General features: G+C 40.2%; 4 protein-coding genes across 4 annotated transcripts; 1 reads left to right on the top strand and 3 right to left on the bottom strand.

The window, feature by feature from the left end:
• Positions 1-48071: 48071 nt before the first annotated feature.
• On the bottom strand, positions 48072-69567 carry PLRG1 (pleiotropic regulator 1). The gene is made up of 15 exons (XM_081959870.1): positions 69416-69567; positions 66420-66526; positions 65409-65551; positions 64446-64499; positions 62299-62392; positions 60108-60198; positions 59889-59990; positions 58311-58403; positions 57853-58002; positions 57661-57762; positions 56709-56811; positions 55905-56013; positions 51894-52033; positions 50406-50599; positions 48072-49369 (listed from the first exon to the last, which is right to left on the bottom strand). Exons 1-15 carry the CDS (start codon positions 69422-69424, stop codon positions 49310-49312), a joined length of 1551 nt encoding a protein of 516 aa, XP_081815996.1. The 5' UTR covers positions 69425-69567; the 3' UTR covers positions 48072-49309.
• Positions 69568-74296: 4729 nt separating this feature from the next.
• FGB (fibrinogen beta chain) lies at positions 74297-84515 on the top strand. The gene is made up of 9 exons (XM_081959871.1): positions 74297-74438; positions 74631-74648; positions 76197-76409; positions 77837-78020; positions 79358-79585; positions 80859-80972; positions 81325-81447; positions 83127-83412; positions 84248-84515. Exons 1-9 carry the CDS (start codon positions 74340-74342, stop codon positions 84474-84476), a joined length of 1494 nt encoding a protein of 497 aa, XP_081815997.1. The 5' UTR covers positions 74297-74339; the 3' UTR covers positions 84477-84515.
• An 11863-nt stretch (positions 84516-96378) lies between these two features.
• Positions 96379-105386, bottom strand: FGA (fibrinogen alpha chain). The gene is made up of 6 exons (XM_081959711.1): positions 105248-105386; positions 102889-103032; positions 101370-101553; positions 99365-99510; positions 97955-98798; positions 96379-97568 (listed from the first exon to the last, which is right to left on the bottom strand). Exons 1-6 carry the CDS (start codon positions 105296-105298, stop codon positions 96859-96861), a joined length of 2079 nt encoding a protein of 692 aa, XP_081815837.1. The 5' UTR covers positions 105299-105386; the 3' UTR covers positions 96379-96858.
• Positions 105387-114034: 8648 nt separating this feature from the next.
• FGG (fibrinogen gamma chain) lies at positions 114035-123612 on the bottom strand. Its single transcript, XM_081959582.1, has 9 exons — positions 123430-123612; positions 123280-123324; positions 122811-122994; positions 122609-122702; positions 121397-121527; positions 118027-118160; positions 117751-117935; positions 116731-117008; positions 114035-114979 (listed from the first exon to the last, which is right to left on the bottom strand). Exons 1-9 carry the CDS (start codon positions 123490-123492, stop codon positions 114783-114785), a joined length of 1311 nt encoding a protein of 436 aa, XP_081815708.1. The 5' UTR covers positions 123493-123612; the 3' UTR covers positions 114035-114782.
• Between the last annotated feature and the right edge of the window lie 336 nt (positions 123613-123948).

The following is a 123948-nucleotide window of genomic DNA, read 5'->3' as shown; positions in this document are numbered from 1 at the left end:
ATTCATTCCAACAATCTAAGAGATTGATTTAGTGCTGCACTAATGAGCAGAAATGAAGGGAAGGAATAGAATGGAAAGGAGAAAAGAAAGCAAAAGCAAAAGGAAAGTAAGGGGAAGGGGAAAGAGAAGGGAAATGGGAAAGGAGTGGAAAGGGAAAAGGAAAGGAAAGCCCACCTGAGTTTTGCATATGGTATCATTCCAGAATTTGGGAGAGGGATGGGGTTTGGCTACAGTAATCTGGGAGATTGTGGTGGATTCCAGGGACAGGGAAATGTAGGGCCCCATTTGTGAAGCTGGGCCATATGGATTCCAGGATCACCAGCTATAACCTTGTCTAGCAGCCTCCCTGCTCCATCATCTGATGCATGGAACTAGAATTGGCCCACTGACCAACTCTACCGTATCATGTATTTGCTTGCAGTGTGGCTGTAGAGGTCCTGAAGAACATCTTGCGAATAGGCAAGACAGACTACCACATTTTGGAGGCCATCAACAAAGAGCACGGCTGGGACATTGTGAGTGATCCTGAGGAGCAGCATAAAAGATTTGCCTCTCTGGGAAGGTAAAGTACAGAATTCTCTTTTAGGCTTTTAAAGATGGTGTTCAACTTGTCCAGATGGAAGGAGATCTTCTACTCCTAATATGTACAATTTCTCCTTTTCAGCGCGATGAGGATGTGCGCCATGGATGGATTTCCCGGGAGGCTGATTCCTCGTATATTTCCATATCTGTTTATTGAAAAGGAGGCTGCAAGGAAGGTTTATGCTGCATTTTTGCAGAGGTATGTTTTTCACAAATAGATAAATACGTTTTATTCTATTCGTGGTATGTATGTATGTATGTATGTATGTATGTATGTATGTATGTATGTATGTATGTATTTGTGTTACAACCCTTGGTATGCCCAAATACCAGGTTCGAATCCCAGTAAGGGTATGGCTAGCTGATGAGAGCTAAATCGCTTGAAATAGATCTATACTAGTCTCTCTCTCACACACACACACATATTTATCCCAACTTTGCTTCTTCCAATGGCATCACACAGAGCCAAGAAAAGAGGGAGGGCAATGCATGAAAGGGGAATGTCTGTAGAGATTCTCAGTTGTCCAGGTTATAGTTGTCCCAAAGGTCCCAAAGGAGAACCATGACCTTGATGACTGAAAATCTCTACAGATTTTTAGCTATGCAAATTGGGATGAACACCCTTTGAATGGTGTGGGAGTAGGAATGGATTTCCAGAGGAAAAATTGCAGATTACAGGAACCAGGAACACTACTCAGGTGAGGACACAGATGAACCTCCAAGATAATCCTTGAGTCCTTCTGGAGAGCTGGAGAAGTGCCAGATGAGGTGGAAGAGAATGGAGGTTGCCACTCTCTTCAGCTCCACCAAACCATGCATCAGTCTAGAAAATCTAGACTATCAGGCATCGAGAGAGAGAGAAACAATCACGCTCCATATCTATTAGATTATTATTGCTTTATCTCAGACTTCACCTCTGCTGGCTGGAGAACTGCAGCAGTTGAAGACTCCACATCTTAAAGTTGCTAAGATTGAAAAACAGCACCCTAGATCATACCATAAAGGTTGATCTACATGCATTTTACTGCAATTACCAACAATTAGCATGGAATTGTCAAGATAAGCAATTGACAGACTACTCTTACTTTGTTTCTTGAGTGGGTAACTGAGGCAGATCAGATTAAGATGATGGAAGTTATGAATGCTTTTATTATAGGGTTAATGGAACCCTCCCTGCCTTTAATGGAATGAAACCATCCCTGCCTTTATATTTAAGAAAACAAAGGAGAATCAAATTTGAGCTGTTTTCTCACATTAAATATCTGCCCTGGTCTCAGATTTTGTTTAGCTGACTGTTGTGTAGGTTGCAGTCTGTTCTTCATGGTGTAGAGCTTACAGACTAGCAACCAAGAAAGCATAAACTCCTAGTCTTTCATTAGATATGATGGCAGTTAGGTGACCTTGGCCAGTGACATACTCTCTCTGTCCTAGGAAGCAAAAAATGACAGACCACTTCCAAATTTTTCCTGGCCAAACCCCCACCCCCACCCCACCCCCACCCATGAGAGCTTCTGCAGGTAGTTGCCAGAAGTCCAAAGTGCCAAAGCAAACAAATAAAAAATCTACCAAAATGTCCATAATAGATTCCGGGAATGTGATAGACATAATATATCTTGATTTCAGCAAAGTGTTTGACGTTTGATGTGTGGATTATCAAGTTAGCTAATTGAAGATTGGATAGTATTATAATTAAACAGATACGTTTAAGGAGATTCTCAGTCATCCAGGTCATGGTTGTCCCAAAGGTTCTTTTCCCAAAGGCAACTGGACTTGGTTTTTCCTTGAAGACATTTCACTTCTCATCCAAGAAGAATCTCCATCAGTTTCCAGCTTCTTGTCTTTTCTTCCGATGCTTTGGAAAATAGTTTGACCCCCTTTGTACTGACAGGACTCAGAGAATCTCTCTGAGAGACAGATTTGCACAGCCTTGATTCTGTGCTATGGCCAAACAGCGATGGGAGCCACACCAGAAGACATGATGCCTTTAATTGAACACATTGTGTCCGAGATTCGCTTCTTTTATTCTATCATGAACAAGGTAGGCTGCTTTCCACCCTATACTTCTCTTAATGCTGGGGTTTCCGTTTTCAGAAAGGTGGGAGTCATGTCCCAGGAGGAGCATATTCAAGAACATCGAAGTGGAGGAGAGAAGGTACATAGTCGAGAACATCGCAGTGAAGGAGAGGAGGTGCATAGTCGAGAACATCGCAGTGAAGGAGAGTTGCTTATTTGAGAACATCGCAGTGAAGGAGAGGTGCTTATTTGAGAACATTGCAGTGCAATTAGATTAGGAAAATATTATTTTGAGGTATTAAATAAAATAGTGCTGAAGTTTATTTGGCAGGGGAAAAAAGCAAGAATAAAATTAAAATTGTTACAAGATGCTAGAATAAGAGGAGTACTGGGCTTACCTAACTGGGAATTATATTACAGGCAACAAGTTTGATGTGGGTTAAGGAGTGGATAACATTAAGGAATTCTAGATTATTGACTGTAGAAGGACATGACTTACTATTGGGATGGCATGCTTTTCTATGGTATAAGGGAACTAAAACACATTTTAGAAGATACTATTTATGGGAGGCTTTGTTACCGAATTGGGAGAAGATCAAAAGGCAATATTATTTAAAAATCCCAGTCTGGCTATCAACTATTGAAGCTTTTTCATATCCAGTAATATACAAAAAGGAACAAACAGCTAGATATGGTGAAATATTGAATGCAGAAGGTGAATTTAAATCTATGCAAGAGTTGAAACAGGAAGGAATAGGAATGAATTGGTTTTCATATGTGCAAATATAATCTAGATATGATAAAGATCGTAAAAGGGAAGGTTTCTATGATAAAATGACTTAATTAGAAAATTTTGACAGGTACTGATGAAAAAGTAACTATATGGACACTTACTAGAGGTTAAGTTAAAGGAAGAACAAGTTAAAGAATTATGATAGCTTTCGGGGAAAATTTTGGACATGGGATTGAACTAGAGAAATGGCAGAAATTGTGGTCTCAAAATTATAAAATGATAATGTCAAAAGCATACAAGGAAAATTTGTATAAGATGTTTTACAGGTGGCACCTACCCTCAACGAGAATAGCAAGAATGTCCAAGAACAAGTCAGAAAAGTGTTGGAAATGTCATCAGACACTGGGTTCATATTACCATACCACTAAAATCCACACATGGTTGGAGAAAATGATACAAAAACATATAGACCTTAAACCAGAGATTTTTTTTATTGGGAATCATACCAAAAACATATAATAAAGATCTGAAAAATTTGATTGCAAATGTTTTAACGGCAGCTAGAATTGTATTTGCAAAAAATTGGAAAAATCAAGGTGCAGTCATACCTGATATTCTAATATCTAATATCAGGTATGACTGCACCTTGATTCTGCAGAATGAGATGGGATGGGATGGGATGGATGAATGGATATAGATAGATAGATGAGAGTTGTATGGATGGATGTTTGATTAGATAGATAAATATAGGTGATAAAGCAATAGAGAGATAGATAGGATAAAGAGGGATAGATAGGTAGGTAGGTGTATAAATGGATGGATGGATGGATATAGACAGATAGGTGAGAGATGGGTGGATGGATGGATGGATGGATGGATGGATGGATGGATGGATGGATGGATAGATAGATAGATAGATAGATAGATAGATAGATAGATAGATAGATAGATAGATAGATAGATAGATGTGATAAAGCAATAGAGATATGATAAATAGAGGGATAGGTAGGTAGGTAGGTGGATAAATGGATGGATGGATATAGATAGATAGATGAAAGATGTATGTATGTATAGATGGATGGATGGATGGATGGATGGATGGATGAAAAGATAGATATAGATGATAAAGCAATAGAGAGAGAGATAGGCTAAATAGAGGGATAGATAGGTGGGTAGGTGGAAAAATGGATGGATGGATGTAGATAGATAGTTGAGATATGTATGTATGTATGGATGGATGGATGAATAGATATAGATGATAAAGCAATAGAGAGAGAGATAGGATAAATAGAGGGATAGACAGGTGGGTAGGTGGATAAATGGATGGATGGATGTAGATAGATAGATGAGAGATGAAAAATGAGTGTTGAAAGATGAGATACACACAGACAGATGGGCGGACGGGAGCACCAAGGACCCCACATTTCAATCTGGAGTTACAAACATTCTCCTTTATTGATAGGATCTGCTGCCAGATCTAGTGGTCTCTCTTCACAGCAGGATGAGCCATATCCTGAAAAGGTTGTCGTTCATAAAGAAGATAGACAGCAAACAGTCCAATGCACAGATCAGTCATGACCCGCAGCGGTGGGACAACCCGGAGGCTCATTTCTCTGGTTCCCGTCCGTCCAGTTCCCATCCCTCAGCCACTCAGGGAACAACGCAGGTCTTGCCTCTGCTTGTGAAGTCTTCCCCAGCCCCAATGGAGGTCAGGAAGAAGGTCCAGTCCCCAGCAGTGGGGCTGCCCGGCGTGGCACACAGAATAACTTTCAGGACATCTCCAGGGGCTCTTCAGATAGAGAGGAAGCATGGCATGAAAGAGCCCTCTCCCTTGCCAAGGCTGTATGAGAGGGAAAGGGCTCAGAGGAGCAACCTAGCCCAAGGGAGAAGACCTTCTCCAGATGCCGACCCACCTTTACATCCAGGTATATATGCTAGAGGGCTGGGCTATCTATGGAATAACAGCCTGGTCCTATCACATCAGCCCATCCCACACAATCAATCAATCAATCAATCAGTTAATCAATCAGAACAGAGCGGGAAGGGACTTTGGGGGTCTTCTAGTCCAAGCCCTGCTCAAGAGGGAGACCCCATACCATCCCAGACACATGAATATCCAGTTTCTTTTTAGAAGCCTCCACTGTTGGAGCACCCACAAGGTCTGGTGGCAAGCTGTTCCACTGGTTGATTGTTCTCACTGTTAGGAAGTTTCAAAGAAATGGTGGACTAGAATCATGAAAGAAAGGACGCAAAAGGAGGAATCGAGTGAAGCGTAAATGACAAAATAAAAAAATATTTTAAATAATTAAATTAAATGGTTGAATTGTCCTGGGGAGAGTTGTCCCATTGGGTAAGGGAAATACACAGGAGATAAGAAACACATTGAAGGTGGGCTGGACTTAGATCTCTTGTGAGCGCAAAGGGACCCTTGACTTATGACATGTTTGACTCCCTCCCTCGGGTTCCACCTGGTCATCCCCTACGCACCCTTTTTTTCTCTTCGCTTTGCGATGGCTTGTCCCGTTGAATTGCCCATTCAGCTCAGTCTGTCTCTTCTTCTCAGAACTCTCCGACGAAGTCTTCCGAAATTTGTGGCAGAGCAAGAAGCCACTACGAGGCCAATCAGTCAAAGAAGTATTGGACTCGATGGAGAAGAGAGAAATATTAGAGAACCTGGACCTTCTTTGTAAAGAGGTTGGTGTGTGTCAAGGTGGGCTCGGAGGTCCGCCGTGGAGAGGTTGCAGAAGCAAGGGCTGCCTCGGTGGTGATGATTTATCCCCAAAGTAGACAAATGTGGTTATCAAGAATTTGCTGAACTCTGGGGTCCTTGGTTTTCCCTGAGCTCGGATGTTTCTTTGCAGACATTTCGTGACCCGATTAGGTAATTTCATCAGTGCTGGTGAATGTGAGGTTTGCTTTGCTCCCTGCTTATTCAGGAGAAGCTATGGTGTATAAACAGAGAGCAAACATCACTCCCTTCTAGTACTGAATAAGTTCCCCAGTTGGATCATGAAACATCTGCAGGAAAAGAACCAAGCTCAGATAACACCAAGGGCTTCAAAGTCCTCCTCATCCTCCCATAAACCTCCTCCCATCACCCTCTTCCTTCTTCCATCCTTCCTCCTTCTCCCGTTCTTCACCCTGTAAAGCCACTCCCTTGTAGCACTGATGACGTTACCTAGTTGAGAGCCAAGCTCAGAGAGCACCAAGGGCTTCACAGTCCTCCTGCTCCTCTCTGCCAACACCAATCCGTTCAAGTACTGATGACATTACCTAGTTGGGTCATGAAACATCTGCAAGAAACAACCAAGCTCAGAGAGAACCAAGGGCTCCTCATGTCAACCCTGAGCTACAAATGTTCTCTTCTCTTGCAGCTGCTAAACCAGCCGTCAGATGAAGGATGTTCAGAGGTTCCAAAGGCCAAAATCTAACATTGTGGTTTTTTTCTCCCCACAAAGCTAAAGAGAAGAGAAAAAGCCCCAAAATAAGAAGAGGAATAATGAGAAATGGGAAAAAGACTTTTTTTCATTTCAGGGCTGGCCATATTTTATGGCATCGAAAACATATTGAAAATGGCTAAGGTATGTTTCAGTTCAGCATTTCGCCTTGCTTCTTGTTGACCTCCCTTTCGGTCCTCCTCATGACCTGGAAATGGTCAAAAAAGTCAATGTAACAGTGGGGACGGCATGATCCAAAGGCTGGAGTTTGGACCTCCATCCCACATGATGTCTAGAATTTAAAGCAGAATTATTCCTTCTGGGAATTATAAATGAGAAATGTAGCAAAGGGGTAACCTACTTATACATATTATAACAGCAGAAGAAAGATCTTTTTTAGAAAAACAGGGAAATGCCATTAGAAGAAGAAGTGTTTAGGAAAATTCTGACTTGCACTGAAATGGATAGATTGACGTGGGAATTGAAGAATAAAGGTGAAACAGAATACTATAAGATCTGGAATGCATTTTATCGATGGTTGGAACAGAAAAGAGGGACCTAAAATAAGAAATGATTAAGATTTATAGAATGGAAAATTAGAATTATGTATGTAATCATTAACAGAGTTATGAAAGTGGATAAGATAAAACCGAAAGCAACATGGAAGATGTCTTTATATTTGTAAATACTGAATAGACCAAATGTAAATAAGCAAGGTGTTTACGATATCTAACGTGTATTTTACTATGTATGGCAAAGACAAAGCCAGGACAGTTAAACTGTGCCCAATGTTTGTGTGTTTAATAAAAAGTCTTAAAAAAAAACCTAATGCATCTCTGCATGGTCTCCTTTTCTTCTTTCCAATAGGCCTTTGGTGAGCATGTCTCCACCCCCCCACCCCCACCCCAGGTCACAGACCTGATACTGGAAGCCCTGGAGGCTCTCCCGAACAAAGAAGTTTGTCAGGCTACTGGACAGCCGCTCAACTCTTTTTTGGAAGAGTGCGGGATGGACATGGAGGAAGTAAGAAAATGCAGGGTTTGGAGCAAAAGGGATATAGGAGATTTCCAATAAGACTTCTTGAGCCTATCCAAACTCACCCTCTGCTCAGGGAAGGCCCAGTTCAACCATTTCAAACAGAAATCATCATCATCTTTGAATAACCCCATAATCCCTTGTGGGGTGGAGTCTGGGAAACTGAATGGAGGTAGCAGAGTGTTTCCTGGCCGGATGCCCTTCCTGTCGCCAATGCAGTTTTGTTCAGGAGATAAAAATCAGGACAAATCAGGTGGGTTTTTTTTTAAAAAAAGTAAGGCAAACGTTGACATTGTGGGGCCAATTTTTCCCCACAATGGGTTGGAGTCATCAATTCCACAGCATCTCCAGTGGGGACCAATGCTGGATCTCAACCCTCTGATCTTTCTTTTGCCATTAGCTCCCAACGATCCTCAGCAAAAATTTTCCAGTGTCTCCCAAAAATGAACCAACCAACAAAAAAAGAGACAAAGAAATCCATCTGCCACCTGGCCATAAAATGTGTGGCCAGTGTGGTGGATGAACTTCTGCAGAGCATGACGGACTGTGATGGATAAGAACCTCAAGGAGACGTGCCTCCTGTTTTCTTGTAATCTATGGAGATTCTCAATCATTTGCGATAGTTGCTCGGGTGGAGGATGAGAGAGGAGGTTGGTTTTCCAAGCTTGTGGGTTGGTTTCCGAACCTTTCATTACCAAGCTAGGTAACATCTTCGGTGGAGTTCAGGGAACGCCAATGTTGGTGTTCTTCTGCTTGTAAGGGTTTTGTGCGGCCAGTAGGTCTTGTGATGGGAAAGTCACATCAGGTGAGGGTCGCGTCAGGTGAGGCTCTTGTGTTGGGTCTCATGAGGGGGGGGGGTCATGTTAGGTGAAAGTTGTGTCATGTGAGGGTCTTGTGGTGGGTCTTGATGGGTCAGGTGTGGTGGGTCACAGGTGAAGGTCTTGTGATGGTTGGGGGGCTGTGGTGGGTTGGTTGAGGGTCAGTGCCGTTGCTGGTTGGCTGTGTAGTTGATTTGAATTTTGAGGGGTCTGTAGAGTAGTTGTCTCAACCATCCAGGCCATGGTTGTCCCAAAGGTGCTTTTCCAACAGGCAAATGGACTTTCTTTTTAACCTTCTTGGTTATAAGTTCAGAACTACCTGTATATATATATATTTTTCTTGGATTAAAGTCATTAATTTGGTCATCATGCAAGCTCCCTCAGTTTTCTGGCCTTTTTTTCCATTGGGGAAGGGGGTTAACATATCTGGACTGGCAGTCTCTTCTGAAATTGGGAAAGAATCTGATTCTTTCCAAATCTATTTTTCCACCTCTGCAGAAGTGCAAAGGAGATATGGAGGGCGCTGGGGTCCGACCCCAACGCCAACATGAAAGTCATGACGCCCCTCCTGAAAAGGCTGAAGGGGGGCAAAGCAGGAAAGGCTGAAGAGGGGTGACGCAGGTGTTACACAACAATTGCAGTTAACTGTCAACCAGCCGCTCTCTTTTCGTTTTATCTAGAGGTACACACGCATGATGGAAGGGGGAAGGGCTGAATGGAAGAGTCACCCCGGCTGAAATTGGAACAAAATTCCCCCCCCCCCAAAAAAAAAAATCCCACTGAAGGTAGAAGTGTCCGTGGGCTTCCTCACCAGAGCAGCTTTTTAAAAACAGTTTATTTATATATTTTCACATTATATACTATCAGCAGCATTGATAATCATCCATACGCCCACCCATCCTTCCATTCATTTCATCTATTCGTCAGGGTTGAGCTGTGGGGTCCTTGGTGGTCTCTGAGTTGGGTGGTTTTCTTACAGACGTTTCATGGCCAAACTAGGTGACATCATCAAGGCTAGAAGGGGGTTTGTGCAGTGGAGGAGAAGAGGAAGACAGGGGAGGAGGACTATGATGTCCTTGGTCCTCTATGAATTTGATTTCTTTCTTGAAGACATTTTTTATCCAACCAAGTAATAGGAGGAGGAGGAGGAGGAGCTGTGGGGTCCTTGGTGCTTACTGAGCTTGGTGGTTTTCTTGCAGATGTTTCATGACCCAACCATTTAAAATCATCAGTGGTAGAAGGGGGAGTTATCTAACCCTATCTCTAATCCTAACTCCTCTGTCACTGATGATGTTACTTAGTTGGGTTATGAAACATCTGCAAGAAAAATACCCACCCTCAGCCAGCGCCAAGGACCCTCTCAATCAATCAATCAATCAATCAATAATCTACTAGGTGGGGAGTCAGGAGGCCACTTAGGAATGAAGAGAAGAAGGGAGGCTTTAGCGATCTCTCGGTCCCAAGTTCTGTCTTGTGCTGCTCATTGTATCCCTTTTGTTCTGTATCTACACCCCACTGTTGTCTCAATGTTTGGATGGGGTGTAGAACCAGTGTTTCCAAAGTCCTCCTTGTACAAAATTCTGCACCGTGTTTCAGACATGGGCATTCCTGGCTCAGTTTTCGTGGACACGAGGATTCTTTTCTCCTGGTTGGCCGACATCAGAGGATTTCCAATTTTGGACTTTGTAATCTAGGTAATCTGGTTTGCCTCGCAATCAGGAGGCTGTGAGTTCGATCCTAGGTAGAAGCAGATATTTCTCTCTCTGGGCACAATGAGAATGTATCTGCTGAAGAAAACTCCTCACTGGTGACAGGAAGGGCATCCCGCCAGTAAACATTCAGTTCCATTCATTTGCCCATAATCCACCCCGCAAGGGATTATGGGGTCGTTGAAAGATGATGAAGATGTATCTAAGTAATATGGTGAGCCCAAGGTGACTCTCCTTTCATCCCGTTTTTAGGCCACCAGCGCTCTAGCCTACATCTTCACCCTACCCAATGCGGCTATTGCTCTCCAAAGCAAATTGCCCCACCTGCTCATCGCTCGGTCACACAAATTTATTTATTCCATGGAGCAAGCAGAATGGGTCCAGCAGTACCTTTCAGGATTCAGAACAAATCAACTTCTTGGTGTAAGGAATCTCCTAGGTACAGTCTGGATCCTTTCCCCATTTCTGCAACGCTTGGCAGGTGCCTAGAGGTTTTCCCCAAGTCAACGTACGACCACAATAGAGTCCAAAATGTGTTACTAAGTGAAACAGCCATTAAGTGAACTTTGTCCCATTTGGGGGGGGGGGGATCAGCTGGATCCTTGGCACACTCTTTTTCCTTTGTTTGATTTAGAACTGCCGTAGGAGCAATTCAAGGCTTTGGAGACATTGGGCTGCTGGGAAATGTTAAGAACCCCTGAACGTTTATTTGAAGCCATTTCCCACCTGGCACAGTAAGAAGTTAAAAGTGAAAAGAGAGGGAGAGGAGGAAGGGAGAGAAAAGAGGGAGGATGAGAGAAAGGCATAGGAAGGGGAGAGGGTGACAGAGAAAGCGGGAGAGAGATAAAGAGGGAGGGAGAGAGAGAAGGAAGGGAGGCAGGAAAGAGAGGGAGAGCGGGGGGAAGAAGAGAGAGAGAAGGGGAACAATGGGGGGGGGGGCAGATAGCCACTAACCTTTCCTGTGATTTCCATTAATTGGTCTAAGAAATTCAGACTTCTGTAGCCCACTCAATATCCACAAGGACATTCAATAACTGCATGGTTATTTTTATCCACATTCAATATCCCCACCTGGTTAGTTTTGTTTTGGATTTGTGTTTTGAGGCTTCCTTTATTTATGAACTATTGTTAAACACCTCAGGTGTAAATGGAAGGTGGGCAGCCATAGAGATTCTCTAAATGGAGTAACTCATTCAATCTCTTTATCGATAATTCAGCTAATGATTTCTCTAGTTTGGTGATTTTCTTCTCACTAACAGGCAGATCTTGTCTGATCTCTCCATATTTGACCTTTCAGGAGCTTGTTTGCATCCTCGATAGAAGAGCTTGATAACCTGGTTCAAGAGGCCTATAAATACATCCGCCATCCAGATATGAGGGAGAAGACCATTGAGATGGATTTCTTCTCGGAGGTGAGGAGAGGTTGTGGTGCGCCTCAACATTCTGGAGGTCAAGGAACGTTGCCCAGGGCTCACGAGAACTTTATGGTTAGAAACTAAACGTTGTAGGTGTTCCATCACTGAAGGTCTTGAAGAAAGGACTGGACAGCCATTTCTCTAAAGTAGTAGAGGGTCGCCTGCTGGAGCAAAGTGCTGGACTAGAAGACTTTCAAGGTCTTTTGTTATTCTGCTAATCAGGAAGGGAAGAAGAACAAATGAAAGCAAGGAGGAGAGAGTGAGGGGCAAAGAAGGAAGGAAGGAAAGGGAGGGAGAAAGGAAGGAAGCAAGCAAGCAGGCAAGCAGCGGAAGGGAGGGAGGGAAACGTTGCTTGTCAGAAAATTACAAGGGGATCACATGACCCTGGGACCCCATCAGAAATATAAACCAGCAAGTACCTAAAGTTTGATCACATGACCACGTGGATGCTGCAATGGTCATAAGTCTGAAAAATGTGTGTGTCAATTCTGTCAGAACCAGGGGTGGGTTCCTGCCAGTTCTAACCTCTTCTTTTTTTAAAAAAATATATTTTATTAACAAACATATAAAATACACACATACAAAACTTAGACGTACAACACATTAACACAGTGCAATACAAACAGGAGCTTCCTGTTCTTTCTAGTAGCAATTATCAATCGATAGCGCTCATCTCATATTATTTCCCATTCAATTGTATTTCATTTGAGTTTCACCATTCTTAACTTTCTTATTTTACTCATAACTATTATTTTTGAGTATTGATTCTTGTTTCTTTCCTCCATCCACCTATACCATTTATCCCATATCTGGTAGAATTCTGATTCTTCTTTTCCCTCAATTTCTTTAGTTAGTTTGTCCATTTCAGCACAGTCCACAGCCTTTCTTATTATTGCATCTTCACTTGGAGTTAGTTTGTTTTTCCATTTCTGGGCAAAGGCAATCCTTGCTGCCGTAGTTATATGTAATATTAAATACTGGATTTCTTTTTTTTATTTCGCAGACATTATTCCTAATAAAAAAATTTCCGGTTTCCATTCTATTTTAACCCCTGTTATTGCTCTAGCCTCTTCTATAGAAGAGGTTCCACAAATCTATTGTGTCGTTTAGAAACGGTTCCAGCTCCCTCCCCCCGCCCATCTTTACCATGCTTGCCCCGCCCGCCGCTCACTGATTGGCGGCCACACCAATTGCCCCGCCCGCCTCTAAGAGTCCTAGCTAAACCTTAAAGTCTTAAAGCTGTCAAGTTTGAACATCCCTGGTTTTTTTTTCTAAAGCGTTTAGGGGTGCAAGGGTCTTGTAACTTGACAGCTTTAAGACTTGCGTGCTTCGAATGCCAGAGTTCCTGAGCCAACATGACTGGAGGAGGAATTCTGGAAGTTGAAGTCCACAAGTCTTAAAGCTGTCAGGTGTGAACACCCCTGGGGTTTTTTTTCTAAAGGGTTAGGGGTCCAAAGGTCTTGCAACTTGACAGCTTTAAGACTTGCGTGCTTCAAATGCCAGAGTTTCTGAGCCAACATTTTGGTTGCTAAGCAAGGGCGTTGTTAAGTGAGTTTCACCACATTTTACAAGTTCTCCATGCCCACCAAGTCACATGACTGCCAAGCCACTCCCACTTGGTCACATGGCCAGCAAGCCACTCCCACAAAGCAGGCCATACCTACAGAAGAGGTTCTAAAAAAAATTGAAACCCATCACTGGTCAGAACTGACAGGACAATTCTGTCAGGACTGAAGAAGCTTCTTGGATGAGAAGTGAAACGTCTTCAAGGAAAAACAAAAGTCCAGTTGCCTTTTGAAAAAGCATCTTTGGGGCACAAGCTCTGAGAATCGTTGAGGCCACGTGGAGGTTTATCTGTGCCTTCAGCGACCTCTGAATACTGCAAGAAATATAAATCCTTCCATCCTCCACCATTCAGGCAGAATTGAAGAAGCTTCTTGGATGAGAAGTGAAAAGGAAGTGTTTTTCTTCAAGGAAAAGCAAAGTCCAGTTGCCTTTTTAAAAAGTATCTTTGGGGTAACCATGACCTGGATGATTGACCATCTCCATGGACCTTGAGCTGGGAATCAGTGACCTTGAGAATATGGTGGTGGTTGTCCCAAAGGTGTTTTTCCCAAAAGGCAACTGGCCGTCCTTCCTTGTTGGCACCTATGGTAAACCACGATGTGGATGTTTGAGAGTCACCAGACTTTTAACCAAGTGGATAGGACAGTATTCTGTAAATACAGGAAGGATGTCATTGGAGCCATGCTCTCCTCAATTTGTGGGACACAAAACAGTAGAGCTAAGTTATAGGATGATAGAAAAGAAAGTAAGATTATTGGTGTTTATGGAAGAGAGTTCACCATCATTGGGTGGCCTCAAAGATCTTCCCAAATTCAAAGTTCAGCCTTGAGCTACATAGATTTTCTGCTATTGGAGTAACAAACCGGTTTTTCTTCCTTCTTAGGGAAGACCCTGAGCTGCAATATGTCTCCATCGTTACTTTTGGGATGATCCTCCTGGCAGATGAATGGAGGAAAGAAGTGAGTTGAAGGACTGGGTAACCAAAGTTCCTGGTCTATTCTTGCTACCTGCTTAATGAGACCCCATGTACTCGGTCTTCACTAAGAGCAATGGGGTTGTATCATGTCGACCCTCTGGATAATGCAAAGAAATTCTGGACAATCCTGAGGTTGGGAGGTCCTTGGTGCTCTCTGAACATGTTTTTTTCTTGCAGACCTTTCAGAACCCAACTAGGTGACAGCATCAGTACGTCGGAAGGGAGGGTTAGATCTCTGCTTAATGCCCTATCATGTTGATGTGGGTGTAGGTTTTGTGTCTGGTCGTTCTTTGATTAGGGTATTGTTTTCTGCTTGATGGTTTGTCTAGTACCAATAGAATAGAATCAGGGTTGAAATGAGGGGTCTTTCAAGAAGAGACTGGACTGCCATTTGTCAGAAATGGTGTCGGGTCACCTTGGGCGGGGAGTTAGACTACATGACCTACAGGGTCCCTTCCAACTCTGTTAATCTGTTAATCGGCTTCCCCATAATTGCTATCAGGTTCTTGATGCTGATCTGAACAACTGACACCATCAGCCCTCCTGGTTTTCAGACCCCTTCTTCCTTGCTAGGATTTCCACTTCCTGTCTCCTCCCCACTCCCCCGTGCTGGCCCAATTTATTGAAATAATAATAATATCCCCCTTATACAGGTGGTCCTTGACTTACAACCATAACTGAGCCCAAACATTTCTGTGGCTAAGTGAGACATTTGTTAAGTGAGTTCTGCCCCCGTTTTACAACATTTCCCACCACTTTTCTAAAGGGCATCTCTGCAGTTGTTAAATTAGTCACGTGGTAGTTAAGAGAATCTCGCTTCCCTCTGGATTTTGCTCATCCGGAGGTTGCAAAAAGTGATCACATGACCCCAAGACACTGCAACCATCATAACTATGAGTCAGTTTGTCAAGGGTCTGAATTTTGATCATGGGGATGCGGCAATGGTTGTAAGTGTGAAAAACAGTCATAAGTCACCTTTTTCAGTGCCATTGTAACTTTGAATGGCCACTAAATGAACTGTTATAAGTCGAGGACTACCTGGCCTGTTTGGGGTCATCCCTCTCTATTGTATAGGCAACCACACAGCTGTGGTTTTCAGTCTGGAAATGCCTCCCATCCAAGTATTAACTGGATTCAACACTGCATAGGTTTTTTCAAGATTGTGGCTGATTCCACAGTCATAGAAGATAAAATTATAGAGTTGGAAGGGACCTTGGAGGTTTCTAGTCCAACCCCCTGCTCGAGCAGGAGACCATCTCAGACAAATGGTTGGCTGGCCTCTTCTTGAAAGCCTCCAGTGATGGAACACCCACAACTTCTGAAGGAAAGCCATTCCACTGATTAATTTTTCTAACTGTCAAGAAATTTCTCCTCAGTTCCAGCTTGCTCCTCGCCTTGAATAGTTTCCACCTATTGTTTCTTGTCCTGCCTCCAGGTGCTTTGGAGAATAGGTTGACCCCTCTCTTCTTTGTGGTAGCTCCTCAAATACAAAGGAAAAAGCCAATGCAATCCTTGGTTGCTTAAACAGAGGCATAGAATCAAAATCATGTGACATATTACTACCGCTTCAGGAAGCCATAGGAAAGCCACACGTGGAATGCTGCACCCAGTTTTAGTCCCCACATTACAAACAAGATGTTGAGACTTTGGAAAAAGTGCAAAGAAGGGCAAGCAGGATGATTAAAGGCCTGGAGACCAAAACAAATGAAGAACGGTCTAGAGAAAAGAAGGGAGAGGGGGGGGTGATAGCAGTGTTCCAGTACTTGAGGGTCTCCCAAAAAGAAGAAGGGGTCAACTTATCTTCCAAAGCACCAAAAGGCAAGAGAAGAAGCAATGGATGGAAACTAATGAAGGGGTGAAATAACTTTGAGTTAAGAACAACTAACCAGTGGAACAGCTTGCCTTCAGAAGTTATGGATGCTCCATCACTGGAAGCTTTTAAGAAGAGACTGGGCAGCTACTTGACTGAAATGCTATATGCTTAAGCAAGGGGTTGGACTAGAAGACCTCTATGGTCCCTTCCAACTCTATTCTGATTATTTGATTGGTTGGTTGGTTGGTTGATTTGATTGATTGATTGATTGATTGATTGAAATATTGGAAGACTGCTCTCATATCAACCCTAGTCCTTCCTTTCACTAGACTAAAAATACCCAATTCCTGTAACCATCCTGTGAAGCCCCAAAGCGACTGTTCCAAGGAGAAACAAATGGTGGTTTTTTTCTTTAATCCAAGCAGTCGATTTTGGCGTCTCTGCTAACTCCATAAATTTTTTCCTTTGATGTGTCTAGGCAGCTGCGCTCAGTACATGAAAGCAGATGGTCTCGTCAAAGCAAACGGAATAAGTTTTCCTTATTGTTAAGTTGTCTGCTAGGTTTGTTAGGAACCTGTTAGATCTTCCAGTTGGTGCGGAGTTTGTCTCCCATTTGATGTCAGGGTAGTTAAAATCCCCCATTACTATTGTGATGAGCTTCTTACATACCTTAGTTAGCTGACTAGCAAAAAGTTCATCTATTTACTCTGTTTAGTTGGGTGACCTGTAGTAGAGACCTATGTCAAAGTCATTTTTCCCCTTTAATATTGACCCAAATTCATTCATTTATTCCTTCCTTCCTTCCTTCCTTCCTTCCTTCCTTCCTTCCTTCCTTCCTTCCTTCCTTCTTTTCTTCCGTCCGTTCTTCCTTCCTCCCTCCCTCCCTCCTTCCCTCCATCCCTCCCTCCTTCCCTTCCTCCCTCCCTCCCTCCAGGCAATATTCACATCACTCCTTCCAGCTGTTTTTTCTCATAACAACCCTGAAGATTAGGTTTAAAAGCGGCTGAACCCAGACCTCTTCACTCCAACAACGAAGAATTGATACATAGAAGGCCTTTTGAACCAGAGACTCTTAATCCCAGTGTTCTCGTCATCATCTTACTGACCCAATGATGTACAATGACAATAAAGGCTATTATTATTATTGTTGTTGTTGTTATTGTTGTTGTTGTTGTTGTTATTATTATTATTATTATTATTATTATTATTATTATTATTATTATTATTATTATTATTATTATTATTATTTGCTCAGCCAACTGAACATTCAAAAATGCATTACAAATACCTGTGACTAATGGTTGATACGGTTTGCTGTCAGCATCCTAGGTATCAACCAAATACCTTCTTAAAATATAAGATGTTCTGAGTAGCGCAGTTTTTTGCAGTTCCGCTGGTGTTATTGCAGGAAGCTGCAATTTGTTGATGTATCTTGTAAAATTCTTGGACATAGTGCCAAGTGCCCCGATGACAATGGGTATCACTGTTACATGCTTCATCCTTAGCCATGTAGTTTCGATGGCCAGGTCGCGATATTTCATAATTTTTCTAGTTCGTTTTCTTTGACTCTGGCATCTACAGGAACAGTGATATCAATAAACTATACACTTCGGCCCTCTATAACCATGATATCTGGTGTGTTGTGCTCCAAATGATGATCCGTTTGTATTCGAAAGTCCCACAAGATCTTCACCTTCTCATTTTCGATAACTTTTTCCCCTTTATGTTCCCATGACTTTCTGGATACGGGTAAATCATATTTTTTACAGAATGACCAGTGGATTAATTTAGCAACACGGTCATGTCTAGCTTTGTAATCAGTTTGTGCAATTTTGCTGCATTCACATATTAAATGTGAAACAGTTTCGACTTTGTTATTGCAAAGTCAGCAATTTGGGTTGTCAGTGGATTTTTGTATCTTCGTTTTCATGGCATTAGTTTGTAGTGCTTGTTCTTGAGCAGCCAGTATTAAACCTTCCGTTTCTTTCTTGATAGTTCCCATCTTAAGCCATGTCCATGTCAAGTTGTCATCACATTTTCCTTCAATGTTTTTCAAGTGCTGTCCGTGCAAAGTTTTGGTTTTCCATCTATTTAATCTGTCATCCAGCTGTTTTTCTTTATATTCTGCCTTTGTTTCTGTTGTTTTTATGCTGTTCACCATTTTCACAGCCTGCAGCAATTTTTCTGTGCTTTCATTCACATAATCATTCAAACTTCATTTTTCTTCTTCTACAGTTTGATGGATTTGCAATAGCCCCCTGCCCCCTATTTTTCTTGGCAGGTACAACCTGTTGATGTCACTTCATGGATGTAAAGCGTGGTACATATTCAAAAGTTTGCATGTTTTCCGGTCCAAGTTTTCCAGTTCAGCCAGAGTCCAGTTGATGATTCCAGCTGAGTAGCATATCACTGGAACTGCCCATGTATTAATGGTATTAAGTATGTTTCCAGCATTCCGCTTTGATTTTAATATTTTGCAGACCCTCCTGATGTATTCTTTTTGCATTGACTCTTTGACTTTTCCATTCAATATGTTATCTGCTTCCAATATGCCTAGGTACTTGCAACCATCATCCTTTGCTAATGCTTTCACTATATTTCCATTTCCCAATTCTATTCCTTCTGCTTTTTCCATTTTTCCTCGCTGCATGGATAATATAGCACATTGTTCAAGTCCAAAGTTCATTTTGATGTCACTGCTGAACAGCTGAACTGTAATGAGTATTGATTTAAGTTCAGTGGGACTTTTTGCATACATTTTTAAGTCATCCATGTATAGTAGATGGTTTATCTTGCCACATTGGCTTGAGATTTGGTATCCCAGTTTTGTGTTTCGTAGGATTATTGTCAGTGGAATTAATGCAATGTTGAACAGTAGTGGTGAAAGTGAATCCCCTCGGAAGATTCCTTGTCTGACGTTGATGTTGACTTCACCAATGTTCTCCCCATTTATTGTTAGAACTGTTTTCTATGTTTGCATATTTGCTTTAAAAAATGTACAGATATATTTTGCTGATTCCAAAGTTTTCCAGACATCTGTTAATCCAGCTGTGGGGTAATAAATCTTGTAATCCACGCCATATTTAAATTTGTTTTTCTTCGTTTTGCATTTTGTAGTATCATTTTGTGTATGACCAGCTGATCTTTTGTTCCTCTTGATTTTTTATAATTTCCTTTTTATTCTATTGAATACAAACTGTTTTCCATCAGATGATTGAATACTGAATTTGCCAGTATTCTTGTAAAAAGTTTGAACGCTGTTGGCAGACAAGTAATTGGGTGATAGTTGCTTGGTTCTGTGCCTTTTTCTGGATTTTTTATTATCAAGTATGTTCGGCCAGCTGTTAACCATTCTTCGCTTGTTGCATTTTGAAGCATTTGATCAAAAAAATTTTTCCAAAGAATTTTATTGGTTTTTTTAACATTTATAGGGAAAAGGGTAAATGGAAGGGTATACAAATTTTGGCAGTTGCAAGTGTGGCAGGCGCCCCCTCCCTCCAGACTCATAAAATACATCTGAATATAAAACATTAGTACATAATCATATAAAATCAGCATATTAATTCTAAAAATACTTTCAATCAGTTTATATATTGTAATATATAATCTACATATAATTTCATTACTACTTTCGGTCTGTTTATAACAATGTGGTTTTCTTATTCATTTTTGTGATCTGAGCTTTCTTGGTATTGCCCCTTCTCCCCCCGCTGGCAGAGCTCCGGCCCCTCCCGTGTCCTGCATAACCGTTGTAGAGTCTTCTGTTTTTTCTAGGTTTGCTTTGTTTTTTTCCATAAAGGCCTGTGCCTCTATGGGTGTATTGATTCTAATTCTTGTCTCCTCCCAGAATATCAGCATACCTTCAGGCATCAACCATCTAAACCACACCCCCTTCTGGTATAATTTATTCGCCAATTGCGAATAATTTTTCCTTTTTTCCCTAATTTTTTTGGGGATCTGCTTCAAGATGGTTATTTCCCTGTCGTGGTATGTCAATGCTTGCCCCCTTTGTACACCCAGAATTTCGTCTCTTGTGCTTTTTCTAAGGAATTTAATATGGACCTCCCTGGGTACATTGTGTGTTCTGGCATAAGCTGAATTCACTCTGTAGACCAGATCTATCTCCCATTCCATCTGTTGTTTTTCTTTATGTATGTATTCAGCTAGAATGTTAGTCATAATGTCCCTTATATTTTCCCCATCTGCTTCTATAACATTTTGAAATCTAAGATAAAAGGACATTCTCTCAAATTCTGTTTTCATTTGCTGGATATCAAGTTCTTTGTTTCCCTTCTGCACTGCTTCTACCCCCCCCCCTCACCTCTGCCACCCCACCCTCCACAAGGTCCAGTCTCTGTGAGTTCTTATAGATTTGGACTTGATTCTCTTTAATTTCTTCCTTCATTTCCTTTAATTGTTTCTTAATTTCTTCCTGGCCCTGTATAAGTTGCTGAAGCATTTGTTGCAAATCCATCTCTGTACTCTTAGGTTGCATCAGTTCTGTGATCTTTGACTGTGTGGCAGGACTGGATGTTGCAGATGTCGGGGCAGAAGTAGCAAAGCCAGGTTTTCCAGGGGGTGGTCTTTTTGGAGACATATTTTATAAAGTAGAGAGATCAGTCAGTATGGAGAATGGACAGCTGGAGAAGTAGAGCAGACAGATGAGTCCAGGAGGCAGAAGATCCAAGCAGAGGGGAGTTTCTTTAGTCAGTCTGGCAATAGAGAGGAATTTTTCCCCCAGAGAGTTCAAGAAAATAACAATCCACAAGAGATTCTTCTGGGTGACACGGAGACAAAGACCGGAAGCCTGGATTTTAAAAGTGGAGTCAGGTTTCACAGTTCATGAAGACAACGGAAGTGTGCCATCTTGCCCTGCCAGCTTTGGGCTCAGAGGCATAGTAAAGTTTTAAAAGTTCACAAAGTTCTCAGGTCATCAGTAAGTTATGGAGCTAAATCCAGTGAAAATCACTTTTACAGGGGTGAGGCATCATTGGTTGGCTCTCCCCCCTCCTCCTTCCCCTGAGGTCGAAAGCAAAATTTTTCCAAGCCACTTGTCCAAGGGGGGGGGGAATCCCCCTCCCTCCAGCCACACCTCCAAAGAAATCCGAGAGTTTAACGTTTTAAATTGCTGAAAGGTCCATCAAATCAAGAAAAAGGGAATGAAGAGAGGAAGCGCCTCACCACACCGCCGCTGCTTCCTTCAATTTTACATCGTCCGATCAGCCTGAAGCGAGACGTACGCGCGCCCTCCGAGACTGCTCCTCGATGCCTGGAGTGAAGCGGAGAAGCCCCCACCAGCCGCCGCCGATGCTAGGGTCCTCCGCGAAGCCGCTCCTTCGGCAGGACGCCTCTCCGGGGCGTCCTGTGCCCCCCAGAAGCGGGGAAGCCCACCGGGGAGCGAGAGCAAGGGACTTGCCCATCGCCATCAGCCGCCGGAACCGGAACCAGCATTTGATCAAATTGAGTGGCCATGCGATGATGGAGGCTGGTCAGGTGTTTTAGCCAGTATCCATGCAGTTCATCCAGGCCAGGTGCACTCCAGTTCTTGACCTTCTTTGCTTGTTTTGCCACCATGTCAGTTTTTATTACAATATTTTCCATCTTGTTTTGTGTTGTTTGTTGTTGAATATCTTTGATCCAGGAAGGCAGTGTTGTTGTGTTCCACTGGGTTTTTCCACAGTTCTTTCCAAAAGTTCAAAGTTTTTCTTTACATGGGTGAATATTAGTTTGGATTCAATTTTCATCAAGGGACTGGTAGAAGAGGTGTTGGTTTCTTCTGAACTGGACATTTTCATGATATTCTTTTATTCGTCCTTCATATCAATTTTCCTTGCTGTTGCTATTGTACGTTGTTTTAGTTCTTCCATAATTTCCGTTATTGTTTTTTCCTCCAGGTTGTATATAAACATTTTTTCAGCTTTTTGTTCTTTAGTTTTCCTTCTTTCAAGTACTTCAGATTGCTGATATCCCCTCGTAGTTTTTTTATTTTATTTTCAAGTTGAATTTTCCACTTTGGTGTTCCAGTGGGTTTCTTTTGTGGTATTTTATAACTTAGTTCTGCAGTTATAACGGTGGCTGTGCTATACATTAATTGGTTGATTTCATATAGTGTACTGGATGGGATGGAAGTTAAAATATTGTTCACGGCAGTTAACAGATCTTTCACTTGTTTGCTATGCCCTTCGCGAATGATAGGTAGTCTTTTTCTTTCTACATTTTCTTTGATGTAGTTTTCAATTTTTTCTTTCAGCATTTTTGCTAGATCACTTAGCTCTACACTTTCAAGTTGTTGCACAGGAGGGTCTTCATCCTGTATGTTCGTTTCTTCCACTGGCTGGACAATTTGTTCAGGTGTTGGAGCACTTTCTTCAGCTTGTTCATCATCACTTGTTGTTTTCTTTTTAGCCAATATTTCTAGATGTTGCATTTCCACTTCTGTGAAAACTTTATTATGGATGATGAAGCGCCTTTGATCCATTAATCTTTGTTCAGTTATGTCACTTTCCGGGTGTTGTTCCTTCCACAGTTGCTTCATTCTTTTTTTAAATCCCCTGGCTGTTGGTTCTGCCTGGTAGTAATATTTGAGGATTTGTCGATTTTCTTTGGTAGTCCAAATTTTGCTCTTTGGTTCCAGTCCCTTTGCAGTTGCACGCCCTGGTTCCCTGGCAGTAACAACTGAGCCCTGTAGCCCCTTTTTCGACAGATGTCCAGGAGCCATAGCATCTGACGTGGTACTTGTTGACCTGGGCGATGACCGATCCAAAGTGGAATTTTGTTGGTTTCTCTTCACTAGTGATAGTAGGTGCCTGGGTTGGTTCTCAGTGCTAAGCCACTATGGATTCAAGGACGATAATATCATAACTGCAGGAACCATACCAGATAGCTGTCCAGGCCCAGCCACAGCAGGAAAGAGACCTACCTTCTTGTTTGATGGTAGGAAGGAAGGATACGGAATGGGGGTGGGGGAAGGGGCCAATCTTCCTGCTTGGTGATAGGAAGGAATGATCAGGAATGGGGGGGGGGAGGAAAGAGTCCTACCTTCCTGTTGGTGGTAGGAAGAAGGATCAGGAATGGGGGTGAAGGAAAGAGGCCTACCTTCCTGTTGGTGGTAAGGAGGAGGATCAGGAATGGGGGGGGTGGGAAGAGTCCTACCTTCCTGTTAGTGGTAAGGAGGAGGATCAGGAATGGGGAGGGGAGGAAAGAGGCCCACCTTCCTGTTGATGGTAGGAAGGAGGATCAATCAGGAATGGGAGGGGGGGGAAAGAGTCCTACCTTCCTGTTGGTGGTAGGAAGGAAGATTATTATTATTATTCCCAGTGTTCTCGTCATCATCTTACCGACCTATGGGGGTGGGTGGGTGTTGGGACAGAGAGGTCTTGCCTAAAAACAGGAGTCCAGCCCAAAGTCCCACAAATACTGTAAGATCCCTGGCTGAGGGTGGACTTGGCTCCAGATTTCTTTGCTTCTAAGCAATGTCTTTGTACCACATAAACTCTCAAGACCTGAAATAAAATGTCACACATGAAAATAAATATTGTAGAATGCAGGATCTACTGAGTTAACTCCAAGGCTTAAAGGGTGGAACCATTGCGCTCTTTGAAAGCTACACAGAATGAGAGCATATGCAAAGTATGAAAATAGATTCCAAGAAGTGCCAGGCAGGGAAGCGAAGAAGACTTCTTTTTTTATATAGAAATATATTATTATTTTTAATATTAAACATAAAAATCCAATGTCTATATGAACAGTGTGTTGTCTGAGTACATTTTTGAGAAATAGAATTAATAATAACTATTCATAGCATTAATGATAACATAACATTAATGGCAATCACATAATAATTATTTACTGATCCATTTTAATAAATCTTCACTCATAATTTCCTTATGCTTTTAAGTTTCAGTTGATTAACAATGCAGTTGACATTGTTAATTTATAGTTCCTATCTCATAATTTCTGCCATTTTTCTAACTCTATAGTATAATCCATTTTTTTGGCCCCTACTATCAGTTTCCTTTACTTGCTCTTCTTCCACTGTAATGCTCAATAGGTAGTTATACATTTTTATTAGTTTTTCATCTGTCCCAGTTAATATCTGATCCAGTTCTGTTAGTTCTTTATAAAAAACATACCTTTTAGCATCTTTCTCATATCTTGATTGTATTTGCACCTGTGGCCACCATGCCAAATCAATCCCTTGATTGTTCAGTTCTTGCTTAGTTTTAAGTTCCCCCTTAGTCATTACTGGACAAGCTCTTAAATATGAGCCAGCAGTGTGATGCAGTGGGCAAAAACAGCCAACACAGACCTAAGCTGCATCAACAGAGAGATAGAATCAAGTCACGTGAAGTGTTAATACTACTTTATAAAACTTTGATAGGGCCATACTTGGAATTCTGCATCCCGTTTTGGTTGCCGCAATGTAAAAATGTTGAGATTCTAAAAAGAGTGCAGAGAAAAGCAACAAAGATGATTAGGGGGCTGGAGGATAAAACCTATGAAGAATGGTTGCTGGAATTGGGTGTGGCTAGTCTAGTGAAGGACCAGGGGACACATGCTAGCAGTGTCCCAATATCTGAGGGGCTGTCACGAAGAAGAGGGAGTCAATCTATTCTCCAAAGCATCTGAGGGCAGGAAAAGAAGGAAAAAACAGGACAGAGCAGAACTGGAAAGAACCTTGGAGGTCTTCTTGACCAGCCCCTTGGTCAAGCAGGAGAACCGATACCATTTCAGATAAGTGATTGTCTAGTCCAGGGGTGTCAAACTGAATTTCATTTAGGGCTGCATCAGGGCTGTGGTTTACCTTGGAGGGCCAGGTGGGTGTGACTGACTGGGTTGGTGTGGCCAACTGAGTGAGCGTGGCCAACGTGACGTCACTCCCCAAACTGCTGGCATGTGTTCTCTTTGCATTGGGTAGACTGGGTCAAAGCCACACTGGCCTGATCTTTCCTCTTCGCATTTGGTAGACCAGGATGACCCGCAGGCTGGATCCAATTACATCATGGGCTGCATTCGGCCCTCAGGCTTTGAGTTTGACAACCTGGTCTAGTCTCTTCTTAAATGGGTGGAAACTTAGCAAGGAGAGAAGCAACCTAGAACTAAAAAGAAGTTTCCTGACAGTCAGAACAATTAACTAGTGGAACAGCTTGCCTTCAGAAGTTATTTTAATCTCTTCTCTTCTTCCCTTCCCTTCCCTTCCCTTCCCTACCTGACTCGATTCTAGTGGTTAAGTTAGTCACAGAGTTGTGAAGTGAATCCGGCTTCCCCATCACCTTTGCTGGTCAGAAGGTTGCAAAAGGGGATCCCCGGTCCCCGGAACAGTGCAACCGTCATAGGTCCATACCAGTTGCTAAGCATCTGAATGTTGGGCTCAGGTGTGCTTGTGAGTCCAGGGAGCTCAGCCCCAGAGAGGAGACAGCCCTCCACTCTACTGACCTTCCAGAAGAGCATGGAGACTCAACTCTGCCAGCTGGTCTGGGGGTCCAAGGGATCCCTGCAATCCAGGGGCGTGGTTGGTGGGCTGGAGGAGCTTCTCTGCTTTTCAACTCTGCAATTGTCCCTTTTCACTTTTTTTTCTCAAAAAAACCTGTTTGGTTTTTTTTCAAGAGAACTTTGTTTTCAGCTGCAGCTTTTATATCATTGTAGTATTTTACCAAAACTAGGCGGGCACTCCAGCGATGATGGCCAGGGCAGAAAGTTGACAAGAAAATATAATTATATAGACAGGTAGTCCTCGACTTACGACCACAACTGAGCCCAAAATTTGTATTGCTAAGCGAGACATTTGTTCAGTGAGCTTTGCCCCATTTTATGACCTTTGTTGCCAGTTGTTAAGTGAAACACCGCAGTTCCCAAAATTATTAACACGATTAAGTCAACCGGGCTTCCTGCATTGATTTTACTTGTCAGAAGGTCGTAAAAGGGGAGCGTGTGACTCCTGAGACACAGCGACTGTCATAAATATGAGTCAGTTGACAAACATCCGAATTTTGATCATATGAGATACCACAACAGTCATAAGTGTGAAAAATGTTCACAAGTTATTTTGCAGCTTTGAACCATCACTAACGAACTGTTGTAAGCCAAGGACTACATATAATGTAATGTAATGTACAAGGGACGTGGTGGCTCACAAGGGACGTGGTGGCTCAGTGGCTAAGACTCTGAGCTTGTCGATCAGAAAGGGCAGCAGTTCGGTGGTTCCTAGCCCTGCATAATGGAATGAGCTCCCGTTACTTGTCCCAGCTTCTGCCAACCTAGCAGTTCGAAAGCATGTAAAAATGCAAGTAGAAAAATGGGGACCACCTTTGGTGGGAAGATCTGTGGAGAGTTCAGGAGACAAGGGCGGAGGAGTGTTGAGCAGTTCAGTTGTGTTTGGTTTGCGTTGAGTTGAGGAGTGGAGGACATCGCAGTGGAGGAGAGGAGGTGCATAGTCGAGAACATCGCAGTGGAGGAGAGGAGGTCCGTAGTCGAGAACATTGCAATGGAGGAATGGAGGCACATAGTCAAGAACATCGCAGTGGAGGAGAGGAGGTGCATAGTCGAGAACATTGCAGTGGAGGAGATGAGGTGCATAGTCGAGAACATCGCAGTGGAGGAGAGGAGGTGCATATTTGAGAACATCGCAGTGGAGGAGAGGAGGTGCATATTTGAGAACAACACAGTGGAGGAGATGAGGTGCATAGTCGAGAACATCTCAGTGGAGGAAAGGAGGTGCATAGTCGAGAACATTGCAGTGGAGGAGAGAATGTGCCCAGTCGAGAACATTGCAGTGGAGGAGAGGATGTGCCCAGTTGAGAACATTGCAGTGGAGGAGAGGAGGTGCATAGTCGAGAACATCGCAGTGGAGGAGAGGAGGTGCATATTTGAGAACATTGCAGTGGAGGAGAGGAGGTGCATATTTGAGAACATCACAGTGGAGGAGATGAGGTGCATAGTCGAGAAAATCTCAGTGGAGGAGAGGAGGTGCATAGTCGAGAACATTGCAGTGGAGGAGATGAGGTGCATAGTCGAGAACATCTCAGTGGAGGAGAGGAGGTGCATAGTCGAGAACATTGCAGTGGAGGAGAGGATGTGCCCAGTCAAGAACATCGCAGTGGAGGAGAGGAGGTGCATAGTGGAGAACATCGCAGTGAAGGAGAGGAGGTGCATAGTGGAGAACATCGCAATGGAGGAGAGGAGGTGCATAGTGGAGAACATCACAGTGGAGGAGAGGATGTGCATAGTCGAGAACATTAGAATATCAGGTAAGATGCAACTTGATTCTGCAGGATGGGATGTGATGGATATAGATAGATAGATGAGAGATGTATGTATGTATGTATGGTTGGATGAATAGATAGATATAGATGATAAAGCAATAGAGAGAGAGATAGGATAAATAGAGGGATAGATAGGTGGGTAGGTGGAAAAATGGATGGATGGATGTAGATAGATAGTTGAGAGATGGATGGATGGATGGTTGGATGAATAGATAGATATAGGTGATAAAGCAATAGAGAGAGAGATAGGATAAATAGAGGGATAGACAGGTGGGTAGGTGGATAAATGGATGGATGTAGATAGATAGATGAGAGATGAAAGATGAGTGATGAGAGATGAGAGACACACAGACAGACGGATGGATGGGAGCACCAAGGACCCCACATTTCAACCTGGAGTTACAAACATTCTCCTTTATTGATAGGACCTACTGCCAGATCTAGTGATCACTCTTCACAGCAGGATGAGCCATATCCTGAAAAAGTTGCAGTTCCTAAAGAAGATGGAGCGCAATGAGTCCAATCCACAGATCAATCATGACCCACGGCGGTGAGACAACCAGGAGGCCCATTTCTCTGGTTCCTGTCCTTCCAGTTCCCATCCCTCAGCCACTCAGCAAACAACGCAGGTCTTGCCTCTGCTTGTAAAGTCTTCCCCAGCTTCAATGGAGGTCAGAAAGAAGGTTCAGTCCCCAGGGCTGCGGCTGCCTGGCTTGGCACACAGAACAACTGTCAGGACCCCTCCGGGGACTCTTCAAATGGAGATCAAGAATGGCATGAAAGAGCCCGCTACCTTGCCAAGGCTGTATGAGAGAGAAAGGGCTCAGAGGAGCAACTAGCCCAAGGGAGAAGACCTTCTCCAGATGCTGTCCCGCCTTTACATCCAGGTATATACTCTAGAGGGCTGGGCTACCTATGGAATAACAGTCTTGTCCTATCACATCAGCCCATCCCACACAATCAATCAATCAGAACAGAAGCTTATCTGAAATGTTATGTGATCCTGAGCAGGCAGTTGAACTAGATGACCTTCATGGTCCCTTCCCACTCTGTTATTCTGTAAAGATTTATTGCAAGATTAAACTCTCTCTGGAATGAAGACACAGATTGTTGGTGGCAATAGGCTGACTCTGTAAACCGCTTAGAGAGGGCTGTAAGTCTAAAGCTAAGTGAGTCCAAATCCTACTGTTAAATGTTACAAGAATCTGACCAACTGGCCATTAAGGGAAAGAGTTTAAGACAAATGGCTGTGGCCAACTCACCATGACCAACTCACCACAGCCAACTTTCCATGGCCAACTCGTTACGGGACAAGAGTTACACTAATATCAAAGAAATGGTGGACTAGAATCATGAAAGAAAGGACGCAAAAGGAGGAATCGAGTGAAGCGTAAACGACAAAATAAAAAAATATTTTAAATAATTAAATTAAATGGTTGAGTTGTCCTGGGGAGAGTTGTCCCATTGGGTAAGGGAAATACACAGGAGATAAGAAACACATTGAAGGTGGGCTGGACTTAGATCTCTTGTGAGCGCAAAGGGACCCTTGACTTATGACATGTTTCACTCCCTCCCTCGGGTTCCACCTGGTCATCCCCTACGCACCCTTTTTTTCTCTTCGCTTTGCGATGGCTTGTCCCGTTGAATTGCCCATTCAGCTCAGTCTGTCTCTTCTTCTCAGAACTCTCCGACGAAGTCTTCCGAAATTTGTGGCAGAGCAAGAAGCCACTACGAGGCCAATCAGTCAAAGAAGTATTGGACTCGATGGAGAAGAGAGAAATATTAGAGAACCTGGACCTTCTTTGTAAAGAGGTTGGTGTGTGTCAAGGTGGGCTCGGAGGTCCGCCGTGGAGAGGTTGCAGAAGCAAGGGCTGCCTCGGTGGTGATGATTTATCCCCAAAGTAGACAAATGTGGTTATCAAGAATTTGCTGAACTCTGGGGTCCTTGGTTTTCCCTGAGCTCGGATGTTTCTTTGCAGACATTTCGTGACCCGATTAGGTAATTTCATCAGTGCTGGTGAATGTGAGGTTTGCTTTGCTCCCTGCTTATTCAGGAGAAGCTATGGTGTATAAACAGAGAGCAAACATCACTCCCTTCTAGTACTGAATAAGTTCCCCAGTTGGATCATGAAACATCTGCAGGAAAAGAACCAAGCTCAGATAACACCAAGGGCTTCAAAGTCCTCCTCATCCTCCCATAAACCTCCTCCCATCACCCTCTTCCTTCTTCCATCCTTCCTCCTTCTCCCGTTCTTCACACTGTAAAGCCACTCCCTTGTAGCACTGATGATGTTACCTAGTTGAGAGCCAAGCTCAGAGAGCACCAAGGGCTTCACAGTTCTCCTCCTCCTCTCTGCCAACACCAATCCGTTCAAGTACTGATGACATTACCTAGTTGGGTCATGAAACATCTGCAAGAAAACAACCAAGCTCAGAGAGAACCAAGGGCTCCTCATGTCAACCCTGAGCTACAAATGTTCTCTTCTCTTGGAGTTGCTAAACCAGCCGTCAGACGAAGGATGTTCAGAAGTTCCAAAGGCCGAAATCTAACATTGTGGTTTTTTTCTCCCCACAAAGCTAAAGAGAAGAAAGAGAAAAAGCCCCCAAACAAGAAGAGGAATAATGAGAAATGGGAAAAAAGAATTTTTTTCATTTCAGGGCTGGCCATATTTTATGGCATCGAAAACATATTGAAAATGGCTAAGGTATGTTTTAGTTCAGCATTTCGCCTTGCTTCTTGTTGACCTCCCTTTCGGTCCTCCTCATGACCTGGAAATGGTCAAAAAAGTCAATGTAACAGTGGGGACGGCATGATCCAAAGGCTGGAGTTTGGACCTCCATCCCACATGATGTCTAGAATTTAAAGCAGAATTATTCCTTCTGGGAATTATAAATGAGAAATGTAGCAAAGGGGTAACCTACTTATACATATTATAACAGCAGAAGAAAGATCTTTTTTAGAAAAACAGGGAAATGCCATTAGAAGAAGAAATGTTTTTAGGAAAATTCTGACTTGCACTGAAATGGATAGATTGACGTGGGAATTGAAGAATAAAGGTGAAACAGAATACTATAAGATCTGGAATGCATTTTATTGATGGTTGGAACAGAAAAGAGGGACCTAAAATAAGAAATGATTAAGATTTATAGAATGGAAAATTAGAATTATGTATGTAATCATTAACAGAGTAATGAAAGTGGATAAGATAAAACCAAAAGCAACATGGAAGATGTCTTTATATTTGTAAATACTGAATAGACCAAATGTAAATAAGCAAGGTGTTTACGATATCTAACGTGTATTTTACTATGTATGGCAAAGACAAAGCCAGGACAGTTAAAAGGTGCCCAATGTTTGTGTGTTTAATAAAAAGTCTTTAAAAAAAACCCTAATGCATCTCTGCATGGTCTCCTTTTCTTTCCAATAGGCCTTTGGTGAGCATGTCTCCACCCCCCCACCCCCACCCCAGGTCACAGACCTGATACTGAAAGCCCTGGAGGCTCTCCCGAACAAAGAAGTTTGTCAGGCTACTGGACAGCCGCTCAACTCTTTTTTGGAAGAGTGCGGGATGGACACGGAGGAAGTAAGAAAATGCAGAGTTTGGAGCAAAAGGGATATAGGAGATTTCCTATAAGACTTCTTGAGGTCTATCCAAACTCACCTTCTGCTCAGGGAAGGCCCAGTTCAACCATTTCAAACAGAAATCATCATCATCTTTGAACAACCCCATAATCCCTTGTGGGGTGGAGTCTGGGAAACTGCATGGAGGTAGCAGAGTGTTTCCTGGCCGGATGCCATCCCTGTCTCCAATGCAGAGTTTTGTTCAGCTGATAAGTTCTCATTGTGCCCAGAGAGAGAAATATCTGCCTTCTCCGTGGTGCCTCTCTCTGGAACATCATTCCCCCAGAGATTAGATTGGCCCTCACTCTAGCAACCTTCCAGAAGGCGCAGTGGGCATGGGGAACGCAAAGTGGGACGGAGCCCATTAAATGGCTCATGTGAGGTGTTGTCACCATGGTGGTGGGGGGGGGTATTTTATTTTATTGTTTTATTAGATATGATTCTTTTATTAATTTTATGTGTTTATAATGTAATAAATAACAAGTAATAAGTATTATTACATGAAGTAGAAGCTTGTTAAGTTACAGGAATTTGTTCTATTGCAATATGTATATGTGTTGTGCTGCTGCAAAGGTATTTTCCTTTTGAGCATTTGGTTGTTGGGCATTTGTGGCACATGTGCCTCTGGGAAAGCATGTGCCTGCAGTCAGTTGTATCCTTCCTGCATTGGGATCTGGATCCTTCATGGGTCTTTTTAAATGCCATCCCCATTCCCTCCACAAATTGGCAAGTAAATCCAACTACCACAGCAATCCTCACACCTTTAGTGCTGTTAATAGGCCAATCAGGAATAACAAAAGATAAACACTGCCAGAAAGGAATCTATCTATGTTAGGGTATATGACTGATTTTTACAATGTAGTTAGATTATATGACTAAAGTAATTATAATATTAAGAGCTTTGGCATAAAAGTAAGAGAAGGAGTCTGAGAAATTGTGACAAGTAGAAAGTCATGATTTTAACTTTCCTGTGGCCGTTATGTATTTGGGGTGGGGGGGATGCAAAGGATTTTCTAGCTCGGACCCGAGGCAACTGGGCAGGCAGAGATACAAACCCCTGGAGAGGAAACTCCACATGGAACACTTTCTTCCTCCCTCTCTCTCTTTCTCCCTTCCCTTTCTCTGATTGGCTGGTGGTGAACTGTCACCTGAGCCCAAAAGCCCAGGATGAACAGTGTTTTCTCCAAAATCCCGTGAGGAAGGGCCTGGGACTAAAGATGCTGGGTCCCATTGGCCAACGCATATAGCTAGGGTCCTAACACTGGAGGAGAGATGGTATAGGTTAATGGCTGGGGGCGGAAACCTGGGGGCGAAAAACGGGCGGCAAAGGGTAGCAGGAGAACAATCCCATTCTGGCTAATGGAAGCAGGCAGATGAATGGGAGTAAGCAGAGACGAGTGGGGTTGTGGGAATCAGGCTGAGATGAACGGGTGCAAGCCAATATGAGTGACATCATAGAGATGAAGTCAGGAGCAGGACAAGTCAGGAGGGAGCATGCCAAGTTGTACTAGAGCAGGCTGAGATGAGCAGGAGCAAGCCAAGATGAGCAGGCAGGAGAAAACTAAGACAGCCTTAAGATGTGAACTTGGTCAAAAGCAAGATGAGACAAGGAGAAGGAAGGCAGGCAGGAGAAGGCCGAGGTAGGTGGGAGAACGCCGGGATCATCCAGAGAAAGATGAGTTGAGCAAGAGGAAGCCGAGATGACCAGGCAGGAGAAAGTGAAAACAGTTGGGAGCACTCCGAGATGGTCCAGATGAGATGACCAGAAGAAAGCCGAGATGATCAGGCAGGACTAGGCCGAGGCAGGTGGGAGCACACCCAGATGGTCCAGAGCAAGATGAGTCGAGCAGGAGGAAGCCGAGATGACCAGGCAGGAGCAAGCTGAGGCAGGTGGGAGCATGCCGAGATGGTCCAAAGCAAGATGAGACTACCAGGAGGAAGCCGAGATGATCAGGCAAGAGAAGGTCGAGTCAGGTGGGAGGATACTGAGATGGTCCAGAGCAAGATAAGACCACCAGGAGGAAGCTGAGATGACTAGGCAGGTGCAGGCTGAGATGGTCCAGAGCAAGATGTGACGACCAGGAGGAAGCCGAGATGAGTAGGCATGAGCAGGCCGAGATGGTCCAGAGCAAGTTGAGACGAGCAGGACGAAGCCGAGATGACCAGGCAGAAACAGGCAGTGGCAAGTGGGAGCACGGCAAGATGGTCCAAAGCAAGATGAGACAACCAGGAGGAAGCCGAGATGACCAGACAGAAGCAGGCTGAGGTAGGTGGGAACATGCCGAGATGATCCAGAGCAATGTGTGACGAGCAGGACGAAGCCGAGATGACAAGGCAGCAGAAAGCCAAGGCAGCTGGGAGAACGCCGAGATGGTCCAGAACAAGATGAGACGACCAGAAGGAAGCCGAGATGATCAGGCAGGAGCAGGCCATGGCAGCTGGGAGCACAGCGAGATGGTCCAGAGCAAGATGAGACCAGCAGGAGGAAGCCGAGATGACCAGGCAGGAGCAAGCCGAGGTAGGTGGGAGCACGTCGAGATGGTCCACAGCAGGATTCGACTACCAGGAGGAAGCCATGATGACCAGGTATGGCTGGATGGCCTCCTGCTGTGCGGACGGAACTTCCCATGCAGTAGAAGCTGAAGAATCATTTAGGATTTGCTGGGTAGATGTTGTTCGATGTCTGGGTGTGAATCCTTTAGAAAATTCAAGCAAACCTTCAAAATCAGCTTCTCCTTCTTTCTGATCTGAAAGGAATAAAATATTTTTTTAGTTGCCTCATTGCTTTACCATTTCTAATGAATAAAATCTTGGCATGAGGCCATAAAAAAGTAGGAAACCTAAAACCAAATTCATTCAAGAAGTTACTATATATCATATGTTCTGTGCAAGCTTACCTTCCGGGGGAGATTCGGTTCTGCATTGCTGATTCCTCGGATGGAGTAGGTTTGGATTATGCGGTTCATAATGACCTTCAGCGCGAAAAGGACTTTTTCTATAAATGTGCGATCTTTGTTCTTGAAGGTCCTTCCTATAAACTGAACAGAACAAGATTGAAGGATAAGTTGCACTCTACCTAAGCAACCACTGAAAGTTAAGACCGACAGTAAAGTTTGACACCCCTGTTTCAGAGGGTCCTTGAAGCACTTGGAGATTCATCTGTGTCCCCAGGGTCACCTGAGTAGTGTTCTTGGTTCTCGTAATCTGCAATCTTTCCTCTGGAGATCCATCCCTACTCCCGCACCATTCAAAGGCTGTTCATCCCAAACTGCATAGCTAGAAGTCTGTAGAGATTCTCAGTCATCCAGGTTATAGGTGTCCCAAAGGTCCCAAACGACAACCATGACCCAGATGACATTCCCTTTTCCTGCGTTCCCCTCCCTGTTTTCTTGGGTCTTGAAAGAAGAAAAGTTGGGATACATATGTAGATATATACTGTATATATCACAAATTGAATAAAATGTATTTATCTATTTGTGAAAAACGTACCTCTGCAAAAAATGCAGCGTAATCCTTTCTTGCCGCTTCCTTTTCCATAAACAGATATGGAAATATACGAGGAATCAGCCTCCCGGGAAATCCATCCATGGCGCACATCCTCATCGCGCTGAAAAGGAGAAATTGTGCATATTAGGAGTAGAAGATCTCCTTCCATCTAGACAAGTTGAACACCATCTTTAAAAGCCTAAAAGAGAATTCTGTACTTTACCTTCCCAGAGAGGCAAATCCTTTATGCTGCTCCTCAGGATCACTCAGTATGTTCCAGCCGTGCTCTTTGTTGATGGCCTCCAAAATGTGGCAGTCTGTCTTGCCTATTCGCAAGATGTTCTTCAGGACCTCTCCTGCCACGCTGCAAGCAAATACATGGTACAGTAGAGTTGGTCAGTGGGCCAATTCTAGTTCCATGCATCAGATGATTGGGCAGGGAGGCTGCTAGAGAAGGTTATAACCGGTGATCCTGGGATCCATATGGCCCAGCTGCACAAACAGTGCCACACATCTCCCTGTCCCTGGAATCCACCACAATCTTCTGGACGATTGTAACCAAACCCCCATCCCTCTCCCAAATTCTAGAATGATACAATATGCAAAATGTCTATCTTGCCCTGCCTGTCCCTTTCCCTAGGCTTGTGCATCAGAAAGAGGCTCAGCATATACAATTTCACCAGTGGTGGTGGTGCACAGTAGCGTCCAGACGGGTGGGTGGAGTCTCCCACTGCTGCTACTGGTTTAGCCCATCTGATCCGAGCTGGGAACAATCCCCCTCTGAATCTCACGTCTTACCTCAATGCCAACATCCTTCATTTTAATGCTTAAACAGGGCTGTTATTATTGTTGGGGGGGGGAAATCTGAATTACCTGCAAGGACTACAGTTGGTGTTGCGGTCCAGACTCCCAGTTGTTGAGCATTCTCTGCTGGCCTCAGGAATATAAAAGAAACAATAAAAGAGAAGACTTTCTAGTTTCCTTTTTATTAGTCCCTCGCTTTTAAGGACTGCGATAAAGTCCCAAAGGGCGGCACACAGCTGTTGGGAGAGAGAGAAAGAAAGGGAGTTAGGCTTCTAGCCTCTTCTACCAAAATCACCCCTGAAATGGGAAGCGGAGAGATTCCTCAGACAGACAACCTACCAAATTGGGCAGATGGAAAGCTGTGCCCTTTCCCAGTTCCTCCATGGAGGGGGGGGGGGACCTTGCTCAGCAGGCAAGGGAGGACTTTGGGATGGAGGGAGGCATCGGCAGCCAAGCAGCTCCAGAGGGTTCGGATTTCACTAGAGGGGAAAATAAAGAATCGTTTATTTAGGAAATCAAGTTATTTACTAATAACTTCTCAACTGGTTTTTCTTCAGCAAGAAATTGAATCACCATCCTTGTGACTTCCCTTCCGTTCCTTTAACCCCCGACCCTCCCTTTTCCAAATTGGAATTTAATCCCAGGATTTTTTTTTAAAAAAGCAAAGATTATATTTAATCTTTTGCTATTTTACAAATACGGGTTAATGACAGTGACCCAGAAAAATTGGGGAAATTCATTCTCAAGGATGAGAATGATGATGACACATTGTATCAGTAAATTATTTATTAGTACTTGATTGTTTTTAGTTTTTCAAAGGTTACTCTGGGCACCATACAATAAAGCTAAAACTATTTTTTTTAAAATACGTAAAACAGTTATAATATTATTACTGAACTATTAACCACTACCAAACAAGGCTAAAACACAAAATTAACATGCAATGGGCTTTAATTATAATGAAGCCATTTTATTAGACCGCTATTCCCCTTGGGATTCCAGGCCTTGATTATTCAAATATTTCCTGGCTTTCAGAAAAAGTGTATTTATTAGTATTTATTAAGTGTATTTATTTATTATCTTTACCAGTTGTCATGGCAGGCACACATCAGTAGTACGTTGACAGATTTCCTTGGTTCCACGTACACCAATGCAGCCATGAACTCTCTCACAGCCCTCTTCACTTCTTCATCCTTGCTGCTCCTCAGGATGTGAAACATGCTCTGCAAAATCCGCCCGAGCTAAAGAGATAAAACATTGGAGAGAAAACTCATTAGAAAGCATGACTCGTAAGAAAGTTCAAGATAGTCCTCACCCTTTTGTGATGGGCTAATTAACATCATATATCTTACCCAGTAGTAGAGCGAACTGGCTTGATGGAGCAGAACACGTTTCACAACAGCCCCCACAGCCTCAGACCAGATCTCATCCCGCGTTGTTGCCAAAGGGACCTGTACAAAGGCTAGCAGTTCTTTGGGCAGAAGGGATTTCATAATCATCTATGAGAGAAAAGTAAAGTCATATCTTATTAAACAGAAAACCGACCAGAAATCTCACTTAGTATCAGTGGCCATTTTGCGGATCGGAAAAGCCTGCGAAGATAGCGGCGGCCATTTGGGGGCTCAGAAAAGCCTCAGAGAAAAAAAGTTGGCCATTTTGGACACTTTAAAAAAGGCACGAACTCTACACCAGCCGTTTGGAGTGCCCAGCAACGCGGGATCACCCCAGGTGGACCGGATCAGGAGCACCTGGCCAGCAAACAGGTGGGACCGTTGCCTATCTTATTGGGGTGTTGATTTATGTTTGGGGAAATAGCTGATCCAGCTATGGATACAAATGCAGGATTAGAGGAGGCAGGGTCATCGGGGCAAAGAGCAACAGGAAGAGGCAAGCCAAGGAGGCCCCTTCCTCAGGAGTAAACTCCAAGGTCTCTAAAGTGACTACCAGGGCAGAAGAGCGCAGACAGAAGGCCCTTGAGAAAAAATTTCAGAGGGCCCAAAAACAACAACATAGTCTAACTGCTCAGCCCTCCCTCCCTCCCTCCGAAGATCACCAAGTGGCATCCCCAGCTCCACCTGTTTTGCCTCCCTTGGGCCCTGACACATATACACACACACACACCACCTATTCAGAAGGGGAATTGTCTTCTTTGGAGTCCTCATCTTTGATGGAATCTGACAACAGAGGCAATTTCTTTGATGTCCCTCTCAATAGGTCCCTCTCAAAGGTCCCTCACCTTTGAACAGGCTTCCCTCCCAGTTACACATGGTTCTGGGGGCCCCCACACCATGTACACCTCTCCTGCTGATATGGCAACCATCACTGCTGAAACCATTAAACAGGTCATAGCTGCTGGCCTACAACAGCAACCTCAACCTGCTCTGGTCACTTCCAGTTTGCTCAGAGGGTCGTTTTAAGCGTTCCGAAAGCTTCAGGGAAGCCTCCGGACGGTCCCTGAAGCCCCCGTAGGGCCTCCGGGGGGGCGGGGGAGGCTCTTTTCACCCTCCCCATGCTCCTATAAAGCCTCTGGAGCCTGGGGAGGGCGAAAAAAGCACGTAAAAATGGGCACACCCGCACACGACCCCCCTGCACTCCCCCCCCTTGTGGCACGCGAGCCAAAAAAGGTTCGCCATCGCTGGTCTAGTTTAATAAAAAGAAGGACTAGGGTTATGAAGGACAGCAGTGTTCCAATTTCTTTGCCACAAAGAAGAGGGAGTCAAACTATTCTCCAAAGCATCTGAGGGCAGGACAAGAAGCAACGGTTGAAAACTAATCAAAGAGAGAAGCAACTTAGAACTAAGAAGAAATTTCCTGACAGTTAGAAAAATTAATCAATGGAACAACTTGCCTCCACAAGTTGTGCATGCTCCAACACTGGAAGCTTTTAAGAAGATGTTGGATATCCATTTGTCTGAAGTGGTGTAGGGTTTATTGCCTAAGCAGGGGATTGGACTAGAAGACCTTCAAGGTCTCTTCCAACTCTGTTATTCTATACTTCCTTGCCATCTTGTCCCATTAGTGGACTGATTGTTCCCTTGACTTTTTTCTTGCTTTTTATATGTTAAAAGAACCCTTTTTTAAAAAAAAACTATTTTTGACATTTGTTGCAAGTCTTACTTCCTTTGAGCTTTGGCTTCCCTGACTACATCTTTGCATCTTTCTAGCTAGTCTGCTAGTATTCCACCTTAATTATGTGTCCTTCTTTCCATTTTTTTGTACTTATTATTTTGTCTTTCAATTTATCAGAGAATTCTGATATGTTGGTTTTTTCTTGGATTTTGTTTTTCAATGGTATTGAGTTGGACTGGGCTTTTATACTCATATTTTTCAGAATTCCCCAAGCAAAGTTTCTATTCATGGATTCTATCAGGACTTTAACAATAACAAGGTCATTATTTCATTCAACCGATTTAGTACCTGCTCTTCACATCCGTCACAGGCCAAATGTTTCAAACCTTGAACGAGCTCATCCAGAGAGGCCGCCCCCTGAAGAAGACTATCTGTCAGAAGGAATGAAAGACCGCAATGAACAAGAATCGTTCACCTAAAGGGTCACTTATAGATTTCAAAGTAAGCCTGACTCAGAAACTCTTACAATGGAATTACATTCTATATATCTCTGAATGTCTCTATATATCTCTGAAGGTGTACTCTGTGTACTCTTATGCAAGGCAAATGATGAGATGATTATTCTCAAGAGTCACAATAAAAAAACTAGTTTTAGATCATAAATATTAGTTGTGACAGATCATAAATTAATTGCTGCCATCTCTACCCCAATAAAATTTGGTTCCGAATACTGAACACTATCAAAAGTATAATGCTATAAAATAGGCTTATTGGGCCAAACTGAGTTAAAAGGCAGGTTTCTGGGTGGCAATGTTAATCATTCTTCACCCAGGAAATTTAGTATTGTATATTCCGAATATATGTTTTAGAAGTCTGTGGAAGAAATGTAGTATTTGAGATAAGTGGCTATATAAATCTAAACAAAAAATGAAGAATGTTGATGTTTTGGGCTGCTTTTTATACTGAAGATTCTCCTACATGATTTTTGTGTTTTTTAAAACTTTCTAATAGTTTAATAAGTTTTTTTAATATTTTTTAATTGCTGTAAGCTGCCCAAAGTCACATATTTGCGGTAGCTACGAATGAAGGAGTAAGGGAGTAAAAATAATTAAGATGTTTGAAACTAATTTTTCACACCTACCTTCTCTGGATAGCTGGAAGATGGTAAAATTCAGTAAGTTATCCATAGTAACTTATTGAAACAAAAGAATGCCTGGAAAAAAAAGATAAAACATTGTTTTCCTGCTAATGTACTTGATTGTTACAGTTTTCCAAAAGATAATTAAACTTTATTTGATTATGAAATGCTACCAACATCTGAAAAGAACAAATCAATTTTAATTAATACAAAACAATTCTTAACATTTCATTCTATCTACATCGATCCATCTATCCATCCATCCATCAACCCAACCACCCATCCATTCATCTATTTTTTTATAAATTATAACCAATAATTCAATAAAAGAAAACAGCTCAGCTTGCCAAATCAAATTGTCTCCCTTGAAATCACAAAGAGGAAATAAAGGAGAGGAAACCTAAGGGAAGAAACAAGGAAAAAGAGAAGAAAGGTGAAGGTTTGCAAAAGGCAAGGGTCTCCTACAAGTTGGTAGGGATCCCTCTGCAAATCCTAAACAACAGAGGACCCAGAGGCAGATGGGAGTCTAAAAGAACCAGGTCCTTAAGCCAGCCAGTACTCTGGGAAAGGCAACTGATGCACTTACAAAAGGTAGAATAGTCTTCTGCCTAGAGAGAAAGAAAAGGCTGTAGACAGCCTGCGTCCTCTTCAAAACCAAGAGGCAGTTGGACTCCCCCCCCCCTTACTGTGTTCCGTGACATTAGGCTGACATCATCAGCTGGATGACATCACAACATTCTGCCATACAGCCAAGTCTCTCCTGGTCCCCAGTATCAGTGTCTGAAACAAAGTCCTTCTCAATGAACTCCATGTAGATAAACCCTCTTTAATTGTGTTTGGTGGCCAGAATATATTTGAGAATGTATCTCCTTCTGAGTCCTTCAAGGTTTCAAACCTTTATTTATTACTTCAACAGAACAGTTCAACAAACAACATAACAATTTAAGCAAAGAAACCAAAGATGTTTGCAAAAAATGAAAATATCACTCTCATTATTAGTGTTTATTTGTAAAAAAATAAAAACAGGGCTTTTCATGAAAAATATTTATCATCCCCTAGTGGACTGTTAATGTTATTTTGAGAGAATTCTGTAAGTCAGTATTTTATTAAAATGTTGCTTCGTATTTTGAAGGTGGGACTCCATGTACACAAAAGATCTATGGGGTCCTTGGTGCTCCGGGAGTTGGCTATTACAGGCGTTTCATTGCCCAGCTAAGCTAAAGTAAAATAAAATATGAATTAAAATATAAGAATGAAGACGTGGCATAAAAGGGACAGTTAGAAGCTTGCTTAAAGGGACTGGAAAATGTCATCAGTTTCTGACCACAACATGTTCTAGCCAATGTCCCTATGTCAAAAGTCCAAACCAAAAGGTTCAAATAAAGTTCGTTAATGACACACAGTCCATACCTGTAACAAAAGGAGAAGTAAGACCCCCATCTACTTATAAGGCTTTTTCCCTAAAATAACCAATAAGAAATGAGTTACGTGTTTCTGTGTTGTGCTGCTTTTGAGAATGTATAAGAATGTGTGCTTCGATAATGAAGGTTGTTCAGAATTTGCAAGTTAGCCATGTGCTAACTTTTTGAACCTGGCTGCCAAATAAACTCCTCCTGAAAAATCTAAAGCCTGTCATTTTCTGCAACAAAGCAACATCTTCAGTGCATTCAAGGCAATGCATTCATGACATGCCATTTTATTTTATTTATTTATTTGTTTGTTTCTTTGCTTGCTTGCTTGTCAAACATGTACAAGATAGCAAGTATAGGTATAAACATAAAAATGAACAAAGGAAGTAAATACAGATAAATGGGGACAGTAAGACAGGGAAGGTAGGCACAGTGGTGTGCTTATGAACATCCCCTTAGGAACCTCTTAAGAATGGCTTCCTCTGCTTTCCCCTCAGGCCTTTTTCTCTGCTTTCATCTCAGGCCTTTTTCTCTACTTTCCCCTCAAGCCTTTTTCTCTGCTTTCCCCTCAGGCCTTTTTCTCTGCTTTTCTTAGGCCTCTTTCTCTACTTTCCTCTCAGGCCTTTTTCTCTGCTTTCATCTCAGGCCTTTTTCTCTGCTTTCATCTCAGGCCTTTTTCTCTGCTTTTCTTAGGCCTCTTTCTCTACTTTCCTCTCAGGCCTTTTTCTCTGCTTTTCTTAGGCCTCTTTCTCTACTTTCCCCTCAGGCCTTTTTCTCTACTTTCCCCTCAAGCCTTTTTCTCTGCTTTCATCTCAGGCCTTTTTCTCTGCTTTCATCTCAGGCCTTTTTCTCTGCTTTTCTTAGGCCTCTTTCTCTACTTTCCTCTCAGGCCTTTTTCTCTGCTTTTCTTAGGCCTCTTTCTCTACTTTCCCCTCAGGCCCCTTTCTCTACTTTCCCCTCAGCCCTTTTTCTCTACTTTCCCCTCAGGCCTTTTTCTCTGTTTTCCCCTCAGGCCTCTTTCTCTACTTTCCCCTCAGGCCTTTTTCTCTGAGTTCCTCTCAGGCCTCTTTCTCTGTTTTCCTCTCAGGCCTCTTTCTCTACTTTCCCCTCATGCCTTTCTTTGCTTTCCTCCCAGGTCTCTTTCTCTACTTTCCCCCCAGCCCTCTTCCGCTAGTTTCCCCTCAGGCCTTTTTCTTTACTTTCCCCTCAGGCCTTTTTCTCTATTTTCCCCTCAGGCCTCTTTCTCTACTTTCCCTTCAGGCCTTTTTTTCTGTTTTTCTCTCAGGCCTCTTTCTCTACTTTCCCCTCAGGCCTCTTTCTCTGTGTTCCTCTGTGGAAAGTTATCACCCAGCCCTCTCCCAGAAAAATGAAATATCCTAGAAAATATTGAAAAGGCAGAATATTATTGAGAGTAGCTCCCTGTAGCTTCCTGCCTCCACCTACTTTGTCAATGGGCCATTAAGAAGGCCAAGCCAGTCCCTTTACATAATAAAGCGTTCTCCCCTTCAGCTCCAGAGTGATGGGATGAAGGCATGATAATATTGGCCCTTTACCCAACTCCCCACATGGCATCTGAGAACTCAACCAAACCTGGATTCAAAACACACCCTAGAGAGTTGCCCCTGCACGGCTCCATGGGAGTCTGACAACCAATCAGAATACAAGATCAAAGGCCAGAGAGGGCATAAAACCAGGAACTTTCAGCATCTCAGTCCTTCCTTCTCTTCTTCTCCCCAACATTGAAGCATGTGATGACCTTTTCCATTCAGGACTCAAGCCATGTGGTCCTGTCCACCATTAAACCATCTTTCCAAGCAGCCTCCATGTCTCCAGTGTCTTTTTCCCCATTTGGAGCTGAACCCAGAAGGACATTTCTTTCAACACCTCTTAGGCCTCTTTCTCTGCTTTCCCATCAGGCCCCTTTCTCTACTTTCCTCTCGGGCCTCTTGGCTTGTAAAATGTAGCTAAAGACAAAGTGGTAGCCTCACTGTATGTGCTTGTGTAAAAAGTCAGATATGGATTAGAAATGGGTCAAAAGTGAATTAAAAATGTAAAAGAAAAAAACCTGTTTACGTAGGGAAGAGTTTGTTTCAGCCATTGCTGCCTGTCCATCCTCTTGGAACCCTGGTTCATGAGATGCCATGACTTCATGTCATGAAAGGTCTGCAAGGAAGCCACCAGGCCCAGAGGTGCAAAAGGACCTCTGCTATTCAGATGCAAACTGGGGGTGCAGAGACCCCACTTTCCCACGCGAAGGAACTGGTGGCTTCCTGGACAATTGGTGAAGAGTAAAATTACTTATTACTTTGCACTTTGCTTCTCTTCACATCAATTTCACTGAAAATCGTGAATATTTATTATATGTTTATAGCCAAACACTGATTGTGCATTGCTGTACAAAAATGTCATCCCATCTTTCATTTGTCTTCCTCTGGCAAGTTTGCAAAGCAAAAGAGGAAAAATATTTAACCAGCCACAGTTTCATGTCATGTCCTCCATTTCAAGGAGGATTTTGGTAGAAGAGGCTTTTTAGCTTTCTCCCCAATTTTTTCTCCTCAACTCTTTTTTCCCTCTCCCAACAGCTATGTGCCGCCCTTTGGGACTTCATTGCGGTTCTTAAAAGAAAAGAACTAATAAAAGAAAAAGCGGAATCTCTTTTATTGGGTTTTGGTGGGGTTTTTTTGCCTTCCTGGAGCCGGCACAGAACTGGGAGTCTGGAGAGCAACACCTCTAATCCCTGCAGGTAATTCAGGAGATTTTCTTCCAATAATAATAATAATAATAATAATAATAATAATAATAATAATAATAATAATAATAATAATAATAATAATAATAATAATAATAATAATAATCATCCTGTTTAAGCGTTAAATGGAATGATGTTGGCATTGATGTAAGACATGAGATTGTATAAACTGGGCCCGTTTCTGATGCACACGCCAAGCCTAGAGTCAATTTCAGATCTTAGACTTGAAGAAGATTTGAATCCGACTGAATGTAAATATGGATCTTTCAAACCTCCTGATGGATGCAGGAATACCAGAGAGTGGCTAATTCCACGACTCTCTGCTTTTTCATACATTTGTGCCTTAAGAAAGTTGAAATCCTTGATGTTATTACAGCGCAAACCTTGTTCAATATGACAAAATGGAGAACCGATGTAGTGAGGCTTGGAGCAAAAGGGATATTAGGCACAAAGCCAATGTAAGCGTACTTATAAAATTGACCTGGTTCGAATGTTACATTTAAGCCTCCTTGCCAATGCGCATTACATCTTCACCATCTCATTTTTAATCTTTGATGTTATCATATTCAGATTCATTCCAACAATCTAAGAGATTGATTTAATGCTGCACTAATGAGCAGAAAGGAAGGGAAGGAAAGGAACGGAAAGGGGAAAAGAAAGGAGAAAGGAAAGAAAAGGCAAAAGGAAAGTAAGGGAAAGGGGAAATAGAAAGGAAATGGGAAAGGAATGGAAAGGGAAAAGGAAAGGAAAGCCCACCTGAGTTTTGCATCTGGTATCATTCCAGAATTTGGGAGAGGGATGGGGGTTTGGCTACAATCATCTGGGAGATTGTGGTGGATTCCATGGTCAGGGAGATGTGTGGCACTGTTTGTGAAGCTGGGCCATATGGCTCCCAGGATCGCCTGCTATAACTTTGTCTAGCAGCCTCCTTGCTCCATCATCTGATGCATGGAACTAGAATCGGCCCACTGACCAACTCTACCATATCATGTATTTGCTTTCAATGTGGCAGTCGAGGCCCTTAAAAAGTTCATGAAAATAGGCAAGAGAAACTTCCACATTTTGGAGGCCATAAACGAAGACCATGACTGGGACAAGCTCAGAGATGCTGTGGAGCAGGTTAAAGGATTTGCCCCTCTGGGAAGGTAAAGTACAGAATTCTCTTTTAGGGTTTAAAAGATGATATTTAAGTTGTCCAGATGGAAGGAGATTTTCTACTAATACTATGCATAATTTCTCCTTTTCAGAGCCATGAGGATGTACGTGAAGGAAGATTACCTGCACTTTTTGCAGGAGTATGTTTTTCACAAATAAATACATTTTATTCTATTTGTGATATATATCCCAAAGGAGAACCATGACCTGGATGACTGAGAATCTCTACAGACTTTCAGCTATGCAATTTGGGATGAACACCCTTTGGAATGGATTTCCAGAGGAAAAATTGTAGATTACAGGAACCAGGAGCACTACTCAGGTGACCCTGAGGACACAGATGAACCTCCAAGTGCTTCAACAATCCTCTAAAACAGGGGCGTCAAACTTTACTGTCGGTCTTAACTTTCAATGATTGCTTACGTAGAGTGCAACTTCTCCTTCTCTCTTGTTCTGTTCTGTTAATAGGAAGGCCCTTCCAGAACAAAGATTGAGCGTTTTTGGAAAAAGTCTTTTTTGCAAAGCATGTGTGAAGCGAACCAGCAATAACACTGGCAGCAACCCACCCCTGAAGTAAGTTAACCAAACCACGACAAATTGGTTCTCTCTCCCTCTCTCTCCCCCTCTCTCTTTCTCCCTCCCTCTTCCTCTCTCTCTCTTTGAAGATAGTTCAGCAACAACTGTGTTATGGTAATATAAAATAGTGTGTAAGCTTCCAGATAATCCTTGAGTCCTTTTGGAGAGCTGGAGAAGTACCAGATGAGTTGGGAGAGAATGGAGATTGCCACTTTCTTCAGTTCCACCAAACCACGCATCAGTCTAGAAAATCTAGACTATCGTGCATCATATCGAGAGAGAGGAACAATCATGCTCCATATCTACTAGATTATTATTGCTTTATCTCAGACGTTTTAAGATGTGTGGACTTCAACTCTGCTGGCTGGAGAACTGCAGCAGTTGAAGTCTCCACATCTTAAAGTTGCTAATATTGAAAAACAGCACCCTAGATCATACCATAAAGGTTGATCTATATACGCATTTTACCACAATCACCAACAATTAGCATGACATTGTCAAGATAAGCAATTGACAGACTACTCTTACTTTGTTTCTTGAGTGGGTAACTGAGGCAGATCAGATTAAGATGATGGAAGTTATGAATGCTTTTATTATAGGGTTAATGGAACCCTCCCTGCCTTTAATGGAATGAAACCATCCCTGCCTTTATATTTAAGAAAACAAAGGAGAATCAAATTTGAGCTGTTTTCTCACATTAAATTTCTGCCCTGGTCTCAGATTTTGTTTAGCTGACTGTTGTGTAGGTTGCAGTCTGTTCTTCATGAGCTTACAGACTAGCAACCAAGAAAGCATAAAGTCCTAGTCTTTCATTAGATATGATGGCAGCTGGGTGACCTTGGCCAGTGACATACTCTCTCTGTCCTAGGAAGCAAAAAATGACAAACCACTTCCAAAATTTTCCTGGCCAACCCCCAACCCATCCCCGACAGGTGGGAGCTTCTGCAGGTAGTTGCCAGAAGTCCAAAGTACCAAAGCAAACAAATAAAAAATCTACCAAAATGTCCATAATAGATTGTGGGAATGTGGTAGACATAATATATCTTGAGTTCAGCAAAGCTTTTGACGTTTGATGTGTGGATTATCAAGCTAGCTAAATGAAGTCTGGATAGTATTATAATTAAACAGATACGTTTAAGGAGATTCTCAGTCATCCAGGTCATGCAATTTGGGTTGTCAGTGGATTTTTGTATCTTCGCTTTCATGGCATTAGTTTGTAGTGCTTGTTCTTGAGCAGCCAGTATTAAACCTTCCATTTTTCTTGATGGTTCCCATCTTAAGCCATGTCCATGTCAAGTTGTCATCACATTTTCTTTCAATGTTTCTCAAGTGCTGTCCACGCTAAGCTTTGGTTTTCCAGCTATTTAATCTGTTAACCAAGCCTTTTTCCCCTTATTTTCTGCCTTTGTTTCTGTTGTTTTTATACTGTTCTCCTTTTTCACAGCCTGTAGCAATTTTTCTATACTTTGGTTCACATAATCATTCAAACTTAGTTTTTCTTCTTCTACAGTTTGATGGATTTGCAATAGCCCCCTATTTTTCGTGGCAGGTACAACCTGTCGATGTCACTTTGTGGATGTAAACTGTGATACATATTCAAAAGTTTGCACGTTTTCCGATCCACTTTTCCAGTTCAGCCAAAGTCCAGTTGATGATTCCAGCTGAGTACCGTATCACTGGAGTACCGTATCACTTCAACAGCTGCCTGTGGCCTCGAGGAGCCTGAGTGAAGCCCTGGACACCAGGAGAGCCAAGGGTGAGAATAGCCAATTAAAGTTAATATATTAAACTCACCAGCCTGCTCTGTGAAATTATTTTCCTTATTTCTTATTTTTCCTATTTTGAAAGTACTCTTGAGAGTCCAAGCAATCTATCTCAGAATTGAAGAGAAACTCTAAGCGCGTCCACTGGGCTTGCTGAATTGAAAAAAACTGAAGATAATCAGCATCAGAGGTGTGGCTTAAAGTTTCAATTCAGTTCTGGGCAGATTGGCTGTATTTAACCCTTGCTTGGACTCTCCAGAGCAGCGCCCTGGAAAATATCAGGTACTCAATCTATTAAGCAATTGTTTTTAAGTACAAACCCTTTGACTGTGACCCAAAGAATCAAACATAAAGAAAATAACTTTTAACATTCTTCTGCAAATACCCTATTTTTCAGAGAATAAGACACATCGCAGTATAAGACGCACCAAGATTTTGAAGAGGCAAATTAAAGAAGTTTTTGCACTCTGCAGACCTCCCAAAACCGGCCCGCTGTTCATCAAAAAAAGGGCATGAATAGCCTTTAGGAGGTTGGGGGGGGGGGGGGAGAGCAAAAAACACCCCGTTTTTTTGCAAAAATGGGCCCGTTTTTTTCTCAATAAAAGGACGTGCATAGCCTTTAGGCGGCTTCCAGAGTGCTCCTGGGAGCTGGGCAAAATTGAGCAAAAAATGGTCATATTCTTGTGATATGCTAAACCTAGGTTTATAATCTGTGCCTGATGTTTAAAAAGATTGATACAATGCAGTAATTTCATTTAATAGAGACTTGCACCATAAATTCCTAAGTACTTCCACCTGGTATTAAGTATAATTGATTGCCTTGGTATAAATATAAACAATGGCTCACAGCTTCACAATGACTCCAACCTGAGTAAATTTTAAAGAAAAGTGATAACTATTCCAATTTTTAAGGTACTTAAAAATGTTTCATCACACACTTGCAACATATATGATTTTTGTAATAAAAGCTTTCTACAACAATTACATATTTTTATCAAAACCTACTCATTGACAGCCTCAGGTGTTATATGGAAATTACACTAATAACAGTACCTTACAAATCAAGCATGCTACTGACATTACATGTGAATGAATACAAGCATACATATAATACATACTTGAAACATTTTAAAGAAAGTTTAAGTGAAGACATTATACCATTTATATCCAAATTGTCTTCGTTACAACTCACATGGAGGGAAGAAAAAGCTAAAGATTTCAATCTATATTAGACACACCCTTGAAGCAGTAAGTAAAATCCAAAGAGAAAAAAATGTGCAGTGATTTTTTCAGTCCTTCCTAACAGACTTCCTCTCCCTCTCTGAAAAGCTAGGGAGGTCATGCTACTGAGAAGAAAAATTCAATGTTGTATGAAGGGCTGCAAACTAAAATAAGGAATACTTTGCCATTACATTTAAAGCAAAGTCCACCCATATACGTGCAAGGGTATTTTATTTCAGCTGAAAAGTGTACCTATTTCTGAAATGTGTTCTATATCTTTTCCAATGCTTTCATAAATAAGAATGTAAAAATGGAAGAGACAAACATCAAATTATTTTTAAAAGGTTGTTTCAATAAAATTTTTAATGATGATTCCAACATGGGATAGGCAAAAATAGAACCGTGACTCAAGCAGAATGATGCACATTCAACGTATGAGACTGCAGTTAAGTCTTCTATTTTAGGGGAAATGAAATGTATTGGATTACATCTTTAAAAGTAGCACATTGTATTAAAGATGTGAATCATTACTACAATGGCTTTTGTTTTCCCTTGACAATGTTACCATTCAGGGTCCTAGGATAGAGTAGTAGGCAAGTTTTTTTAAAAAAAAAATCATCAAAATTTCAAACATTACTTCTTCATCCAGAAGGCAGAAAGAAAACAGCACTACCTTCCATCCACACGAAAAGACATGCAAACATTCAATGGTCTACAGTTAATAGCATTATATAATGTACACTGATTTCTTCAGACATGTAATAACTGCAGCTGATTTTTCTAGGATGAGAAAAAAGATAAATTCCAAAAGAAAGCATTATAGGAGAAGAGAAAAGATAAACTCAGAGAAGAAAGCAATACAAAATGTAAAAACTGCAAACTGAGCAATGGCTTTAGCAGTGTTTCGGCTATTTAACAAAGGGTTGGATTATGGCACATCAATGGAAGTTTTGTCTCATTTAAAATCGTTTTCTCTTGATGATTTCAGGTTTCCAGCTAACAGGATGAGTTTCTTCAGTCTAGAGATTAAAAGAGAGAAAAAAAGAGTTCTAGCCCAATTCTAACTTTGCAAATGCTACAGTTACATATTTCCTAAAACTGGCTCTAGGGAATTTCTGAATACAATCCCAAATGGTATGCCAATTTAGACTACTTTGGCCTTTCTTATTTAGAACAGTCACTCGTACTGACTTCCCAGTCAATCCCTATCTGAGGAGGAACTCAATGCCATTTCTGTATAAATATTCTCCATTTCTTTTAAAATTTTAATGGAAAGAGAAAGGCACTATTGGTATGAAAACACAAATGGATTTATTTCCTATTTCATCTCACGTTATCCATGATTAACAGTTTTGGAGAAGAATTTAAAAAGTCCAATTGAAATCTTTCACATAAACCACAGCATCAATTAAGAAACATAAGAATTACAATTGTTTTTGAAAGTGTGTGCTCTATTTACTATTTTCATTAATCAGATATTTTGTTAACTAGTCTAAGAGTGGTTCCTTGTCAATTGTGAACTACCAGAATTCGACCAGTTGGTTTGTTTTGATATGTCTTCCTTTATACATCACAACATGCTGCCATACTAAATGTGAAAGCAGACTGAAATATCATAAATTTACTTGGAAATAAAACCCACAAAACTAAGTTGAACTTATGAGTAGATATATGTAAAATTGTTCTAATTGTTCTATAAAGTGTAATTCACTGTTTTTAAAATGCAATCATAAATACATATTTTGTTAGCCAAACTGAATAAATATCTGATCACATAATGTTCTCTGTTACTTTACTGAAATTAAAGAACAGAATGCAAAAGCATTTATTTTATTGTATTACTGGAAAGTTTCTATAAAGCAACTGAACTCAACTTATAAACCATATTTTTTAAAAAAATAATGTTTCCACTGGGGTAAAATGTTGTTTGTGAGCCTTATTTAATAACAGTTTAACATTAAATATGCTTTTGAGATTAATTTCAGAATATGTACACTAAGTGCATCTTTAACCTAGTTTTATGCTGCAAAAAGTTATTAAAAATATCCCACATACCGCAGAATCATCTTCTTTATAGACTTTTATAGTTTTGTCAGCTTCAGCTGTAAGAAGTCTGCTTTCAGATTGGTCAAATGCACAAGAAAATATTCCAGATTCACTGTCCAAAGAGCCAGGCTGTACAGCTGCATGCACCCTCTGGAAGTTGTACCCAGTTCTCCAATCCCAAAGGTGCATTGTACCATTGTCAGCTGAAAATAAAACACTGGGATATTCATTCAGAGTCACAATTCAAGTATATAGCATAGTTATTCCGAATACATCCACCATAATCTAGATCTGTTTGCATCCACACAATTCATTTCTGTATAAGAAGATTAACACTCCATCTCTGTGCCCCTCTGATTTCATTAGGATTGACTTCTAGAAAAAAAAAATCAACATCACAAGTGCTCTACCAAGATATAGTACTTTATTTTCCTAGAACTTGTACTGATACTATATATGGGAAAATAATGCTTGCTATCTGCAGTTAATATATATTGCAGATAGTCTTCTAGTCTTGTCCATTTGCAAGTATTGGATTATATACCTAATGGGAGTTATAGCCAAACATAACACTAGAGTACCTGAGGACTAGAAAGCCCAGGAAAAAAATCATTCCCAGAATTCCTGTGCTAACATACTGGCACCAGGTAGAAACTTCATATTATCTGTGATGTTTTAGGCTAAACTTGCGTTACCATTTCTCCTTGTATATATATTTAAATGGGCTTGAATTAGCTTTCATTGAAGGCTCTCCTAAGAACATGGCTATATGATAGATATACTGTATATTCCTTTAAATACAAAAATAATTTTAAAATAAATATATAGCTAAGCATTGGCTGCTTAGTACTTTTAATAATTTTAATTATCCAGTCCCAAAAGAACCAAATATAAAATGCTCAAATCTATTTTTAAAGCAGTTTGCAGTGCCAGATGCTGAAAAATAGAATTACTATCCTGCAAACATTTGTTGAAATAAGTGTGCATTGTTGACTTTAGGGAGAAAAAAATGAAAAACTGACATGATGCACTACCCCTGGTGGACAGCATGACTGTTAGCTTTGGGCAGGTTCAGCTCCTTGCCCACATCAGATTTCAGCAAGTACCAAAATTTGCAGTAAATATATTCTTTTTTGCCTTTGTGCAGGAAAATCTTACAAGAGAGAAGATATTGAAACATTTTAAACTAGAAATGGGAAACTTGTGGATTCCCAATGTCACAGCGTGATTACTGGTTAGACATGACGGGTACAGTAGTCTGACATCCTATGGATAGCCACAGGTTAGCGGTCCAAAAATTAAGGGTCAAAATAAATTGGAAACCCATATTAAATCCTTCCATCTCTGATGTTCATGCTAATCATTAAGTCTGCCAATAAGTTCCAAATAATCAGAGCTTTAGAATAGCCCAGGAAAGACAGTGCTGTATCACGAGTCCTACAGTGCATAATAGCAAATTAGAATTTGTTTACAAATCATATGCAAATTTTAACTTACCTCCAGAAACCAGGACTCCATCTGAGTTCACAGCCAACGTATTGATAATAGCACTATGGCCAGAAAGGTTTTGGATGAAATTTCCATCAGGGAATTTCCACTGTTTTATATTATCTGGAGATCCAGATGCAAATGTGTACCTGTAAGAAAATGTATATTAAGATTTTAAAAACTGCTGGATGTCTAATTAATCAGTATTTAATTATTGATTATTAAAGTTACCAGGGTTTATCAGAGTTTCAATGTTAAATTATTTCCTCTGAATTATTTTTGGTGGCAAAGAAACATGGCTTTCCAGATATTTTTGAATTACAACTTCCAGTGATCTGAATTCACATTAGTAGTAGTAAAACTATATGGAACTTGACATTCAGCAACAACTGGGAAGTGTATGTTCTTCACCAAGTAATTTAAGCACTGTAGAACTGCTTGCTGTATGTATATATCATACAGATAGATTCTGCCCACTTTATATTACTTAACTAGGTTTCCCCTATCCAGTCCTACTCTAGGGAATGGTGCTCATCTCCATTTCCTAGCCGATGGAGCCAGCATTGTCCGAAGACATCTTCCATTGTCATGTTGCCAGCCTGGTTATAAACCAAAGGCACACAGAACACTGGTACCTTCCCACCAAAGTGGTACCTATTAATCTACTCACATTTGCATGCTTTCGAATTGCTAGGTGGGCAGGAGCAGGAGCTCATGCCATTGCATAGCACTTAAGTCTCGAACCCAGGCTGTGAACTTTCCAGCTAACAAACTCAGCATCTTTAATAATAATAATAATAATAATAATAATAATACATATTTATTTCTTAGCCGCACCCTCTCCCGAAGGACTCGGGGCGGCGTACAATGAAACATATGAAATAAATATGTGGACAAAACAAACATATAACAGAGACATATACCGAGACATACACAAGGAGGAGGTCGGCTGATAAATAAAAACAATTAAAATACAGTATTTAAAAACCCCTAGATAATTAAATATAATTAAAATACCCAGTTAAAAACCCGTCAGGAGCGATATGGTTAGATCAAAGTTGAGCCAGGCCAGCTGCTTGGAATAGGTGGGTCTTAAGCTTAATACGAAAGGAGCGGAGGTCAGAGGTATTCCTAATATCCGGAGGGAGGTCATTCCACAGGGCTGGGCCCGCCACAGAGAAGGCTCTACTCCTAGGCGCCGCCCCCCGACACTGTCTAGTGGACGGCACCTGGAGGCCCTCTCTGTGCGAGCGAATTGGTCGCAGGGATGTATGGGGCAGAATACGATCCCGCAAGTAACTTTAACCACTGAGCCATTGTGTCCCCTGGTACTTTACTCAACTAAAGATAATAAAATCAAAGATTTACTGTAAGGGAATAACCCACCAAAGTGGGTCATATTTTTTTCCACATAATAGCTCTATTTGGTCAGTAGACACTATGGCTTAATTTGCACATCCAACCACTCGCTGTCTCTTATTGAGATGTAAAAGGGGAACAACGCCAGCAGAAGGCCAGTGACGTGCGGTGAGAGTTATAGCTGGTGAGGCTGGTGACATCATCAGGAAGGCGGGGAATGGGACCACGTGTGCAGGAGGCTGAGGCAGCCCCCACCTTCCTGAGTGAACATTAAGGGGACCGCGGAGTGCACTGATCCACGTAGCCTTGCTTCCTCCACCGGTGCCAGTCCCTTCCCCCCCCCACTCCTTCAAGGTCTTCCACCAACCCAAAGCCCAATCCCCAGAGGCCTCCCTCGGGCCTTCTGCATCCCCCTAACTCCTCCTGCACGGCTTCTTCAGCGTTGTCACCTCAACGAAGCCCTGCCTTGGCAGCCAGCAAAAAACCTGTTGGCTCCCGGGAATGGCCCCACATCAACGAGAGACTCACCTACAGGGCGGGCCTTTCCCGAGCCACCGACTCCGAGAAAAAAATCGGGGTGAGGGAGGGAGACGCACAAAATGGGGGCAGGAGCTTCCCAGGGGTGTGGGAGAGGAGGAAGAAGAAGTAGAGCCTGTCTAAGGCTTGCAGCCGCCGGCGCCCACAAACGCGGGCCCGTGGCGGTGGGTTCCTTTGCGTTTGCTTCCTAACAACCCGAGAGGCAGCGCGCCGGCTGTGTGGTTGTCAAGCAGCTTCACCAATCGCTGCCCAGGAAAAGCAGCTCCGTGGGGCCCGGCGGCAAGGCTTGAGCGGGGTGACAGAGCAGCCGCCTCAATGGGAAAGCAACGAAAGGGGCTGCGCTTTCACCCCGCTCAAGCCTTGCCGCCTGCATGGGAAGCTGTCCTCGCTGGCCCTTTCGTTGCTTTCCCATTCAGGCAGCTGCGCTTTCACCCCGCTGAAGCCTTGCTGCAGCAAGGCTTCAGCGGGGTGAAAACGCAGCCCCTTTCGCTGCTTTCCCATTCAGCAGCAAGGCTTCAGCGGGGTGAAAACGCAGCCCCTTTCGCTGCTTTCCAATTCAGCAGCAAGGCTTCAGCGGGCTGAAAACGCAGCCCCTTTCGCTGCTTTCCCATTGAGGCAGCAAGGCTTCAGCGGGGTGAAAGCGCAGCCCCTTTCGCTGCTTTCCCATTCAGCAGCAAGGCTTCAGCGGGGTGAAAATGCAGCCCCTTTCGCTGCTTTCCCATTGAGGCAGCAAGGCTTCAGTGGGGTGAAAGCGCAGCCCCTTTCGCTGCTTTCCCATTCAGCAGCAAGGCTTCAGCGGGGTGAAAACGCAGCCCCTTTCGCTGCTTTCCCATTGAGGCAGCAAGGCTTCAGCGGGGTGAACACGCAGCCCCTTTCGCTGCTTTCCCATTCAGCAGCAAGGCTTCAGCTGGGTGAAAACGCAACCCCTTTCGCTGCTTTCCCATTGAGGCAGCAAGGGGCTGCGTTTTCACCCCGCTGAAGCCTTGCTGCTGAATGGGAAAGCAGCGAAAGGGGCTGCGCTTTCACCCCACTGAAGCCTTGCTGCCTCAATGGGAAAGCAGCGAAAGGGGCTGCGTTTTCACCCAGCTGAAGCCTTGCTGCTGAATGGGAAAGCAGCGAAAGGGGCTGCGTTTTCACCCCGCTGAAGCCTTGCTGCCTCAATGGGAAAGCAGCGAAAGGGGCTGCGTTTTCACCCCACTGAAGCCTTGCTGCTGAATGGGAAAGCAGCAAAAGGGGCAGTGAGGACGGCTTCCCATGCAGGCAGCAAGGCTTCAGCGTGGTGAAAATGCAGCCCCTTTCGTTGCTTTCCCATTGAGGCAGCAAGGCTTCAGCGGGGTGAAAGCCCCTTTCGCTGCTTTCCCATTGAGGCAGCAAGGCTTCAGCGGGGTGAAAGCCCCTTTCGTTGCTTTCCCATTGAGGCAGCAAGGCTTCAGCGGGGTGAAAGCGCAGCCGCCTCAATGGGAAAGCAACGAAAGGGGCAGCGAGGTCGTTCTCCAGTCGCTTTCGTGGCTTCGTCATCCGGGAGCGCCAACAACATTTCTGCCTCAGCAGCTCCCGGGCACGGCTGACGGATGTATATAATATTATAATATAATATTACATACTATTATTTCATGAAGAGAGGTGAGGCTCTGCCTCCCCTGCCTCCCCTGACCGCACGTCCCTGCAGAAGGCATACTGCTTTCATCAGGGTAAAGAAATGAACTACTGGTATTTAAATCTAAGAATAAATACCCAACTCTTCCTCACTGATTATAGTGAAACACAATCTAAGTAAGCATATACAAGATTACAGCTTTAATCTTATATACTTTAATCTTGTTCTGCTGTATACAGAACCAACTTTTGCACAAAACCCTCTGGTCTTAATGAAGAAAAATTTCAAGCAATGATCAAAAGCTTACAAGGTGTGACATTGCAATAATACATTGCTCTAATAGTTAAAACTACTAGAGAAATTAAACATATTATTGCCTTAAATAGGCAGTACAGTATTGCCTTAAACAGGCAGTACAGTATTGCGTTCATGACTGGCAGTCTGATTTATCTATAATAGATAAATTATAGTAATAATTATTTACTTTTTTAAAAGCCTGTTTAAAAAAAAACCATGGAAAATCTTACTGTCTTGGATGCAAGACAACTGCTCTTACGGATTTCTTGTGATTTGTTAACGTGACCCGTGTTTTTCCTGCTACCAAGTCCCAGAGACGTATGGTGGTATCATGACTTCCTGCAATGAAGAAATGAATTTAAGAAGTAGTATAGATAAATACTTACACCACATTTTGTTTTTCCTTAATGTTTCTGTTTGCCCTGCACTTGAAAATCTTCCTGCTGCCTTGAGTCTTATTAAAATAAAAAAGGTGGTAGAGATACTGGTATTACTTCTGGCACCCCACTACTACATGCTCCAGTAATACAGGGATCATACAGCATGCCGACAACAATTATGACCTTGGCAGAATAATACCCTCTCTGTTCTACCATAGCTCCAGAGAAAGTCCCCGGAGCCACAAATTGAACTGCCGCAGATACATATTCTAGTTCATTTGTGGGCCTTATTCATATGGCCAAAGCTGTAAAAAGATGATTTTCTGAAAGACCTTCTCTTCCTTTGCAAGACAGTTTTTCAAAACAAATCTATTTGCTTGATTAAGTACTTGCTGCAATTCAATAACAACTGTGAAAAGCATTCAAGATTCTCATGCTTTCAATATATTTTTAAAGCAATTCTGGATAGTTATAATTGTTTATACCCAAAGGTTCTTAGCTATAAGCAGAATTATTTAAAACATTGACATATTTGAAAACCACAAATGCAACAAATGGAAGCATTTTATTAAACCATAAGCAACTGCGTGCAAGTTGGCTACAGGACCAACTTACTGAATTATGTTCCGCTCTAACAAGCAGCATTAATCGTACCTGTGATAATCTGTGGCTCTGCTGCTTGGCACTTCACTGTCGCCACAGCATTTGTGTGTCCTGACAATGTATGCACACTAGCTTTTGTTCTTACATCCCAAATCTAATAAGATCATAAATTTAAACAATTAAGTACAACAATGCAAAGGTTATAAACAATCTTTTATCAAACAAACATTACCATTTATATATAATTATGAGCTTATCACTCAGGATCCTGCTGACCTTAGTATCACTTATGAACTCTCACATACAGCAAGAACAGTATTTTTGTAGGAAAATAGGAAACACACACACACATGCACTTCCTGCCACTGGCATGGTTTACTATTGTAAGGAGCAGAACTGAAACTGCTCAGCTTATTTCTGTATGCCTTTGAGGGATAAAGCATGGATTACAACAGTTTGCAGCCCCAGGGACCTCTCTTATTTCTACTTAGTTCCAAGGCACCTGAGGGTAGAACAAGAAGCAATGGGTGGAAACTAATCAAGGAGAGAAGCAACTGAGGAGAAACTTCCTGACAGTTAGAACAATTACTCAGTGGAACAGCTTGCCTCCAGAAGTTGTGAATGCCCCAACACTGGAAGTCTTTAAGAAGATATTGGATAGCCATCTGTCTGAAACGGTATAGGGTTTCCTGCCTAGGCAGGGGGTTGGACTAGAAGACCTCCAAGGTCCCTTCCAACTCTACTATTGCATTGAATTGTTTACTCCCAACCCTTAAAACAAAACAAAAAATTAAACAGTACTATCCAAATTTGGTTATTTTGCAAGAGTATTTCAATGGCACAATCCTGGGATGCTGGGATTACAAATGCATCAGATAATTCACTTTCCATATTTAAAAATCATTCTGTTTTGATTGACTGGAATTAATAGAATCTGAAGATTTAAAAAAGGGAATATAAAAAGCTAATTTATATACATGTATACCATTTCTGCTTTACTTACTCGTGCTGTTGAATCTCTGCTACAAGTTACAAGCACATCTATTGTTGGATGCAAATCCAAACCATACACAGCGCTGAGATGGCCATGGTAATGCCTAATAACCTGGATGTAAACATATTACAATCAGTACTGAATGTTCATTCATCATTACATTCCTGAAAGATTCCAACTCTTTCAAATTTATATAGTTACCTTATTATATTCAAGATCCCAACATTTCACCTGTTTGTCTTCCCCACATGAGAAAAGATAAGGACTTCTTGCACTGACTATTACACCTCGAACTGTACTAATATGTCCTGTTAAAGACAGTTTTAACTTGCCACTTGCAAGATCCCAAATCTGTAATGAGAAAAATACATCTTTGGTGTTCTTTGAAACAAAACACACAAACGTCTATTATTCTAATTGAGCAACATCTCAAAGATCTTACTAGAATACAAAATACATTCCTTCAGGATGGTAGAAAGACTGAAACAATAGTTTACTATAGTTTGGGATTACTAACATACTTAAACAATTTGGCCTATAGGCAAAGATAGAAGGTAATAAAATATACGGAAGTGGGTATTACTAAACCATTATTATGAAGTATATTAGCGAAATAATTAAAAAAAAAGTACTGGATCACAATTAAGTCACTATCTCACCTTTATAGTCCTGTCGGCAGAACCAGTAACAAACCACTGATTCCCTGGTTCAACTGCAATACATCTCACCCATCCCAAATGTCCACTGATCACCTGCAAAACAGAGCAATTTATCAATTTAGATAAAATATCAACCGACAGCTTAAAGCAGTTACATAACAAAAAGTTTGTTTGGTCATTTGGCTTCAAATCTACCAGTAACTGTAATGTTGCCAATTTTCAATGAGCAATGATTAAGGGGGTCCCAAAGGAAATTGCAAATCCCACAGGATGCAGGTTGCCCAATTCTGCACTATCATTATGTACAAATAGCAATAGCAATACGACTTATATATCACTCTTTACAGCACTCTCTGGACAGTTTACAATGTCAGCATATTTTCCCCAACAATCTAGGTCAGGGGTGTCCAAACTTGGGAACTTTAAGACTTGTGGACTTCAACTCCCAGAGCTGGCTGGGGAATTCTGGGAGTTGAAGTCCACAAGTCTTAAAGTTCCCAACTTTGGACACCCCTGATCTAGGTCCTCATTATACCAACCTTGGAAAGATGGAAGGCTGAGTCAATTTTGAGCCAGTCAGGATCAAATTCCTGCAATACTACATTCTAACTACTGAGCCACCGGGACTCCCACACTGCCCCACCGCAGCAGATCCATCCATGATCAGGAATTTGTAAACTATGTTAATTTCAAATTTTATTTGAAATAAGATTGTTTTGGTTTCTGCCTTCTAGGGCAAATTCTTTTGCAACACCTTTTGTCTATATAATCCAGAGAACTAGATTAAAAGGATCAGTATTATATCAGTTAAACTTCAGTTTGGAGCTGTGTCCCCTCACTCCCCTCAAGTTGCATCATTTTCATCTTGTTAGGTTTCCTCCTTGATGGTATAAATATAAATTGTCCATATCTTTCTTCAATTTTAAAATGAACTTTTGTTAATCTTGTTTGGACTGTATTTAACAATGTGTTGCCTTGCCTACTATGGCTGCCACATCATTTTGTAAAAGTAACTAGTTAACTAATGTGAGAGGCAATAAATAAGTCATATACTGTGTACATGTGTGTAATGAACTAGATGCTTCTAAGGGGCTCTACATATAGCATGTTTCCATGAAGTTCTGAAGAGTGGGAACTTAAAAATATTTGATCCATTCACTCTGACAGTTCTGCCAATTACATGCAAGACTAAGCTATTCGAACTAAGATTGTTGGAATTAGATTCTACATCAAGCTGCTTTTGCTATCTTCTCTGCTACTTTGAAGTGATTAGAAACATCACTTCAAATTTCAAGTAAGTCACGGAAATTAATTCAGTTATGATTTACTGGAACAAGACAGGATAAAAATATGATAGGACCTTGATTCAGTCAATAAACCTTAATCAGAATGCTGTTAGTTTATTTAGTGATGTTTCCAACTTACCAGAAACATACTGAAGTAGGACTGATAGTAACTGAACTCAAGATCAGAATAGGCTTATTCTTCTAATAACCTCAGCATATTGTTTTATATTCCCATCTAAACTAATCCAATATTTAACAAACTTTTAATACTTCTAATATATTTACTACTTACTCTGTATAGCTTCCATGGTGGATGCCACTGTGGTTTTGGCATTGTTGGAGCTTTTTTTGCCATCAATGCAGAATTTTTATTCCCACCAGATTCCATCATAGCCTATAAATTGAACAAACATGACATCATATATTTTTCGTCATCAAATTCTATGTTCTTTCTAGCTCAATAGAAGACTAGAATATAAGCTGGTTCATTTACACGAGGAATGAAACTTACCATAGTCAAACCTGGAGGCTGTGAACGCTCAGAAATCCCAGCATGTCTATATATATCACCTACGCTAGCAGAAGTTCTATTTGATTCTATTCTGAAATGAGAAAAAATGATGAGGGCTTTTTACCTCCAGAATTAATAGACTGCTGATTTTGCATATAACGGATAATATACCTATTTGAAAAAATCTGTGGAATATCATCATACTAGTGCAGAACGAAAAAATATGTTCAGATCACAATCCAGCTAAACTGGTAATAAGTAGCAACATTTTAATCATGGCTATTAGATTCTATAATATTTCATGAGCCTTAGACTTTATATTTACTTTATATCAGTGCTTATCATAATACAAAAGGAAGAAACATGTTATACATGCATTCATTGAGGCAAGTATGGTTTATCATCTCTGTTGATAATGGGAAGAGTGAATGTCCAAAAGGATTGCTGGAGTTAACAATAAAAATATGCTATTGCTGTCCTGTTGATAAGACCATTTACTCTGGCTGGAATCTATCTATCAAGAATTAGCAGACAGGGCAGTCTTCTGGGTATGGCCTCTTCCTAGAATAGCCGTATGGCTCCTTCTCTAATAATATTCAGAAAGAGTATTAAAATACTGCTTCAAGAAATAACATTAAATTGAACTGTGATTAACTGATTTGTCTGATCCTGTGATAGATTATTTTGGATTTTTTAAAACAGAAGATTGTTGTAATTGTAGCGTATTCTGCCGAGACATTAGAAGAAGACAGCATGGAAGACTAAGTGGGCAAATTGCACCTATCTTACTTCCTGGCAGGCCATTGGGGAAAAGAATACTTGACCAGACAGATCTGTCCTGGTATGTCTCCTCTTCCTTTTTAATGTAACAATAATATAGTGAAGAACTGAAGTTGATTACAAGGTCATTTATGCGGCAATTTATTTCTCTATATTTTTAGGATAGCCTAATTAACAGCAATCCCACACAGGCATACTTGAATGTATATCCTATTAAAATGAAATGATTACTGAGCAGAAGCCTATTAGGACTGTATTATTCATGGATTGTGGCCCTGGCTCATACAGAAATCTCTAGACACTATAGCAGTGATGGCAAACCTTTTTTTGGCTCCTGTGCCAAAAGCGGGGGGGAGCACAGGGGGTGGGGTCGTGTGCAGGCATGCCACACCCATAATATGTGTACAACCTTCCCGCTTTTGGCGCAGTTTTTTCGCTCTCCCCAGACTCCAGAGGCTTTCTAGGAGTCTGGGGAGGGCGAAAACAGCCCACCCCCACCCCTCCGGACACCCTTCGGAGGCCTCAGGAACGTCTCTGAAGCCTCCAGAGGGCAAAAAACGGACCTACGGGGAAACCAAAAGTTCAGAAATAGTGACTTCCGGTTTGCCCATAGGTCCGCTTTTTTTACCTCTGGAGCCTTCAGGCGGCTTCCCTAAAGGCTCCGGAGGGCGAAAAACGGACCTACGGACAAACTGGAAGTCACTTCTGGTTTGCTCGTAGGGGCATTTTTTGCCCTCCAGAGCCTTCAGGGAAACCTCCCGAAGGCCCCTGAAGGCTCCGGAGGGCAAAAATTGGCCCTACGGACAAACCAGAAGTCACCATTCCCGAACCTCCGGGTTCCCGCAGGTCCATTTTTCGCCCTCCGGAGCATTAAGGGCCTGATTCCGGAGGGCAAAAAACAGTTGTATGAGCAAACCGGAAGTCTGTTCCTGAACTTCTGGTTGGCCCGTAGGGCTGGTTTTTTGCGAGCCTCCAGAGGGCGAAAAACGGCCTTAAAAGGCCACAGTTAGCTGGCCAGTGCGCACATGCGGGCTGGCCAGCTGACAGAACGCCTCGCGTGTCCTTAAAAATGGCTCCGCGTGCCACCTGTGGCACAGATGCCATAGGTTCGTCATCACAGCACTATAGAAACTAGCTTTCATCAAAAGACCCTTTATGGCACACAAAAGCCATCAGAAACAGAAAAGATATCTATTTACATACTGCTTTTGTTTTGCTGTTTGATGTAAGTCCTTATTTTACTCCCCCCCCCTTAAATTATCAACAGTAAATAACGTCTTGCTGAACAATTATAAAGAACATAATCAAATGGGGCACACTATCATGAGTTAACAAATATCACTGTGTTTTGCAAATGAATCTGAAATGCCATTTTGCTTTGTTAGCTGATTAATAAATAAAATATAATTACTTGGATTGAGAAGGTGGCAGTGCCACAGCTAATGATTGAGATGCTGATTCACTAGGCATCCTTTGGATTTTAGTATCTGCAGTCAGAGCCACTCCTGTTGTTGTTTTTTTAAAGGGAAGAAAATATAATCAATTATAATAAAATTAACAACTAAATGCTTATTCATGTTACAAATTATATATTTAATACATGTACCATTTTTCATTTTGCAACATATAAAGGAACAATGATCACTTCTTCAAGCAATTATGGAATCAGGGAAAAAACGGAATTCTATGTGAAGTTTTTACCTGGTAACAGATATGTTATATATTGAAAGATTGCCCACTTCAAGTATTATTCTATTTAATAGTCTGCTTTTTAATTTTGAACACTTTTAATTTATTGCGGTTTCTGGGTATATGGCTAATGCTGTCACACAGATATTTCAACTGCTTAGTTTCATAGTACTCAGCAAAAATAATCAGTTTTTTAAATTTAAAAAAAGATCAGTTTCACAAGAGTTCTACAAGAAGTTAAAACATTAATTCCATATATGAGTTTGGAAATTCAGTGCTGGAAGCAGAGATTAAAAACAAAATTCAGATTAAAGAATTTGTGATCTGTAATGTATATAACACATGAATCTGAATAAGATTTTTTTGAAGCTATATAAAAAGAGAGAACATTCAAGAGAATTTAACAATAGATATCTACTGGGTAGCTGAATAAATAAGTGAACAAAAAAATATATATTCCTAGTTCAGAGCACATTTTATGACCAATTCATGCAAAACTCCATGTAATCCCAAGGGGTTCACATACTTTTTCTTGCAACTGTATTGGCAATACACCTGAATTTAAACTATTAGACATGGTAACAGAAGATATCATAAATACTGTGTTTCCCGGAAAATACGACAGGGTCTTATATTTTTTTGATTCACGAAATATGGCCTTGGGCTTATTAAAGGGGAGGGCTTATTGTTTTTGGGTTGCCGGGTGGCTGCTCCCTTGCGACTGGGCTCCTGAAGAGCTGGCCACAGCCTCAGGGTCAAATGGCTGTGTTGCGCTGTCGCAGCAGCAACACAGCAGCCATGAGGTGACCACACTCTCGAGCAGCCGCCTGGCAACCTCCCTTTCCAGCCGGGCACAGCGCAGCTGACCGATCTAGCGGTACCCGGAAGACACCAAGCAACGTGAGCGCTTGTTCACTGCCCTCCGCCTCCCACAGCTCGGCGCCTTCGGAATGCACCTAGGTGAGTGAATGGGGCTCTGCATGGCTGGAGAGGGGGGTTGCGCAGGCAGCTTTTCCACTTCCCGCTCGCAGGCTCACGATGCCCTCGGCTAACTCTACAGTACCTGCAGAGCCAGGGCATCTCCGCTGCTGTGCCGCCCGCCGCTTGATTTTTTTTTCCAGCTTTCAAAGCACGGAGGATGGATGCTGCTCTGGAAGTACGCTCTATGGTAGCATACAACCATAGAGCATATTTCCAGAGCGACATCCGTCCTTGATGCCTTCTGGGTACCACTAGATCGGTCAGAGGAGCTGAGCTTAGCTGGAAAGGCGGGTTGCTGGGCGGCTGCTCGCGAGCGTCGTCACTTTATGGCTGCTGTGTTGCTGCTGAGACAGCGCAACACAGCCATTTGACTCTGAGGGTATGCCCGGCTCTTCGGGAGCCCGCTCGCAAGAGAGCAGCTGCCCGGCAACCCCCCCTCTTCAGCTGGGGTCAGCGCTGCTGACCGACCTAGCAGTACCCCGAAAGCACGAGCGACTTTTTCCCCACCTTGTTCCCGCGGCTTGGCGCCTTCAGGATACCACTAGGTCAGTGAGCGGTGCTCTGCCTGGCTGGAGGGGGGGATTGTCCAGGGCGCTTATTTTCGGGGGTGGGCTTATATTTTTGCTCACGTGAAAAATGTGGCAAGGCTTTAGTTTCAGGACAGGTCATATTTTCGGGGAAACACGTTACTACCAAAAGCAATAAAGATTATTCATATAATTCTCTCATGAATGATAACACTCAAACTGTTTTGAAATCCATGTCTGTATTAGTATGCTGCACCTTAATATACAATGACCTCTTTCTTAAGATCGTGTTCTAGAATACCAATTATGTTTCCAATTTCCAATTGGAAACATAATTGTATTTGACAGTAAGCTTACTCACCAGGTCCAGGAGGATATGGATGTGTTCCTGTTATCAAATAATCATTATCCTCTCCTAAACATTAAGAGATGTATTAAGTCATTTATAGAAGAGTCAAAACAATCATTTAATGATTATACAATTCCTGTCATGATTTCAAACTGTAGACATTGTTTAAATTTCTACTGAATAATTAATGTAAAAGAAATTCGTGCATATATTTATGCATTTGAATACATGTATAAGTATGTAAATATGTATCTGAATATCTGAAAAGCTCAGGAGTAGTTTAGCAAGATGTTAAACATATTCTGAACAATATCTGGATGTTCAAGAAATTTTCGTATTTGAACTGATACTTCTTTCTTTTAACCAGGCACATATGGACTTTATCCTGTAGGATCTACTTTATTTTGACTAGAATTTCAAGATCATTGACTGAATTCAGAAGAAAAATAACTGTTTGAACAAAAAGACATAAGTTAAGAATTCACGAAGAATCTACCCACAAGAACTCATCCTAGCCACTTATAATGAGTAATGGAACCAGACTCATGTTCTGAAAATAGAAATTAACTTGGTTTTCTTTTCCATTAGTTTAACCTGGGGTTTGAAAACTTTCTTAGTTATTACAATTTTCTGCATAGCTGGTAGTCAGATACTCTGCCAATGTATTTTAAAACATCTAGATATCTATTATTACATTCTGATCTATATTTAATTATCTCTGCCTTAAATCAATGACTCAAGTCAATGACAAGCCTTCAGGCAGTTACAATTCACTGTTCTTCAGCCCACAGGCAACCCTCTCTTTAAAAGTGGGACACAAATCCAATAAAACAATCCTAAGCATCTCTACAGTTAATATCATCTAATAGTGACCATATGGTTACAAAAGGTATTTCTTGAACAAGGATTCAGGATTATTAAAGCCATATCTGTATCCATCACCGGCACACTTGCACACATGTAATTGTCACCTACCTGGATTTTGAAGATACTGCTTGTGTCCATAGGATTCTACTATGCCATGGGGACCCTTCTCTCGAACACATTCTTTCAATACAGGCATATGTAGCACAGATCCATACTCAGTACGGAGTTTAACTGCCATCTTAACCTTGTGGCTGCACAAAAACATATTTTATTACATCTTTGTTTTTTTACATATGTTTTACTATAATAACACCATACCTCAGTAGAGATTCATAAAGTCTGATGTAAGCCTCCTTATGCCATGCGCTGGCACACAATTTTTTCCCCTCTGTATTTTTAAAATTTGAATGAAATGCAAAAATCTATTCGAATTATTTAACACACAATAACTTGAAGTTGATTTAACTGCATTAATTAAGGGGAATCATTCATTTTTCCATGGTATATAGCTCTGAATACTGGACTGAGTCAAGACTTCAGAATTCAAGCTATGAACAATGCCAGTGGTAGAAGCTAAAGTGAGGTAAGGAAAGGGAAGCATTGGAAAGATAAATGAGGGACGGAAGGGGGGAGGGGAGAGCTAGCTGCTACTATCCTTGGTTTCAAGAATAGCATATTCAAAGGGCGAGCCCACTTGGTCTTCAGACAGCTTTCCTTTCCTTTCCTTTCTGCTGACTGCCTTGGCTTCAGATATGGCATAAGGGAAGATTGGGGGAGGGGGGAGCATTGGATTGATGGAGGTGGCTAAGTCAGTTAGATATGCTGCATTCGAAGTCACTAGTAGCAGGGCAGGCAGGGAAAGGAAAGTACTCAGAAGATCAGTGTACAAACCACATGGGGGATGCAAGAGAGATGCACACTAGTCTTTCCTATTCATTATATAAAAATCCCCACATTTTGTTTCAGCTGAAACCTAGAACAACTAAAATGTTTTGAATTTGATTCTGCTGAACCACAACCTACATGACACAGTTTGGCAGAACTTTTAAAGCACAGTGTGCATTTTCTGGGTTCAAAACGAAACCTATTTTTCATTTCATGCCTAGTTCTGTTTCTTACCTCCTTTCATCTAATAATACAGGTTTTGCGTTGTCAGCCACAAACATATCATGAGTCCTCTTTAAAGACCTGAATACAAGAGTGTGGACAGAATGCTTCTGCACATCCTAAATAAGAAAAAAAAGCACACATTGCGTTAGAGACATTCCTTGAGGATGGGCTCCAGCCCGGGTCCAAAAACTCAGAAGACTAAACCTTTGGTCGCGGGGATTGACCCAGATTGGATCCTGCAAAGAAAAAAGAGTTCAGATTTATCCGTAATACTTTCAATAAAACAAAGAAGTGAAAAATGAAAACAAAAGATTCATTTACTAGATAAACATAATTTCTCTTGATGTACCAATGAGCAAAGAAAATGAACATCTGATCTCACTGGGATTTGAAAAAGAAATCACACAAAACTTTTCCTACCTCCTTCAAAACTCAAAGGAATAGGAGAAATCTAACCTTCAGGTCAGAAGGAACCTCTACAGTAATCATTAAACAAAATAATCATATGTTTTACTTTTTATGGGAGAAAACCAAAGGCAACCATTTCTTCTTGCTCTAAAGATCAACATATCAAAAGAAATCTTTCCCTTACTATTGTACAATTTATATGAAAGTAACCGTCCAGCTATTTATCTGCCAATATCTCAAGGCTGAAAATGAGATGCTGCCTTCTGTTTATGCAATTTTACACAATGGAAATGAGATTGTCCTTGACTTACAACAGTTCATTTAGTGACTGTTCAAAGTTACAGCTGCACTTTAAAAAGTCACTTACAGCCATTTTTCACACTTATGATCATTGCAGCATCCCCATGGTCATGTGATCAAAATGCAGACGCTTGGGAACTTACTCACATTTATGACTGTTGTAAAGTCAAAAGGTCAACTTTTGTGACTTTCTGACAAACAAAATCAATGGGAAAATTATTCACTTAACAATCGTGTTACTAATTTAACTGCAGTGATTAACTTAACAACTGTGGCAAGAAAGGTCATAAAATGAAGCAAAATTCACTTAATAAATGCCTCAGCAACAAAAATTTTGGAATCAATTGTGGTCATAAACTTGAGGACTACCTGTATTGTTTTGCCTATGTAATTGTGGAAAAGGAGAAAAGTGTAAAAACCACAAGAAAAATCAATTTCCATGTTGCTGTTTTAATGGATATTATTTAACTGTAAAAACCATTTGTGTGGTGGCTAAAAGTTAAAAATAATCTGAGGGCATATAATCAATGTAACTATATTGCTGTTACTGTTGTTACAGTACTATTACAGATGGATCAGTGGGAAAACATGAGTGACTATGTCACCTCTAGATTTGACTACTGCAACATGCTCTACACAGGGCTGCTCCTGAAGACTATCTGGAAGAATACAGTGGTATGGGAAGTAAGAGACCTCCTAAAACAGCATATGTTACATTTCTGCTCCACAAAGTGTTTTGGTTATCAGTTTGTTTCTTGGTCCAACAGTTTTTTTAACCTATAAAGCCTTTCATAGTATAGAAACATTTTGGATGGATTTGCACATTATTTCACTTTCTGGCTGGTGTAAGTGGCATCATATGCTTCATTTTATCAGTATCTTACCTTCTAAATGTACTGTGCTTTTCTTACAAGAGGCAGTGAGCCAGAACTTAATCAACAATTTTGTTTGTTGCTGAATTAGCCCATTCTAATGTTTGGATATTTTATTCTTTGTATCATGAAAAATCTGAACATTGCAATAATCAAGTAAGCTACAGTTAACCATGAAAAATGGTGTTGGACAAGCTCAAACATATCATTTTGTAGACAGGTACAAAAATAAACAGGTAGAAGGCAAAGACAAGTAGCTGGAAACAAGAGTCGTGGTTGTATAATAAACCTTTTAATTTAAACAGAATAAAGGTGGAAGGAATGTTGAAGGTCTTCTAATTGAAATCCCCTGCTCAAGCGAGAGAGCCTAAACCATGGGTGTCAAACTCGATTGTGTCACATAATATATTTAATTTTTCTGCCTTTGGGGAGTTGGGGTGTGTGTGGCCTGCACGTGATGCATCCAGCCCATGGGCCATCAGTTTGACAAGCCTGTCCTAAACCATTTCAGATAGGTGGTTGTCCAGTCTTTTCTTAAAGACCTCCAGTGATGGAGCACCCACAACTTCTGAAGGCAAACTGCTCTACTGGTTAACTGTCTTGTTAGGAAGTTTCTCCTTAATTCTAGATTGGTTCTCTCCTTGATTAGCTTCCATCCATTGTTTCCATCCATCCATTGTCTTGCCTTCTGGTGCTCTGGAAAATAGGTTGACTCCCACTTTATGGCAGCCCCTCAAATGCTGGAACACTGTTATCATGTCACCCCTAGTCCTTTTTTTTTCTCTAGACTAGCCAAACACAAATCCTGCCACCATTCTTCATATGTTTTAGCCTCCAGGCCTTTAATCATCTTAGTTGCTCTTCTCTGCATCTTTTCGAAAGTCTCAACATCTTTTTTTTTTTTTTTGGTAATAATAATAATAATTTTTAATTTATTAGCCGCTCCCTCTCCAAAAAGGACTCGGGGCGGCGTACAATAAAACATAATGCGGTGACCAAAACTGGATACAAGATTCCAGGTGTGATCTTACTATGGCTTTATAAAGCAGCAAAAATACTTCACGCGATCTTGATTCTATGCCTGTTCAGACAACCGTTTACATTTTACATTTATGCTTTGGATCCTCTCATATCAACATTCGCCTAAGGCGGCACCCTATTAGGTTCCTACGCGTAACATTCTGTTTTATTTTTCTTTTATGTACACTGAGAGCATATGCACCAAAAACAAATTCCTTGTGTGTCCAGTCACACTTGGCCAATAAAGAAGTCTATTCTAATCTATTCTAATTCTATAATGGACCGTTTTGGGAGGCTAAGGCGTTGGGCAAACGCAGCCCCAGCAGGAGAGTCCGAGGGGCCGTCACTAATTTCCTTTCGAATAAAGCCCAAAGGGTCGGAAGGGAAGCGCTTTTCCTTTCTTACCTCCACCATGATGGCAGCCGGCCTCGGTAAAGCCGCCCGTTGCGGCTTCGGCTTCCCCCCTTAACGGCAACGCACAGCTCCCACTTACACCACAACCAAGTCTGTTACCGACAGGCGCTTCCGGCAACGATCACCGGCGCGACGGAAGTGACGTTTCCGCTGCTTGCATCCGGGAGCATGCGCAAAAGCTCACCGTCTGATTGGCGGCGCAAATGGACCCGGTGATGGGGGGCAGTAGATGCGAAGTTATAGACAAGAGCTGGTGTCCCCAAACATGGCCACTTTAAGACTTGTGGACTTCAACTCCCAGAATTCTCCAGCCAACAAGTCTTAAAGTGGCCAAGTTTGAAGACCTCGGTTCAAGAGTTTCAGCCAGGGGAGGTCTTGTTAACCGCAGAAGCAGCCACGAAAGACCTTATAAATAAATAATATGCAATAAATTTCGTATATTAACAGTTCAAATGTGTGAGATCTACTCCCAAGGTTCCTGCCTGGAGGAGTGCAAGCTTAAGCCCTCTTGAAATTCGGTTGGTCGCTTACAACAGGGGTTCCCAATCTTGGTAACTTTTGAGTTGTGTGGACTTCAACTCTCAGAATTCCTCAACCAGATTGGATGACTGTGAAATCCCGGGAGTTGAAGTCCAGGCGTCTTAAAATTGCCAAGATTGGGATTTCCCCTGGCTTACAAAACTGAGAAGGACGGATCGCAAGATCCACGTTCTGCTCTGTCTCTCCCACGTTCCGGGTTTGGTTCAAAAATCAAGAGTTTGCAAGACTTGTGAGCCAGAAAATTCTAAATTCTAAGTTTTCTTTAGAAACTCAAAAAAAAGGGGTTGTCAAAAGTTAAAACTAGTTTTGATGCTATTAAAGAAATGGAAAACCAGCATACTTCTGCAGGCTAAAATATAGCAATAAAGATCTACCAAGCAATTTTTTGCAGCCATTCCTCTAGTCTTTGTACTTATTTGTAGCCTATGACTATCATTAAGTGTTGTACCTTATGATTCGTGACAAATGTATCTTATTTTGTGTACAATGAGATCATATGCACCAAAGACAAATTCCTTGTGTGTCCAATTAACTTGGCCAATAAAGAATTCTATTCTATTCTGCAGAAAAGTGTGTTGGCAAGATCTGTGATACCCTGATAAGCTCTAATTTGCGTTGGTAACAAGGTTTGCTTAGTATTGTGTTCCCGAGATAATTGGTCCTTAAAGAAAGTCTGGTTTATCTTTGGGCCAAAAATTATAGAATTGAAGTAGCTACAACACCTGTTAAGATCAACTAATTTTAGACTTTGGATAAAAATGCTGAAGTAATCTATGGAAAATGAAAAGCACTTGAAACAGAAAGGTTGCTAGTATTTTTTTTTAAAGGGAAATTTAATGGAGTGATTTTTTTTTAAAAAAGGCAGTCTCCTATGCAATCCAGATATTCAAAAGATAACAAATATATATATTTACAGCATTATGAATTTTGCAGAGTTGCATACAACTTTGTACATTGTACAACTTTCATCCTCTGGCTTCCTGTTATATTTTGGGGTAGAAAGTGCCATTACAGATTCTGAACAGTAGAGTGTGTAGTTTAGCTTGTTTCACAGCAAAGTACCAAAAATCAATTATACCAGTATCAAAAGATGGGGCCTTCCCCCTCTCCAAATAAAAAAAAAAAAAAACCCAAAATCCAAACTGATGAAAGATTTAGGTTGGTTGGGGGTTGCAATTCAATACTTCCAGAGGCTATTAGCTTTAGAACAATTAAGACTATAAGCCTATAATTTAAATCTCAAGATTTGTTGAATTTATCAGAGCTTGAGTTTAAAGATGATTGTTTCCTAATAAAGGAGTATCATGCTTTTGTTGCTAAATGATCATCTGCAAATAACTGGGCATCTGTGGGAAGAAAATTTGTAAGATGCAATGGACAGAATGGGCAAATTTCCCAATATATAAGGGTAGGATTTGCACCATGATGCTATTGCATGCATTTTATAATCATTTCAAATTCTACAAGGTATCATGCCAATAACCAAAATATGCGATGACATACAAAATGCTAAGGAAACTAGGTTGATCACCAACAATTTCAAAATAATCACATATCTAATAATTTTTGCTTAATGGGTTTTAAGATTTTCCTTAAAATTGAATAATTTTCATTAAATACACTTGAGTATTAGACTAAGAGCTAATCTGATAATTCTATCGTTTTTTAAAAAATCAGCTGTTGATTGTGTGTGTGTGTTTGTGTATTATAAATATGGAATATAAAAGCTGTCTTTTTTCAAACAAATTGTATTTAAAAATGTACGTTGTATAATCCTGTACTATGTGCTGCTTCCATATTTACTCAGCTGGGGCAACTGAAAACTATACATTAGTCTTCACAAAGTGTTTTGGCTGTTTTCTTTATATTGTGATTGCATTGGATTCTCATTTACAAGAAGTTACTGCTGCAACTTATTGTTGCTTTCAGATTACAATTTGAGATATCAGAGATACACTCTGTTTGCTTTGCTGCTTTAAAAGTCAGAATAAACTTGCAACACCACTTGTGAAAAAATACTTTTAAATGAACAACCGAGGAACTGGTTGGCTTCCCCTTCAATATTGCTTATATTTGGTCAAAAGTCTCTGTTCCCGGTGCTATGTGCAAAGGCAGTCTGATATGAGAGTCACTGAGAGGTGGCCTTGACTCATCTGATAGATACGGCAGGATATTTCACCACTGTTTGAATAAACCCAGTAAGGCAAACAATGCAAGTTAGCATCTCTGTCCTCCACTGGCTAAATAAATAACTTGGTAAATGAATGAAAAACCAAGGAAGAACAAAATGCCTACCAACATCTTTACCTCCACTTCTGTTTACATGGAAAACACTGTTCGCCATCTAGTTTTAGCAATGCAGCTTATTTATATACTCCATTCTCATAAAAAGCTCAGGCAAGACAATATGCTATATGCTTTAGTCATAATAGTTCAAAGAAACCATGATTTTCCTGTGTAATCGTTCCCTGATTTGAACTGCAATAGCAGATATTTCTCTACATGCTGTTGCGGTTCAAATTAGGCAAATAGATTACATGGTGGCAAGTATTGTGTAACATTGGACAACAGGATAATAAATATAGTCAAATGATTTCCCCTAAATGCCGCAAGACATTATTTGTGGCCTAGCTGAGAAAACTATTTTGTAATGTTAACTTTAGTGCACAGTGTACTACTTCAATAATTGTCTATTTTACTTTGCTGATCTTATGAGTCATTGTTGGATGCTCTATTCCACATTTTCCTGTTATAACTCTAGGATATCAACAGGTCAAACTATCTATATTAACAGATCAATCAAATATATTTAGGAATGGCTAATGCAAAAACATCAAATGTGACATTCTTAAATTTTATATTACATATGTTTAAATCCTAGGGTGCTAATTAAATTCCGCTTCAAAGACTTTATGATAAATATACCAGAAGTGGTTAAGATGTTGCGCTAAGAATGGGGAGGCATAGGTTTTAGTCCTCCATCAATCATAAGTTCACTGGTTGTCTTGGATGAAATCATATTTCTCAGCACATTCTGTTTCATGGAGATGTGGGAAAATTAGGAAGAAAGAATGATGAACAGTATATATGTTTCCTTAAGTTCCTCACTGTAAGGCAGATATAACATAAATAACACTTTTACACATTCTGGCAGTTTCCAGACTTCCTTTCCAACCTCAACATCTAATTTAATTTATGGAATTGGATCATAAGTCCTTCATTGGACAGGATGCCATAGAAGGAATATTTTTGAAAATAATATTGGTGGATGATTTTCAAGTCTTTTAGTTGCAGGATCTTTTCTTCATTATATATCCAATAATTGAGCAGGTAACACTACAATAAACCTGCATGCATGATAAAATAATATATCCATCAACATTTTATTTTCTAAAAGATCAAGATACTACTGTATTCACCTACAGCAGTATTTCGATCAGTAGGATAAATTCAGTATCATGTAATGTGGCCCTACCACTCTTTTAGCTTCAGCTAGCCTAAGAAAAATTATTGCTCTATAATATAGACTTGGGAACTTTTCTCAAAGTTGAGATGGCTATTGACAAGCATCTTCAGAAAACTTGAGTTTATGTCAGGAAAAAAAATCATACAGGAATACCATATCATAAATCCAGTCCTTATGTACTTCCATCTTAATTCCTGATACAAACCTGAGTTCTTCTCTTTTTTTGTAATTTCCCTCCTCCTATAAGAGTTACCATTTATTTTGTCCAGTTTTTTTAAAAAAAGTGTTATCCAGTATATCAATAACCATGGGATTTGATTATTTGATTTAATCAGGACAAAATACGTGTGAATTCCCAAACATAACCTAAGTTTCTCTGAAACCCTGTTTTTTTATGCAGGGAACAAATTTACATTTACAACAGTTTTTCTTTTCTTTATGCAAGCCTTAAAACTCAATTGTACACTAAGGCTTGTAATTGACAGACAAATCGGATTTTTACACAGTGGTGATGGTGTTTCAGGTTGAAGTGTCACTTGACAGTACAAATCGTACTGTAAGGAAACATCTCTAAACCACAACTGAAGTTGCTATGGGTCAAAGATATAACCCAGATTCAAAGAAACGAGTTGTGCTAAAGCCCCACTGAATACTGATCATTTTGAATCACCTCCATTTAATTTCTGTAAATGAGCAGAAACTGTATTCTAAAAACTCATTGTTTCTGTGCTTAAACTTGTGCATAGCAAATATTGCTCCATTGGTGACTTTTCCAGGCACAATAAGGTTAACGATTAACAATTGGAATGACAGTTGGACCTATCAGGAATCATTCAGTACCCCTCATGGTGACTCACTTATATAGGAGCTTGGATTTGCTTTCCCTAATTTGGGGAAAATACTGCAAAGATGTTCAGGCAGCTCGGTATCACGAAGTTGCTATTGCTCTTTCTTCTTTCTCTTGCTGTAGTTAAATCTGATGAAACTACAGACTATGATGAAGATGAGGTTAGAATATCACTTGTTTTATATGGTAGCATGTTTTCTATTTCATTTAGATTAAAACATATTTCTGATTTGCATAAATAAAAATTTGGCTTTCAACTTAATCTAAGAAAAGTGTGCTGCACTTTTGATCATCTGAGTACATATTTTTAATTTCTCTCTCTCTTCATTTTCTTCTTCTTTTTCTTGATACAGGTAACTGATGCACCACCGGTAAGAATTTTTTTAAAAAAAAATGTTTTAAGTTAAAATATATAGCATATAGTGGTTTATGCTTGTTTCTGTAGTAGACAGCATTCTGGTAATGTGTTAATAGTGTCCTATCAAATGCCTTAATGCAGAAAAATCTTTATACAGAAAAATTAAACTTGCCTGAAAAATTTAAATTCGAAAGCAAATTTTATTGTTACTAGGAATGAAATCTGGTAGGTATAAGGGGAACCAGTTGATTTTATAGACATTCCTTCAGCATCATTTATAGTATCCTTAGCGGTTATGGTTTTAAAAAGAATGTAAGAAAAAAGAATGTGAAAGTGTTCTTCATTCCTATAGTTAAGTGGGTGGAGTATAGAATCATTTGTCTTGATAATGCACACTGAAGATATGTTAAACAAAAGCCTATTGTGAGCAGGTAATCTCAGAACTTTTCAGAAATTAAAAAATATTCCGTATTAGTCTAAAAAACTATTAATTATTTTATTATGCTCAATAGATTCTTGTAAATAAATGTTTAAAACTTTGTGGAATGAAATATGGTATTAGATTACTTATTTACCAATAAATGTTATATAAAATATATAATTAACATGCTAATCATTGATAATACATATAGCTAATATATACACATGTACATATATATGTAATCCAGTGGTGGGTTTCAAAATTTTTTAGAACCTCTTCTGTAGGTGTGGCCTGCTTTGTGGGAGTGGCTTGCCAGCCATGTGACTGGGTGGGCGTGGCCAACTTGTAAAATGTGGTGAAACTCACTTAACAACGCTCTTATTTAGCAACCAAAATGTTGGCTCAGAAACACTGGCATTTGAAGCATGCAAGTCTTAAAGCAGTCAAGTTACAAGACCCTTCCACCCCTAACCCTTTAGGAAAAAAAAGCCAGGGGTGTTCAAACTTGACAGCTTTAAATCTTGTGGACTTCAACTCTCAGAATAAGCTGGGAGAATAAGCTGCATTGTATTAAACATAAGCAATATAAACCATTGCTAACAATCCACAGAAGTTGGATTAATACTGCACCCTAAATTAAAACCAAACCAATGATATTGTGCCATAGTGCAATGTAGGAACCTAGCTATTATTGATAATCATATAGTAAAAAATTTAAAATGTTAATTAGGTATTGTTTCTAATCATCTCCATACAGTCTACAGTACAAATTAATGATTATGTAATTTGACCAATTAGTTTCCATGAAAGAAAACTTAGACTTATTATAAAACATTAAATCACCAAGAGTATTCATGTAAAATAACTAAGGTACTAAAGTAGGATCTGGAATGAATGGTGTCGACTTGATGTCCCAAGGAAAATCAGGATATAAATCTAACAAAGTGAAAAAAAAAAACAACCAAGAAAAATACAGTGCACAGAAATATTCCAAAAAGCATGGCACAATTTGTTTTTACATGAGTTTGCATAACTTTTTTTTTTGAGAATTTGATTGTGTTTTTTGCTAGAAAATTTCTCATCTTGAAAATTCTTGATGGTTTGCAATTTAAAACAGTATTTTCGCTTGATGCTAAATAGATTGAAAATAAAGGTGAGACGGTGGATGCACGAGGTCATAGGCCTTTGAACAAGAAACGGGAGCCACTTCCAACTCTCAGGCCAGTTGCCCTTCCTCCGGTTGGTGGTGTGAGATACCGAGCTCGTCCAACCAAAAAACCTGTTACTGGTGCAAAGCCGGGCCCCATCGTTTACCCTGATAGTGGCGGTTGCAGACACTTGGCAGAGGAACTGGTAGGTATTAGTTGTACTGAGGTAGAGTTGGCCTGGAATATTTAAGACTAAATAATATATTGCTTTCATTAAAGTTTACTTTTCAGATTTTTTTTTAAACAAAGTTTTATTGGTTTTTAAAAAGATAACGAGGAAAAGGGGTGGTGGAACAAGTTACAAATTTTGGCAGTTACAGTATGTAGGAAGTTTTCCCTCCCCCCGTACTCATAGTTTTCATTTGTACATAGATTAGTTTAATACTACATAATAATATTTTGTCAGCATATAAACTTTTGTCTTCAAATATTTTCAATCAATTTATGTCAGGCAGATTTTCTTACTCATTTTTGTGATCTGAGTTTTCTTGGTATTGCCCCTTCTCCCCCCGCCAGCAGAGCTCCGGCCCCTCCCGTGTCCTGTAAATCTGGTATAGGATCATCAGGTTTATCTAGGAGTTCTTTATTTTTTTTCCATAAAGGCCTGGGCCTCTATGGTTGTGTTAATTCTAACTCTTGTGTCCTCCCAGAATATTAGCATACCCTCAGGCATCAGCCATCGAAACCAGAAGTTTACTTTTCAGATTTATGGCACATTTTCTTGAATAGAATGTTTATGTGCAAGTCCATGTATTATTTCCTATGGACAATAAACCATTACAAGTAGAACGCACATACACACACAAAAACATAGATTCCTAGGAAGATTGTTTCAAAACACACAAATTAGGTAATTACAATTATAATTGAGTATATCTTCTCTTTCATTATTTGTCTGATACGATTAAATCAGTGGCAGAGATGTCAACATGTCCTTTCTCATAGAACTCCATAAGGCACCAAGTTCAGAATATTGTTGGACTCATTTCCTGTAACTCTGCTTGAAGAAGGAATGGGCAGGACCAGATATCTGAGTTTGATTCATTTATTTTTTTAATCCTTTTAGGGCTCCTTCCAGTGATCTTTGATGGCACGATGAGGAAAGGGGTTCCATATTTCTGCAAATCCCCATGAATAGCACACTTAGTCTCACAAGGTCCCTAGAATCAGTGGTGGGATTCAAATAATTTAACAACCAGTTCTCTGCCCTAATGATTTCTTCCAATATCTAGTTCACCAAATTGCTCAGAAACTTAACAATTGGTTCTTCCGAAGTGGTGCGAACTGGCTGAATCCCACCACTGCATGAGATCCACAAAAATTACTCTTCATATCATAAAGGATTATTATTTGGAACATATTACTTGTATTGATGTGAGATGTTGTTAAGAGGAGAGATTTTTATGAGGCTCATAGCAAAATAGAAAATAATTAAGCTCTCTCGATCATATTGTTTAATGTAGTTTTGATAATAAAGAGAGCTATCCCGACAGTTACTCTTTGCACTTTTTAAAGGTTATTTTATCATTCCTAATTTTGAATTAACCTATTGGATTTGTTGTTCTTTTTAAGGGTGTATTATGTCCAACAGGTTGTGAACTGAGAACTGAACTATTGAAGCAAGAAAACACAGTGAAGCCAACTGTTAGGGACCTACTAGACAAAGCACAGAATCTACATCAGTCCTCCACAACTATCCATACTTATGCCCATTTATTGGATGAACGTTTAGTCAAAAGACAGAAACAATATAGAGGTAACGTGTCAAACAGTAAATTTGGGCAAAACTGCCTTCTTTTCATCATGAAAGTTTTGTTTTTAAAAAAGGTAAGGGGTAGCAAACAATATGAAAAGGCAAATACATTCTACAAAATATGTATGCTTAAATCACGTGATTTACGTCCCAAAGGTGCACCAAGAGCCCAGGTGGCACAGTGGTTAGAATGCAGTACTGCAGCTACTTCTGCTGACTGCCAGCTACCTGCAATTTGGCAGTTCGAATCTCATCAGACTCAAGGTTGACTCAGCCTTCCATCTTTCCGAGGACAGTAAAAGGAGGACCCAGATTGTTGGGGGAAATATGCTGACTCTGTAAACTGCTTAGAGAGGGCTGTAAAGCACCGTGAAGCGGTAAATAAGTCTAAGTGCGATTGCTATTGCTATTTTTCAAAAGGCAGCTGATCTTTGTTTTTCCTTGAAGACATTTTGCTTGGATATACAGTACTGAAGAAGCTTTTTGGATGAGAAGCAAAATGTCTTCAAGGAAACACTCCCCCCCCCCCCGAAAGTCCAGTTGCCTTTCGAAAAAAAAAAATCTTTGGGACAACCATGACCTGGATGACTGAGAATCTCCATAGATACATGATCTAAGCCAAAAAGCTGACAAGTGATTTATACTTAGTAAATAAAGCTTATATGTGTTTGCTTTAATGTCTATAAAAATTAATTTTAATCAGTGTTGCATTTTCTTTATAGTTATACATTAGGTATCATAAATGACAGTTTTCTAGTATAATCTTGTATTTATTTAAAAGTGAGTTCTATCTTTGGTTGCAAAACCTGCTTGTGAAATTTGCCATGCAAAGTATGCCAAATTTGTTACATCAGTTGGTTCCCAAACTGAGTAATTAGTAATTTCCAACCTGGGCTATTAAATGCTTTTGACAAACATTTTCCTTCATTTTTGACCATTAACCATTCTTCCTGGGAATGATGAGTCCTTGAATAATCTAGAAACCCAAGAGTGAAATTACTTAAATTAATATAATAATACCAGTCGAGTTCTGGATCCAGTAAGCAGATATGTCCCTCAATCATCTGTGATCTTTGTCAAAGAGGAAAAGGGGAAAAAAGTTTTGGCCCTGGTTTATAAAACTGCAAAATTGTAATTATTTATGTAGCATATAGTGCCACCTGTTCATAGAAATTTACATAGATTGGGAAGCCTTTTATCCTGGAGCTTTAGAGTCTAGAAATAAGCTTAGTACAGGAATTAGAAGAACATGGAAAGTCTTAATATCTTGTTAAATGTATTTTGTTGTTCTTTTTAAAAAGTTTGCCCCCTCTTCACATTCATTTCTTGTTTTTCTCCAGATAATCAGAATTTAATTTCCCAATATAACAGAGAACTTGAGGACCACTACACTTTCATCAAAGAGAAATTAGATAACAACATTCCATCCAATTTACGACTTCTTCGTTCAGTTGTGGATACTCTGAACAAAAAGTTACAAAAACTAGAAAACGCTATTACGCAACAGTTGTCTAAATGCCAAACCTCTTGTACAGTTTCTTGCAATGTCCCAGTTGTGAGTGGCAAAGGTAATGTTTCATTTCTCCCACTTGCTTTGCTCTTAGAAATGAGACAGATTCTTAGATAGCTTAGACTGCTGCAATTATGGAGAGATCCTTACATTTCAGTCTCCTGTAAAGTTAACATTGCTCATTGCTTTGTATCGGTGTCATACCTCTTTGGATTACCAACATTTGTCCTGGCTAATTACACTACCTAACACTACATAACACTGATGCACTTTTTGAATCCAACATCCCTAGATTCTCATGTTGTCCCTCATGGCCTTTGTAACTGGTTATTGACATTTCTGAGATAAAAATTAAAATCTTTGAGGATTACAAGCCAATATGGTTAGATGTGAGACCTGTGATGTATGAAACTAGAGTTATGTGTAGATGGTCTACCTTTATACTTTGATAGCCTCCTCCTTTCTTTCCTTCCTGGAAAAGGAGAAGTTCTGAGAACATTTGAAATTCAGTCAACAAATGCTGCATTTATAGCTTCACAAGTTACCTTTTCTAGCTGCAGCAACCTGACTGTTGTTCTTTTCCTTCCTCTTATTTCTCAACCATCTAGAGGGATATGTGAGAACTAATTCTTGGACTTTAAGTTAATACCACATATTCTAAAGGTATATCTTTAGGTATATCTTTATCCTTGTATTTCATGGACTTATCTGCACAGGTAGTCTGTCAGGAAAGCTTCCATTCAAACATTGTTGCACAACAGAAAAGCTTGACTCCATAAACTCATTGCCATATTCAAAAACAGCAGAAAAATCATAGATATGACATGGCTTGATAAATTCCACTAGTTTGGATAAGAAAGATAAGAAAGTCATATATACACAGAGAATTTGTCTAATGCAGAAAAAAAGCAATAAAAATCTATCAGCCTCAAAGTTTACATCTTAGACCTTTTTCTCACACCCTTCTTTGGTTGTTCTTCCCTTAGCCTTGAGAGTTGGCTACATACAGTATGTTTCATGTATATATAATAGTTATTTTTTTTACTTTAGCACTGACGGCATCTGTATGGCCAAATTAAATCCTTACAGTAGGATGGACAGAAGAATTTCCAAATTAGCCTCTCTAAAAATGCATTTTAGTCCTAGGTGAGGCAGAGATCTCAAAAGCAAGCAGACACTTGAAAACACTCTGATAGGTGTTTACTGCAGATAAAATCTTCAAGTCTTCCCTTGCAGTTTCAATTATGTTGTAGATTTCTGTGGTTTACTTATTCCTCTGTTCAGAACATTTTTGTTGCTGACTAAACGATCTAATGTGTTTCTGTTTGCAGAGTGTGAAGACATATATAGAAAAGGAGGTGAAAGGTCTGAGTTGTACCTTGTTCAGCCTGATCCTTTCTTTAAACCATTCAAAGTGTATTGTGATATGACCACAGAAAATGGAGGTAATTGTTAAACTAGTATCCTTTGTCAAAATGGTTTCACATGATGGATCCACCAACTTTATAATATTCACTTGCTTCTTCTTCGAGTACTGTATGTATACAATGATAAGTTAAAAAAAAATCCACTTCCAAATGCTGGGATCTTTTTTTCTAGGCAACAGACTGAGCGTGGAAGGATAGGGCACATGGTTGGCTAAGAGTCACAGTGATAACAAGGGGGAGTCCACTCAGAGTGGGAATTCTACAAAGGGCATCTTGTCCCTTCCCCACCCTCCAGATATTAAACTTTATGGAAATATTTCAAGAAAGTGGGCTAGATGATAATTATTATAATTGTTATCATTTTGAACAGGTTGGCTTCTAATTCAAAACCGCCAAGATGGGAGCGTTGGGTTTGGAAGAAAATGGGATGCATATAAAAAAGGTTTTGGAAATATTGCTTCCAGTGGTGGAAAGAACTACTGTGATACCCCAGGTAAGAATCTGTTTTCCAGCAGTGTGAATCCATACATAGTTAACAGTTGCTAATTTTGCAGATGTGAAATGTAACAGATATTTTGTTTTTCTTTCAATGATTTTTACTTTATTTTTTATTTTATTTTATTTTATTCATTTTTTATTTTTATTTATTTTTTATTTTTTTTATTTATATTTGATTCAAAAGTTAAATTACGAAGTTTAAAAAAAAGAAAAAACATTCACAGAAGCAAACAAAAAACAAACAAAGCAATAACAATTGCATTAAAAGAACACAAACACATATACACCTGGCTCCAGCTGAATATTGATAAATAAATTACAACAATATTAGTTTCCCACTCTTTACAAAACAGGCTCAAATTTTTTTCAAATGTCTAATTTTATTTACAAATTATTAATCTGCCCTCTATACTATATTAATGGCCCAATAGTTAACAGGTAGAACGACAAATGAACAAACCGAAAATAAGATTAAAATTTCAAAACCCTCTGTAGTAAACTATTTATTTAATTCATGCAAAATTTACAATGGCTTCATACTTTAATCTATCTGAAGTCATCCTTACAGTTAACTTTGATTCATCCTGGATCAATAATCCATGTTTCTTAATACCACCTCTTATCAATTATTTCCTGGTTAAATATAATTGATCCAGTCTACTCTATTATTATTGATCTAACTAAAGTTGATCTATCTTCGCCCAAAAGTCCAACTGAACTTGCTTTTGAGTTAAGTATGATAAATCCATTCACCGTTTATTTCAATCTTCTTAAAGAAAACCAATTCAGTCAGTTTTCTACTGTTATAAAAGAGGGCAATCCTGGACTTTTCTGTAACATCCATATCTGCCTCAATCTCCTTCACCAATCTACCATTCTCAAATCAAATTTATTTTGCGAATCTAATTTCCTTGCATTTACTCCAGTTACTTGCATTTCAATGTTTTTTGCGATCATTATTTGTCAACTGTTTAAAAAAGTGTTCAAGTTGGGTTTCCATATTACCAAACTTTTTTAAAAACTACAGTACCAGCCATTTTTCCTTGTCAGTAATATGATACATTGTTCACTCTGGTGTAACTTGTGAAGTATTAGTACCACTTTATTAAGCCTTAGTATGGCCACACTTGGAATACTGCATCACGTTTTGGTCACACAACATAAAAAATATGTTGAGACTTAAGAAAGTCTTTGTCAAATTGCTTTGACCACAATAAAAAGAACATTCAAATCACTAGTGACCAGCCATTCTTTTAAGTATGCACTCAGAATACTGGAAAAGGTAACTAAGGACATATTTATCATATTTTTAATACATCTAGAACTAGGATGGCTTCCGGAAGTCACTATTGCTGGTTTGCTGGTGGGTGTGCTGTGCACGCATGCTTGATAAATTGTTCAATTTATAACACAATAAAAATTGTTCTGTGCATGCGCAGAAGCAAAAAATAAGCTGAGAACTGGTTTGGAGGTGTGGTAGGCCTGAATCTCTGCTAGTTCCAGTGACCCAGGCTGCCAAACCACTACTGGTTTCGGCCAAACCAAACTGGTAAGAACCCACCACTGATCCAGAATGACTTTGGTTCAGTTATTATGGTACAGCTGTATGACAGATTGAAGACACTGCTTAAAATTTGATGAAAAGAGCTTCAGGGGATTTATTTTGTGTCATAGGTGAATATTGGCTTGGAAACGACAAAATCAACCAGATTAGCAAATTGGGGCCTACTGAACTTTTAATTGAACTGCAAGATTGGGATGGCACTAAAGTTAAAGCTCACTACGGAGGCTTCAGTATTCAGAATGAAAACAGCAAATACCAGCTCTCCGTTAGTAACTACAGGGGCACAGCTGGAAATGCACTTTTAGAAGGAGCTTCACAGCTATTTGGTGAAAACAGAACAATGACAGTCCATAACGGCATGTTCTTCAGCACTTTTGACAGAGACAATGATGGATGGTAAGTATATGCTTTTTCATTTAGTTTCTTTATAGTTTTATATAGCATGTCCATAAAAAAGTCTTTGAAATATATTTGCAAATCATCCTCCTGCAGAAGATTTTGTTTTGGTAATTTTTTTTTCTGTAGTTCTTTGTGAATGAGCTCAGATGAACTCAGTGAAATTTATTACAGAAATTCGTATCATTTGTCCAATTTTTATCCCATGTTTTCTCTGGGAACTCAAGACTGGATGGATACTGTTGTATTTTTTCTTCTTCCGCTTTTCTCCTCAGCACATCAATGGAACAAATTAGGTTGTGAAAAAGTGACTGGCTGAAAGTCACCTAGTGAGTTTCCATGATTGAGCTGGACTTGAATCTGTCTCTTTGATCTTAGTTCAATACCATAACCATTTTAACTCTTCATTAGAGCTGTACAGTGTTGCTTTTCTGTCTGGAAAAGATGATAAAGAATAGCCAAAAAGTAAAATTATGAGTACCCGATATTCCTTTTTTGGACAGCTGATCTTCTAGAGCAGTTACATTGATTAAAACAAGTAACCTTATCTAAGTAAAATACAGCTGTTTCTTATTGTCTTATATATAGCAATGCTTTGTTAAAGCAATGCGTTACAGGTACAGTAAATACTACATAAATGCACTTTATTGGGAAGTATAGACATTTAAAAGTGCAACAACTGTTATCAAAGAAGCCAAAACTGGAATGTTTCTAGTATTTTTATTATGTGTGTCATAGCAGTGGATATATACACATAGTAAGATAAGGAAAGATTCGTAGTATGTATTTACATTTCAGTTATTGGTATCTATTCTTTTGTGCATTTAATTCACAGGATACACCCAGATCCCAAAAAGCAATGCTCTAAAGAAGATGGCGGTGGCTGGTGGTATAATCGTTGTCATTCAGCCAATCCAAATGGCAGATACTACTGGGGTGGACAGTACACCCCAGAAATGGCAAAACACGGAACAGATGATGGAGTTGTATGGATGAATTGGAAAGGATCCTGGTATTCACTCAAAGAAATCAGCCTGAAGCTGAGACCAATTTCTCAGTCCTAGTAACAATGATTATTTAAATAAATAATTGCAAGTGTCTGAGTTCAGGTCTGTTTCACGATACTCAACTTTTACCTTGCATAGAAGCAGTGAAGAACAATAAAACCATTCTTCCTTGGTGATTTCTTTAAAAGCATTTTGATGAAAATGGAAAGACTATGCTGGAAATGCCTCTACCAACCGATTAAAACAATGTTATTTGGGATGTACAGAAGGGCAGTGCTGAAACCTACATTTTGCTAAATAAATATTTTATCCTAATGTCTGCCCATTAGCTTACTCACTGAAAAATGAATTAATAGGTAGTGAGGTTTTGTCTCACATTTTGTTGAAAATTCTTAATAAAACAAGCCAAGTTCTATGGACAGGATGCTTAGTCCTTCTAGCTTCCTTCTTAATATGCAAACATGATTATACCATCTGTTTAAAACAATATTGTCATATCTTTTGTTTTACATTGTTCTCATAGCTCTTAGTATGTTTCTGATTTCTTTTTAATCATTGGAGACTAAAATATGTCTGGATTTATACCATAACTTCTCAATAATAATAATAATAATAATAATAAATTTTATTTGATTAGCCGCAACCCTCTCCCGAAGGACTCGGGGCGGCGTACAATCAAAAGGATAAAATACACATAGGACACACATACATACGAAAAAACAAGGACAATTACATTTGTGCATGAAGCCCTGCAAGGCATTTTAGAGGAATATTAAGGTTGGGAATTTCATTTTCAATATATTTGTAATGCACACATTACACACAATGTTAGATAAAGGTAAAGGTTCCCCTTGCACATATGTGCTAGTCGTTCCCAACTCTAGGGGGCAGTGCTCATCTCCGTTTCAAAGCTGAAAAGCCAGCGCTGTCCAAAGATGCCTCCGTGGTCATGTGGCTGGCATGACTAAATGGTGAAGATGCACAGAACGCTGTTACCTTCCCACCAAAGGTGGTTCCTATTTTTCTACTTGCATTTTTACATGCTTTTGAACTGCTAGGTTGGCAGAAGCTGGGACAAGTAATGGGAGCTCACTCTGTTACGTGGCACTAGGGATTCGAACCACCGAACTGCCGACCTTTCGATCGACAAGCTCAGCGTCTTAGCCACTGAGCCATCATGTTAGGAAAATGTTAGGAAAGCTTTATTAAATTTATTTGCTGCCTATCTTGCCACCGGGAAACTCTGGGCAGCTTACAACATTACACACACACACACACACACACACACACACACACACACACGATGAGAACTGCTATTAGTCAATCAACCACCTCCTGTGATATTCCCCAAAGGGCCTCCAACTGACAGGGCCAGGTCTTCAAGGTCTTTCAGAAAGTCAAGTGAAAACAACATGTATGATCCCAGGTTGATTTCTGGAATCCCTAGTTAAACGAAACAGAATTAAGACAGATCTCTGATAAGGTTATTAGAGAGCTGAAGTCTCTCCGAGGTAGCAGTGTAAGGACTTGGATCTATGTTTAGACAGGGTATGAGATGGATTCCTAGATTCATGTCATGCTTGTCAGCAGATTGTAATGGTTTTATAAACAAAGCATATTTGCTTCCAAGTATGTCCTGCTGTCACCAGTGAGATTATTCTGTAGAAGCATAGCCTCATTTTCTAGTATTAGGTTGATTCTTATCAGATAATAGAGTTTAGTATTTTCAGGATACTGTTGACTTGGTTGCTTTTTTGATCCATTGACAAGTTTCTGTCATTTCCCCCAATGCTCCAAAAATGCTACCATGGCATTTCCTCAGAGGAGGTTAGTTGAAATGATGAGTAGCCTCTTGGTTCCAGTAAGAACATAGAAGTACCTTGGTGGATCCGGACATTCTTCCATCTAGTCTAGAGGTCTGTGCTACATGGGGGCCAATTGGTTGCATTTGGACAATGCACAGGTCTGGGTTAAAGGGTATACCCCTTCCACTGTTTATCTGCATGTATCACACATACATACCAGTGGTGGGTTCCGGATCCCATTGCAACCGGTATGGTGCAATGGGGCCCGGCGTCTTCCACATGAACGCGTGCAGTGCATGTACACATGCACGCAAGCACGCGCATGCATCCTTACCTCTGCAATGCCTCTGCGACGCCTCTGTGATGCCTCTGTGACACCTCTGCGACACTCCAGCTGCTCAGCGGAGTGTCGCGCAGGCACTGTTCGCTCCATGCGCATGCATGTAAGTGCCGAAGAGCTCAAATACCGGTAAGGAGCGCGGGCAAGTGGGCCCTCTGGAGCACCGTACCGGAACAGTACCATACTGGGGCGTACCGATCGTAATCCACCACTGATACATACCCATCACACTATTTCCATTGAATGTTGTGCAAATCAACAAAAAACTCTGACAAAGTCATTAAAAGCTTGAGATTAAAAAAAAAACCCAGCTAAAATGTATTTAGCCATAGCTACATTCACAAAGTATTCCTCGTTGTTACATATAGTGCCCTTTCATTTGGAATTCTATCAAACTCTTTCCCAGGCACATACAATATAATAGTTTTAATCTCTTGCAGCTTTTATAGGGCTTTTTTTTTTTTTTTGCATTCCTGCTACTATTCCTTTTATATAGATGAAGATTCTTCCAGTCATGAGGCCTAGATGCAATCTTATATGTTGAACAAATTATGCCCACTTTCCTCTGGCAAAGCACATTAGTATTTTAATATTTTTCCAGTTACTATTTCTTTGGATATTTCACTTCAAGTCTTATCATTCTCATACCATTTATTATTTCCTATTCATCCCTTTTTAAAATAGAAAATAATTACATTATTTTCAATTCTGTTCTTCAGTATATCACTCTCATTTTCATATAGATCCTTAAACTAATTGTTCATTTCAGATTCATCCCTTTTTTTTTCATTTTTGAAAAAAAAATCTATTTAGTCTTCTGGCTGTTTATTTATCTCCCCATTTTGGTCTTTATTCATCTTGTTTTCACCCATTCATTGCATCTCTCAGAACAATAGTTGTTCTGCTGGTTCATCTTCAATTGTTTTCCAAAATTTCTTCCATTTCTCATTATCATCACTCATTGGAGTGTAACAAACATCACCTATGGATTTCTATTTCCTTATACGTATACTATAGCCAAATTACCTATATACATTTTAGCCCTTTCATTCATAATTAAAACTACCCCTTCACTTCCCTACCTCTATTAATCATTTCCATTCCATGAGTTCAGACAACATTAAGATCTATTCATTGAGTTTCCATGATTCAAATAGACCTGAAGTTGGGTTTTGTCAAAATTCAGACACTTAACCAATATAATATTCCACATATGAGTTTGCTGGGGGTCTTTGTAAAAGATTTTGTCAAAGGCTACTTAAAAAGTTCATGCATACGGTATATGTTAAAATGCTCTTGTGTGCATATTTTATTGAAATCCTCAAAAAAATCTAGAAGGCAAGACAGCTTTATCTTTGGGGAAAAAAATGTAGTTTTCTTTGAAGAAATCTTGTTCTTCAATGTTTGTACTTATTTTTATTGTATATTAACAATTTTTTATAACAGATGTTGAACTAGCAGCTTGCTTATTATTTCTTTAGCAACCCTTTTAAAAATCAGAGCCATATTGGATATTTTCCAATCTTTCGCAGCAAGTGCAAAGGTTGTTTTTTTTTTTTAAAAAAAAAGATCAGCTCTTCATATTTTAATTATTGAAAGAGTTTTGAAAGAATATCATTTGGACCTATGAACCAATTTGTTTTTAGTTTAGTAGCCCCTGTGATTTATAACTTCACCCCTTACCTTTATTTGTCTCAATTAATCCAATCTTGTACCTATATAAATTAGTTTAGGAACAAAAAATGCCTCTATGTTCTGTTTAGAAACAGAAAAAGGAGCAGGAATGCAGAATTGTGAACAAGAATTTGTCATTAGTGGGCTAGATATTAGAGGAAATCCAAGTCTTTTTTAAGTGTTTGAAAGCTAGCTATGCATAGGTTCTAAATGAACATATTGCTCAGTCGGAAACTATTGGTTATCTATTATGGTTATTTATTATGCCACCAACTCAATTGTGATTCCTAGGTTATATAGGCCAATCTTTTTGTTCTCTGTTTGGCATTTTTGAAGAGAAGGTGTAATGGGCAAAATGGGAACCATAAAGCTTGTGACTGTTCAAGGGACCCTTTTCAATCTTTAAGACTTCTGAAAGTTGCTTTGTCCCTACTCAGTTTGGGAAGGCCTTGACACGGCATGTGAAATCTGGATTTGGCCTTAACCTGGCAGAAATGGTACAGTTGTTATGATATGACAACTGGTTTATAATTATGCAGTTGGTATTTGAGAGCAAGTGCTGATATATAGATTAGCATTTGTCCATAGTTGCTGCCACGCAGAAGCATGTCTTAACCAAACTTATTGTTTTAACTGATTAGAAAGTTTTTGGAGTTTATTTCTCTGCAAATATTGAGCAACATGGTTTTGCAAAGTAACCTTTGAGTTTCTGGCTTGTCTTTTTCATGTGTACATCACGTCTGCCCTAATATTTGAAGTGGGCCTTAGTATTAACTTTGCAGGAGCCATGGTTCTTTTAAACATGATTTTCTGAGAAAGTCACAATTGATGGCGATCCTATAATACCCTAAGCCAAAACAAAACATGTTATAGAGATGTATGAAAATAGCTAATCTTTGCCTTGTAAAGGATTGGATGAAACAGTTCCCAAAGATTGATGTCCTTGAACATGAGAGATAAATGGCTTCTTTTCAGAAGGGCCAAGACCCCATAATATATTTTCATTTAATCTAGGATTCGTACTTGTGGGAATAGACCTAAAACGTTCCATTTTCTCTATACTACTATTTTTTGTGGTTCTGGATTCAGTCTGTACTCTAGAGCAGGGAAATGAGAGAAGGGAAGAGCCAGGAGACTCTAAGGAAAAATAGCAGACCTCAACAAGGCCAGACCCTGGTGATGGGTGTCATCTGTAATCCACCCAGTTAAGCCAGCCTGTGCATTTAAGTCAATGCCTGAAGCCTCATTCCAAGTCCTTTCCACATTAGACATTAATAAGCCCAAAAGATGACGCTTCCTTGGTTCAGCCTGACTTCTAAAATATCCTCTAGGGATTAACTGACTAGTTTTGTTGCTATTTGGTCTTTATAGGACATTTTGCCCATCAGTTTCAATTAGCAATTTGCGGCTGTATAAAATATTAATTCCTGATTATTACTACCTTGAGTACAGTAGATATTAAATAGAAGTGGCAACAAAAGCTGTGGTTCATAGATGCCAGTGGTCAGAGGCATAGTGTTCTGATATTATAGGTAGTCCTTGACTTATGACCACAATTGAGCCCAAAATTTCTGTTCCTATGTGAGACATTTGTTAAGTGAGTTTTGCCCTATTATATGACCTTTCCTGCCACAGGAAACGAATCCTTGCAGTTGTTAAGCTAGTACAGGTAGTACTCAACTTACAACAGTTCATTTAGTGACCATTCAAAGTTAGAACATCACTGAAAAAAGTGACTTATGACCATTTTTCACATTTATGACTGTTGCAGTGTCCCCATGGTGACTTGAACAAAATTCAAGCAGTTGGTAACTGACTCATTTTTGTGATGGTTGCAGTATCCTGTGGTCCTATGATCCCTTTTTGTGACCTTCTGACAAGCAAAGTCAATGGATAAATCAGATTCACTTAACAAAGCTGTAACTAACTTAACAACTGCTGTGATTCATATTTTAATCTGAGCACTGAGGAGACAGGAGACAGTTTAAGCCAACAAACTTTATTAACAGAACCAGTAACTAACAACGCAAATGGTCCCTCTGACAGCTTCTTATACCCAAGCAATTCTCCCACCGGCTAGGTGTTGCGTCGGAACCAATAGGATTGCTCCTATCTTTGACGGACACCCGGCAGTCATAAAAGTGAGTACACCTTCCTCCCAGACCATGCAAGTGTAGTCCTTTTAAGTAAGCGGGTTGACGGTGGCTCCGCCATGAACACCTCAGTTCTAGTGGAGGCGCTGGAGAAGGAACATGTCCAAGATTGTCCTCTGCTGCAGGCCTTGTCATGACGTCATCGGCTGGACCCTTCCCATTTGTTGGCCGTCTGGACTCTACAGGTAGGTCTTTCACCGAGAACGCTTCGGGAGGTTGACACGGTGGTTCCTGTAACACAGTTTGTTGTGGCCAGCAGGCGGCGGTAGGAACTTGGCTCGACAACGGGGTTGGTTGAGTGACTTCCTCGCTAGTTGGAACGTGAACTGGGTAAGGCAATGGAGAGAGTCTGGCGGGTACATTGGCTTTTGGCTGGTCACATTGCTGCAGCTGATCAATGTGCCGCCACCACATCCATCCATCCTCTAATTGGACCCTATAAGAACAGGGCCCGGTTACCTCTGCTATTATACCTGGAGCTCATTTCGGGTTCCTTACACAATTCCTAGCAAACACCCAGTCCCCAGGTATAAAACTCCACGTTTTTTCTCATGCCCAGTACAGATCGCAGTTGTCAGCCCATCAGGAGCTTGGCTGGACTTTTTCCTGACTCTGGGCAGGGAGTTATGTGTTGTATGAACATATAGCAGTTGAGTTTATCAGGTAAATGTCCAGACGCCCATCCTACCCAGGGCGTTCTTAGCTGAGCGCACTGCTCGCTCTGCCTTGCCATTACTGGCAGGGTGGTACAGAGCCACCATGGCATGGCAAATCCCAGATCTAGCCATAAAGGCCTGGAACACCGCCAAGGTTAGCTGCGGCCCATTGTCGGACACGATGGTGTCTGGCAAGCCGTGTGTTGCAAAAAGGGCCTGTAATACTCGAAAAGTTGCTTCTGCCATAGTAGAATGCATGGGTGTTAACTCCACCCACTTAGAAAAGGCATCCACTACTACCAGTACCATGTGGACTTGAACTGGCCCTGCAAAATCCAAATGGACTCCGGACCAGGAATCACAGGGCAGCTCCTCCTCCTTGGGGGTGGCAGTGGCTGGTGCAGGCCTGGATGATTGACAGGGCTGGCAGCAGAGCACCCACTCCGCAATAGCTTCATCCATTTTGGGCCACCAGACATAGCTGCGCCCCAAAGACTTCATACGCACTATGCCTGGGTGGCCTTCATGGAGGAAACTAAGGATCGATTGGCAGAGCGGTGAGGACACCACTACCCTGCTGCCCCACAATAGGCAATTCCTTATTACAGACAATTCAAGCTGTCTTCTGTAATATGGTAGGAAAGCAGCAGGCACTCCATTTCCCGGCCAACCCCTGCGAACCCAATATAGCACTTTGGAAATGATAGGGTCTCTTTTAGAGTGGCTGGCAATATTGGACACAGTGAGGTGCATCTGGAGGTCATCTATCATCAATACTGATGATACTGGGGCTGTATCTTGTACCGTCAGGGGAAGGGAACAGCGGCTCAGAGCATCCGCATGCCCCATTTGCTTCCTTGGTCTGTACTCTAAGTGATAGGAGTTGACAGCCAAAAACGGCCCACCAGGACAGTAGGAGACAGTATCTCTGGGGTTGGCTGGTGCCCAGACAAAATTCCCAAAAGTAGCTTATGGTCTGTTAGAAGCAGGAAGGAACAGCCATATAGGTAATTGAGGAATCTTTTGAATTCAGCCACCGCAGCCAATGGCTCTTTATCCAATTGACTCTAATTTCATTCCACTTTGGATAAAATGCGCGAAAAATGGGCAATTGGAATCTCTTGGCCATTTTGACTGCGGTGGCTTAGGACTGCCCCTACTCCATAGAGAGAGGTGTCACAGGCCAAAACTAAGAGCAGGTCCTCCCTATACAGCATGAGAACAGCCGAAGAAATTAACAGGGATTTAACAGCCACAAATGCCTTTGCTTTGTGGCTGCCCCATTTCCAGGCAGCTGAACTATCCAGCAGCCTGTGCAAAGGCTTGGCCACTGAAGCTTATGCGGCAAGAACATGGCATAGAAGTTAAGAAACCCTAAAAAGACTTGCAGTTCTAACTTGTTTGTAGGAACAGGGGCCAATTTAATGGCCTCCACTTTGGCAGGGGCTGGATGGATTCCCTTAGCATCAATCAAGTACCCAAGAAAATCTACTGTACTGTAGGTACCCCTATGCGGCATTTTTGTCTTTTTAATTTAAGCCCAGTGCTTCTAAACTGGGTCAAGACACTCTTAAGTTTGTATCTTAGTTCAGTTGGACTGTTTGTTGAAATTAAAACATCATCAAAATAAGGAGTCACCCCAGGAATTCCATGGAGCAGTCACTTCATGATACTTTGGAATATTCCTGGGGCAATGCAGACTCCAAACTGGAGCCGACGGCACCGAAAAGCCCCCCTATGGGTAACAATCATCCGGGCATCTGCTGTAGCGTTGTCCACAGGCAATTGCTGGTATGCCTGTGTCAAGTTGAGTTTGGCAAAAATTGAACCCTGTCCCAAGTAATGGAGCAGATGCTGCACCACTGGGACAGGGTAAGGGTTAGTCTGTAATGCCTTATTTATTGTCGACCTAATGGATCCGTTCGACTTTATTGGTAACACAATAGGGGTTTCCCAATTTGCATAGTCCACAGGTTCCAATATGCCTTGAGCAAGTAGTGTCAGGCCTGCAGCTGGTTCCTTTTAGGATCTTTGGCCTGCCACATTCTCTCTTATTTTACTATGCTGTTTCATTAGTGGGGAATTGGGACGGGGAATAGTAAGAAGTAGAATGTTGTCAAAATAAAAAATTCTTTTCTAGAAGCCCAAGGTCATCTTTTGTTCTCTACACCTCTGAGCCTGACCAGAACTGGATGGGTGGAACTGCCAGCGTGGCAGTGGAAGATTGGACCATGTGATGGACTTGTGGGTGTGGGGGCAAGATCATGAACTTTCAACTGGGTGGGAACCCCGGGAAGCTTTCAGATTTGGCTTTCCACAGATGTGCCAACATGTCTCTCATAATAAATTGGAACTTTGAGGAAAGCTCTACCTTGGACTCTGATTTAATTTTGGATGATATTTGGAATGCTGACAAGTAGCTTATCAATCTTAGAGTCTACTTTACCCCGCAATGTCAAAGGAACTCTTCTCGCCTTGAACCTAATGGGAGGAACCTGTGGATCTAAACTAAAACCCCTGCTTCCTTTCACCAGAAATTTCTGTGTAATCGTTCGCCTGCAGATAGCACTCAAATCTCTCAAGGAATACCTCCCAAGACTCCTGCCCTGGAATGAACGCTGTGAACTGGGGAACTGCTGCCATTATTATCAGGAACAGTTTTTCCTGAGGTAAATCTGACTCCTAATGCTCAGAGGTGGATCGTGGTGGCTGCTTCAACAGAAGGATCCCACCTTCATTGCCAGTGTTTTAATCTGAGCACTGTGAAGACAGGAGACAATTTAAGCCAATAAACTTTATTAACAGAACCTTAGTAACTAACAATGTAAACGGTCCCTCTGACAGCTTTTTATACCTGAGCTGTCAGACAAATATCCAATCAGAGCTCCGCAATTTTCCTGCTGGCTGGGTGTTGCGTTGGAACCAATAGCATTGCTCCTATCTTTGACGGACACCTGGCGGTCGTAAAAGTGAGGACTTAGCAATTCACTTAACAACTGTGGCAAGAAAGGTCATAAAATGAGGTAAAACTCACTTAAATGTCTCTTAGCAACATCAATTTTGGGCACAATTGTGGTCGTAAGTTGAGAACTATTTGTATCATGGTTGTTAAATGAATGTGGCTTCCCCACTGACTTTGTGTGTCAGAAGGTTATAACAGGTGTTCACATGATCTTGATACACTGAAACTGTGATAAATATGAGTCAGTTGCCAAGCATCTGAATTCTGATCATGTGACCATGGGGATGCTGCAATGGTCGTAAGTGTGAAAAATGGCCGTAAGTCTTTTTTCACTGCCATTGTAACCTCAGTCACTAAATGAATGATTTAAAGTTGAGGACTACCTGTACTCCATTTCTACATATCAGAGAAAAATCACAGAAAAACTGTGTTCCAAATCCCTGATTCAGAAACTGTTATTCCAAAGGCATAGAGAGATGAAATTCGGATCAATAAAAGACACATTCTGTGTCTGTTTCCATAGGAAGAATGGGAGTCTATGGCTGATTTGTCCCAAATCCAGGCTAAAACAATTAAGTGCTGTGGCCTGCCAGCGGCCAGAGGAGTTAGCAGCAGATTTGGACAGTGAGGAGGTTGAGGAGAAACATGGGCAAATCCTGGAGTCTGGGGAAGGCTCTAATGAGGGCTCTCTGTCGGAGGCAAGAGGGAGCCAGAGCTGTATGCCAGTTATCAGCTGCCTTCGGAGTCAGACTTCAGTGAGGCAGACAAATAGCTGGAGCCTGTTCCCAGTATGTGCATGCACAGAGTTACCAGATGAAGAGAACAACTAAAAAACAGGGGTTGACTTGGGAGTAAGGACAGACAATGAATGGACCCTCCCAGAGGAAATAAAAGAGGAATGAAAGGGGAGTGGAGTTTGCAGGAAACAATTAGTTCACTAATTGGTTGGTGACCCTCTGAGACTCCTTGCCAAGTTCTGCAGATATCGGCCTGCCAGTTCTCAAGCCAGATAAGGTCTGTGACCGTAAATCCTCCTTTGAAAGACTGGCTAGGAATGAGCAGAATTCACTGTTAATTAATAAAAGGGGTTTTGCCCGGGACAAGGAGTTTGTTTCATGCTCTTGGGAAGCCTTGGTCAGAACATTAAGATAAACAGTCATTTCCATGAACTACACATTTCCGCAACTACACAAAATATCTATCTTACAGAATTGCCCTCCAAAAGAATGTTTGGGAGTGGGCAGTATATTTGGTGAAAACCTTGAGATCCAGGAAATGATTATTGAGGTGAGGACAGTGAAATCACAAGACCATTCCATCATCATTCTCTGGATTCATCCAGTCAGCCTTCCCTAGCTAGCTCAAATAAATCAAGACAGCTAAGGGTCAAGTAAGCATGTGATGAAGGAGCGGTGATAAGTGGTTATGACCTCAGAAACTGAAAATGTTCCCATGCAATTGGAGAAGATGGTGAATGATTGCCCAACACAGTACAACAGTGTTCACGTCAGTACGACGTTGAACAAAACGGGCACCCATGTTTCCCAATAGGTCTTTGAGAATTCCAAAATTGATTTCTCTGAACGGTGCTTGAACATCCTGGAGCAGGGGTGTCAAATGCAATTTTGTTGAGGGCCGCCACATCAGAGTTGTGTTCGACCTTGGGAGGGGGTGCATGTGGCCAGCATGATGTCACTTGTGTCGGGGGATGCCTCCTGCAACCCTCTGCCAGCAAAAATGAAGCTCGGGAGGACCGTGCGCAACCCACCCAAGCTCTGTTTTTACTGGCAGAGGCACCATGGGTTGGTTGTTTTTTTTTTTGCTGTTTCCAGGGTGGATCCTTGGACCACATCTAAGCACCCCATGGGCCAAATCTGCCCCCCCCCCAGGCCTTGAGTTTGACACCTCTGTCTTAGAAGCTTTTTGTGCAGTTATTTGAGAATCTAATGGAAGTCATAATAAATGTTTTCAGTGTTGAAGATTATTATATTTCCTCAGTGAATTTTTAATTATTATAGTATGAGGTAGCTTCAGGAAGATTTCTTTTGTAATAGTAAGTGTCCCTATAATATTGTTTTATTGCATTGATAATATATGTTCCTGTGCCATTTCAAAATTTTGTGTTAACGATAATTCCTTTGCTTTTCTCATCCTATTTATACAATAAAAGTACAAATCTCTTTCTTTCCACTTTTCCCTTAGTTTTCTTCCATATACTTTATATAACTATAAGGGTCATTCTTTGCACTCTCAATATTTTTCCACTGAAATGGTTTAAAATCTGCTTTCCTTGTAATTCTTCGCACAGTTGCAATTTATAGAGAGCCTTCCTTTTTATTTTGTAAAATAAGTTAAATACACCAGAAAAATTTATTAGAGTGAATCTGTTTATTTTGTTTAATAAGTAGGTATCACTCAGTTGCATTCAGATAGCAAAGAAAGAAAGAAACAAACAAACATACACACACATACACACATAGGTTTGAGGTATATATTCAGTGGTGGGATTCAAAAATTTTTACTACAGGTTCTGTCGGCATGGCTTTGTGGGTGTGGTGTAGCTTTATGGGCATGGCTTGGTGGGCGTGGCAGGGGGAAGGATACTGTAAAATCTTCATTCCCTCCCCACTCCAGGGGAAGGATACTGTAAAATTCCCATTCCCTCCCAATCAGCTGAGACTTGGGAGGCAGAGAATAGATGGGGGTGGGGCCAGTCAGAGGTGGCATTTACTGGTTCTCTGAACTACTCAAAATTTCTGCTACCGGTTCTGTAGAACTGGTCAGAACCTGCTGAATACCACTTCTGTATATATTGTTTTGAAAGTTGGATTAAATTTTAGGACTGGTATCTAGTCGGTTTCCACTGGCCGAATTTTCATTCTCACAACTTTGAGAGAGTAATCTGATGGCCGAAAGGGTAACCAAATCACTCCATTTTCAATCTCATAAGGAACATTGTTCCTTGGATCATACTGACCACCTGAGTAGTAAATACCATTGAGATTAGCAGCTTGGCAGTTGTTATACCACCAGCCACCTCCATACACCTCAGCACAATTCTCCTCCCACTGATCACTGTCTCGGTCATAAGTACTAAATTTCATGTTAGTGTGAGCTGTATATTCAGTGCCATCTTCCTCTGATCCTCTGATCAGGGCATCCCCTGCTGTCCCCTTATAACTGGAGACTGTGAGTCTATAACCTTCTGATTCAGAACCTATGTGTATATTATATTCTGCATAAACTTTATCACCCTCCCAATCTTCTAGTTCAACCCGAAGAACAGTATCTTTCTGGGTCAGGATATGGAGATTTTCATTGCCCAACCAGAATTCTCCCCTCCCTTTGATATCCAAGCTGCCAAAACCTTTCTTGTAGTCTTCCCAGGTCCGGTTAAAATTCAATGACCCATCCAATCTCTGTTGGATCAGAAGCCATCCTCCCAAAGTAGTCTCTTGGTCGCAATAAACTGAAAAAACCTTAGCGGATCCTGCTGGCGTGACTCTGAAAATGCCACTTTGGGCACCAGAAGTGTGTTTTTGGTGGATATCCTCACAGTCTAAAAAAACAAAGTTGATCAAGTTGACAGAGGTTTTCAATTAAGTTTTATTACAAGCTCACCAGGTATCCAACAGTAATATTGCTGAAGTCAACTGTCTACACTCAATGTTGTGCTACATTGGAAAGACATCTTTGCATCGTCCCCCCACCCGAAAAGTATATTTGATTTAAATTTATTACCTCTCGTAGTCTGTATGGAACTGCCTTGCTAACCAATGACTAATGATAAAAACTCAATGTACCCCACCTTCCTTAATTGGCAACAAACAGACACATGGCTTTCATTAACTGAACAATGTCATGGATTGCAGTATTTGTGTCAGTTTGGTTGCAAACTTCATTTTCGCTCCCTCCACAATTATTTTCCATGAACTGGATGGATACCTGTCCCGATGTTGCCTTTTGCAAGCTTCTCCTCTGCATTGAAGCTTTGTTCTTCTAAACCAGTGTTATGCTCTGTATTTTCATCATGTTGTATTGCTTCTGTTTCAATGATTCTTGACTTGGTCCCTATTATTGTCTTGGTGTTGCCTCCCTGGGAGAAATGGTCAAATCTTGAGAAGTCATCAAATTCGTCCTCCCCTATTTCTGAAAAGGGGTCCCCTTCCTGTATTTTTGTGTGGCTAAATGATAAGGTGCTGGAATCTGCGCCTGGATGTTGGGGAACGAAATCATGAGAGCCACTTCCGCCGGCGCCGCTACTGATAGCTTCTTTAATGAAACCTTGCAAATGAGAACAATCGGAACCATCTGCCGTTTTAAATTCTTCAACGGTCTCTTCTCGGAAACCGTCAGGCCCACGAATGATTTTTGTAGTGGTGGTTTTGATACATGTATGGCTGGTATGAACGTCAGTAGAAGGTCTTATTATTGCTTTGTTTATAGTTGGTTTTCCAAACACTTCTGATCCGGGAGCACCATATTTGGTATCTGCTAAGGATCCTTTAGGATCTTCCAATACTACCTTAAACACCTTTATAGTGTCAAGTATCTTTGCTTCCTGTTCAGTCAGAGCAGCAGATTTATAGCGAATGGGAGCAGGAGAGTCCTTCACTTCTGTTATTTTCAGTGACTTGAGGGGAACAGCTTCTTCTTCTGACACCATTTTAATGGCATTAACTTGTACGAGCTGCTTCTGTATGTTTCCATAACTCTCTGTGTCCAGATTGTAGTTGAAAACATGAGCACACGATCCTTTGCAGGCACGTATCTTTATATCAATGTCCACCTAGGCCATAAGGATTTGGGGGGGGGGGGAAGAGGGAATGTAGAAATTTGTAAGTAGACATTGATTCCTAAATCTCCCTGAATTGTAACCCTAGTTGCTGCCCCATAAGATTAAAAATAAGGAATGCTTGTAAAGGCCATAAATGTAGATGGGCCACCTGCAACCATTGAGTTATATGTGGCTTCATTTCACATGACTATATATAATTTGAAAAGTCCTCTGCAAACAAAGTGCAGATTTAAAATATCTTTTCCCTGGCAGTCTGCTAAGACTATAGCTCATCCATGTTAATTTACATTTTTGGTCTTCCCTACCAACAGATTATTTAACATAGTAAAATAACATAGTAAAATGTTGCTGCTGTGAAACAGGAAGGAAGGGAGGGAGGGAGAGAAGGAGGGAGATTATTAATCGTACAAAAAAAAAATCATTTTCTAATCTCACAGTGGTTGCTGAAACTGCCTCATTCATTGAAACATATAACTAATAAAAAGGTGCATTGGGAAATATTTGTTCCAGCATTTTAAAAAAGATACCTCTTTAAAAAAAACAACAAGACAACTCACCTCTAAACGTTTCAAATCTCCAACTTGATTATGGATTGAGTTCTGCAAGGTTTTAATCCTTTCTACTTTATCAGCAACTCTCTGTTTCAGTGTCACCAATCTCCTCCTGAGATCATCAGATATTTGTCCATAGTTCTTATCTAATTCTGTAATAAAAGAAATTAGTACAGTATAGCCAGCGCAGCCCTCAGTGTGATAAAAAAAAATGCATTAAACAAAGCTACGCAGCCTTCCCAGTCTTATGCTTTTAAAATTAGATGAAGCCATCTGTATAACAGTCAGTACTACTCTATATGTGTTTGTAAGACTGGATAGAGACTTAGAGATAGAATCAGGGGTGGACTGCTGCGGGTTTGCAGGGATTCGGAAGAACCTCTAGCTAAGATTCTGTGCAGTTTGGAGAATACCCAAATCCCACTCCTGGCTGGCCCCACTCACCCTGCCCTGCCCCTACCAGGAGTCCCCAAGTGGCCCATTTTGTATGCAGGTAAATACAGGGCATGCATGGAGGTTTGGGGAGGGCAAAAAACAGACCTACCGGAAGTTCAGGAAGGCTGAAAACAGGACTGTTTCCAACCTCCGGAGCCTGGGGAGGCCGTTTCTGCCATCCCGGAGGCTTGAGGAAAGCACCCGGAGCCCGGGGAGGGCAAAAACACCTCAACGTCATGGTGCAGGAAGACAACTAGGCCACATCCACCATGGTCACCCACACCCAGCAACTAGGCAGAAAACCCCTTGCTAAAATTTTTGAAGCCCACCCCTGGATAGAATACTATACCTGCAATTCCTCCTTAATGTCGTTTCCTCTCCCTTCTACTTTTATTTTATTTTGCAAAGTATAGCTATGGATTCAGATTGGAATCTCTCTACTATGTTTCCTTCAAGTGTTCATCCTATCTCTTGTGGCTTTTTTCTCAGTCTATTGTCCCAAAGAATTGTCTCCCAGTCACTGTGGTTCTAATTATTGGACTACATTGTCATGCAATATTGGAGTACACCATTGTTAATGTTTATGTTTTAGGTGCCTCCTATAAAATAATGAGAGGTTAGCTTAGAAACATATTAAGCATGAGTAATTTGGAACAGGATTTCCTGCCTTTCCTCTTAATCTTAATACTAACCTAATGTTCCAGAGATGGCACTGGAAAATAAATATATGCATGAAAGCATGGCAAATAATTTTCAGAAGGAAAATGAAAAAATAATGTACTGGAAGAAATACTTTTCTAAGATTTGGTTAAATAATTGGTAAAAACATTTTTGTGATATGGAAAATACCTGAAACAGCCCAGAATTAGATAATAATGCTTTTTACCAATTTATGTCAAAAAGTTTCAATTCTGAGGTAAAACAAATATATATTTTAAAAGAAATAGCTAACAGTATTTAAACTCAATTATTTTATGTAGCAACCTTCCCAGTCTGCTCTCCAGATACATTGAAGATAGAGAATTCAAAGAATTTCAATTTTAAATTACAGAAATTATAGATTAACAGAGTTGGAAGGGACCTTGTAGGTCATCTAGTCCAACCCCTGCCTAAGCAGGAGACTCTACACCATTTCTGACTGATGGCAGTCCAGTCTCTTGTTGAAAACTTCCAGTGATGAAGTTCCCACAAGTTCTGAAGGCAAACTGTTCCATTGGATTGTTCTCACTGTCAGAAAATGTCTCCTTATTTCCAGGTTGAATATCTTCTTGTTCACTTTCCATCTATTATTCCTTGTCTGGCCTTCAGGTGCTTTGGAAAATAGCTTGACCCCGTCCTCTCTGTGGCAGCCCCTCAAATATTGGAAGACTGCTATCATGTCTCCCCTGGTCCTTCTCTTCACTAGGTAGCCATGCCCAGTTCCTGCAATATTTCATCTATGTTTTAGGCTCCAGTCCACTTATCATCTTGGTTGCTCTTCTCTGTACTGTTTCTAGAGTCTCAACAACTTTTTATAGCATGATGGCCAATTTCATAGGGATTTTTAAAATCTTCATATAACTGGGATTAAACTCACCTTGTTCACTGGGCAGATATCTTTCCAGATAGTTAAAAATTTCCTGTTTCAAATTATTAGATGACTTGTAAGTATTTTGGTTATCCGAAAGTGCCTTCTTAATATTTTCTATCCTGTTTTGAAAATCTTGATTTGTTTCATCTATCAGTCCTTGCATCCTACATCCTGAGGGACATTTAATGCCCTAAATAACAGAAACAAAGTAAAAGAACACATAAAGTAATTGACAAATAATTAACACATTTTCAGATGTTACGAAGTATAGGTAGTCTCAGGTATGGAAACAATTGGAACCAGAATTTTGGTCGCTAAGCAATATGGTTAAGTGAGTCCTGTGTCATGGTCATTAAATGAAATATTAAAGTGAATCCAGCTTTAGACTGACATTTCTACTCAGTCATTGTGGTTTACAATAGCTTAACATATCGGGTGCACCCAAACTGAGGTAAAAAACTTCTTGTGCAGATTTGTATAATTTATGCTCATTTACTCAAAAGTAACTCTTTTGTATTGATTTACTTTTTGTGTAACAGCAATGACTCCCTTATCTCCTCTCATAAATTAATATTTGTTTGGAAATGCACAAGTCAGTAGGAGAGTGTTCTTCATGTGATGACTATGTTCTGAAAAAAATAATAATCTAAAAATCTACTTTCTGGTTAGTTATTTTTTCTACTCTGGAGAGGAAAACAATTACAGGTAGTCCTTGACTTATGACCACAATGGAGCCCAAAATTTATGTTGCTAAGTGAGACATTTGTTAAGTGAATTTTGCCCCATTGTACGACCTTCCTTGCCACAGTTTTTAAGTGAATCGCTGCAGTTCTTAAATTAGTAACACAGTTGATAAATGAATGACACTGCAACCATCATAAATGTGAGTCACTCGTCAAGCATCCAGATGCAAATCACAAGACCATGGGGATGCTGCAATGGTCATAAGTGTGGAAAATGGTATTAAGTCACTTTTTACAGAGTTGTTGCAACTTCAAATGGTCACTAAGTGAGGTCAAGACTACCTGCAGTTAAAAAAATCCATGATGGGGCAATCCAGAATAAATACGTAGACTTATTAAATTCCATTCCTTTCTTCCCTTGTGTGGCAAAGAAGGTATTATACTCCAGTTTACTCCAGGTTTTCTTCTGTAGTAATTAAATAACTTGCTTCCTTCTCTGCTAGTACTAACAAAACACTTAACAGCCAATGATCAGGTTAAGGGTGCTGCAACTGGCTTTCTCTTGGGAAAGTGAGGAACTGTGGCCTGAAGTGTTCCTAATCAAGCCATTTCTTAAAAAAATGTTTCTTTAATGCTTTGTTTTGATTAGTTTGGTTAACTTAGAATAACATTTTTCAACCAGGAGCTTTCTACAGGGGCTTTCTACAGGAGACAGCTACTGAAGTGCAAATATGTAATTGAGCCTATTATATCTAATATATTACAATGGGGAGAAATAGCTGTTTTTCGTGAGAAACAACATGATTGGTGTGCCATTGGCTTTCTGTTGTCTTTTGGCTTACCCAGTGCTCATCGGCACATATTGGCCAATCCTTATCAGATTTGCAGTCACCTTGAGCTTTATGCTCTACTATTCTGGGACCACGTATTATTTCTCCTTCAAGTCCTCCTCTAACTTCCTCTAAGGTAGCTTCAGCACTGGTCACCTGTGATGAAATAAATAAAGGAGGGTAAAAAAGAGGCTAAATTAAGGCTGAAATGAAAGGCTGAAAACTCAGACAGTAATAATTTCTTTCATAAATAATCCATGGCTTTTTAGTTGATAAAAATAATTTGCTAAAAATAATCATTTAGACACTTGCTTCAGACTCATGGACTATTCTTTTTTTTTAATAAATAGGAAACAATCATTCAAAGAAACAAAATGCATAAAGTCTCAAAGAGAGACTCCATCTCTGGCAATAGGTACCTACTTCCTGACTTTCTAAATATGGATTGAGTGATTAATTTCACTACTCCAAAAAAATTCCCCCTTTCCTATAAATAGATGACGTTACATTAGAATTGCTTGATTAAGGCCCACAGTAACATCTAATCAGGTTTAATTTAAATCCCATTGATTTCAATAGGATTTCAATGTAGGCCACTTGTTTGGGTTCAGGCCATAAGTGTTCTTAGTGGTATATTAACATATTACAAATATATATTAAACCTTATGAGTTGGATATTGAAATTAGCAATTGCAATGCAGTTTGCAATACAAGCATGACAGGTAGCTCAACTTGACTCTCCATTTAATTAGAAGACATATTTAATTTATGTCATGGAACTTTAAATTGTGAAGTGAATAGATTGATATACAGAGAAATTCTTCCTTAATTTTAGCTATTATGGTAAAAATAGGAAAAATAGAACCTTAAATGAAGAAGAGCTTTCTATGCTTAGATGGTGACTACATCAAAATGCACATAAACTTATCAGAATTATTACAATACTGTAATAATTCTGATAAATTCATGTGCATTTATATAAGCAGTATATACTTTATTTTAAATACAAATAATCTCTAACTTCAAACCAAAGGATTTTCAAATATTATTATAAAAATGGTTTATAATACACCTGTCATGTTATCGCTAATAACTCTGAACTGAGGCTATTCCTAGAACTATGTTGTTTCTGATGTAAATGAAGATCATGTCCTATGAATAGGATTATTGATAACAAATGATTAAACCTAAAATAAAAGATTAAAATCAGCAATATCCTATCCATCTTCTTCAAACGTTACCAGGGATTACAAAGTAATAAATGAATCAGTGAATGCTAACAATGCTATATCTCTGGGATTGACTTTTTATTACGAGAGCTGGACTTTTAAAGCAGCCATTTAAATGACTGTAGTATGCTTTCTATCCAAGTTCCACTGTCCCAGCTTTTTTCTTTAGAATACAGCAGAAATCTTTGACATCAAAGGGACTTCTAAGTAGTCAAATATTCCCTGTTTCCCAGAAAATAAGACCTTCCTGGATAATAAGCCTAATCAGGCTTTTGAGCGCATGCACTAAAATAAGCCCTCCCCTGAAAATAAGCTCTCTGCCGAAAATAAGCCCTCCCCAAAAATATTGCAACATAGCAGCAGCCATGAGGTGACTGCGCTTGCTTCCTCCTGCACCTCAAAAATAATAAGACCTCCCCCAAAATAAGGCCAAGTGGGTATTTCGGGGTCAAAAGAAAATAAGACTCTGTCTTGTTTTCAGGGAAACATGGTAGTTTTACAATATTAGTTTTACACTCATGCATTTGTAGTGCCCCTGTATGAGCCTGACTTCTGATAATTGTATGAAAAAATGTAAGCACATAAAAAGATTTCTCTTGATTAATATTATACATAACATGTTCAAATATGTCATCTAGTTTTTGTATACAAATATAAGGGAAATGCATATGAATAACGAATACTGCATTTTTAGTCAAATATTTATAAAGCACCCACAGTTTCTTAGCAAGCAAGATGATAAACAGCCTTCGTGAGCATTTGAAAACACAAAGCCACATCAGGATATGGGCTCCATCAACAATGTACTTCTGGGATATCCATCAACTCTCCAGAGATCGAATTATTTATTCCATGCAAGTCATTGAACATAAATAGGAGCTAAATGTGGCAGTGAGATTTTTTTCACATGTGCATGCAAAGGTAAATATAAATTTTATCAACAAACTCCAAGTTGGTCCAGGAATTATACCAGCACTAAGAGAATATTTGAAGTGGACAGGCTGTTGTTCTTGATCATATTATAGTGTATTTGATAGTGAAGGGATGAAATATGTAACTGCTTAAATAGGCAAGTAATAAAAAAGAACACAAATCAATACAATCAGTAAAGAAGAAAAAAACTAGATAAAATATATTCATACCAAGGCGATGCTGAAGGACAGCAGTGCACAGAGAATTCTTAGCGGAAACATCTTCAGAAAGGTATGGCTGTGGCCCAAAGGAATGTCCTTCACTTAGGCATTTTTGGTTCTATTTCTATCTTTGTTTTGTCAATCCTCCTCCCCTTCCTTCATTAATGATTAGCTTCCTTCTGTTGACACAGGCATATTGCAATCTCTGAGTTTGGTGACCCAGAAACTCTTGCCCAAACTCTTGTTTTTTGACAGTCTGGTTACTCAATCCTAGCAAACATGGAAGGCAAATCTTGGTTGCTCCAACCATATTCCTGGAACGGAGAATGTCTAAAGGTTGAAATGAGTCATTTCAAGGTAAATTGTAGAGAGGAATCCAACATTAAGCACAAAGCAAATGCAATGACAAACAGATGCTATTTCTTGCATTAGAGGAGTACGTTACGATACAATACAATACAATACAATACAATACAATACAATACAATACAATAGTAGAGTTGGAAGGGACCTTGGAGGTCTTCTAGTCCAACCCCCTGCCTAGGCAGGAAACTCTATACCGTTTCAGACAAATAGCTATCCAACATCTTCTTAAAGACTTCCAGTGTTGGGGCATTCACAACTTCTGGAGGCAAGCTGTTCCACTGATTAATTGTTCTAACTGTCAGGAAGTTTCTCCTCAGTTCTAAGTTGCTTCTCTCCTTGATTAGTTCCCACCCATTGCTTCTTGTTCTGTCCTCAGGTGCCTTGGAGAATAGCTTGACTCCCTCTTCTTTGTGGCAACCCCTGAGATATTGGAACACTGCTATCATGTCTCCCCTGGTCCTTCTTTCTATTAAACTAGACATACCCAGTTCATGCAACCGTTCTTCATATGTTTTAGTCTCCAGTCCCCTAATCATCTTTGTTGCTCTTCTCTGCACTCTTTCTAGAGTCTCCACATCTTTTTTACATCGTGGCGACCAGAACTGAATGCAGTATTCCAAGTGTGGCCTTACCAAGGCATTATAAAGTGGTATTAACACTTCACGTGATCTTGATTCTATCCCTCTGTTGATGCAGCCTAGGACTGTGTTGGCTTTTTTGGCAGCTGCTGCACACTGCTGGCTCATATTTAAATGGTTGTCCACTAGGACAACCTAGTTGTCCGTTGCAGGAGATCATTTGTTCTCTATCTTTGGTACCTCACTGTAATATTTAGATTTAAGAGATTTCTGGAAGGGAAAAGTTAGATATCTGGGAGGGGGGTTATATATTTCCCTCTCCCCGAAGGTGGGTAAGATGGAGTCAAATCTAACTACATCTGGGTTAGCTAAGTAAATTATTTTCAATAACTAGGAACAAGTTTTTATATTTCCCATGCAAACCCAGTTAAGTTTTCCATTTCTATTCATATTGACATACTTTCCTCTCTACCCCAAAGGTGGTTCTCAAAAGGCAGTTGGGCTTCCATTGTTTTTTTCCGTTGAAAATATTTCACTTCTCAGTCAAGAAGCTTCTTTAGTTCTGACTGAATGGTGGATAATAGAAGGATTTACAATCATTGCAGTCATCTGAAGGTTAGCCTTTCACACTGAAGGTCAGTAGTTAGCTCTCTGAGAGTTGTTGAAGCCACATTGCTGGAATATCTGAAAAGCTCAGGAGGATTTTCAACCAACACAACATTCATGCAAACTTCAAACGCAAGAATACACAAAGGCAAAACTTTGTCCACACCAAGGATAAAACACCTGGGCACAAATGGAGCAATCTGATATGTACAGGACTTTTCAGTGAGATATTTGGAGTTAAGATCTTTACATTGTGGAAACAAAACAACCACTTCACAAACACATGGCATAACACATAGGAGAACAAACCCAAGAGGGCAAGATTAGGTAGTCCATCTGGATTTAAAAGAGAAAGGTTACTCTTTTGAAGACAGCAAAGTCGACATTTTGGACAAAGAGGACCACTGGTTTGAAAGAGGGGTTTAAGAGACCATCTATGTTAAAATGGAACTGTCCTCTCTTGGCATTGAAGTGGGATATGACACCACCTATTTCCTGTCTGCAATACAGTCCTTTCATCAGTTCCAAGAAGGTTCCACACACATTTGCATTCTGATCCTGAGGGTAAAGATCAGTGGTGGGTTTCAAAATTTTAGAGAACCTCTTCTGTAGGTATGGCCTCCTTTGTGGGAGTGGCTTGCCGGCCATGTGAGCGGGTAGAAATGGCTTGCTGGCCATGTGACCAGATGGGAGTGGCTTGCCAGCAATGTGACTGGGTGGGCGTGGCCAACTTGTAAAATGTGGTGAAACTCACTTAACAACGTTCTTGCTTAGCAACCAAAATCTTGGCTCAGAAACTCTGGTATTTGAAGCACGCAAGTCTTAAAGCTGTCAAGTTACAAGACCCTTCCACCCCTAACCCTTTAGAAAAAAAACCCAGGGGTGTTCAAACTTGACAGCTTTAAGACTTGTGGACTTCGACTCCCAGAATTCCTCCTCTCGCTCTTCATCTTGTTGATGGGTGGATGGGCGGGGGGGGGGGGGGGAGGGAGCTGGAACCGGTTCTAAATGGCACTGTAGATTTGTGGAACCTCTTCTATAGAAGAGGCTAGAACTGGCAGGGACCCAACCCTGGTACAGATAAACTCCCAAGTGGCCTCAATGACTCTCAGAAAGCTAATAACTGACCTTCTGAGGGTTAATGAGCTGTGTGTTATCTATGGATTGTTGCCCTTTGAGCTCAGACCTCATGTTAATTTATTTCAGGAACATTTAGTATGCATGTAAAAAAGAATGGGGCCAAATACAGAATGTTGACGTGTGTGCCTGTGAGATGGAAGAAGCACTATGGCATAACTATAGCAGAGTTTCCCTACCTTTTTGCTTTGTGGACCTGTGGTGGGGGGAGAGGGGATGGTTCTATGTGGCTGGTGGGCACGCGCACCTGACACTCATACAAATGGAGCAGGTGCCCATGTGCTCGTCCTGTGCTTGTGTGACTGGGCATGTGCACAAGTGGGGATACACTCACCCACCATTTCCATGGACTGGTTCCAAAAGGCTCAAGGCCTGCTAGTGGGCTGCAGCCTCGGGGTTAGGGACCCCTGCTATAGCATGTCTGCAACTCATAACAGGATACTAAAACTAAAAATATAAAAAAATGAATGGTGTCAAAAAACCAGAAGCATGGAGCTGTCGGAGGAATTTGAGGTGGGACTCCAATAATGATAATGATTATAATTAAAAATTTCAAGTTCAGTTTCAATACAGATTAAAAAATGAAGATCTGATAAAAGCAATAGCAGCAGAAGAAGACTACAAATATTTGGGAATTTTGGAAGCTTTCAATTTATCACAGAATCAACTGAAAGAAAATACCACATTCTTCGGAGTATAAGATACACCTCTCCCCCCCCCAAAGAGAGTGAAAATCTGGGTGTGCCTTATACACTGAATGTAGCATTTCTGGCCTCCCAGAACCTCACCCCCTTAGCAAACATAGACGTGCATAGGCTTTGGGAGGCCTCTAAAGTGCTCCTGGGGGCTGGGGAGGGCAAAAACAAACAAAAATTGCCCTTTTTTGCCCTTTTTTGATGACATTAATGATGGAAACGCCATTAATGTCATCAAAATCTCAGTCATACCTTGATATAATACACTGCTGGAATGATTAACTGGACACATGTGAAAGGTTGGTATTTCAAGACCTAAGTTACAAGTGACAGGGTGAGCTTCCATTACTTGCTTAACTCCTGCCAATCTAGCAGTTTGAAAGCACATGCTAATAGATAAATAGGTACCACTTAGGTGGGAAGGTAACAGTGTTCTAGAAATGGTGATAGACTTTAGGAGAAACCCTCCCATACTACCACCTCTTACAATACTAAACAACATAATATCAACAGTAGAGACCTTCAGGTTTCTAGGTTCTATCATATCTCAAGACCTAAAATGGACACCTATCATCAAAAACTTCATCAAAAAAGCACAACAAAGATTGCTCTTTCTGCGCCAACTCAGGAAGCTCAAACTGCCCAAGGAGCTGCTGATACAGTTCTCCAGAGGAATTATTGAGAATATCATCTGCACCTCTATAACTGTCTGGTTTAATTCTGCAACCCAAGAAGACAAACATAGATTTCAATGGATAATTAGACTTCAGAAAACACAATTACTACCAACATGTCTTCCATTGAGGATCTGTATACTGCATGAGTCGAAAAGAAGGCCCTGAAAATATTTACAGACCCTCGCATCCTGGACATAAATTGTTTCAACTCCTACCCTCAAAACGACTCTATAGAACAACACACAGCAAGACAAGACACAAGGACAGGTTTTTCCCAAACGCCAAAGAATGCTAAACAAATAATTCCCTCACCACCGTCAAACTATTTACTAAGGCTGCATTACAATTACTATTAACCTTCTCATCGTTCCTATCACCCATCTCCTCCCACTCATGACTGCATGACTGTAACTTTGTTGCTTGTATCCTTACAATTTATATTGATATTGATTGTTTCCTGATTTCTTATTTGTAGCCTATGACTATCGTTAAGTGTTGTACCTTATGATTCTTGACAAATGTATCTTGTCTTTTTATGTACACTGAGAGCATATGCACCAAAGACAAATTGTTTGTGTGTCTAATCACATTTGGCCAATAAAGAATTCTATTCTATTCTATTCTATTCTGTTCTGTTCTGTTCTGTTCTGTTCTGTTCTATTCTATGTGCCTCGCATATAGTCATGCTGACCACATATCCACAGAAGTGTCTTTGGACAACATTGTCTCCCTCAGCTGTGAATCAGAGATGAACACTGCCCTCTAGAGTCAGGCACAACTGGTAGGAGAAACCTTTACCTTTTTATATTTCTGAAAGGACTGTTTGAACCCCATAAAGTTAGTCTACCCAGCCTTGTAGTATCAATGCTAATATTGGCAATAGATGTCCAGCTAGTTAGGGTCAGGTATAATCTATACTTTGATGACTTCTTCGGCTTCAAGCTTTTGTTCATTTCTTTGATGGTAAAGATTACTCTATATCAGACACTTGATGTTTAAGGGATTCAGACCGCCATTGTTTGGGATTTTATAAACAAGATACTATTATCTGCTGCCATTAATGATAGGTGTAATATATGGCTGAAAAGTGACTCATTAAAAACAGGGTCAGGAAAACAGCAACTAAATTTGTTCCTTATATATCCACTTACCCAGCAAGCACAGGCAAAGATTTAACATGAAGCTGAAAGCCAATATTTACCATACCATATGGTATAGTACCATATCATAAGTAAGTCCTAGCCCTGTTTTTTTAAAGGTATATGGTATGTTCCTTTCATTTCATATCCAAGGACACTGTAGAACAATTACTGAACACATGTTGGCTTTAAAGTGGCCTATTAGTATGATACTATTAATATTTATAATTTTAGATCATAAAGGTACATTATTTCATGCATGGAATCTAATTGCCAGTTTATTTTCCATTCCCCTTAATTTTTGTGTTATATATTTGTTTTCACTATCCTAAATATTTGGAGCCATCTGAAAACTTGATCACAAGCAGTGAAAACAGCTGCAGTCCTTTTTAGATCAGAAAATATTTTTGAAATTGACTTGAAGTTAAGCAGCTCCTTGAAATTAGACAATTGCAATTTGCGCTACTGGGGGCTGTCTTTGAAAACTATCTGGAAGCTGCAGCGGGGAGAGATTTCAATCAATACTTGCTGTCTGATGGAAACTGAATTCATACTATAATACCTATGTTGAGGTTACATTGGTTGCCAATAGTTTTCAGAATTCACTTGTTCTGTTGGTTACTAAAAATCCTACTTGGTATGGCTCCATTTCCCTTTGGGATTTTTAACCTTTAATAACACCTACCCATTGGTGCAGTCTTTCTTCGAGGAATTCCTTTTCTGTAAGTGGTGAGAAATGCAGAAGGACAGAACACCAAATACAGACTTGTTTTCTTGCTGTCCCCTAATTAATATGAATTTGCCCCAGAAGTTCCAATTGGTTTCCATTCTTCTAAGTTTTAGGAAAACAGTTAAAAGAGTCTTCTTCTGTTCGGTATCCAGAAATTAAGTGGTTTATTGATTTATGTTGGTTTTTTATGACATAGTGTATTAAGTAATGTACATTCGATTCATAGGATATGAAAACAAATAAAATAATCTACATGATGGTTTAGCACAAACATGTTAATCCAGTCTATGTTTTTGCATACAGTTTTGAAGTAAATCTATTTGCAAAAAAAGTTTTGAACACTTTTTTTTATTCCTGTTAATTGCATTCCTGTTAAAAGCCCTTAAAAAGGGGAACGAAAGCTGAGTATCACCACTGAATTTTACCTTAATGATCTGAATTGATACCAATGCTTCTGAAACAATGAGTTAGCTGGAAGGAGGGGGTTGCATCTTTCTCTCTCTGTGTTTAATATTTAATCAATTATACATACTCTCTCTGTGTCTGTGTGTGTTGTGAAACTAGCCAATGTAGATCAATAAGGCCAGGTGGCTCATATGTTTAGAAAATGTCTGCAAATGTTTCCCATTAGTCATCATGGCATAAATAACTCTACAAGAAGCCCATTCATTGGTGGTCCTACACAAAAGCAGATATGGGAATAAATAAAGCAACTTGGGTAGAATTATAAAGCATATTTTTGTTTGATATTTCATTATTATAATAATAATTATTATATATCCTATTTTGTTTCAACAGATATGAACATACATCTGTTTTTCAATTTTGACGTTTTCTCTGAAAGTGGCATCTCTTGACCTTCATAGAAATTTACAAAACTGGAAAAAAGTGCCCTAGCCTAGGCCATTGGCTAAGATACTTTAAAAAAAAAAGCATTAATAGATATTTTTGAGGCACAAAAGATCAAGTCCATATGCGAAGGTCCAATTAAACTGTTTTATTGCTACTCATGCCTATGCACAGGAATATTCTCAACTAACAGTTAGCACCTGTTGGGAGTCAAGGTGAATGAAATTCGGGGGGAGGAGAATTTGATTTAGTTCACTTGTGGTTATGTAGAGATTCTAGGCTTATCTCTCTTTTAACTCCACTCTAGGTTCTGCCACATACACATACACACACCCCAAGTAAAGAGTGCTAATGCCCACGGATGATATAGTAAAATAGTGAATATAATGGATTCTATGATTTGCCTTTGATGACAATCCTAGTAGAACTGTCTTCTACAAGAGCAAGCATGATCAGTAATGAGGAAGCCGTCAGTTCAGCCACACACAGTGGGCTGCCTGCAACAGTGGATTCCAAATGGTTTTGCACAAACCTCACCAGGATGAGAAGCAGCAGAGAATTAATGTAAGGTTAGAAGCAGGGCTTAAATGCTACCGGTTTGGACCGGTTCGCCCGAACTGGTAGTAAAAATGCTATTGGTTCGCCCGAACCGGTAGTAAAATAAATGAAACTGGTTCAGGCGAACTGGCTTTTCCGATGATCAGCTGTGATGCATGATTTATATTAGCTAAAATTGCACAGCACAGCGGATCCCTCCCTTGCTGTTTGCTTACCTTACCTTTTTGGTGCTCTCCGCATGTGTGGGAGGTACTGCGCATGTGTGGAGGTGGCACATGCAAATTCACTCACATCGCTACTGAACCGGTACCAAAGGTAAGTGGATTTCATCCCTGGTTAGAAGCCACTGTAAAATGTGCAACTGTTTTACTAGTCATTTCTAAAAAATATGGGTCACCAATATAAGACATAGGAAGTATTTTTGAAAAGAACAAACTAAGCTGCTTTTTAATTTGAATGCATGTGAGATTTGTTGCCACATGGATATTTTTAGTATGGTAAGAAAGAGTTAAATTTGATCAGATTAACATGTTTGGAATTTTTATTCACACATCAATTTGCATTTTACATTGAGTTGTCCATCTTTAATAGAATAAGCAAAACTAATGTTGCTATTTTTTTAATGGCAGCTGAGAAGCCATTAGCAACACTTTAAACTGATTCATACAAGACACACTGCAAAATAATTAGAAATGATTGTGCATACATAGTTCTGCATGTGTAGGAAATTTATTCACACACGGAAATCACAATAACATAAACCCTGTGAGACGCAATGCAGAAAACATCAGGATTCAGATTTTTGACATGTCAGCTACACCATTCAGCTATTCACTTTTCCAAAACGTAATGTAAAGTCTATACCAGTGATGGCTAACCTTTTTGTAAAGGCATGTGAAAATTGTGGGTGCCCACGCCCCAATTCAATCACCCCACCCACCTGTGCATGCATGTGTGACCCCCCGCCCCACGCATACACACATGATTCCCTGCCCTCCACCCCTGGGGAGTTTTTGCACTCTCCTGGCTCTGGAGGCTTTACTGAAGCCTGGGAAGGGCAAAAAAACCACCCAATGGGCAAACCGGAAGTTTGTTTCTGAACTTCCGGTTTGCCCGTTGGGCCTGTTTTTCGTCATTCACAGGCTCTGGGGGCTTTCCTGAAGCCTTGGGAGGGTGAAAATGCCCTCCCCCGCCCTCCGTAAGGCAAAAAATATCAGCTGGCCAGGTTACGCATGTGCGCTAGAGCTGACATAGGGCAATGTCTCACGTGCCACCTGTGCCATCACAGGTCTACACAACTATACACACATATATTTATGCAATGTGTGCAAGAAATGAATGATGAATGTCTTTTATTCCAGTAATAGAGAAAATTACTGTCTGAACTGAGTTTAGCTTCACTTCCATCTTACTTTTTAAAGCATCTCTAACTTGCAGTAAAAATGAAAACAAACACTGGTATTTGAAAAATATTGGTTTTTTTTAATGTCTGTAAATAGAATTCCATGAAGATCTTTGCTCATTTATCTGACCTCCTCAGTAGACATTAACCACATTGCTAATTTAAATGTCTTTGTGTTTACAAGAAGTTACACTTAATGAAGGCAGATTATCAGCAGAACTCATTTTCCTCATGATTTGACTGGTGCAAGACAAAGTTATTAGAAGTTTAAATGGCTAGGTGCAAATTTTGGTCTAAGTCATAAGCTAGTTTATTTATCTTTGGCTCCTGTGCACTTAGCTGTTCCAGTTTGTTAACCAATGATTTATAGCCTAGCAGCCAACAAACATCCAATTGCTGCTGAACATGACTAAATATGGTGTGGCTTAGCTCATTGTGGGAACCAAGCACTGATGTCAGTGAGATTTCAATTACTCATGGCATACATAAAGGCTATTGATTTAAACTGATGTCCTCTACAAATATGACTAATTTTTAAACCAATCACAATAATCTATAACACCTGCTTTTAAAGTCAATTTAAGTAGTAGACACCGCCAGAACTTATGTTATATGATCACTAATCATGTATGTTTATTAGAAAACTTAAGATGATTTTTTTCCTTTTAAAAAAACACTTTTTGTCATGAATGTGCCCTTTTATTGTAAACAATATGCTCAAAATTCAATCGCTCCGACATTTTACATAAGATACAAGAACAAATAGTATTGGTGTTCATCGTTGCCTTTACAAAGGTATTTGTCTTTCTAAATGTCTCCACGGTTTTCAAGATCAATATCTTTTACTCCTCCACTTTGTTGCCCTGTTACAATTGTAAGTCTGCTGAAAGGAATGACTTTCATAGTTGTTTTCTTTAAGGAGTACCACCGATCACGCCAAGTTGCCCAGATAATGCCATTATCATAGCCACTTGGACCTGCGTCTTTCTCGGTATAAGCACCTCCTAAAATGGGGGTGGGGGGAGAGAAGTAAAATGTAAATGAGCCAGGAAATACTTTTACACAGCTTTGAGATACCTAGTAGGTAGCTTAATGTTATTAATTCATACAACAATACAACAAAACCAGCATACCTACACCCATGAAAATCTACGAAAACATATATATGTATGTATGTGCATATATGTATATGTATGTATGTATGTATGTATGTATGTGTGTGTGTGTGTGTGTATATATATATAAAATTTTCGTAGATTTTCACGGGTGTAGGTATGCTGGTTTTGTTGTATTCGGGTCTTTTCCCGTGTAAGATTGAGATTGTCTTTGCAATGTTTCGGCAAGATCTCACCTGCCATCTTCGGGCTTGGGCTTTTCTTGCCGAAACGTTGCAAAGACAATCTCAATCTTACACGGGAAAAGACCCGAATACAACAAAACCAGCATATATATATAAATTTTAAGACCGTGCTATTAAACTGTTACAGACATGGTGTTTAACATTTCTGCATGAATTATAATCCAAAATTGGAATTTGCTATCATGAGATGTGCTGTCTGTCTACCAGTTTGGCTGGTTTTTTTTAAAAAAAGACTGCATCAGTTCATGAAAGCCATAGAGATCAATGGCTATTAACCTTGATGGCAATGTGACTTCCCTTGAGAGCCAATCCAGGAAAGCAGGGGTGAAATTCAGCAGGTTCTGACTGGTTCTGGAGAACTGGCAGTGGAAATTTGGGTGGTTCAGAGAACTGGCAAATACCACCTCTGACTGACCCCAGAGTGAGGTGGGAATTGAGATTTTGCAGTATCCTTCCCCTGCCACCCACCAAGCCACGCCCACAGAACCGGTAGTAAAAAAAAAATGAATTTCACCACTGCAGCAAAGGCATATTTAATCCGCTCCTTATGTTTTAATGCTTATTTAGAAGTTCCATGGGATTAAATCAGATTGATCAATCAACGAACTGCCAAGCAAGCTAATAGTAAACAAAAGTCAAGGAACCATCAAAACCACTCCCGGAAAGTCACTAGAATATAAAATGAGAGCAAACTCTACTCCTTTCTAATACTGATGATATTATCTAGTTTGGTAATAAAACTTCTGCAAACACACAAAGAAGTTCAGAAAGCACCATCGATCCCACTAGGATATTATCTTGGCAGCTTTTTGTATAATCGTGTTTCCAGCTTCTCAATGGCCAGAACTATTGTTAAGAACTAGTGGTGGGTTTTCATTTTTTTTACTACCGGTTTGCTCGTGCCACACACTCGCTAGTGCAACGCTTCTGCGCATGCACAATGCTTCTGTGCGTGCAGATCTTTTAATAGGGGTGAAAATTCAGCAGGTTCTGACTGGTTCTGCAGAACCAGTAGTGGAAATTTTGAGTAGTTTGAAGAACCGGCAAATACCACTCTGGTAGTTTAATTTAGAGCTAATAACCCAAAAATTTATGTTGCAGATATTAAGCTCTCTTCTTTTTTCAAAAAAAAAAAAAGGGGGGGGGGAGAAGGAGGACGTGAATTAATACCTGCTTAAAATACTTAAGATGGAAGGTATCAAAAGACATTCTTCAACTAACCTCCACTTTTCCTTCTGAATGATATTTCATGATTTTTTTTTTTAGAAAGGCAAAAATGGTGTGAAGAAAGGCTATACAGTAAGTTACAAACTGCTGGGGAAGTTAGAAAGCAGCTGTTTGGGAAATGTCTCATTCATAGTTCGCATTGTGCATATGGGACCTTCCAAACATTACCTGAATAATATTTGCCATTCAGATGGGCGGCATGACACTTGTTCATCCACCACCCAGATCCATCTTGTTCAGCACAGTTGCCTTCATATTTATCATTATCGCTGTCAGGCGTGCTAAACTGTATGCCGTTGTGAAAAGTAAAAAATTTGTCGCTGGGATCATCTCCGAAATCAAACCCATCAAAGGCATCCCCAGCTTCACCCCCAGCAAAGTAGGCATAGATCATACGGTATTTGTCAGCTTCATTTCCCAATTTGAAATGGGCATAATCGGCATAGCTGTGTGGGGAAAAAAGAATGAAAATCACCATTAACTTCGCGTGGCCTTTAATTTCTTAGCCATTCAGTTGGATGACCCAATACTAATATTTCAAGGGCAGGGGTTTGCACTCATTCCTGAGAGATTATTAAAATACTTAATTTCAGGAGTTACACAAACACACAGCATCTACACAGGCAAGCAAATAATGGACAAACTACAGTATGATCATTCCTGCAGACACTGCTCAAACAAACAACTCTTTGTTTAAAACAGATAAACAAACTAACCCTAGGTAATATTATGGTGTTAATGTATATATTGGCTAAAAGCAATTTAAATTCCACTAATTTCAATGGGCTTGAAATACAGTACATTTAGCTTGTAGAATAGCAATAGCACTTATATACTGATTCACAGTGCTTTTACAGCCCTCTCTAAGCAGTTTACCAAGTCAGCATACTGTCCTCAACAATTAGGGTCCTCATTTTACCCACCACGGAAGGATGGAAGGCTAACTCAATCTTGAGCTGTTGAGAACTGAACTTCCAAAGTGCGAGCAGCTGGCAGTCAGCAGACGTAACCTGCAGTACTGCATTCTAACCACTGTGCCACCATGGCAGCATTACAACTAGCAGCTGCAGTGATCTTATTGTATCACTTATATGCAAGCACATGTAAAGTGCAGGTAGCTAAAATAGCAATTTTTGTCAGTCCCCTTTATGTTAACTATGAACCGTAAGCTGATAAAGAAATCCATACCTTTTTTGGTTACTCCAGTCCTCCAGCTCTATTCTCAAGGCATATGGGACTGTAGTCTGAGTAGTTATTAAATGAATCTTTTCATTTCCCAACCAGAATTCTGTCTTGTCATTGGGTGACAGATGTCCAAATCCTTCCTTATACTGAATCCAGTTTTTATCAAAGTCTTCGCTGCCGTCAAGCCTCTGTAAATAAAACAGAAGACGGATAGAGATTATGTATTGTTGGGCCCTGAATCCTTGGTTGTATCTCTTTTTTTCCCTGTGATATGCTTACCCTCTGTATAACTGTCCACCCATTGCCCAGAGTGTCGATTTCACAGTACACCAGGAACTGTTGCTTGGCTTTCAGGGGTTTTATGAAGTACAGTCCACTCTGCCGTGCACCTTTATTAGCAATGTCTTGACAATCTATAATTAATATGTAAGAGAGAAGTGGGTTGTAATAACTGCAATCCACTATATTCATTTTGAATTAACCCTAAAAACCCTCTTTATTTTAAATGATGGTTTATTATGTTCTCATTCTGTCTTGCTAAAAGTGCTCACAGCACAATACTTTTTTTAAAAAAAAAATCCCTTTAATCTCACATCTATGCTGTAAGGAAGAAAAGCTTGGACTCAAAGCATTCCTGTTGCAATGAAGGGTCTACTCCACTAGTTATCTTCAACTATACATACTGAATTGCTTATTATTTCAAGCCCACATAACATAAAACTTACAGGGGCTTGTATCGGAACCAAAGCCTCACTGTTGTTATTGGTATTGGAATTTATTTGGTACTGAACATGATTTTTTTTCTGATGGAAATTGGAACATATAGTCAAGCTTCTAAGCATCTAGACTTGCTGCCACGAAGGTTGTTCACATCAGTTCAAATGAAACTAGCAGTAGAGTAGAGTAGAACAGAACAGAACAGAATACCAGAGTTCGAATAGACCTTGGAGGTCTTCCAGTCCAACTGCTTGCTCACACAGGAGACCCTATGTCATTCTAGAGAACTGGCTGTCCAGTCTCTTCTTAAAAGCCTTCAGTGCAGAGGTGGGTTGCTGCTGGTTTGGCCTGGTTCAGCTGAACTGGTAGTGGAATTCAGGCCTGAGTCATAGAACAGGCAGCGACCCAGGCCTGCCACGCCCCGAAACCGGTTCCCTCGCTGCCGCTTGGCCACCGTGATTTTGGATTTTGGTGACTGCACATGCTCAGTTCACTGTAAATTGTTCTGCACATGCATGCAGAAGATCGCACACACGCATGGATTGACGGCGGGTTGCACAAGGGGTTGCAAACTGGCTGCAAACTGGCAGTAACACTGGCAGCAACCCAACCCTGTTCCAGTGATAGAGAAGACCTACCACTTCTGAAAGCAAGCTGTTTCTCTGGTTGATTGTTCTCACTGTCAAGAAATTTCTCCTTAGTTCTAGGTTGGATCTCTCTTTAATTAGTTTCCATCCATTGTTTCTTGTCTTGCCTTCTGGTGCCTTGGAAAATAGGTTGATCTCTTCTTTTTTGTGGCAGCCCTTCAAATATTGGAACGGTGCTATCATGTCTCCCCTGGTCCTTCTTTTCGCTAGATTAGACATACCCAATTCCTGCTACTGTTCATCATGCTTAATCTTCAAGCCACTATACATCTTTGTTGCTCTTCTCTGCACTTTTTCCAAAGTCTCAATACATTTTAATAGTGTGATGGCCAAAACTGGATGCAATATCCCAGGTATGGTCTTACTAAGGTTTTGTAAAATGGTACTAGTACTTCATGTGGTCCCGATTCTGTTTTTTTGTTAATACATCCTAGGATTGCATTGGCTTTTTTTGGCTGCTGCTGCACATGATTGTACAAGAGGACTCCCAAGATCCCTCTCACAGATAGCCTGAGAAAATAACTAAGGTTCAATCAGTACAGAAATTAGCTTGAAATAATGGTAACCAATCTTTGTCTTAGCATACTGAATGAAGGAGGAAGCAGCTATAATTTGGTTTATTTCCGCATCTTAGCATGTTATAGAAATAGCAACTGTATTTTGCAATAAAACATATTACGTGAAACTAGCCAATGTAGATCAATAAGCCCATGTGGCTCATAATGTTTAGAAAATGTCTGCAAATGTTTCCATTAGTCCTCATGGCCTAAATAAGGCTACAAGAAGCCCATTCATTGGTGGTCCTATACAAAAGCAAATATGGAAATAAATAAAGCAACATGAGCAGAATTATAAAATATATTTTCGTTTGATACTTCATTATTATAAAGCTAGTTCCTATTTTGTTTCAACAGATATGAGCATATATCTGTTTTTCAGTTTAATGTTTCCTCTGAAAGTGGCATCTCTTGACCTCCATAGAAATGTACAAAACTGGAAAAAAGTGCCCTAGCCTAGGCCATTGCCTAAGATACTTAAAAATATATATATATTGACAGATATTTTTGAGGCACAAAAGATCAAGGCCATATGTGAAGATCCAATTAAACTGATTTATTGCTACTCATGCCTTTGCACAGCAATATTCTCAACTAACAGTTAGCACCTATTAGGAGTTAGGGTGAACAAAATTCAGCAGAAGGGTAATTGGACATAGTTCACTTGTGGTTATATAGAGATTCTAGGCTTATCTCTCATTTAACTCCACTCTAGGTTCTGCCACTCGTTTCCATACTTGCTTACTTACTTACTTACTTACTTACTTACTTACTTACTTACTTACTTACTTATTTGCTTACTTATTTATATATTCAGTTACTATAGCCATCCATCTCAACCAGTGACCTGTGGCAATAGTATGTTTTCTATCTTTAGCCTTAAGGGTTATTGAAACAATTACTGGTATCTTCTTAGCTTCTCATCTGCTGTTGATAAGAATCCATTTGGGGAGAAAGGGCCAACTTCTTTTGGCCCTAATCAACCTTTGAGTCACATATTGGAAGATCATATTTAATAATTCAGAAATTGGTATTTCCAAGACCAGCAAGTGAGTAGTTCAAAATTAAATGAGTTAAATACCATTAATATTTCTCCCATTTACATCTTATTGTAACTTAAAGGCAACTTATTTCTGCATAGAATTTTTGTGCATTAGCCTTATGTCAACATGCTTTACACAACTTCTGAAGCCACAGTGAAAATGCTTTTGCCTACAGTTTCTTAGTGGCTTATTTTTGGATTGCTTTCATATGACAAGAATTTTAAATGCCATTAATTTAACATAATATGGTAGATCATAATATCCAAAATTCTATTAAAACTATTAAAATGTAGAGTGTAACTAATACTAAATGAATTGATCTATAAGTGTTCTTACAACTGAGGTCAAAAGATAATTATAGCAGTAACATCTACATCTTAAGGCTGTTAATATCCACTGAAATCAATTTATTTCTTTCACTTAAAAAATAGATTTTGTTAAGATTTTGCCTCTATGCCTAACTGCTATTTAAGAATATCTTCTCAAAAAGTAAATTTAACCTAAAACAGCTAAGTCAACTAATTATTTCTATTAATTTATAATATGTTAAAGAAACACTTTTTAAAATCAATTGCAGATTAGATTGTAATGGATAAAAATGTACTTTTTTCTTGGTAAACAGTTCTTCAGAGGAAAACATAGAATTTAGTGTTAGTAAATTAATACAACAGCTTGTTACTCTTACCTCTTCCAGTTAATTCTTGTATCTCGACAGTGTCTTTACATGGCTGTTGACATTGTGCCTCGAGCTGAGCAGTTTTCTGCTTTAATAACTGAATCTTGTTATTGTTTAATATCAGTATGTCTGTCAATTGCCTGGAGTTTAAAAAGTATAATATAGATTTATCATACAGGTAGAAGCACTTGAAACTCACATATGATGGCCTTTCCTTCTACAAAAGAAAGCAGCGAGGAATGAAATAAATGAAAGAGAAATATGAGTATGCAATTCCCTCCTATATCTTTTCTCCACTGAATGTACAGATTGAGGAGGGATTCTAAAATATCCTTTCCTCTTTATCTATTCAATGTTGAATAAGATAATGCTTGAATGGGACTATCAATTTGCAGAACAACTTCCGTATATATGCTTACATGGGGCACTGTAATATTCTTCTTCTATTTGTATACTATTTTTCTTCCCACATTACAGAAGGAAGGCCCCAAATGGAAAAAAAATGCAACATATAAACATATAATTCAAACTAAGAAAACTAGAAAGGGTCTAAAATGGATAAATCATTCTGTCTTAAGCTGATATGGGGAGCCTAAAATCCATTAGAAATTGGTAACTATAACTTTAAGAGGCCCCAGCCATTGTAACCAACAAAGTGTCAGCGAGCGGGTGTTAATATGGCTTCCAGAGCTGGCACAAAGGAGAATATTGAGAATTAAAATTCAACAATATCTGGAGAATGCCAAGTCTTTTCCTTCCCTACCCCAAAGGGGTGCTATATGGTTAAGAAGTGCTAGATAAGTCATGTATATAGTGAGATAACAAACATTCTCTCAACATTTTTGCTATTCTTTATTCTTTGTAAAATATAACAGTTCTTTTAAAAATAAGTAATTCTGCTTTAGTTAAAATACAAAGTAATTCAATAGTCTACAAATTCTGTGCTTCTTTTAAATGAACAAGAACTGTTTGGTGTAGTCTGGCTCTACTCATATTTACCTTTCACATAGGTTGCATACTAGTAAACTACAATATAAACAGTTTATAACTGTTCTTAAATTTGACAGCTAATTTGACAGGGACAACATGGAAGGAAGGAAGATTTGGTTTTCATACATCAGCAGAAATTCCGCTGGAATAAAATAAATGGAAACCCTCTAATTCAATCCACATTTTGTTTTTGCATCCTCAACATTGAAAAATAATAAACATTAAACCTACTGTATAGTATTTTCATGGCCGACAATAATGTTTTCATATCTGACAATTTCATCAATGATTTGTCTGGACTTCTGTGTATAACCTGGAACCACATCTGTAGAAAAGAAAAAAGAAAAAAGCAGAGCATGCATAAAACATTAAGGATGATGTAAACGAAATCATTGAAATAGTAAAACTATTTACGCTAGCTTTTGATTCTCACTTGACTGAGCTGCTGGCTGGGAGACATGCACTTGTCTGATCTGGCGTATCAAATTGTCAGTTACTCCTGAAGAATTAGAAATGTCCCGCAACAATTGTTCAAGGATCTGAAGATCTCGATCAACATCTGAATGATATCTGGTTATGAAATCTGCTATGCCGCATGTTGTAGGACAAAAGTTTCCCTAAAGGAAAAGAGAAAATGTTTTAATCGTATCGACTAACAAGAAATATTTTATAGCCCAACAATAGAGCTTTTTTTCTATACACATGAGATGATGTGATACAATAAAGGGATTTGCAATAAATAGACGTCTAAACCTAAACAAGATGACTAAAAACCCTATCCTGATTGTCAGTTGTTAATCTAAAAAGAGTCATGGACTTAAGAACTTCACGCTTACAGTTAACAATCTACAGTAACAACCTGATTAGAAAGAACTGCAAAAATAATACAGATATCAACTTACGAATCGTTCATCCAAGATACAGCAGTTTTCACGTGTGGCAAAAAACTGAATAAAAGGGAAAAAGAGACATAGGATGACATTTCAGTCATTATGATATTTTTGATGACTACGTAGTTTACAAAGGTCCATACCCTCCCCAGGTAAACTTACTGCAGTACAAGTTGAAAAGAAGAAAAATAGAAGAGGCAGCCACTTGTGAAATTTTGGCAGCATTATTTCTGTAGCTTCCAGAACCACCAAACACAGGAGAAGCAGTGCTTAATCAATCTGAGTTTGTGGACATCAGAGAACTGGACTTGTTCTCTAAACTGTGTAGGGCAGCTTAAGAGATCATGTGGCCTTTAGTTGGTGAAAATAGGTGGGGCTGACACATAAGGAGGACAGCCTCTTCCGGCCCTAGTGGGAGTGTCCCCAGAGTTTGCTGGCACCTATTCATTGCATTTTAAAACACTAGATGATTCTGACTTACCTCGGCCAGAAAAAACCCATGGAAGGATAACTTGCCCTGTGAAGCAATTTCTTCCAGTAATCATTTGCAATAAGGCTGACTTGCTTGTTTGAACAACCTGAATGCAAAAGATAATAAGAATTTCAAGAGCTGCTCGCTCTCACAATTTCCCCCTGTGGTCTTAGGGGAAAAGCTAAATTTTGGTAAACATGACTCATGTG

The sequence above is a fragment of the Natrix helvetica genome, assembly GCF_964273705.1.
Source record: "Natrix helvetica genome assembly, chromosome: 7".
NCBI classification, from domain to species: domain Eukaryota; kingdom Metazoa; phylum Chordata; class Lepidosauria; order Squamata; family Natricidae; genus Natrix; species Natrix helvetica.
This window is presented reverse-complemented; position numbering and strand designations above follow the sequence as displayed.

What these genes read in the sequence shown, in the direction of transcription:
- PLRG1 (XM_081959870.1), bottom strand. An exon ending in AGAGCCACAGATTATCACAG is followed by an intron (nt 56,014 to 56,708) that starts GTACGATTAATG and finishes TCTTCATTGCAG; the next exon opens with GAAGTCATGATACCACCATA. An exon ending in TGGAGTCCTGGTTTCTGGAG is followed by an intron (nt 50,600 to 51,893) that starts GTAAGTTAAAAT and finishes TTTTATTTTCAG; the next exon opens with CTGACAATGGTACAATGCAC.
- FGB (XM_081959871.1), top strand. Translation starts at nt 74,340, where the DNA reads ATGTTCAGGCAGCTCGGTATCACGAAGTTGCTATTGCTCTTTCTTCTT. An exon ending in GACACTTGGCAGAGGAACTG is followed by an intron (nt 76,410 to 77,836) that starts GTAGGTATTAGT and finishes GTTCTTTTTAAG; the next exon opens with GGTGTATTATGTCCAACAGG. An exon ending in GACAGAGACAATGATGGATG is followed by an intron (nt 83,413 to 84,247) that starts GTAAGTATATGC and finishes TTTAATTCACAG; the next exon opens with GATACACCCAGATCCCAAAA.
- FGA (XM_081959711.1), bottom strand. Translation starts at nt 105,298, where the DNA reads ATGTTTCCGCTAAGAATTCTCTGTGCACTGCTGTCCTTCAGCATCGCC. An exon ending in TGTCCTTCAGCATCGCCTTG is followed by an intron (nt 103,033 to 105,247) that starts GTATGAATATAT and finishes ATTTCATCACAG; the next exon opens with GTGACCAGTGCTGAAGCTAC. An exon ending in ATATCTGCCCAGTGAACAAG is followed by an intron (nt 99,511 to 101,369) that starts GTGAGTTTAATC and finishes CTTTTATTACAG; the next exon opens with AATTAGATAAGAACTATGGA.
- FGG (XM_081959582.1), bottom strand. Translation starts at nt 123,492, where the DNA reads ATGCTGCCAAAATTTCACAAGTGGCTGCCTCTTCTATTTTTCTTCTTT. An exon ending in GTATCTTGGATGAACGATTC is followed by an intron (nt 122,995 to 123,279) that starts GTAAGTTGATAT and finishes CTTTTCCTTTAG; the next exon opens with GGAAACTTTTGTCCTACAAC. An exon ending in GAATGGCAAATATTATTCAG is followed by an intron (nt 114,980 to 116,730) that starts GTAATGTTTGGA and finishes CCCCCATTTTAG; the next exon opens with GAGGTGCTTATACCGAGAAA.